The sequence below is a fragment of the Antennarius striatus genome, chromosome 22, assembly GCF_040054535.1.
Source record: "Antennarius striatus isolate MH-2024 chromosome 22, ASM4005453v1, whole genome shotgun sequence".
NCBI lineage: Eukaryota > Metazoa > Chordata > Actinopteri > Lophiiformes > Antennariidae > Antennarius > Antennarius striatus.
In genome coordinates this window covers 5,298,039-5,441,151 of record NC_090797.1, presented here as the reverse complement: position 1 = coordinate 5,441,151, position 143,113 = coordinate 5,298,039, and the positions used below count along the sequence as shown (strand labels likewise).

General features: G+C 39.3%; 5 protein-coding genes and 1 long non-coding RNA gene across 11 annotated transcripts; 3 read left to right on the top strand and 3 right to left on the bottom strand.

Annotated features, from left to right (window-relative positions):
• Positions 1 to 552: 552 nt before the first annotated feature.
• LOC137589182 (sodium- and chloride-dependent betaine transporter-like) lies at positions 553 to 16,475 on the top strand. 2 transcript variants are annotated; one of them, XM_068306752.1, is made up of 16 exons: positions 553 to 595; positions 881 to 1,086; positions 1,451 to 1,585; positions 2,989 to 3,129; positions 3,303 to 3,423; positions 5,036 to 5,089; positions 6,122 to 6,251; positions 7,248 to 7,382; positions 9,356 to 9,459; positions 9,537 to 9,661; positions 10,322 to 10,434; positions 10,521 to 10,658; positions 11,431 to 11,533; positions 13,824 to 13,924; positions 14,402 to 14,548; positions 14,662 to 16,475. In XM_068306752.1, exons 2-16 carry the CDS (start codon positions 897 to 899, stop codon positions 14,827 to 14,829), a joined length of 1,905 nt encoding a protein of 634 aa, XP_068162853.1. In that variant the 5' UTR covers positions 553 to 595; positions 881 to 896; the 3' UTR covers positions 14,830 to 16,475. The 2 variants fall into 2 exon arrangements, with proteins under 2 accessions (XP_068162853.1, XP_068162854.1); XM_068306753.1 differs by having other exon boundaries at positions 562 to 595; positions 886 to 1,086.
• A 4,602-nt stretch (positions 16,476 to 21,077) lies between these two features.
• Positions 21,078 to 31,611, top strand: slc6a1l (solute carrier family 6 member 1, like). The gene is made up of 15 exons (XM_068306754.1): positions 21,078 to 21,256; positions 23,204 to 23,589; positions 24,139 to 24,270; positions 24,424 to 24,524; positions 25,142 to 25,251; positions 25,399 to 25,531; positions 27,848 to 27,982; positions 28,056 to 28,159; positions 28,250 to 28,374; positions 29,029 to 29,141; positions 29,281 to 29,412; positions 29,681 to 29,783; positions 30,060 to 30,160; positions 30,737 to 30,904; positions 31,092 to 31,611. The coding sequence occupies exons 2-15, from the start codon at positions 23,349 to 23,351 to the stop codon at positions 31,185 to 31,187; spliced, it is 1,794 nt and encodes a 597-aa protein (XP_068162855.1). The 5' UTR covers positions 21,078 to 21,256; positions 23,204 to 23,348; the 3' UTR covers positions 31,188 to 31,611.
• Positions 31,612 to 36,990: 5,379 nt separating this feature from the next.
• Positions 36,991 to 111,472, bottom strand: iqsec3a (IQ motif and Sec7 domain ArfGEF 3a). 5 transcript variants are annotated; one of them, XM_068306747.1, is made up of 14 exons: positions 110,760 to 111,472; positions 97,498 to 97,578; positions 74,957 to 75,596; positions 66,535 to 67,811; positions 59,301 to 59,462; positions 56,512 to 56,634; positions 51,224 to 51,390; positions 48,693 to 48,832; positions 45,649 to 45,774; positions 44,293 to 44,392; positions 43,729 to 43,887; positions 42,165 to 42,257; positions 41,417 to 41,460; positions 36,991 to 37,727 (listed from the first exon to the last, which is right to left on the bottom strand). In XM_068306747.1, the coding sequence occupies exons 1-14, from the start codon at positions 111,383 to 111,385 to the stop codon at positions 37,173 to 37,175; spliced, it is 4,293 nt and encodes a 1,430-aa protein (XP_068162848.1). In that variant the 5' UTR covers positions 111,386 to 111,472; the 3' UTR covers positions 36,991 to 37,172. The 5 variants fall into 5 exon arrangements, with proteins under 5 accessions (XP_068162848.1, XP_068162850.1, XP_068162852.1 ...); XM_068306749.1 differs by having other exon boundaries at positions 37,523 to 37,710; XM_068306751.1 differs by having other exon boundaries at positions 37,684 to 37,710; positions 41,417 to 41,452.
• A 7,932-nt stretch (positions 111,473 to 119,404) lies between these two features.
• tnni1d (troponin I, skeletal, slow d) lies at positions 119,405 to 122,124 on the bottom strand. Its single transcript, XM_068306842.1, has 7 exons — positions 122,055 to 122,124; positions 121,329 to 121,369; positions 120,832 to 120,873; positions 120,470 to 120,601; positions 120,301 to 120,390; positions 119,862 to 120,044; positions 119,405 to 119,786 (listed from the first exon to the last, which is right to left on the bottom strand). The coding sequence occupies exons 2-7, from the start codon at positions 121,347 to 121,349 to the stop codon at positions 119,685 to 119,687; spliced, it is 570 nt and encodes a 189-aa protein (XP_068162943.1). The 5' UTR covers positions 121,350 to 121,369; positions 122,055 to 122,124; the 3' UTR covers positions 119,405 to 119,684.
• A 1,070-nt stretch (positions 122,125 to 123,194) lies between these two features.
• LOC137589235 (uncharacterized) lies at positions 123,195 to 133,231 on the bottom strand. The gene is made up of 3 exons (XR_011034160.1): positions 132,330 to 133,231; positions 125,543 to 125,634; positions 123,195 to 123,606 (listed from the first exon to the last, which is right to left on the bottom strand). It is a non-coding gene; the product is annotated as an uncharacterized lncRNA (long non-coding RNA).
• On the top strand, positions 126,445 to 136,907 carry st8sia1 (ST8 alpha-N-acetyl-neuraminide alpha-2,8-sialyltransferase 1). The gene is made up of 5 exons (XM_068306841.1): positions 126,445 to 127,190; positions 127,807 to 127,951; positions 131,149 to 131,258; positions 133,240 to 133,332; positions 133,721 to 136,907. The coding sequence occupies exons 1-5, from the start codon at positions 127,012 to 127,014 to the stop codon at positions 134,199 to 134,201; spliced, it is 1,008 nt and encodes a 335-aa protein (XP_068162942.1). The 5' UTR covers positions 126,445 to 127,011; the 3' UTR covers positions 134,202 to 136,907.
• The last annotated feature ends 6,206 nt before the right edge of the window (positions 136,908 to 143,113 follow it).

The following is a 143,113-nucleotide window of genomic DNA, read 5'->3' as shown; positions in this document are numbered from 1 at the left end:
TTTCCAAACAAGTGTTTGTTAGTGTTTTAATTTAAATCAATTGTGCATAAGTATACAAGTTTGTTCGCTTGAAAGGTTGAGAATAAAATAAAATAAAATAAAATAATAATGAAGTGGTGAAATGATGCGTTAACTACCTTTATCTACCTTTTAACTTTTTTATGTTTCATTCCGCTGTTTTGGAAAAGATATGCACATACCCAGTAGATCAATGCACATTTATGAACCCACCGCACACAAAAATAAACATTACAGGTAAACATGTACGTACATGCAGATTAACATAATCACTAAAATGAAAAAATAAAGGAGACCGGCTCATAACATTTAGAGAATTACTTAGTAATTTTCCGATTATGATACGCTTATAAAACATCTTTGTATATCCGATTCTAATTATGTGTGTTATGGATCGTTGAGATTATTTAACTTTTCCTTAAATGTATATATACCCACTATTCCACGTCCGTGTGGACAGCAGTGAGCGTGTGCGTGTTCTCCTTCAGGACACACCCTCTCTAGAATAAAGCTTCTTTAAAACTCTGCGAGGGAGTCAGTCAGGAAAATTTGCTGTCGGTTCCACATCAAGTCCACGGTTAGTTGCATGCATTCACACTTACTTTAAGGATATTAATACAACTTAGGCTCCATGCTTTTTTAATGGATCTTTTGTGAAATTATCTTTTTCTTGAGTTAGTTGATTATTTAGGTTAAGTCAGCAATTTGGTGTATAACTGCTTTGTCAGAGCTTGTCTCATCTTAGTTCAAACATATGAGCGTGGATTATTAAAATAAGTACAAACTGTGAATTTAATGATCTTGTTGTATATTCACTTATTTGGAGACCACTTTATAACTCATGTCTATCTTGTTTGCATAGAACAGAGTGAGAGATCATGACTGAAGAAACAGCCAGAGGGGGCCCTGTTGGAGACTCAGACCCAGATAAAAGAATTCCTGAGGAAGGGATTCAGCCAAGGGGGAAATGGGCTAACAAGATGGAGTTCATTTTCTCCATGGCTGGAGAAATCATTGGCCTTGGAAATGTTTGGCGATTCCCATATCTGTGCTTCAAGAATGGAGGAGGTGAGGGAGGAGGTTTACAGTAGCTTTAATTTATATTTGAAATGCTGCAGGGTTTGACTAAAAGCATTGCAGAAAATACTTCTATACTTCTAACATCTATGCCATCATTGTTAACTTTGTCAGAACAGATTTTTAAGATAACATCTTCTGTAGATCACTCAGAAATGAAACTTCAAAATCCTTTAATCTCAGTCTATGTTCACTTTTTACAATTATTTATTTTATCTAATTACACAATCAATTCAGTACACCTTTAATATGTCTTGGATTTGTTCTTCAGTACACGTCAGCATACACAAGCCAACATTTGTGTACATCTTGCCTCATTTTGCAGTCATTCTTCTTAATGTGTATCTATTTACAGGTGTCTTCTTCATCCCTTACTTTGTGTTCCTCTTCTTCTGTGGCATCCCTGTGTTCTTCCTGGAGACGTCACTGGGCCAGTACACCAGTGAAGGTGGCGTGACTGCCTGGAGGAAAATATGCCCTATGTTTGAAGGTACTGTAAATGCCAGACTTAAAGATGTTTTGCAGAATTATACAAGAATAAATAAGACAGATACAGGCTTGCATACATACAGATACAGGTATTTTCATTACCTTGTGTTTTTGCCAAACGTTATTTGCCACCTAAATTGTTTGAAGGACTGCACAAAACCTGCTTGACAGATTTTTGTTAAACTTGTTAGGACGTCAGTGTGATCGGGAAAAATCCATTGAATTTTGGAGTAGAAGGGTGAAGCTAAGACTCAAAGGACAGTTTTTGTCAATTACATAAAATCTGGTTGACAGATTATTATGAAACTTGGTGGACCATGTGCAATAGAGGACATTGTCACATTGTGGACTTAAATCATGGGGGACAAACTTTTGGAATGCTGTTTGTCTTGACAATAATCAAATTAATAATGACAGCAAAGGTTTCTATGGTCAGTTTGGAACATAATATAATGTTTGTGGGCTCTGGGTGCTATTTAGGTTTTAATATTACTATCTAGATCAGGGGTTTCAAACTCATTTTCACCTAGGGCCATTTCAGTATACTGTAATGGCTGTCCACAAAGGGCCAGATGTAACTTATGAATGTAACTAAATGTAATGGAAAATAAATGTAACGCCTCCTTACTGTTTAATAACTCTGAATTAAATTATTATTATTATTATTAGTTACAAACATTGCAGTTGCACAAAAAAATGTTTACTTGTTGCTCTGTTATAACATTAACTTTTTCATTTGTCAGGTTATTAAACCCACAGAAGTCCATCAATCAAGGATCAAACTACCCAAGTGAATAAAGAAAAATAACATCAAACACAAGTTAGGACATTAACTTTGTTGAAAACATTTTTGTAAATGTTAAAATGGGCTTGATTACTGTGTTGTGGAAAATGTAGTTTTGGTCAAAGCACATGTTTGACCTATTTATTTTACTTTTTATGCTCTTGCTGGCCACATAAAATGATGTGGCAGGTGACCTTTGACCCCTGGGCCTTGAGTTTGACACATGTGATCTAGATCATAGAACAAAAACATCACTTGGTGTTTTGTACAAAGTGTTCACAAATTTTATTGAAATTGAAATCACCATGTACAGTATTTACCATGTCCACAAACATTCAAAGGCTATCAACTCAACAATAGCTGCCTTGTGAATTCAATGGTTTGTTGTCCATGTTATCTTGGTTTAAATCAGAGAAAAACATTATAGCACAAGAATGGAGAATTCATTTCAATGAATGCCATATCTAATGTGATCATTTGTGATTATGTACTGTATGTATCTGTGTGTTGGAGCTGGGGACCCAAACTGGCTTTTTACGCAGCTGGAATTGTTGTATAACAAAGAAGAAAAAAGCAGCCAGGAACTTTCACTAACTGTGAAAACTCATTTTGTCCTGCAGGTTTGGGGCTCGCATCCCAAGTAATTGTGACCTACCTGAACATTTACTACATTGTGGTGTTGGCCTGGGGTATCTTCTACTTGTACAACTCATTCAAAAGCCCTCTGCCCTGGTCTTCATGTGACAACCCATGGAACACTAGTAAGACCTGCTTTGGAACAATTCTCCACTGGCTTCTTTAAACACATCTGTTTTTGATAAGTAGTGTGCTCCTTGCTTTCTTGTCGACTTCAGAGCAAACGCAATTGGAATGCGCCCCCACATTTTAATGGTTTGAACAGTGCAACATCCATTGTCTTCTCTGTTCCCTCTAGACTTGTGTCACAGCTCCATTAGCAAGTTCGCCAACCCACATCTGTTTCAACCCGACTCCAACTGGTCATTCTTAAACAACATCACCACACCCGACTACTTCACTGAAAACTACACATACATGTAAGTGTCATGTTTATTATTAAATGAACAATCACTGATGTCATACATGAAAAGATTTTTGTGGGATATGTGAGCTTTTACGGACTCTCCTGTGCATTTATGTGTTTTGAGAAGGAGGTTCTAATCGCTCTTTTATTCTAATAAAACTCCCATGCTGTCATGAGAGTTTGTTGGTTAATAAATCTCAATTCTTATCAGACTATAGTTCAACAGTCATTAAAAACCAAATTGGGTGCAAAATTGAAGAAAATTGGCATGTTAGAGTAAGAGTTTGTCCTTCTATGAAATATACTTACTGGTATCGACTTTCTTGCCAGAAGCTGCATGAGAAGTTCACTACCTCTCCCAAGGAGTAAATGCAGCCAAATGTCTGTTCACTTAGCTCAGTATAACAACTGCAATCAGGGCGATAAAGGTAGCTTGGCTTCAACAAAGACAAAATCCCTTTACCGGTGTCTTAAACCTCAGTAATTTACATATTATTTCATTAGTTAAGCAGTAAGTGAAAGGATATTTATGAAAGACTTTTGAACGGTTGATGCTGTAAAGCTATGTTGATCATTGCATCAATATTTTCTTATTGCAGGTACATCAGTGGACATGGTAGTAATTTTGTAACAGAGTATTGAGCAGTCCTAAATTTCAGATAAGGCTTTAGGTCATTTCGACGTAGTGTCACAATATCCAAGTTTTTTTTTAAATCAGACAGCACAAATAGGTTGACTTTTTACCCATAACATTAAAAACTGTAAAACCGCAAATGGATCTGTCTTTATCTCCTGTAATTTGTTCACTTGGACTATTTGTTTGTTAACAGGATTATACACAAACTACTTGACAGATTTCCACAAACCGAAATGTAAGGTGGACACATGGATCTGGAAAGATACTGGATTACAGTAGTTCCAGATGAAGGGGCTGCCATAGATTTAGGCTGTGGGACTGAAGGGGGGGCAGTATGGCGTGTGAACTGATAGCTAGGGATGTGTCAGTTCACCTCCTATTGATGTGCCCTTGAACAATGCAACATCAAAAACTGTTCCAAGGGAGCCGCCATGGTGCTGCCCCTCACTCCAGCTTTGCTACTTATACCTGTGTGTGTGTCTGTGTGTATGTGTGTGTGCGTGTGTGTGTGGACCTATATGTGCATAACAGAACTAGAAGATAAAAAAGAATTTCCCCGTTGGGGTTTAATATAGTATATTAAAATAAATATTCAATAAAAAAATAATCTCCTGATCTTATTTCAACAAAACTTTGCTTAAGAGCGTGGGATAGGCCTTCAAAGCTAGACTGATGCACTGAATTGACTTGGTTGTCCTTGGCAGAAATGTACACTCGAATGAGTTCCATTCTTGTTTTTGGTGTGTTTAATTTTTTTTAAAAATGCTATTGATGCATGCATCATTATCAGGTTTCATTTATTGATTAAAATAAGTGTGTTTCAGAAAAAAGGAGTGCAAACAGCAGTGGACACTCGTCTCTACGACTTCCTTTGACATGAACTTGACTGTTTCGGTTCAAATCTCAAACACGGATCAGTATCTTTTAGGATTATCATTTGATTTCATGTCAAGTGAAGGTAGGAAATGATTCCTTTTTATATTTGCAGGAACGAAACCGACATTTTCTCGATATCCACTTCACCAGAGGAGGAGTTCTGGATGTGAGAAACACACGCACGCACGCACGCACACACACACACACAGTTGTTCCTTGTTCTGCTTTGAGGGTCAAAGGTTGAAGATGTACTGACCAGCATGTGGTCAGTACTGACCACTAATCAATAACTGTTTGAGATAATGAATGTCAACGTCCGAATGACCATTACCCCAGTAGAATAGAAACCGATCACTAGTAAAGGTCCATTGAGAGGTGGAATCAAAAAACTTGTGAAACTATGAAACAACTATTGAACATGATGATCAAAGTGCACCAGTTGTTTGTTCGAGAAGACGCTGCCAGAATACTGAAAAGCCGTCGTGATGCTTTGGCAGACCAACAGAGTTTTCATGCCATTGTCTATTGTTTACTGCCTGATTAATTGTAAACAAGCATCCGCGTGCTTTTTCACGTCAAGCAGACAAAACCACCACTTTCTTAGTGTGGTTGGCCTGCAGCATTCTGTAGACTCAACCGGTCATGCACACGGAATGGCAATTATTTACTGAGTGAATGTGGTAGTAACGGCGAGCCAACAAAACATCCACCAATGACACCCAAACCCAGCAGGGAAAAACTTTAATTTACATTCTTCAAAATGAACAATCACGTCTCCTTATTCACCATCCACCTCTGATTGAAACTTTTCTACAATCTGTTTTTTTCACTTTCAGATATTTTGCAACCCAGCTGCTGCTTAACAGATGTTAAGAAATCCCTCAGCCACACACATTTATGCTGCTTGATAGGAACAATATGTTCTCTTTCTCCTGCAGCTTTTATTTGAACTGAAACAGCCACAAATAAAGTGAGATTTAAGTACCTGTATTGATGATGCAGATGTTTTTGCTGTTTAATTTTGTCATGGACAAACTTAAAATGAACTATGGCTTTCACTGCAGTCTTCCAGCTTACAAAGGGAAAAAGAAGTGTAACACATTTGCACATCGTTGTATTATTTGTATAGTACAATGATGTATTCTTCTGTTTGTTATTTGTAGATCTGACAGTCCTTTTTTGTTTTTCTTTCCTACAGTCATCGTGTGTTGAGGATGTCAGATGGCATGTCGATAACTAATATGCACTGGGATCTGGCTCTGTGTCTCCTGGCTGCCTGGGTTATATGTTACTTTTGTATCTTTAAAGGAATCAAGTCCACAGGAAAGGCAAGTTCTCCTTTGGTGCAACTGGACAGCTACAGTATATCCCTCATATATTAGATTTCATCTTTTTATTACAATAGTTTCCAGAGTCAAAATATCCTCTTGTGCACGGTATGAATATTTAAATCAACATGCCAAACTTTCTGCTGAAGCTTTCTATGATTTCAAACTTTGAAAAGTCATCAGCGTGTTCACTGATCAGCTGATCCCTTTTGACCAGTTGACTCAAATTTGCTGCACTGCATTTCCAGAATCTCCCTCACAAACACTATTTGGTCATAGCACATAGAAATCATCAACAAAAAATTGGGTCATGGCAAATAAAGTGTGGTAAATTCCATAATTTTCTCTAGAAAACTGAACTTTTGAAAATACTCTGAATTTCATTATCCTGTTAGCTATTGCAGTTGACATTTAAACATGAATATCTCATATTTGTCGCAACAAATGCTTGCAAAAATAACTGCAAGACATCTCTGTAATATCTACACATATAGCAAATTCTCAGTATTTGGTCTCAGAAACCCTACAGCTGTTTGAAAACTGAATTTCCACGCATCTTGTGATTCTTTACATCATAATGTCAAGCCATTAGCAATTTCTCACATGGTACGCATCTTAACACAATCACTTCTGGCCCTCAGCGTATGAGGCTCTGCGTCTGTGCTGTGGGTCATGACCTTGTGGTACCCCGCATGTTTCAGTCACCTCCCATTTCCAACTCAGAAGTCCTGCAGAGGCCACATAATAATCCCATTCATGAATAGAATGTTTTGTCTCTATGGAAACTGCCATGTGCCCTCTGACCTCTGACATGACTCTAAAATATTGATAATATTGCTCCATGTCTGCCTTATGTGTAAAATTGGTTGCGTTAAAGTGAGAATAAGTCATTGTTGGATCATCTGCTTTTATCTACATAAAATAAATAATACAAGGGCTTGTGTGGAAATGTTAAATTATAAAATTGCTGTTTGCATGTGTTTTCGTGTTTTCTAGGTGGTATATGTGACCGCTACATTGCCCTACCTTCTTCTGATCCTCATTTTCTTCCGTGGAGTAACACTTCCCGGAGCGGCAGATGGGCTGAAATATTACCTCATCCCTGATTTTGAAAGGATCGCTGATCCAAATGTAAGACCTCACTAATGAAGTAGTAGTGGTTGCTTTTGAAATGCAATATCAGAAATGCAAAACATATTACTCTAAAATACTACTGCATAAGTTAATGCAGAAAGAGTTGGAATCCATAAATAGAACTTAGAACATTGGAATTCCAATTTGCCAGAGCATCAGCCGTCTTTTTACGACTTCTCTTGTCACTAGATTCTTCTGTGTTCAGACAGGATGAATACTGTACAGTGTTCTGTTATGCTCATCCCCCCTCCCTTCTCTTTCTTTGCCTTGACATTTGTTTCCGGTCTCAAGTCAGGGGCTTCACAAGAAAAGCAAACCGAGATCCTCTCTCAGTAAGAAGTTTGTCAGAAAAGCTTTCTGCTTGAGAACACAATAACGTCATCACAGGAGTAAAAACAGTCAGGGAGGATTTTCTCACACATTCTGAGGATGTCTTCACCTTGAGCTAAAGCCAAAATCAATAATTCACCATTGCAAGTGATTTATTAAAATTTTTATTGAAAAAAAAAACAACCCCAGTGACTTTATTATCTTTTCATGACATTTCTAAGATGACTGGGACAAGAACAGTGGATGAAGGCTGGATTCTAAAATCAACTGTCGCACAAAGATAGAATCTGTTGCTGCCAAATACCCCTCATGACAAGAAAAGGAGTCTGTCTTGATCGTCCCTCCCTCTCCCACCATCCTCCCATTGCTCTTCCCTCTGACTGTCTCCCATCCCTTTGAAAGTTAATGACGATTCTCAGCTTCACGGCGATCGCTGGAGGGTTAACCGTTAGTAGATTCTTCGTGAATGGAGGGTCACTTCCTCTGAGGGCATGTTTATAACATTTTTGCAAGTGGTGATAAAAAAAAATCTGGGTTTGTCACAGTTTACATTGCGCAATGATCTGAAATTTACCCAGTAAGATTTGCTTAATGCAGTTATTGCATTCTTTGTTTGCTTGACTGAAATCCTGCACTTCAATCACATGAACAATGAAATAGATGTGTCTGATCATTTCACATTTTATTTTTATTTTTAAGTTAAATTAAAATGTACATGGTGCATAAAAACCTATAAAAAGAGAAAAAAGAAAAGAAAAGGGCGCTAGTCGAAACAGCTGTTCAAGGTTGTTGGAATGTCTCCTTGCGTTCAGAAAAGGGAACGGCGGAAAAAAACCCACAGAGCATTATGTTGAGTAATGTGAAAAACAAGTGAAACCACTCATGGGTTAGACTGTTATGTCATGTCAGATTCTCTCATGCATGTGTCTGCTTTGTTTTTAAACCACAGAAGAAGTCGTGATAGAGTTCTGTCCTGCATATGGCGTCTGTTTAATGTGACAATAAGTCTCCTTTCTTCATGTGTAACTGAAGGCAGAACAACGACAATGACTAAATCAAGGACAGTTTCCTCTTTGTCCGATGTTACATGTGAAGATCCTTTCAGACAGGGTCAGTCCTACTTGTGTGACTGGAGTGAGTCAGGCCCACCGTGGGGCTGGAGTAGGGGTCCCCTATGTTTCTTTGGAGCCTTGCCAGCTTTATCTTTTAGGAGGCGAGCCTGACAACGCTGCACTGCTGCTAATATTAACCAGATGATGTCTGAACGAGAGCCCTCAGACAGGAATTCCTTTTAAACAGACACGTTTACAGCCTTAAACCCGAATGTACCAAGATAAACACACATTTGTTGCACAATCACACACATAATTGTGAATGGTAGAGGTGGAGAAAAATGAGCACGCATTTCTGTATAAGTCTCATTGCCACACAGTCACAGAAATTATACCAGATGCAGGCATGGGAGACATCTGTTTCTCATTTTACAAGTCTGGTTAATTGTTTAAACATGACAAACTATTATTTTATTGCTTTGTGAGGAAATATGTTGATGGGAAACATATGTTCTGCGTTATTTTAACAAAATCAACTGTCAAGTTTCCTCTCAAATGTTCCAAAAGTCACTCTTCTACTCGCTGTAGGTTTGGCGTGACGCAGGGACTCAGGTGCTCTTCTCCTACGCCGTCTGTCAGGGAGTGCTGACGTCTCTGGGAAGCTACAACAAATACAACAACAACTGTTACAGGTGTGTGTGTCATTAAAAACAAACATGTCACTCCTGGTGCATCATCATTATTACATTTTGTTTTTTCTGTGTTGTAGGGATTGCTTGGGGCTTTGCCTTCTCAACAGCGCAACCAGTATCTTTGCTGGTTTTGCTGTGTTCTCAGTGTTGGGATTTATGGCTCATGAACTGGGCTTGTCCATGTATGATGTCGCTTCTTCTGGTAAGCAAGTTCCTTCCTTTTCATCCTCTGCATCATTTATTTGATTGTTTTCGGTATCTCAGAATGGTCGCTGTGAACAGCTGGGATGCAACTCACAATCTTTTTAAAAATTAATCTGTTTTACTTCCCTTTCAATCATTGTTATCATGTAGTCAAATGATTTATCTGTAGAATGATGGGAACTAATGCAAAATGTTGCTAAATTTTCTGTAGTTTGTCTTCAGATCCTGTTTTGTTTTATTCAAAAACAATGAAAAACTGAGATATATTCAGTTTAATAACAGCGTCTTTTTAAAAATTTTATTGAGCTTTTTAACGCTGTAATCAATTGATTACTAATCGTCACATTGTGACCACAACCAATAACGTCCACAAGATGGCATCTTATGTTCATTTATGGTTTAAAGCCAGAGACATTGATATGTAATGGTTAATGTTAATTTTTTTTTTTTTTTGAAGTTACCTTTGTAACTTTGTTTTCTCTTTTCTAATTTTGTTTTTGAAATAATGTCTTAGGTCTAAATTAGATAATGAAAAGGATGAAATCCAAACCACATTCTTGCCTAGGCTCTGTCTTTTGATTAGAGGTTCAGGTCATGAATGATTAAGGCTATAATATACTTTCATATGTAAATAAATGCGTTCATGTGGTTTTTGCAGGTCCTGGTCTGGCTTTTATTGCCTATCCCAAAGCTCTGTCGTTGCTGCCTGGCTCAAGCTTTTGGGCTGTGCTCTTCTTCCTCATGATCCTCTTCCTTGGCCTCGACAGTCAGGTAGACACAAAATCTAATGCATCGTTTACAGCTTCAGGACATTTTATTTTTGAACTGAGTTCATCTATTCCATTGTGTCCTCCAAGTTTGTGTGTGTGGAGAGCTTGGCTACAGCCATCACTGACATGTTCCCACGTCAGCTGAGGAGGCCATGTGCCAGAGAGCTGCTGGTCCTGGGCATAGCGGTTGTCTGTTTTCTCCTTGGGCTGCCAATGGTCACTGAGGTAATGTTTGCTGTTTGATGACAAGAAGTACATCTGCAGTACCATGAATAGTTGTAAAAAGTTGTGTTCTAAAGTTTATTTTTTAGTTAAGGTCTAATTTTACAATAGATTCCATGCTCCATGTTTGGGATTTTGTTCTGTGGCGTGACAAAAAGTTTGTTTTTGGATCCAATGGATCAGAAGTATGTCTGGAGGAGGAAGAAACAAACTGATGAGCCTGGAACACATTACCTACTGGGAAGCATGACAGTGGCTCGGTGATGCTTTACTTCCTCAGACACTAAAAATCTGCTGCGTGTAGAAGGTAAAATGGATTCCACCAAACATCAGGTAATCCTTTGGGTCAGAGTGGAATCTGAAACTTGGGCATCACCAGACGTACCTTCAGAATAATGATCCAAAACAGGCCTACAAGACCACCATGGCTTGGCTTCAGAAGAACTCCTGGATCGTTCTGTAGTGACTTGAATTCCAGAGAGAATCTCTTGTGGGATTTGAAGAATGCTGCTGCAGCACATAAACCCCAGGAATTTTATGAAAGTGAATTGTTTTGCAGATGAAGAATGAGTAAAGAATCCTCAGGAATGCTGCCAGAAGCTGGCGTCTTGTCAAATATTACACAATATTATATAACATTTATATTTTACAACCCAATGGGAAGAGTGATGTGTGAAATTGTTGGCCTTCTTTTTACATCAGTAATTAAAAGTGTTGAATTTTAACATGGATACAAGACATGTGAGAATGCTCTGCTCTTATTTCTTTCTTTTAGGGAGGGATTGTCCTTTTTACCCTGATGGACACCTATGGGGCCAGTGGAATCACTCTCCTCATCATAGCCTGTTTTGAGACGATCGTCATTGCCTGGGTGTATGGTAAGTCACACCGCTGGCTGTAATCACTGCACTACACACTTCTTTTTAATATGCAGTGCATATGACAGTCATTTACTATTCATGAAACGCATTTATTGGAAAATGATTGGAAAACTAGCTTTTAGGTATAGCAGGTTTTGGTATTAATATAATGTCAGTTTCATCAGCAGTGCACTATTTTTACACTAGTTACCAAAAGAGATCAGAATTTTTTCTTTTCGGAATACTTTATTTTCCATCCTTATTACATTCACCACAGTATGACTGCTAAAATCATGGAATTCACAGGTCTTTTTTTTTTTTAAAGTTCCTCATCCAACATTGTATTGTTATGACACAATCTAACTAAATTCTTTCTGTTTAGAGAAAATTGAAGTTGTCTTAATGAAAAAAATGCAATTGGACAGTTATAAGATATTAAATAAACAAAACACATATTATTTAATGGAACAGGAAGTGCTCCATCTACTGGACTGCATAGCAAGCAACGTGTTACACACCGAGGAGTCAAGGTTGTGGGTTTAATTACTTCCTGTGGGGAGTTCATGTGTTCTCCCCCTGTCTGCATTGGTTCCCTCAAGGTTCTCTGACTTCCTCCCACCCCCAAAAACATGCAGCTTAGGTGAATTGAGCACTACAAAATTGTGTGTGTGTGTGTGTGTGTGTGTGTGTGTGTGTGTGTGCGTGCGTGTGCGTGTGCGTGTGCGTGCGTGCGAGAATGGTTGTCTATGATGTGGTGTACCCTGCCTCTAACCCAAAGCCAGCTGGGATAGGCTCCAGCAACACCCGTGACTCACAAAGTGGATACGCTTCTCCATTGAACCCCTAAATTTGAAAATAAGTCTTCTCTGCCTCACTCAAATAAAAACATTCATGTCATTTTGCTTTTGCTTTTCTGGATGGTAATTTTAGTATGAAAATACAATTGATCTAATTTCAGTTCCATCTTCAATTTCAACACTTTTTTTTCTCACTTCCATCACCCATAATGTTACTGGTTTAATGCCAACTCTCACAAACATCATATATAAAAGGAATGAATCTGATTATTTTGGTCAGATGATTAGTAGAAATGTCTTTCTTTTTAATTAATAGCATAGTCAAGTATTTTTAAATAAAATCAATTACTAATTTATCTCTCATTCCTTTTTTTGAATTACATTCATGGAATCTGTGATGACCTATATTCAATCTAGGGATTCTAAAAATTTCTTTCCAACTCCTTAAACTAGTGGCTCTATTGAATTTGGGTCCAGCTGCACATCTGCTGCAAACTGACAGAGGGTGAAATATCAATTGGCTTCTGCTGTGGCTTCTTTCCATGGGTTTGAATTGTTTATCCACTCCTTCAGCTTCTCTGCCTCTCAGACTGGGTTACATCAAAAGAAAGGATTCCCTTATTGTTCATTTGCAAAAAGCAAATCTGTGTTGTTCCATCAGCCAGGTCATGTCCTTGACCGATCTCCTCTCAGCTCCCTCCTGTTTTTCAATGTTCGTCCTACATTCTGTTGTTCTTCTCTTCACCTCTCACCTCTAGCAGCTCACAGTGAGAAGCTTACTCATTTCCGTCTCACTCCTCCCCCACTTCCCCGAACCTCACCTCTGCTCCTCTTCTTCACTCCGTTTTTAACTGAGATTAAACTCCTATTTGATTTCCCTGGATATCTTCCTCCTCCTCCACCTCCACCCAACTAATTGTTTACTTGTATTTCACTCCATGCTTCCCATGCAAATGTTTCAATATATATTAGTCAAAAAAGTAAAAGCAAAATGATATCTAAAATATAGAGGATGGTGGAGGATTTGAATCAGAATTTACTTCTTTTTTTCTTTTTTTTTTAAACTTCTTTTTAGTATGCAGTACATAATTATGGGCAGTATGGTGGAGTTGGCATGTTCTCCCTTAGTGGATCTCATCAGGATCCTTCCTTCAACAGTCCAATACATGCAATAGAGTTGAATTAGTGACTCCATGTGTGAGCCCGTTGATGAACTGTCAACTTGCTTGAGTTGTAATACAGTAATATTGCTGGTTTTGGTATACTTTGAAGTACTTTGTATAATGTTGACAATTTGATCTAAAGTTTTAATCTGAAAAGTAACTACAGCTGTTACATAAATCTAGTCTACTGTATGGTAAGTCTACTGGAGTTGAAGCATTATACTTTATAAAATGGAAATGTTAACAGGATGTCTTCATCATCACACATAGTGTGTTTCTGAGCCTCCTTTGTAAAACCAAACCATGTTGTTCCCTTTGATTCACCAACTCCTATCTATGACTTTGCAGGTGTGGACCGTTTCCTTGACAACATAGAGGACATGATTGGGTACCGGCCATTCCCTGTGATAAAGTACTGTTGGTTGTTTGTCACACCGCTCATCTGTGGGGTGAGATACAGACACATCAGATCTGCTCATTCATCTACATGTCCTTCTTTGTATCTTAGTTAGACTTTTAGAATGTTTTTCTAAGCAAATATTTCTTTTCTCCATCACGAGTTGCATTTGCATTTGATTCTTTCCATCATCTTCGATTTGTGGTTTGCATGAGCCGTATTCTTATTTTACATCATTAAGTACGAAACCTGACCTCAGAAATACTGCCCGGTTTAATAAATTAGTACAAGATCATAACGTACTGTCTGTACTGTACATATAATTTACACAGCTGCTGATCATTTTACAGTAGTCAAAACAGCAACTGTTGTTGCATTGTCCTTAAACAGGAAGTAGAATTGTAGGATATTGTATGTAATATATTGTACTGTATATCATCACATAAACAGTTTATTTTATTCATTTGAGACAGCTCTCATTCCAGTCCAAACCATTATACTTCTAACTTGAACATTTCTTGTCCCTCAGCTCACGATGTTGTATAACCTGTCAGACACATACCCTTTCATGGTTTATGATTATATGCCTGGGAAATGGAGCAGTGTGGTGGGCAGTCTACTCATCATCACTCCACTGATCTGCATCCCAGCATTCATAGTAGTCTCACTTTGTAAGGTGAGTGAAAGTGAAGTTTCAAATTTCAAAATTTGATTTCCATCCTGTCATCTGTGATGCTGTGATGGTATATAATATATAACATATAATCAAATTTCCTTCCTCCCAATCAGAACTCCAAAAACATGACGACACCTTCTGCAGATCTGCGTCAGGCTAAGCCACACAAGCCGATTCTCACTCTGTGTAAATACGTCATCTTCAAGGCACGGCCGCAGCCAAACAGGAGGGCGGATGAAGCAAATGAGAAGATGATGATGGAGGAACCCAGCAGGGTTTGACAGGTACTGATGAAATGAAAGAGCTGCAGGACACTACGGTGTGCAGAATGGCTCAAAAAGTCAAAAAATAGTCTCTCCTTATTCTTGTCTTTAAATGTGTTTCCTTAGTATTGACCTTTGTTTTCCATCTATTATCCTGAAATGTCAACTCTGGTCTTAAACGACCATTACCGTGTTATTACTGTGTAATTTCAGGGTAATGCCAAATTATTACTTCTTATGTATCAAAGTATTAATACACCATTATCATGTGTTAGATTATTATTACAAAATGTGACCAACATTTTTTACTCATATGCAAAATTTTATAACTACCTACTCATAAAGCTATTTTTTTACATTAGTTTTTATCACTGTTGTCTTATAATGTATAAAAATGTAAGTCAGGTACAATACTTTTACAGGTACAAGTCAATCATATAGCACCAGAACAGTGACAGAAAAATATTTTATGAAAACAAGACATGAATAGAAAAAGTACACTTTTCATTTGAAACCTGATTCAGAAGTTTGAGCGAATAATCAGCACCAAAAATATTCTGCTGATAAGCTAAAACAAAGACTTTAAACATGTTTTTTTATGAGGTTGTTTTGTTTTGGATTTCTTGGATTTTACTGTACCGTAATTAAAATCCAAGCGGTTTATGGATATAGGGAAAGAGGACATGAAGGTAGTTGGTGTAAGAGAAGAGGGTGCAGAAGACGGAGTTAGATGGAGGCAACTGATTCGCTGTGGCGACTCCTGAAGGGAAAAGCCGAAAGAATAAGAAGACTGAAGTTATGAAAGGCAATCATATACAAGAAGCAATAGATAGTTAACTTAAAGTAGTCTACTCTTCTATTAACAATTAAAGCACTGTGTTGAGGCTGTTTCTCTCTACTCTTAATTTTTTTTTTTTATATAGATCTGAGCTTGATTAAAGTTTTAACTCCATTTGTGCTGGACTGGCAGATATCTGCTTGAAAATGCTGTAATTCTAGAGAGAAAAACATTTTCCAATTCAAAATAATGTATAATATGTCTGAAAGTTTGCCTAGTATTGTGATTATGATTAATATCTGACTTTGTTTTGGTTTATAAAAATCACAATATCTTAAAACCCTTGTTTATGTTTGTGCCTACAAATCAGGTGTTAGCACGACAGCCAGCTGATGCAGAGATGGCTAACTCAATACTGTCTAACTCCCCACTCAGTAAAATTTGTATTGCTTACAAAATCACACTTTGGCCAACTGATGATGACTCGAGTTTTATTACAAAAGCTATGATTTACACAACTTTTTGTTTCACTTGAAATAGCACATCCAAAGACTTGCAGACAGAGTAGTGATGTTGAAAATGAACATTTTATTCACATATTGTTCACGTATAATATATACAGTATAAAGCTGATTACACCCTACTATGCTGATTTTAAACCACTGAAATATTTGTTGTTTCAGTTTGTGGTTTGACTGGGACGGTGCTATCAAGGACATTAAATGCATATATGTTATTGATGGTTAGTAATTATATATATCTGCAATTTACTTAAACCAAACAGGATTTTTTTCATTTGGATGCAATATATTTGTTCCAATAAAATTGTGATATCCTTTGTAAGTGTCAATAAAACGACCAGTATGCAAATTATCTGGGAGCACAGTATCTCTTCTGTTTATTGATTTCTGACCAGATTGTACAAACATTCAATATGTGGTCAGAATGATCAGTTTGACATATCTATATACATTACAGAGATCAATGTGCCCTCTGCCTCCTCACAAATGTTAATAGACTGTTGTGTATGTCTGATGTTACCGGATATGTGTGACTGTCGGACATGAGCATGCTCCATCATAATGCCAAGTTCAGTCATCTGTGTAATCCAAACCGGCATTCAATTAACGGGCTATTCCGCCCAGTTGCCTTCCACCTCTCCTGACTGCTTCCGTTCCATCCCCAATGACACAAAAATGACCCACAGTCCTGAAAGATATTGCCTTGAAGGCCCATAAAGTTTGCCATTAGGTCATGTGGATCTTAAAATAAACGCTGATAAAAGCTAAACATCTTGAAGCTATCAGAGGTCAATTTGACAGTTCAATGTTCCTGAAGCGATAGAAAACAGCAGCAGGCATATGTAAGCCATTCCTTGACTTCCTACATTGATTGATTTCTAGTTGATCTGGGTGCTACAGACAGCCAGAGGGCAGGTAGAGGTTAAAGCTACATGTGACACATGTGGTGTTCTACTTCCACTATTCTAATTAAAGAAGCGACCCATCAGTGTTTACATAACTGGTCATTTACTGTAATGGAAAACCCCAGCCAATGGCATCAACATATGAAAATAGGCACATGTACACAATGCTGATTACAACATCCTACATTATATAATGAGGTGAATAAAAATAAGGCCAGTGGGACACTTTCAGATGAAAGTAACTTTGTTGATGAATAATTAAATATTAGGGAATTTAGCGATAGTGTTATATAATCTTCCACTGTGAACACAATTAGAGGGTAGTACAAAGGAAGGGGGTTTCCCCATTATTATTATATACTGTATATATATTATATATTCCCTCAAGTGGGCTGAAATGGAGCCCCTGTTTGCTAATGAAAAGTGATTTATAATTACAGTTCAATCACCTGACCTTCCTCCCCTGTATTCTCCATGATTGATTTTCTATGGGCAGTGCGATATTATCATTAGATCAATACTAGCAAGGAGCTGAATGGTAACTGTCTTCACAGCTAATTATTGATATCTTAACCAGACTATTTATCTGTTTGGCAGCCTGATTAATGGAGATTAAATGTTGGACACATCAGATGAAAAAGAGTCGTGTACAGGAATTTAGTAAAACCGCATTAGTCAGATATTACTATAAAGACAGTGACTTGTAAAAAAAAAGGATGAGTGAAGTCAACACCAGTGCTGTCTTAATTTGGCTTATTTGAAAACTGTATTCAGTACATTTAAATATCTTCACATGTTTCCGTCTTCAAATTAAACATACATTTCAGGACTTTTTCCAGGATACCTGCAGAAGAAAATACCATATAAAGCACATTTTTATAAATCAAAGCAATTTTTTCTGTGATCTGTAACAACTTCCTCCTGGGGGACAAGAGGTGAGAAAAGGAAACCGATGTCTGACCTTCTCTTTCAAACAAGTGATGAAAGAAAGATGAACACAAAGCTGAATGCATCTAGCAGCATCTAGCAGGTTGTTTATCTCCTTGATTGCTCATTTAGGGCTTTTATGATGACAGTGTCTTTTTGTATTTTGTCATGGGCCATATGAAAGACAATGACTGTGCGTATGAGAAGGTCACGAGGGTTTGAGACGGTTGCAATCATAAGACATGACTCAGTGGTAATGGATGGACGGCAGAAAGTAATGGAGCATGAGGTGTTTGATAGCTCTCTGAGGACAAATCACACCCTATGCAGAGATGTTAATGAAACTCTACTGGATTTATGTGTGAGAGGAATGGAAGACATTCCAGTGCCCTTAGCCTCTGCTTTTTCTCTTTTTTCTCTTTCAGTGTTTCTTTTCTATCTAGAGAGTGACGGGAAGAGTGTTCTCTGTGTCCAGCAGCCTTTATATATCTTTTGATCTCATTTCTCTTATCCGTGGCTGCAACACTAACTTTTGTCATTGTTATCATGATATCTTTTTACTCCGCCTTCCGACTCGTTTCTAAACCTTTTTTTGCTCGTCTTTGTCACTGATTCCTCCATCTCTGTGCCCCTCATTATCTTGTGTTTCTTCACATTTTCCTCATCGTTAACACAGTTGTTCTTTTTTCTGATGTGTGTCTTGGCCCGCGTTGGTCCCTAACCTGTGGAAATTTATGCGGCATGCATCATCCTACTGCAGTACTGGATGATAATGTTAGTAATAATGTCCTCCTATATGCATTCCAATGGCCTGTGGGTGTTCCTAGCTGTATGGTAGCACCCGCATTGATTCACAGACTGCGACATGCGCTGAAAAGTAAAGGCAGCTCATAATAAAAGCAGCATTTTTTGAAGCAGTGTTCAGTTTTTGCTTTTTGAAAAATGCAATTTTATCACTTTTATGATATTGTTGGTCAAAATTATGGCTGTGTTGGTTAAACTAATACTTTCATGAAAGATTTTTACTCTAAAGGCAATAGTCCTTTAAGGGTTTGACCCTTTTTACCATGAAAACCTGCCTCTAGGGTCTGGAATCACATTGGTATCATAGATATTCATTGTTTCACTAATGGTATTTTCTTCAAGGTTTAACATGGTATTTTGACTATACATTTAAATTTGACCCCGAACTGAATAAGCACAGTTTCAGCTATAATTTGATTTTAGTTGCAAGCCTTTTTTTAGCCAGTATTACTTGTTATCTAGCGGTAGCAAATTTGCATACATTTTTAAAATCTGCAGACATTATTTATTTTGAAAATGCAATGTTAGCCATGACCCAGCTTTTTGAAAAAGTTTGGATGTTGCTACTGGCCTTCATTACTGGGTGACAAGAGCAGAGCTCATGCATACAAATGACTGTGCTGCTCATATTTATCTCTGGGTGTGCAGACTCAGCCATTCTCAGATGTATCTATGCCAATTTATGCTGATGTAAAACAAAAAAAGACAATGGATTAAATGTCTAAAGACAGCACAACACACTTTACAAAATGAGCAGGAAAGGGTTACAAACCCTTTCTGTGGAAATTATTTTTCCACTCTTTTTTTGTTAGTCATTACACACTACAGATACCCAGCCCTGTGGATAAACTGATCCAACAGATTAAATCAATAAAGGATTCTCATTCTGATTCTGATTAACAAATATCTTATAAAGTAATTATAAAGTAGTCTTAAAATGGTTTTACATGATGAAAGGGAGAAAACATTGAGTCAGGAGACATAGGGGTGTTTCACTGATTTATAGTTTTTATTCAACAATGGCAAAAGAGGACTTTTATGCTCCCGCAGTATGTATGGGTTCTCTCTGTGGCAGCACCTTGGTGAGAATGGTAGGGAGTGAGAATTAACAAGACTCATAGACAGAAAATGACCAGAACCTAATTGTTTGTGGACACTCACTGATGGCGGCAGCAGATTTAAGCGAGCCAGGTTCTCATTTTGGTCGATATAAAACCACAGAGATTACATTGAATCTGTTATTAGTGAGAGAGACTTGCCAGGGGGGTAATTAAGCTTCTAATATCCTGTCTTTTAGCCTTCGTCCCCAACTACTAGCACACCAACAAAGGGCTCATTGCCACCAGTGTCATTGTAGGAACGTTCATTAGATTTTCTAATTGTCTGGTGATAAAATATCTGGAACAGATTTTAATGTTAGGAGGTTATCAGCCAGGAGAAACATAGGGAGTTCACGCCTTATAGCAAAATCAATTAATATTAATGAAGACATTATTTATTTGTAACCAGAGAGATAAAATGGCTATACATACATCAATGTACTCATCATAATTTTAAATCTATCTGGCCAATAGTTGTGGCTAGTTGTGTTTTCAAATTTTTTGTTGGTCAGTCTGCCTGATTGTTAACACATTTAGGAATACCAGGATATATGGATAAACTGAGGACTAAATGACATGTTCAAATGTCTTTGGTGCAAAAGATATGCTATTAGATATTAAATATAAGATATTCAAATATTCAGAAGATAAATTTATACACCAATGGGCAACTTCTACTGTTATTAAAGGAAACTTAAAAGATGAATCCAGACGCTATATGCATGATTATTAAGGCCATAATGTAGCTTTGGTATAAATTAAAAATATCACTTATACATAAAGGCATGAAAATATACATTACATTTAAAATTTGAATGAAAATATTTTTTTCTCCATTTTCTACAATTCATTTGAAAGAGTAGGCTGATTGCTGCATCTGATACTGGTGCTTATATTTTTCCTGAAATTTTGCCATGAATGTTTTTTTGGGAAATACCATGCTAACACTTTTCACAGTTGGGAAACACCATGGTAACTGTACTGGCAAGAGTTCATGCCAACAAACACATAAGCAAAAAGGACACACATTTCTGCTTCCACTACAGTCCCCCACCAAAGTTGGGCAATTGACATATCCCCCATGGCCTCCAGCCTTCACTAATCAGAGCTGAGCAACAATCAAAGCAGACACACAGGTCGAACTTTATTATCAGCCACTCGATATCAGCTGCAGGACTGGCCACAGGTCCTCTGAAATACAGTACAGGCAAGACCTGCAAAATGAGAAACACTTTTTCAGTGAGCAGATATATTGTCGCTCCCCTTGGGCCTGGAGTGCTGGCTTGAAGCTTTTCACAGTTGGCTCAAAGATGATAATTTCTCCTTTGGACTTTAAGTTTATGCTTCAGGACTCAAGTCCTGTTGGTGTTGAGGATTGAAGCTGATGACCTGACAAAGGAAATCTCTCAGGTAAGATTTACCTCAATGCACTCTCCTCCTTTCTCCTCTAAAACTGATTCATTTTTAAGATACTGTTTAAATGGCACCAAACTGTCCACAGCAAAGATGGTTCAGTGACCATTTTAAAAATAAATATATCAATCCAATTTAATGATTTTATGTTGATATTTTTATTCTTTAAACTGTAATTGTTGAGAGACAAAACTTTTCCTTCTACCTGAATATAAAAGCATAAACAGAAATATAAAAATCTGGAACAGGATGATGTACTTTGAACCCAAATGGACGACATCCTCAAAGGGAATCTCTGATTCGTTCCCATTTTATTGGTATGCTTTTGAAGCAGAAACCCACACTCACCTGGACAACAATCTGAAAATATACTTTTGATCATTTCACAGAGAGACACTCTTTTGAAGTTGATTGCTTTTTTACACTTTGTGGAACAGAAATATCAGGAGAGAATAATTTGATATGAATTATTGTAAACATCAGTCAGTCTTTATTTCTGACTTGTTCTAATACGTTCCACATTTTTTTTATGGATCACGTATGTTCAATGACCAAATGTAATTTTGCTAAATTATTTTTCCATCAACATCATCAAACAATATGAGGCATAAATTATGCAAACATGAAATCATGGAAAGTTATTTCATCATGAGAACTGCTTTTGAACATAGATATACATTTAAAAACTGACATGAGTACAACGGTTACAGTCCAGGCTTATAGTAATCAGGAGAATCAGACAATCAAAAAGTTCAATACATGAAAAAAGAGAATTTTTTTATTAAAGAAAACAGGAAATTGTTTTCCTCCTCCACAAGGATTTTGGACAGTTTGTGGGTCAATCAATATTTACTGATCATGAGCCACTTCCTGACCATGTGATGTAAGTCACAAATGAAACGAGGGGTTTTTCCTCGACCAGGGAATGGCTTAACATTAAATTATGAAAAAAAAAATCATTACTTGACTGAGCATTTAAATTAGCATCATATCTAAAGCAGAAGTACGTGAATTTGCTCATATTATAATGCTCAAAACTACAATTAGTACAAGCATATTTCAAATCTTGAGATTTTTTTCTTGTCTTTTCCCACTTTTTGGCATTGCATTGATTCACCAAGAACTTGACTGTGTTGGACTGTAAAGAAAGATGAGGTAGGGAGTGTGTCAGTAGTGATCAAGTTGCTCAGTGCAATGCTCTCAAGGATGATGAGTCCTACTTGCACAAACCAGACCAGTGATGCTTATTCAGTATTCTGGTTTTTAATTCTTGAGTTAGCATTAGACACTTATTACACCTTTAATCAGATGATATTCTTTATTGTCTGAAATTTTTATGTTTTGTATCTAAATGAGCTACAACATTTAAAATATCCATCATCAGTCAACATGTTTTATTGATCAATACAAAGGATTTGTATAGTGTTAGGATAGTGTTAATTGAATATTTTATACTGGGTGGATGAATAAAACAAAAGTATGTCGTACCATAGTACTGTATAGTTTTAGCATGCTAACTAGCAAGATAGAGCAGTACTGAAGCCCAGGTGCTGTACGATGTAAGGCATTCACTGAATCATAGTTTTTAGGTTCAAGTTAATGACCCTCCTGTTATTGTGTGACCACCTTTGGAGTACGAAATGTGTCCTATCCTCACATATCACTCTACTCTGTTCTAAATTCATATTTACCTTTGAAGGACATCTAATTGTACATGTATTCACTGATTTATATAGGTGTTAGATTTTAATTGGAAGTTATGCAGTTGTCCAAGTTAATAAAAGAGCAGTAAAAGAACCCATAAAATTGCATCAATATCATTAAATTGTAATATGAGTTGTGTTCCTCTCCAATGCAAGATAAATAAAAAGGCTTTTAGTATTGCCCTCAAGATATCTGCTGAGAGACTTTCTCAAAACCTGTTGTATTTTCCTCTGTCTTAAGGGTTTCCGTACGTCATCCTGAATCTGTTGAGCCGGGAACCAAACCCTGTGTGACCACTTCTTCCAGAGAGGAAACGAGAATTCATTTTTACAGGTTGTGAGGACCAAGAGACTTCCCAACCTCACTCCTCTGTAGTGGTCCCACCATGGGGAAGACTGGACAGAGTACATTGGACTTGAACTCCCCAACAGAGGTGAAACAAGCTGTTCCTTTTGAGGAGCTGCATCCTGCAGCACCTTCTGCCGATGAAAACGATAAGAAAGAAGAGCTACCTGATAGGGGAAGTTGGAAGGGAAAGTTTGATTTCTTGCTGTCATGTGTGGGATACGCCATCGGCCTAGGAAATGTCTGGAGGTTCCCGTATCTGTGTGGCAAGAACGGTGGAGGTAAGCATCATTCTGACCCTAACCCTATCGAGTGGATATTTGAATGATGTCCCTCCTTGAACTTACAACCTTCTTCTTTAGGCTTCTGCTTCTTAGCAGTCTTTCTCACTGTGGATAATCTTACTAAGAGACCACAAATTTTGTTGAAGAAATTCAAACATTTTTTGATTTACCTTTAAATTACACAGAAAAAACCCACAATATTTTTATGTTTGAACAGTACAGTTTCCCTTCATAACCCCCCTGCTGAGACTCAGTGATTTTTTACTCTACTTCTAGACTCTAAAATGTCACCTCTAGTCAACCTCAACCTCAATCCATTGGGTCTGCTGCCCCAATGATGGTGTATCTTTCAAGAAAAGCTCTAGCTCTATTGTAGTCCTTCTAGACTGCTTGTGCTAGGAAGATGTGCACTGTCTGTATCTACTAATAGTAAAATACTAATAATAAAATGTATCTTCAGACAGAAGTCAGGCTTAACAAACTGGATAGATAATTTTTTTACCACATTATATTTGTATTTATTATACTTTTTCAAAATCTATTTAGGTGCCTTTTTGATCCCCTACTTCTTGACACTGGTGTTTGCTGGGATACCACTTTTCTTCCTGGAGACATCTCTAGGACAGTTCACCTCAGTTGGAGGGTTAGGTGTCTGGAAGCTCATCCCGATGATGAAAGGTAAGATCTGTCAACTCATACTTTACACCAAGGTCAGATAAACAACAGTACAACAATATCTATGATGACAATGATGAAGATTATGATGTGATGATGTGCATGTTAGCTAGAAGTGTTGCCCTATTAAGTGATGAATGCTTCTTTCTCCTCCAGGTGTTGGTTTAGCGTCCGTGGTCCTTTCCTTTTGGCTCAACATCTATTATATTATCATCATAGCCTGGGCTCTCTACTACTTATTTAACTGCTTCCGTGCGGTAGGTCAGATGATCATTCAGGAGCAGAACTAGAATGTGTGCATAGGCAGAATTGTTTGGTCATTCATTCGTTCATTCATTCATTGTTTTCATGCAGTTATTGTTTAGTCTTTTAACAGGAAATTAATTGGCAATGATTCAGATAAATAAAATGTAGACAACAGGTTCAAATAAAAAATTTTAAAGATTAGCTGTTTTGTGTTATATCCGGTTTATATTTTCAAACAAATTTTGGACGAATAATCTAAATCTCTTCCTGTGCTAATAGTTAAAAGAAAAGACAATGTTTTAAAAAACTCTTTTAACATTTGATCGACAAAAAAAATCCATTAAAATCCATTAATTGACAAAGTATTCTACAGTCAACATGTTGTTGCACTGACAAATTTTATGTTGTGTGTGTTGGTTTACCAGTTTGGCTGTTAAACACAGTAATAAGTGGATAGTGAAGGATCGATGTGATAGACTGCTAAAGACATTCTTTGAATAAACTCGATCATATTAATTCCATAACACTGTTTTGTGCCAAATTGTAAATGGGAACACTGAGAAATTGTTTGTCACATTTTTTGTGCTGCTGGAGGCATATGTCATTTATGCATATGTTTTGAATGCAGGAGCTTCCTTGGCAAAGCTGTGATAACCCATGGAACACAGACAAATGTTTTTCCAACTACAGTCTGACAGACACCACCAACCTGACCAGCACTGTCACAGAGTTCTGGGAGTAAGTCAGCGAGATAAGTTCCTGCCAAGCAGAGCATGACTGTGTTTACAAGATGCTCTGTGCAGCAATGTGTATATGTGAGTGTTGAAGCTATCCCTAGAAGCAATTTATATTTATCTCTGTCTGAATGCATGTGTCTTCCTGCAGGCGTAACATGCACCAGCTGTCTAGTGGTCTGGAGGAGCCAGGAGAGATTCGTTGGCCGTTAGTGGGCACTCTGGCACTGGCCTGGGTCCTCGTTTATTTCTCGATCTGGAAAGGAGTGGAGTGGACAGGGAAGGTCAGACTTCACTTTTCTCAATATACCTCCAAATACATAATAAAGATGAACTTATTGTACAGTATTCTAAAAAAAAAAAAGAAAAAAAAGGAGGATTTGTTTGCTGTCATTTGTGAATTCTGGGCACCAACTTTTGCAATGTTCAGAGAGATCTGCCATTGAAAAATTTCTTCTTATGGGAAAACATATTTATGAGTACTTTATAAGATTTAAAATGGAAAAAAAGTTCTCATTGAGTATAAAAGAACATTGATAGATAATGGTGAGAAGACAGGCTACTGTTGGACATTTGTGATTGACTCAATTGTCTTCATATTAAAACCATATGGACCAATTCTGTCAAGATGAGGCTACGAATTGATAGTTGTTTCTCTTCCTTATTAAAAGTCAATCTAAACCAGTCAGTAATTGGTCTTTATTATAATTAATCAAATAAAATAGCCTTTCCTTCAAAAGAATCAAAAGGATGTATCTGGTTTTAATCATGCAAACTTGACAAAATATAGAGCTACCCAGTAAAACAGAACTCATAATGTGGAGCCCACTATTGATCGATGGAGCAGATTTATATTGATTAAAAAAAAGCACACCAGGAATATTTCAATTGCTTTGGCAGATATCCATGATGTCTAGAGGATGAACTTTAATGTGATCCCCCTGACCTTTTGTCCAGCAACATCAGCATTCTTAGAAAATTTATTAACACCCACCTTAGAAGGCATTAAAATATTTCCATTGCATCTGGAATTGTACTGTCACTTCTAAATGTAAATGTGTTAAATTATTTGACTTATCACCAAATTCATCACCAAATTCATCAAAATACAAACTGTATATTCAGTGGCTTAATCGTACGTTATGTTGTGTTATATTTGACAAATGTTAGAATCCTCACTAACTAAACTAAGATGGCTAACATGGGAAATACTTGCTAAACGTTAATATACTCTAATTGCTACCATTAGCTGTCATGTAGCATAGATGAGGTGTTTATTCATCAGTCCTCTGGACCATTAATCCACCGTACCCTCCTGAAAATGGACACAAGAATCGAGTTTCTGTAATTGTTTTGTTTTAGGGCTCTCCTTGTGCCAGGAAAAGCAATCTCGGGCTGGAGGATACGTTCGATTGGTTGTTTGATTGAGCCCCTTCTCCGTAATTTGTCTATGCGTTTATTAATCAAAGAAACTTCACTGAAATGAGTCATGGCTCATATTTCACCTCTCAGTTGGATATCACTACTCGGGCTATCGATCTGTCCAAGATATAGCAAAAAGAAGATTTCATACATTGATTTCCAAAATGCGTAAGACATAAATTAAATTGAATTCAATGCTGGGATTACTGCAGGTTGATTCTTATAAATTAAGAAATGTGATTGTGTGAATATGAATGTTGAAGATTTGGTCTGGTCGATGTTTTTTCTTTCTTCATTGGAGCCAGTGATGTACAATGTCCAGGTCTCCTATTTCTTGGTTAAACTCACTCCCATCCATTGTTTGCTTCTATTTACCTGCAAATCACATTGAAATAACTGCTAAACTCTGTCCCTGATCTATTGTTTCACTTTAATCAAACTGTTTTCCTGGTTAACAGATTTTTATCATTACACTGTAATTCCAATTCCAATTTTTATTTGGCGGCAATATTAACATTTACTTAATAATCACTTGACTCTTTTTTCAGCCGTCCTTCTGGTTTCTAAATCCCATATATTTTTCTTAACCTTTCTCACAGGTGGAGAGTCAGAAATGGTTTCAGATTCATTAATCCAAAATAGATTTGGTTGATAAAAAAAAAGAGAAAGTTAGAGAAGAAATGAAAAACCAGAATAAAAACACTGTTCTTACTTACTGCCTTGGGTTTTTAAATTACAGCCAACTGAGATGCATATGAGCAGAAACACATTTACAAATTCTCTGCTGGGGGATAATTAGATTTTAATGTGCGTGAGAAAAATGAATTCCCTCAAGGCTCTGGCCTTGATGGACATTAGCAATTAAGCATGATCATTATGCTGGAGTACTGCCGGCCAGATCCTCCGCTAAAGATCTTCTGGTGAATGTAATAATTCTTGCAGCTGTGAAATTTTTCACTCTATGTAGTGCAGCAAGAGGATCCATGCATCTCTTTTTGACATGACTATTCATCTCGGGGAAATGGCTTTGAGTTGGTGGCGGCTGTGATTAACATAACAAATTCCATCTCTGTCTTTACAGATTTTCCCACCAATATTTAATTCTCTGTAATTCAAATATGTTTGACTAACTTAAATGCTTGAAAGAAGCTGCTCTCTCTCTCTTGCTTTTCTTTTAGGTGGTGTATTTTTCAGCCACCTATCCCTACTTCATGCTGTTCATCCTGTTTTTCCGTGGGGTCACTCTGCCTGGAGCCATAGACGGGATCCTCTTCTATATTACTCCAGACTTCAATAAACTCATCCGCTCTGAGGTAGGCAGACATCATACATCCCATCACACATACACACAAAAAGCATGAATTTGAGCGTGTGCACTTCTGTTAGGTGTGGCTGGATGCAGCAACCCAAATCTTCTTTTCCTACGGACTCGGACTGGGCTCGCTTATCGCGCTGGGAAGCTACAACACTTACAACAATGATGTATACAAGTAGGATTATACTGATACAACCTGTGTACATCCTGATAGGTGAGGTTTTTCTCTTATCTAATACCAGCTGTTTATTCCATTCTTTTTCAGGGACGCCATCATTGTGTGTTGCATCAACTCCTGCACCAGCATGTTTGCTGGCTTTGTCATCTTCTCCATTGTAGGCTTCATGTCCTACATCACAAAGAAACCTGTCCAGGAATTAGCAGCATCAGGTACGCTACTCTATTTACTTTGGCAATGCAAAACAAGGTAAGACTGAAGTTCACTCAAGGGATTAAATATGCACCTCCCCGCTGTTTATTTGCATATTTGCTATGGGAAGTTTGCATTTCAATTTTGTCCCTTGTGAACTTTAAATCATTATGTTAATTTAATCAGCAACAAAAGCAGACACGTAACAAAAACATCACCAAAAATGCAATCAGCATAAATCAGATAATGTAACTGGAGTATACAGAGTATTTAACCATCAGGAATTACTGTGTCTAAAATCAACATTGATAATAGAATAAATCCTCCTCCTAATGGACTTCACCAACCTGTCATGGCCCAATCTTCAGGCATTCAAGCATCTGACTTTGTTTACCTCTTGAAATTGGGCGCAGCAACACTGTAAGGTTGTCAAACAGGCCTAAGATGTTTTTTTTAAATGTCATGTAGAAGGTTTTTATGGAGACTGGTAGTATTAATTGTTGTAGCATTGGTGTTTGGAACAGGTTTCTAAAGCGTGGCAGGTTTACTGTCTGTCTTTATTCTTATGGTTCCTCATAACGCTGAAGTGAAGTTTTAAAAAAAAAAAGTAACTGGATAATGCAATGTCTGACATGTTAAATTTATACTCCGAGTCTCTTCCATGTGACATTCAGGTCCAGGTCTGGCATTTTTAGCTTATCCTCAGGCTGTCACCCAGCTGCCCATGTCCTCTCTGTGGGCCATCCTCTTCTTCTCCATGCTCATGATGCTGGGTCTGGACAGTCAGGTACCATCAAATCACACTTCATGGGCTGATTTACATAAGTTTTTGTACAATCTATTAACATTTATTGTGAGTCTGACAGTGTTATGTGAGTGTAATGCCACATCAGTGGAGGATCCATGTCTCTACTGCCATGTCCTAGTTCTGCACAGTGGAAGGCTTCATCACGGCTCTGATGGATGAATACCCCCTCCTGCTGAGAAAGAGGAAGAAGGTCTTCATCCTTATTGTCTGCTTAATCTCCTTCATCATTGGCTTTTCCAACGTCACACAGGTATAGAACCCATGTCCTCTAACTTCAAAATAAAAGAAACATTGCTGTTATCTTGCAGGATCTTTACATATAGCTTATTATCTCGATAATTTATAACATAAACATGACATGAGGCGTCCACATTGGAAGACACCCACTTCTGCATTAAACATATTGACAAAGTGATCTCGACAGCAACCTATAGTTCATATTTGAAATGCATATTTTGTTCAATAACAGGGATACCAAAGCAGGTATGTGTGTCTGTGTGTGTACTGATATCCCCCAGGGTGGTCTGTATGTGTTCAAGCTCTTTGATTACTACTCCGCCAGCGGGATGAGCCTCCTCTTCCTCGTCTTCTTCGAAACTGTTTCTATATCCTGGTTTTATGGTAGGAATTAATTTTTTTAACAACTGTGTTCCAACAAAAATGCATTCAGTAGAATTAACTAACAACATCTGAATAGAAGAGACTATTTAATGTCAAATCACCCATGTAGATTTCCTTTACACACTGTAGCTATCCAACAGGAAATTACATTTATCTGCTCCCCTCCTCTGTGATAAGACTGTCCAATCAGCTTCCCCTCTCTTTCTCTCAATGATGATTTGTTATCTTCATAATACCATGTGCACACTTCTTCTTTGTCCTCTCATATTGTCGCAGGAGCTGAAAGGTTTTATAAGAACATTGAGGACATGATTGGCTACAGGCCTTGTGGCTGGTGGATGCTCTGTTGGAAGTTCTTCACCCCACTGATCTGCCTGGTAGGCAGGGAATAATTATTGACTTACCCCTATAAGTCTCTAACTCACTGAGCTCTCTGAACCCATCATGGTACAACAAACACCAATGGGAAGAGAACTGATGACGTTGCTGAATCGTTTTCCATTTTGGTGATTTGCACTTGTGGCCCTGTGGGAAATCATCTCTTTATCTTTACCGCTCTAGTGATAAAGGACGCTATGTGAGTGTAAAGTTAAGGGAACCCTGCTACTTGCTATGAGTAAGCAATGATTTGCTTACTCGTAGGTGAAAATGTTTTTATACAGAGAAATCAAAACTTTTATATGGAGAAATTAAAATTTTGATAAAAGTGAATATTCCTGGTAAAGCTGTTACAGTCGGTTACCAAATGTCATCAGTGCATGCTTGCATGCTGAGCTAAGATAGAATACATGGGAAGTAGTGTATTCACTAAGCACCATCGTGTTTCTGCTATTGTGAGCATTCTATCATGCATTTAGCCCAACATTTGTTTGGCTAAATGAGCATTGAGTACGATGTGATATTGGCTGTTTTAAGCACAAGTAGGGGCTAAATGGCATCATTTTGCTTCGCAGGGCGTGTTTACCTTCAGTGCCATTGAGATGACCCCGCTGAGTTTAGGGAAATATGTCTACCCATTGTGGGGCCAGGTAATTGGTTGGTTTATGGCAATGTCTTCAATGCTGCTGGTCCCAGGCTATGTCATCTACAAGTTCTGCATCACCAAGGGCAGCATCAAACAGGTACAAACCTCTTCCATAAGTCACTGTTTTCCATGATACTGATATTTAGAAGTGTTGCAATAACACTAAAACTTGAGGAGTATTACAAATTAGGTGCAGGGAGTTATTTCCACATTTGGATTCACCTTTAAGAGCATCCGTTATGCATTTAACGCCAAGGCTGATGCAATTCTCTTAACCTGACTAGCGCTGGCGGAGGATGACAACCGCCCTGGAGGATGAAAAGTCATCAGGGCATGAAGAATTCACTCACACAGGGAGCGTGGGCGAAGCTCCTGTCTAAGCGGACTGCTCAGGTTGAAATCTGGCTTCCACTTCACCCTGTCTGCCATGATGTTCTGTAGCTGAAGTGAATTTGATGTTTTGCTCCAAAACAAGGAAACAAAAGATAAGGGTGAACTTTTAATACATTTAGGGTAGAAAATGTCCATTTGTTTTAAAAAGAATGACCTCTGACAGCAAATTGAATGCTACTGTACAGACTGATACTGAATTTGTGTCCATGTATGACATAAATGTTTTAATGTCACTACTCAGCATCTTTGCTTAAAATGCCATAAATGTACAGATAGCTGATAATATGTGTAAACGTAAAACTATGCATGCATTAAAAGTTATACCTTAGAAAATGTGTCAGTTAACAAACTTTAATTGAGGATGTAATATTGTGTAAGAGTATGAATGTAAAAGTGTAAATAATGTGTCTCTGTATTAAATTTTTTTCATGACTTGTGTCATAATTTGGATGATTGGACTATGATAATATTTCTTTGTGTGTGTGTTACATGAGATATATGAAGGATTCCGATTGAATTTATTCTTTCTTATGTTAGCAAGAACAAAATAAAATATACCCAATGACCATCTCTACCATCAGTGTTTTGTAGGTCATGTAAATTTTAATAATGTATATCCCCACTGCTTTTAATTGATAAATACTAAATACATTAATATACCGTCTTTTGTAATCACATGATAATATACAGGAGTAGAGGTCAAGTTAGGCAAAATATTGTTATATCAAGTCACTGATGGAAAGTAGCTGTGAACATAAATAAGGTATTATTTTTGTCCATAGCCATATATTTCACCAAGATAGAGATGCATTAGATTCATGTTCGGATAATGATTGGATAAATGGAACACAATGTTCGCCTAGCCCTGAACTCTCTGTCAGTTTCAGAGAGAAATAACTGCCTTTTCAACTACTTTTTCCTCAAAATCTCCAGCTAATCACTACTTTTGCTCATTTTAGTTTTGGAGCATTTTTTGCCAAAGACAGCAGCCAAAACAACAACAACAAAAAGATTCCCCAAAGCCTTAAAACTATGAGCAGAAAGACATGACTAATTTGGAGATAATTATCTCCCCCAAGGAGGTTATGCTTTCACTGATATTTGTTTGACTGGGATATTCAATGGACTTGGTGATATAGTTGAAACTGCAAATCTTGGAGCTCATACAGATAAAAGGACATTGTTCCCACAGTTTTTATAACTTTTATTTTTACATTTCCATCTGTTATTCTCAAACTGGGTGGGACAGTGGTGTAATGGGTCGTGCTGTTGCTTCACAGCAAGGAGATTCTGTTTTCAATTCCTTTCTGTGGAGAGTTTGTATGTTCTCCACGTGTCTGCGTGGGCTTTCTCAATTCTGAGGCTGGTCTGTAAATATTCATTCATACACTTAAAAATATTCATGTTTATAAAAAACTTGTTCTGTAAATAGTTCTCTTACTTTTGTGATCAATAACATTGATTTGAATCTATATTTTGAGGCTGTCCTGTAAATAGTTTTAAAATGAACAATAAATATAGCAACAGCTGTTTCGTCAGCTGATACGCGTGTGCGTAACCATGGCGGTGTCGCAGCGCGCACGATCAACCAAACCTTAGCTGTAAATACTGTATTTTCATTATAGTGTACCCGGCAGAGCACGTCTGCACCCGTGTTCACTTAGGTAGTCCCGGATAAAGTTGGTGTGTAATTCGGGAGAGTTCGGCCATTCATTCTGCACATTTAAAGTAGTTTACGTGTAGGTGTGTATGATTGCAGCGATGAGCGCTCCCGGCTCATCAGCTGGGGTGAGAGCGTGTGGATTGCTCACCTGTTAAGTTAAATCAAGCAGAGAGAAGAGGCGCCACTGCGGAGCAGAAAAGTTAAGTTTCCCCACAGAGCCCGAAAAACGTCCTAACAAAGAGCTGAACGCACCGCCGGTAAGAATACTTCAGTTTTTATGTGTGGATGCGAGGTATCTGAAGTGTGGGTGAACTTATTTGTAGCGCCCGTTGCTGTGTGTAAATGTTGACTGCTGGTGAGGGCATGGGATAAACGGGTCATATATTTTCTCTATATGCAGACGGCGTGTTTAAGGCTGCTATAAATGTGACTTACTGAAAAAAAATAGTAATTTTATAGTGGATATGGGATTTAAAAGTGTCTAAACCTGGTGGGAAATTGTGTGTTGATTAGTTATTAATTTATATGTTGGTTTAGTAAAATGCTTAATTCATTGGTTTCATGGGTTAAAAGAAAAACACAACAAAAATGTAAATTCATCAAAATAGATAAAATACATTGAAATTACTTACATCTGTTTTAACTTAAAGGGAAAAAATTAAATCTATTTTCATGCACTTGGTTAATGGTTAATGTGAAAGGGTTTGATAATTGATCAATATTTGTGTTTATTATAATTATTGATTATGGGTCTGATAATTTTTTGATTTATTAGAACCTGTTTGTCATAATGATAATCATGTGATGTTTAAGGTTTTTCACCTACTACTACTTTGAAGACTATTGGAGAAAAAAGTTGTAAAGAAAAGAAAAAGAAGCAACGACCTGGTCAATTACAGACTTAAAATAATGTACCGATTTAAGCCTCACCCATTTCCGGTCAAACCACACACACTTCCAGTTTAAGTTTTCCCCCCTTTCCGAGAACAGATACAGATACAGATAATTTAGATGGTTGAACAGATACCAAATCAGATACAGATAGTAGCTTAAACCATCCAATAAAATTAGATAAAACTCAGTAAATGTGTCGGCCATGTAGGAAAGAAGGTTTCATTACTTTTTGAAGTACATCTGAACAAAGGGCCAGAATTTGAAGCTATTTTCTCGGTTTTTCTTTTAACATCGCAAGATGTGGCATCTGCCAAGGAAGGGACCATTAAATCTTCAGTAGATCTGAATAAACTGGTGGCCCCAGGATTTTTTTGGTGATGCACAACATGTTGGAATGGTAAATTGGTAAAATGCTGTGCAACATGACTTTCCAAATTGAACAGTAGTTACACAGCAACTTCAGACATCTGGTACTTTTAAGTCATTAAATCCAAGAAGAAAAGCAAACCATTAAAAGGAATAGACTTAAATAATTCTTTTAATAGCATGTTGATATACTGCAGACAGGTAGCGAGGAGATTCAAAGTCAACTGAGGAAGATGATGGTTCACATCGGTTACACCCGTCTTAAAATATCCACTTTCTGCAAAATTTATAGCTAGTTTGAGCAAACACAGTGTTAAGGAGCCAGACAAAAAAATCCACACACTATTCATGAAGCAGTGCATTGGTATGGCAGAGCCCTTTTTTATTTTTTTAAGAAAGCCACTACTGCGCTCTCAAATCGTAAGCTGCACTCTCAAAAATGCTACATTTGTTATCTTTCAAGCTCATGATATTGATCTCATACTCATGTTTATTGCACACACAGAGTTGCTTTAACAAATCATCAAGCAGAAAAAACGATGCAATCATAAACAAAGAGGAAAAAAAACAGGTAAGCAAAAAGAGGGCTCAAATTCATCCATTTCTTGTTTGTGTGTGTGTGGGGGGGATCACAATTATTTTTATTAGTCTTTTTTTATTTCCAGACAGGTCTTATCTTCATAAAACTGTCTTAATCTGCTGCAGGTGCTCACAGTAAATTTAGTCATGCACAATAATTTCAAAACTATTAGTGTCCTACAGAGGCAAAGTACAGTATGTGAAACTTTTGCATAATTCAAATTGTCTCTATCAAATCTCCTTAATTTGTTGGACTGTCATTGATCTGATCCTGCAATTGAAAAATATATTTTTTTCCTGTTTAACTGGTGAAAGACAAACACAAGTAGTTTATCTCATTTTAATGGTTGCAGATACTTTGCTATTATGGGAGAACATTAATGCATGACAGATGAATCACCTCGGGTCTTGAGTATCAGACAACGACGTAAAGATCACATTTTTTGATATTTGCTAAAATGTGTAACCTTGAAAAAGGTCATGGTATGGAAAAAAGAAAAAAGAGGATTGATTGGAGAGAAAATGCCATTTTGAGCGAGTTACACACACACACACACACACACACACACACTCATAAAAACAGTCATCATCTTCGCCAGAACAACAGACTGTTTTTTTCTCTCAGCTCTGCCTTTCCTCTGGATGGAATTTGAAGTGGAAAAGGACAGAAAGATGAGATAGAGACCTCCCTATGGTGGCTCTGTGATTATAAATCAACAAATCACACAGACAGGGGTCAGATGGGAGCAGAGTTAACCCAACATCCATTCCACAGTACCTGTTGGGGCTTATGTTTAAAAGATGGATGCATTCAGGCTGAGGTGAATGCTGACCTATTTCAGAGAGAAGGACGTGTGACACGGCGATAGCATTTTGAAGGGGGCTAAAGGTAGCTCGCTCGTCCTTTACGGCATTGCTTTGAGCGTGGTATTTACAATCTAGGCTGGGGTGAAAGAGATCAGAACATGAATTCTTTTTGTCCCGTTCTTATTTAAAAGCAAGCCAGCCAGCAGCGCAAACAATACCATTAATGCCAGCATTTGAAATACAAGCTGTGTGCGATTCTCTGTAGTTTTGTCTTTTTTGAAAATGGCTCAAAGGTTACGAGGGAGGAAAAAGCAGCCACAGGGAGCTGAAACCAAACCTTGGAGCCGCACCTACCTACCTACAGAGATGGTGACTCCTGCCTTTGATAGAAAACACACACACAGACGTGGAACATTTCACTCAAATTAAAATAAACACTGGTTTCGATTTGTAACGGTTGTCACAAAAACATCCTCGTGGAAATCCACAGTGATTTCCTGAAAAAGCGAAGAAACATTTCAACAACGAATGATGATGATGATGAATATGTGTTGCATATATATATATATATATATATATATAACACGTGAATTCTGAATAGTTGGTGTTTTAGAAAAGTCCAACAGCGTTTTCAGCAGCTCTAATGATTTTCAAAATATTAAAAATTTCCCCCTCCATCGTTGGGTGCATGTGGCAAAGTTTCCTTTACTGAATATGAAGACAAGCAAATGATCAGCAGGACCGTCCTGGGTTGGATTTTTGGTTTAGGAGCAATCCGCGCGACTGTCACCCTTTTCTCAGGTGGAACAACGTATGGAGAGTGACAGCTTAGTGAGAGTGTTTTCTGATGATGATGGTGTAACCACAACACAACAGAGGAGCAGATGCTAAACGGCTTATCGGAGAACGTCAGGATGTTCCATCCAGGGGAACAGAGAAGAAGAGAGAAAGCTCTCATCGCATTAATAAATCAGCAACAGCGCAAAATAGGAAATAAGTGCTGCTAAAATATCAGTTTTGCTTTTTTGGGGGGAGAGGAATGGGTTCCTTGAGGGGGAGAAGCGTGAGAGGACTATATTCTCAGAGCAAATGAGTTTTGTTTTTCGTTTCTTCTAGCCCTAGTGTTTAGTCAAGTGCAAAGAAGTCAGTTGAAGCGGATGTAGCGTATGCCACGCTTTTTCTGTTAAGTGATAACTGTGCACGTACAGCACAGCAGGCGTGAGGTACGGGATGATAAGAGCAATCTGAAGCAGCAGGTCCTCGGGGTGTATCCGTTCATCACGGTCCAAAAAGGTTTGAAGACGGTGAACACAGGAACTGTGAGTGGATTCATCCAGAAACTAAATATCATTGTTGTCTCTATCAAGAGTTAAAACTGACAAAAAGTTATAGAAATCTGTTAAAACTACATAATATTTCAAAATACATGTGGAATCAAGTAAAACTTTATATATATTTATATATATGCACTTCATCTCTCCACTCATTTTTTAAAACCTTGACTTTTCTTTATTTTTTTCCTTAAATATATGCATATAAGTGAGATTTCATTTTTCATTATAGCTCTTTTATGTATATACTGTATGTATATTATGTACTTTTAAATAGCTAGAGGAAGGGTGAGTGTGTGCGCGTGTCGGAGAAAGAATGCGAATTAAATTATTTACACCATGCTCCGAGAGCCGCTTGGGGTCCGGTGTAGACTGAGGCGGGGGTCCGGGGGTATATACTGGTGTGGGTGGTTGTAAGGCGGAGGTGGAGGAGGCAGCGGGGGCTGGTGGGTATCATTGCCGTGGCATCCATCGGGCGAGCGCACCGGGGTGGACATTGCCGACTGACTGAGCTGGTGGTGGCTATGGTGGTGATGCTGGTAGTGATGGTGGGTGGGGGTTTGGCTGAGGAAGGCCTCCACGCGACCTTGGCCGCTGTTGTCGAGCATGATGACCTTAACGATCTGTTGACACTGGATGAGAGTTTCGGGTCGCAGGTCGGCCACGCTGACGGCGGGCTGGGGGTGCTGCTGCTGGAGGTGGAGGTGGTGGGCGGGGGTGCTTGCTGCTGACTGCAACTGCAGATGCTGAGGTGGAGGCTCTGGCCCCTGGGTCAACGCCTGCCGGAAAAACGGCTCTCCCTGGTGGTTAGGAAGGGCCACGTTCTCGGGACTCCGAGCCGTGCTGCTGCTGACCTGGTACGTCTGAAGCCTGTTGTGAATTGACACCTAGTTTAGAAAACAGCCAAGAGAACAGCATCAAATGTTATAAAACTGGTTCCTCCTCTACAATCCATCAAGCCCTCTTTTTTAAATTTCTTTTTGTGTTTTTTTTTTGTATTTTGGGGTGGGTGGTGGTGGTGGTGGTGAAGGCACATCACACACACACACACACAGAGGGCATGCGTGGGGGCCTAGGTGTTGGGAGCCAGTGGAGGTGTAAAAATCATTGTGACTAGTGCACACTCCCCTCCTTCCACCCCTACAGGTTCTGGGAACAGCGTGGATGCTGGGAACACCACTGTGTGACTGGGGTCAGGAGGAGGACAGCAGAGGGGGGAAATGGGACTAAGAAATTTGGTGTGACGCTAACAGAAGGGGCCTTGGTGGTTCCAAAGGGGACACTGAGGTGTCCTTGTGTCTCCTTTCCAAACCACAGTGTGGCTTTATGGGAACAAGTGGACACGAGGGGATTTTGACCAAAACAGAGACGTAGATCATACGTGGAAGAGGGAGAGGTGGAAGAAGAGGAGGAGAGGAGGTGACTGGCAACCACAGACGACCACAGGCAACACTCATCAAAATGCAAACTTCCATATGTCACAGTTATCTTAGCTGAACTCATCTCATCTTACATTATCTTAGCTTGGCTTAAATTAGCTTATTTTATTCTTACAGAATGCCTAATTTGAACAAAAATATATCAAATCCATATAATAAGGCCAATCTGAAGTGCAAATTATGTGTCGTGACTAGATATTATAAGCACTAAGCAATCATACAACCACAGCACTGCTATTTTAACATTTGTCTGAGGCAAACGACTATGAGTAACGTGATGTTAGTCACCTCAAACGATGCTGGTGGTGAATATAACAATCCATTCATCAATCCATTCATCAATCTATACATTTTGTAAAACTATTTGTGCTTTGTAAAGCGTATCCTAGCTGTCATCGGAGGGAGAACCTTACATCCAGAATGAAATCTTTCTATTTGGGGTTGCTGAAGTATCTTCTACTCAAAAGAATTTAGATTAAATTTAATTGTAAACTTTATTGTAAATGTGTCAATCAGGATAAAGTTTTGTGCTAAAACCCCTCAAAATGACGTTTGTGTGAATGAGGTCAACAGTAATTCACCTGAAATATAATAGACCTCTAATGTGAAGTATTTGAGGTGAGAGAGGGCTTACAGCAGTGTTTTGCAATTCTCTTAGGGGAGCTGATGTAACTCTTGTGTGAAAGAAGTCCATTAACATTTGCTCCCATTCAGTCTGCCAACCACTATTTCTCTTTGACGACTTTAGTACATGCTATACTTAGAGTACTGTATCAATGCGCTCTGAAGGACCTAGAATAAAGAATGGAGGATTTCTCTGACTTTGAGGTGCCTTTTAAAAGTTTGATTTCTGAGTAGACAGGAGTTTGATGCAAAGATAACCAAAAGGATTTTGTTGCTGGGTTAGGGAAGTCATTCCAAACATTGGCTGTTACATTATGCTCTTTCATACTGAAAGTGAATAATTACTGGTCTCATAATGGCTGTCAACAGATGCGTATAATATGAAATTTTAGTAGAAGCTTTGTGAAAGTCGGACTTTTATAACACCGATGGCTGTGAATAATCAAATACTGAAATATATATGAATACGAAAAATAGCATAGGATGCAAGTGCATCAAAGCACTTTTACGCAGTGAATTAATTATCTGACCTGGTATAGTGTTTTTGTTGATATTTTTTATTAGGCAATAGATAAAGTTAGTGATTCTAAGGCTTTATCAGCCACCAAAATGTTATGGATCAAAAGTTTAAGGTAGTAGTATACTCAAAATAAATTAGAATTAAATTAGAATTACTCAAGTTGAGCAAAAAAACAGTGTTCAAAAATTGAAAGCAATTCTTTTATTTTTACAAAAGTCAGTCTTCCTGTTGATCAATAAGCTGTGAATGGCGTGAGCGGATTACTCACAAAATTTTGTGCACATGAACAAGAGGTGATGGGTTTTAGGCCCTGTTACCATGACAACAGCTTTGGTGAAATGAAGGTTTTGCCTTTGTTTTTAAAAAGGATCCATATTCATTTATCAGTGTTGCATCCTGATGCACACAGATCTGCAAATGTAATTTGAAAATGCCGTAGTATTACCAGGCCAGTAATTGGCAGGGTCACTTTTTTATGGGAAACACTACATAATAGCACCCTTAATAAAGGTCTAGGCACTCTTTATGAGTTTGGTCCACTATGCCTTCTGTTCTCAAGGGTATACTTACAGAAACAGGACTTTGAGACGTGATGGAAACATGCATATTACACCCTTGACTATCTTTAGCCTGGAAACTTCAACTCAGACTAGCACATTGTTACTGGTCTAAATAAGGCTATAAAACCTCAACCGTTATCAGGTGCTGATAAAACGCTTAGTGCTGGATTCCGCCATCCCTATATCCGTGCCTCTCGTATGAGCAACATTCTCAGTTTGGCCCCTTCAGGTTTCCAAGATAAAAATGTGTATCGACAGCTAACAGCTCCTCATAAGCCACTGACATTTACTAGAGGATGCATGGTGAAGAGGAAGACGTCTGGTACAGGTAGCTCAGGCAACCATAAACACTGACCTGATGGTAGCTCTCTATTATCTGAACCAAAAAGTCTATTAAGTGAGAAAGAGATAGCTTTTGTGCAGAAAATAAGCACATATTCTATCGCGATGGAAAAGAATAAGCGATTTTATGTCTTTCAGAGTCTCTTGTGAAGCAATGAATGCACAGTTGTTCTGCAGTAATTGTCATTCTACAAGCATTTACAGCTCTGAAAATGAAATGGCTCTGAAGCCTTTCAGTGCAGGTTTAATTACGGCAGCTCCAACTGGCACCTGATTTGAGATTTATAGCCTAACAAGGTGTACCAGCGAGCAGAGAGGAATTTAAACAGCCACTGAATGTCAAATCCACCTTGTGTATTTGGCTTTTCACTTGAGCCCTCGACTCCACTGCGACAGCAAACACTGGGAAAGGTCATCTGATGTCTCCACAATGGTAATTGCAAAGCCTCATGGGTACTGTAGTTCAGCTTGCTCTCTTCCTTGCCTGAAATGTTCACACGACAAGTTTCCCCCTGGAGGTCTCTAAAGGGTTGAGGAGGTGGCGACTGCGGGTCAAATGAGTGTTAAATTTATCCGCCTGGACGTTACTGTGTTAATTAAGGTCTCGGCACTGAATGTAGTCACGCAGACACACAAGAACGTAATTTATGCATTCCCTACACATCCTCAGCAACTGTTATCGGGAGGAGGAATATATTTCTGTTTGAGCTTGCAAAACTAATTAACAACAATAATTTTTTTAGGCTTACAGATGATGATGATGATGATGATGATTTGTAAACCTGAGTTTGATGGACTTTCTGTGGATGGAAGCTGCTCTGAGACCTGTGATTTTTATGAATTCCCCCAAAACACCATCTTTGCACAATAAGAGAATCCGTTTTATCTAATATTTAGGTTGATCGGTCAGACGCCTGCAGCGACGCTTCATCCTGCAACACTCAATCTCTCACTCACTCACTCACTTCTGCTCGATATCTCTAGCCCTAAAGATATGACTGGTCCTAGCATTTCATCCTAACCTACCCTGCATGACATACTGCACTGACTTACCTATTGATTGGCACATGGCTCTGTCGCTACGTACTTACCTCTACTGCGTTGTGTCCTTTTCTGTCATCTATCTCCTGATTCCCTGCAGAGAAGAAAACATGGAGGGAAAGAGACAAAAGTGACAGCAAAATAACAGAAATATCTTCTTTATGTTTGCAGGAGCAAAAAAATATTACTTTGTTTCAGGATAAACACAAGACATTTGACATTTGTGAATGAATATTAATATACCTCGTAAAGTGGCAATTTGGTTTGAAGTATCTATTTGCATTCTTTCCTGCTAGCTATTTTTTTTATTAACTGGACTTTCCAAGATAATGAAGTGATTAAATTGATGTATTTTGGGAGCACTGTTAAAATTATAATACTGTTATTAAAAAATTATTAGAATCAAGTTTCTGAGAAATCTTCGGCTAAGTCTAGTGATTGTACTCTTCTTTGTACTTGAGAATCCCAATTATAATCTTCTCTGAAATGTTTCCTACTTTATAAAACGGGAGGATTAAAACCAACAAAAAATGTGTTCCTTCATGTTGCTTTTCTATGAGTACCACCTACTGATGAGGATGCTGACATTTTCTTAGCATGGTTTGATGATTAAGCGCAACAATTTACAATTATAGCACAAATCTCAACTAATCAAATATCCATGTTTGAAGTATAATATGTGCATTCCAACTGATTGGTTGATAAAAACAATAATCTGTCAACAGCAGGTAAATTGACACTATTGAGAGTGAGGGCTCTGTGGTGGGTTTTAGAATTAAAAAGCAGTCGATCACACACCTGATGGGGAGCCTTGTTTGCCACGCAGCTCTAGCTGTGTGCCGTTGTTCTTGACTGAGTGAGTCTTGGCCCCCTGCTGCTTTTCCAGCTCCCCTGCCAAGAGCAAAAAGACGATCATCATAATCACCACAGCGGATCAAAATAGAGACACGGTTAGTCGGTATTCCTTGTTGATTTATGAAATCTAAAATAAAATGTTTATAATATTCTGGATTTTGTGTAATATATCAGACATGCATCCTCTCTGAGTTCAAAAGCTCAACTCTCCATCTTTGTAATTAAAAATCACACTTCAAGGTAATTGCATGTCATATCCAATCATGATGACTAAATATTGTTTCAACAGCACACTGCATTCTGATGCTGATGCCGAGCCTCAAAGCTGCAGATAATTTTTCTGTTTGAATAAATACAGATAGTTATGTGCTGGTTTATTCCCAGCTGAGAGTGAGTGTTGGGCTGAATTAAAATAAAATCTTGATCATATTAAACATTTGGACACTAGCTCATCCAGATAAAAACAAATTTTTGGGAAAACCCAAACATGAGTGAGCCAGCCTCAGGCATGTTTACTAATGTGCCAGCAAAATTAAGACATGGGGTTTGTGGAAGTGCAAGTAATCAATCTCACCCTAAAATTTGTTCTGATATCATCTGGGGGCTGTTTTTGTGTTTTGCACTTCATGGACTTGTATTCTATGGTTTGGTGCACAGACGCGGTCTCCAGCTCTGTTTTATAAAGGGAAGCAACTTCCTTCTGACAACATGTGACTGTCTGCACACTGAGGGCTGCTGGCCCTTCCACTCTGTGATGGGTGATGCAGTTGTGTCAAATCCCAGCAGGGAGACTCTCTTTGATGCCCACTGGCAGCAGCCAAACTCTGGATACTACCATATGTGTCTAAGTACGTGCGTGTGTTATTGTCTGGAGAATTTCGTATGCACAAGGGCCAACTCAGATGCCTGGCTGCATTTGGATACACTGGCCTCTTTTCACCTCCGGTTTGTTGCCGTCCTGCAGCCTGTTTGAGCTGCAGTGCACAAAAAGGAAACTAAATGGAAAAGTCATTCTGCACCTCTGCAAATAGAAACAGGATGCTATCTATGAGTTGACAAATAATACAAAACAAAGGAAGGCTTTTGACTAATGTTTCTGACACAACTGTAGTCACCAACTTCCCATGAGATGATTAAGTCTTTCCAAAAAATACTCTTTTTTTTGCAATGTTCATTATCATAGGAGGAATGGACCAAAGCCTGATGGACACAAGTCAAACATTAAAGCATGTAGCCACAAGACTTGCAAACTACAGCATTTGCAATTTCTTTAATATTCTTTACCAAACATATTCTTATGATTTTCCTCCAGTCATTTTGTTTCATTGTGCTATAAAAACTCCTGCTTTATCAGAGATAACGGGGTATGGAAGGTCCCAGAAGGCACGGACAATCGTGAAAGCAAAAATGTGCGATATGGGCTTAAGCATTTATGTGAACATTCCTTTATAGTGTTATCACAGGGGGAAAAACACACACACAAACACACACATAAACACACACTCACACTCGATGCGTATCTGTTCCATCTCTGACACCTCTGCGATGGATTCTTTGAGGTCTTCTAGAAACTTGAGCAGCTCCTCGGCACTTTGGGCACAGAAGTTAAGTACCTGCTTCTTGTCTGAACCAAATGGTGAGAGGATGGTAATGCCATGAGGATAGTCTGAGAAACATAACATAAAAAGAGAGACATTGTAGGAACGGTTTGCAAGGTATTTCTCAGGGTAGGGTGTGAAAATGACTTGAATTGGGAATCAGTTCTCTTGACTTGTTTTTCTTTTGCAGATATTTTTTAGAAAACTACCTAGTTAATTAGTTCAAAAATTCTTGAATTTTTCTCAGCAGGCTTAAATAAATAATGAATAAATTTCAAAAATGCGCAATTAATGTGTGTAAAGTATGCAGAGTGGCAAAGGTAACAGCGAAGAAAAAGATTTCAAATACGTTTCAGATTTTTTCTTTATCACATCTTTGGCGTAAATTTCTATTTTTTTCTTCCATTTCAAAGCATTGTTTGTTATATGTGTTTCATTATTTTCATGCCTGCGGTGAAGGCACCGTGACCTACATTCATTTTCAAACAGATGAAACTGCATGCCAAGTAGGCCCATTGCTTTGCAGAAAGTGTACGCTGCAGAACTCTTCTTCTTTGGACAAAGCTTCAAGATCTGTAGATCAGGAGGACACAGTGAGAAACGAGGATTATAGTTGCAATTTTGAACAACAGGGAAGCTCATTAAATACTTCAGTTTGGTGCTCGGAGTGCTTGAAATGTGTTTGATTGTTGCTTTGATTTTAAGTATCCTATCTGTGATGTGGAAAGAAGAAAGAACAAACTATTTGATAATCTGAAAAATATTAAAAGGGCAGATGGAGTCGATATTCAATGTAGACAACATTCTTCAAAGTGTTTCCGACTGCACCGGAGCTTTAATTTGTCTGAAAAACACGCTTTTATTAGGATGTATTAGAGACGGTATTCTTTTACTAAATGACCTTCAATGGAGAATGATGAAGTAAATGTGTTTTGGTATCGTTACTGTGGGCCATAATTTAGCAGGTGAGCCGTATTAAACCAATACATCACATTGGCACTTCAACCACTCCTAGGCGTGTTCAAGCTTTTAGAACAGAGGCTAAATTCAAAGTGATGTCCCCATCACTTTAATTTCGCACTAAAATCTTTCACAGACTATTTCAAACCTGTCAAGAGAAATTATCTCACTGGAGTATATCACACTGCTAACTTTTTAGTACCAAATGAGCAGAATTTCAGCGCGATGTAGGAGGGTAACTTCTTGCGTGTCTTTCTTGAAAATCCACCTTTTAACCTCCCTTTCCTGCAGCTACAAATGACTTTTTTAGTGTTAACAGAAAAATAGTAAGAGCAGGGGGAATGGCCATGCTGCTGTTTTTTTATTTTTTTATTTTTGTAAGAATGAGAATATTTGACATCAAGTGGTTAAACATTCTGGATATGTGGCTCCTGTGTGACTCCTACTGTGCACATTAATTATGCTCAACAATAAACCTTTGATAGTTCTCCTCTCTGCATGACTTTGGACCAAATGAACGACTTATCTGTGCAGTGGGACCTGTGAAACCCATCTTTATTAACTGGTCCTTAAAACTGCTCTGCAGGGGAAAGATCTTTGCTTGTTCAGTGCAACACTGTGTTTGCTGCACTCTGTTATTAAAAGAAATGGGTTATGAAATGACATAAAAGGAAGAGAGGGAGCTCACAGTGGTGAAGTAGGTGATGGTGCATTGCAGCTGTCACAACAAAATAAGCAGCTTTAGAGATTGGGCCGTGTGCTGAAGAACCTGCTATTAAAAGGGTCATGACGAAGAACTAGTACACATGTAAACAACGTACGACGAATCTGAACCATCGCACTGACGCTCCCTTTTTCTGTATTCTCACCACAATGAGATCGTTGAAGAGGAAGACTTCTCTCTGGTGCGCCGCCTGTTTTTGGGCCTTATTGACATCTGTCACCTCAAAAAGTCGACTACAGCACACCAGTCTCCTGTGAGGGACGGAAAGAACCTGCAGAGAAACAAGGCATTTGGTCATAAAAGGAGAGCTTCAAACAAAGATGAAGTGACTGGGAGGCATCAGTAAGACTTAAAAGACCAAATGAAGTGAGGAAGAGAAAGTGGGAGCAGCTTAATATATTGGCTGGGGTTAAAAGGTGAGATGAAAGTATTAGAAAGGAAAGCCCATTACCCACAGAATGCTGAAGCAAATTAATGACAGTAAAAAGGCCCTGAGAGTGTTTTAACAGATAAGATTCAGTGTTATTTCAAGGTTATCCAAATATTAATTCTCACCTTACATGAAATGTGGAAATAAACTGAGGTTTACAGTAAAAAGTCTTAGTTATGCTAAGATGTCATTTCTGAAGTGAAAAATTTCCCATATGACTTTTTCTTTTGATATCTTACCTATGATGATGCACACTAACATTTTGCCAGAAGCATGATCGTTTTGTTTACTTATAGAGGGAAGATGGGTAGATATAAATACTCATCCATGTTTCCAGGTATCTACTTTACAATTTTCTATGTAATATTAAAATGAACTTATCAATAGATACTCAACTGTACAGCTCTTTAATTTTCCAGCTTATCTCCCTTGAAAGCTTCCAGCTGTGGTCAAAAACAACACTTATACTGTTATCTTTGACATAAGATGAAATTGAATTAGCAAAGGTGACGATAACGCCTCATTGCAAAGTATTTCTTCTTTTTCAACATGCTACAGCTGTCTCCCCCGGGGAACCTCTCCTCTTGGACTTAAGTTCTTCTCAGTATTTGAGAAGATTAAAAGAAAAGGGCTTGTGCCTTTGGAGACCGATCTAATCGTGTTCTCCTTTCTCTCTGACATGTCTTGTCCAGCAATACGTTGTACCGATATCCAAACAGTAGCAGGAACAAACGTCAGTCGATGCACAGTCGATCCCCTCTTCATGATAAAGAACAAAGATTCACAGCTTCTCCTTTTCTTCTCACTATGCAATCCAATTTCCATTTCCTGCATTGTTTCTTGCAATGTAGTGATAACACACAGAGCTTCTGCTTCTTGCTCCCTCATCACTGCAGGGTACACAGACTTGCGTCCAGCTGGCCACAGCCAGTCTGCTTTCTTATTACACTGTCAGAAACATGTAAAGACATCATTAGCTTGAAAATGCCTCTTGCTTATTCCAGAAAATTACAATCCATTCCTTGGCAGTGTTGCTAAGAAGCAGCGTGACAGGCAAGTGTTTAGTCATCTGTGAACAAATTAACTCTGTGTCTGAAGAAAATGGATTGCGCAAATGTTATCCATAGCAAATATTTATGTGAAAAGAGTTATATTCCTTTCATCAAATAATTTACACCCAGTAAACTGTTATTATGGAGATATATTCAATGGATTCTCAATTGGGATATTACCTCATTATTATAAAATACTGGGACTGGGACTCCGATAGATAAATGAAGGAAACTTGAAATCTGTTTGGGGCTGACAGCACCCATGGGACAGAAATAGACACTTTCTGTCACAGTAATCGATCATTGTTTTGGAGATGACAACGCTGCTTCTGTCATCCTGTGGCCACTCATCCATCACTGACACACTTAAAAGGCAAAAGCCATTAAAAAAAAAAAAGGCAGCAATCCTTTCAATGTCAGAACTCTAATGACACTCTGAACCTTAACTGGACGCAATGGAGATTAAACTTTAAAGCTAATTAAATGTGAATAAAATGGAAAATGTTTTCAAAACTCGGTTCCTTTAGTCGATGGGCGAGGGGCAGTGTGCGACCAGGTGATCTACAAGATTCTACAGTATCGTGAATGCTCAAAGGTATAGCTCATCAAATGTTTACAGTGTGTTAATTCAGCATGCTGGTAGCATTAGCAAATGTTAATTTGCACAAAGTACTGGCATACCACCATCCAAGTTACCTATTAAAAATATCTTTGTAAACTTGACATTGTAGCTAGAATTAAAAACGTAATAACTGAACTGAACTGAAAAAATATATATAACTGTAGTGGAGACAAAATATTTTCCATTTTTGAATTTCAATATCTATATGGAAGGAAAAAAACTCAACTTTGAACTATGTCATTATTAAGTCCTGGGTGCACTCATGCAATTCAAACTGATCTAAATGGACTATTGAAGCATTTTAAAACACCTTTCAGTAAAGAGTGAGCACAGTCAGCACCTTCCACAAGAATGGCTGTAATCAGTTTAGTTTAAAAGCTGCTTACAGCTACCGTAATAATCACAAGTTGGTGTTTTACGGTTTTCATCTCTGAAGTTGACTCTCAACCAAATCATTTTCGGTGTCAGGTTTGATTTGACCACTGTGCTTGTTCATTTGCACTGATCAAGCCATAACCTCAAACAGTTAAAAAGACTTGGATGATAGAGTTGGTTAATGACGTGTCTAGCTGGAGTAATGTCCTGAAGTAATGATCGGGCTACCGATGAGACATTTAATAGCTAATAAATGTGCTCTGTTAACGCTACTAAGGTGAGGTGATAGTGATAAGAGCATGAATAATGAGTGAATGACTTGGCATTGAGTTGGCAGAGAGTTCCAAAAATCATTCATGACTTTGTGTGACTAATCCTCCTCCTCCAAATTCCTAGAAAGACAAGTATAGTCAGCGCAAAAACCACAGTATGGATACACACATTGTGGAATGGGGATAATTCCTACAGTTGATGGAATATCATTGGCATGAGGTTTGGGAGCCCTCCACACAACGGATGAAATTAAACACCAAGATATTACCGTAATGGTAAATTATTGATGCATTATATGTCCCACGTCTCTTATTTGTGGATCCCATTTTAAAACTCACACTGGGTTTGCACAGCACCAATATTGCACACTGTATACAGTAAGGAACTCATATTTATTGTGGTTGAAGTTGCTGTTGATGGCATCTTTCTCCTCTTACCGTTTTCATGCCTACGATGGACTGCTCAACCTTGGACACGTAGGTGACGTGGTCTTCGTTGGAGCGCAGCTCCCTCAGTTGTATTCTTTCATAGATTCCGACCACCATGTCTCTGGGGATGTCCGCTCCATCATCCACGCCTATAAATGAAAGAAATAAGCCAATTACACTTGAGTAATTATAAATCATCTGGTTTATCTTCTCCGGCTTAAAAACTTGTAGAAATACAACACACATATACATATTGTGCCAAAATAGAAAGGCTGGGAAGAGGGAGGGGAATCAATATTCAGAGCAAAGAGTTATTTCACTGTTTACTCGTCTGTCCTTCTTTGACTTTCTGTCGTTCACAATCTCCATTAACTGATGATGATGACAGAAGACAGTGTGAGAGGAGGTTAATTGGCAAGTGAAAGGGTAACAGCCTGCTTCACTCTTAGAAGACTTTCTGTGCAATTCAATGCAGTAGCATTTTGGTGCAGGTAAAGCAGCCTGTCATTAGGCTGAAAGGATGCCCTCAACGCTCTCCGTTATGTCTACACAGCTGTATCGCACTGCGTGGTACGCTGAGTTCTCAATGGAGCAAGATGTGTTTGGGGAAAATGAAGCCGTCACCAGTGATTGCATTGACAGCGCGGCACCCTGGGACACTGCTGAGACATCACATTATGGAGTCACTGTCACATTAATAAGTTACATCTTTTTACTGAGGGTTTTTATTTATTTTTTTTGCAGCCTGTTCTCCCACTTTCATTGCACTCATCACGACTTCACTGCTTTTATTGTAGGCACGCACTGTGTTTCTGGCTGGAATGAAATCTCTTGACATTTAATGCAGACATTCACATCCCTGAAATGATTCGTCCTGATGATTTTATTGATATATAAATCAGTCAAAGGTTTTACTTAACCTGGGATTCATCCCATTTAGCAGATGGATTGTATTTCTTTTGAAGACATCCTTGGTCCCCATATACAGGAATAAATACTCCAAAGAACAACTTCCTGTCGTTCCAACATGATGTGTATACTTGTGTTTTAAGTGAAATGTCCCAATCCATGTATAATAACTTCAGGGATTCTTAACATTTGATGCAGCTCCATCATCTAGTGAGTTTTAGTGATATATGATTATGTCAGCACAAAACTGACCTGTCCACCAGCATCAGCTTTGCGTCTATATCTATTTGTTAAAAACTAAAATAAGATGGCATATCCAAAAAGTTTTTTTAAAAAAAGAAAGAAAAGAAAAAGAAATTTAAAAAAGCAATAATAGACTTTTTAAAACATGTTACTAATCACATGACATATTTGACTAATAGTGGAAGCTGGTTAATATTTTGTTTAATAGCTTTAACACTGACAGTCTGTTTTAATTGAGATGATGAATGTCCTATGTTCTGGATTAATATTGCTTGCTTGTGACTAATTGCATTTTACTTGTTTGAGTGAGCTATTCTGTCGGGGAGATGCAACCACAGAGAAAAGAGTAGGGAGAAACCAACAGAATATAAACAAGGAAAGACAGACGAATAAACAGACAAAATTATACTCTGAAACGAAACAGGAGAATGCATAGGGAAGACAGATAGAGGCATACAGTGAGTGGCATATTTTAATTAGCATAAGATGCAGAAATTGATTTTCCAACTTAATGTAATTGTAGGAGCAGTCTTCAGTCTGGATAAATCTATTAAAGTTGTTCTGCATCGACCTCAGCATTGTTTGATTGATTATGGAGGGGGGGCATATCTTTGATACCTCTGTCTCTCCCACAACACTCGGCGAATGAGCATCTGTTTGCATGTGGGAGACAAAAATCACAGATGCTCTCTCGCAGCGTGTATTATGGACCCACAATGCACAGCAGATTCCTCTAATTTCTCTCTACACCCAGTCATTTATATTTTAATTAGGCATGGTGGGAACTTTTTTCCATGTTGTGTAAGAGAGTAAAGAAAAACTAAAATCCACACGCTGTTCAATAATTATGGGATATTATGGGACCTTTCAGGGGTCTGACATGTTTCACATTTCTCAATAATTTTCTTTTTCTTTTTCATGGTCAAAACTGCAGAACAAAACATTCCCATCAGCTTCAGATGTAGTTTATATTTAATGCTAATAAGTCATTTCAGTAAACTATACAGTACCAAGATGCACTGAAATGGAAAAATCCATCCATCCATGCATCCATCCATCCATCCATCCATCCATGCACCCATCCATCCATCCATCCATTTTCTTGAAGATGAGACAACTGTAATCGTCTCGTCTTTAGTCGCTCTTCAGCCTTGCGGGCCATATGTGATGATGGAGCGTATCCCAGGGGTCTATGGGTGTTAGAAAGGGTACACCCTGGACGCGTCGCCAGCACATCGTGGGGCCATTTCAGCATGCATTATCTCCTAACCAGCTTTGAGTTACACTCTCCAAAACATCTCAGGTGACATAAGCATACATTTTCCCTTAATGACTGACCAACATTGTGCCAGTACCTTTAGAAGCAGCCTCAAAAAAGTGTCACTTACCTCTTAGATTGCGTATAAAGTCCTCCAGCATCATCTTGCGGTCAGGCTTGATGTTGGGGCTGTACATGTCTGTGTTGAGTAAGATGATGGCAAAGGCCAGGATAAAGATGGTGTCTGGGTTATGAAACTGCTGCACCACATCAGGGTTGCACATGCAGTACCGCTGACTGTGTGGAAAAAAAAAAAAGAGTAAACAACAATGGGGTCAAGTCCCACAAAAAAAAAGGTTTTGTGAAAGAGAAACAGGAAACAAATACTTATAACACAGGACAAACCAAAAAGCTGGAGGGTAGAAAAGATGGGAAAGAGAGGGATGAGCGTTAAACACTAAGAAAATGTCCTCTAAAGTGACAGAAAATGCAAGATGATAATCCTTTAGGGTGGAGAAAATACTGTAAAGGGATCTCTAGGGTGTATTTTCAGTGGAGAACAAAAAGTGATGACCCAGAAGCCTTTCAAAGGTAGAAAAACGGGGAAAGTCATCTTTAGCATTAGCCGCTTCAAAATCCCGCACAATATGGAACCATGAGGATAAACACGAGGAGAGAGATGAGTGAGAAACACGTAATGGACAGGTGTGAGGATTAACGGTGAGAACAGACACAGATAAAACATTGTCATTTGACACTAAAGGCCTCCTTTAGCAGAACATGCTTGTAAATTCCCCCACACAAGCCAAGCACGAGAGTGCCACACCAAAATAAGAGTTATGGCTTTAATTTAGCTTCATCTGAAGCTGCTTGCTGCTCCTCGGCAACACTGAACTTCAGTGCTAGTACTCTGCTGAAAAGGTGTCTGAGTATAAACACACTTTTGCTGGTTTGGATGATGATATGGATTACGCAGAATGGTGTGCAGATGCATGTGTTTGTGTTTTATCTTAGGTGAGTCCACGGATCTCTTAGAAACATTTAAACATTCTGAAACATTTATGGGCCCGGTTACTGGATTTATGCAGGTTGTTATCCTGCCAGGAAGAAGACATACGGAGCTTGAAATGAATGAAATCCTCTACTTCTGCACTTTTCTGCAAAAGAACATGATGGAGCCAAAGCTCATTTTGATATAGTTCCCCGGAAACTTGTCTGAATATATGAGATGGAGAATAGAAATGTCTCTGAATCATGTGCTTATGAAAACCAAAAGATTTGTAGACAGTTACTTTTGGATGTTCTGGTGTGCTTAAGAAAGAAGTGCCCAGAGGAGAGAGATAAATTGTTTGTCTGTGGTACATAGATCCTTCCTGCTTGTGGAATGAATAATACAAGAGCGCAACATCAGCAGTGAATGAGTGGAGACAAGCAACACAGAGAAAGTGGACAGCGAGAATGTTTGAATGTGTTCAGAATCTAAAGCAGATTTGAATTTTGTCACAGACTTCACCGTTTTAATGGCCGCCTTAAAGAGGCCACAATAGGAGAGGCTCAGACGAGATGTGTTCAGTGGTTGGTAATTTGCAGCCACATTGCTAGATGCCTAGAAGCTACATTCTGGACTTTTAAAACCTCCCATGACAACCAAAAGGGCAAACAAAAGCTTTAGAAGAAGTAAAATATGATGCTGGGGTTTCTTTCTGCTTTGGACTTTGCTGCTCAATGTAGAAATTGCCTTTCTTGCAGCTAACATCTGGATGATGAAAGTCTCTCGATTGTTATATATTTTGGTTTAAAAAGTATGTAAAGTAATATCACATTGTTATAATTTTTTTTTTTTAATTGCCAAAAAAACCCACTCAATCCGCAGAAAAAGAAAACATTCTTAGAAAAATTATATTTCTTCTATTAATAGCTTTGAACATGATCAGCTGTCAAATAAATTAGATTATTGGGGTAGTGGAATTTGATGAAGCAAATTACATTATGAGGTTTCTTTTTAAATGCCAAGATCTTGAAAAGCATAATAGTACATTTAATTTGCTACATTAATTTAGATATGAAAAAAGTGTTTACATATAATAATGTGAGCAATAGTGAGAAGAAGGAAAGGATTACCCAAATGTTTAGTACTGATAAGTTTTAGTTGATGCCCATGGGTTTAATGGAGAAAAAGAGAACCTCAAAGCTGAAGAAGTTAACCCAAAAGACACAAACAATCAGCAATCTGATTGAAATGTGGGAAAACGTAACGACAGCAGGAAGTGCAAAATATGTCCAATCAACTTTCAAAATAACACAAGAAATAACAAACTAAACCCAGAACCACGGCCCCTCTGACTCCCTGGTGTTCTCCTCATTCAAGCTACAGCCTATTTGTGTTTATGCACATTTGTAATAGTGTGAAAAATCACTGGACTGCACGTAAATGCTCATTCAAATGACAGCATCAGAAAACTGTGGTTAAGCAACAACCAATTACGCCATTGTCAGTTCTATAAATCCCATTATAGAGCAAAAATACAAAGCAGAGAAAAAAAATCTGTTTTCCCTGCTTTGTATTTTGCTCTTGCTTCGCATTTTCTGTGCAAAGTAATGTTAAAATGAAAGGCTAAAATGACACATTGTGCTGCTCCCCACTGAAACGGATTTGAATTTGACATTTTCTGCTGTTTTACACAACCAGCATCGCTTTTGATAAAAAATTTCTCAACATGGTGTGATCCCAAAGTCATTACGCACCACGTGGGTGGATTATGGTGCAGGATTACACATGTTGCATGATTTTCATATTAATCAATATGGGTGTCTCGATGCTACACTGTAATGTAGTCATGAAAATACAAATCTGCAGCATTGAGAGCTGGCTTATGTTTGCCCATTCATTAGCACACTGACGCAGCAGATACTGAGGCTGCTGGCTGCTTTTCACTTTTCCCTTTTTCGTCTACTGCTGCTTCAGAGAGAGAGAGAGAGAGAGGGAGAGGAGAGAGAGTTGAAGGCATATCAAACCCAGGAGCAGGGGAGGCAAGCACAGAGAGGCAATGGCAGTTATGCAACGCTGGTTATTTATAAATCTTCTTCCCTCTCTCCTTTTCCTCCCTTCCTCCCTTTTCCCACTCCGTGTCTTTTCACCCCTCTTGTCCTCCCCCTCACTCTTGTTCCTGATAATGCACAGAGCCAGCCTGATGGCCAAACAAACCCAGTTTCAGCCCACAGCCCACTCACTATGACAATGACGCCAATTTGCTCCTCATTGGGCAACTCGACAACTGTGACAGGTGGTTGTTACCCCGGAATGGTTATGGTAAACAATTAGGATTAACACACAGCGCAACATCTGCACTGAAATTGTCTATCTGTCCTAAATTATGTCCATAAATGGCATGGTGCCTACCTAATAAGACAGGGCTGCACTGTCAATATTTTGTGTGTGTGCCAGTGTCAAGATTATTTCATTATGTGAGTAATTAAATATTTATCAGTGGGAATAATTTGTCTGGTTTAGCGAGTTGGTCATTTGCAAACACTTGGCTACTAACTTTGCTAGATAGCAATGTAAGAAGAAGAAGGACAAAAATAAAGTGTGCAAAACAAATTTCAGCATTGGTAAAATATCTTCCAGGCAATGAAATCAAAAGTACATTTTTGGGGGATTAAACTACAGCGTAACTGCAGATTAAGGTACGCAGCTAAAAATATATATTTTGGCCAATCCAGAAGGGATCAAAGAGCAATTTGGGTACCTCAAGCCTGAGTATGTTACACCTCCTAATGTGAATTAATGCGCTGTAACACTGTTAGGAGATGAAGGAGCTTAAAGTGAAGCCAGCCAAGACAGACAAACAGGCTCTGATCGCCAACTACAAGACACGACTCATGGATAAAGTTTAATCACAACTACCTGTTAATTCCTGTTAGAAATAAACCACGTAATTATTTTTTGTTAGTCTAAACTGACATCTATGGTGTTTGTGTTCACATTAATTTACAGTTTCGTGATTTCCCCAATAAGAAATGTTAACAAATGGTTGAAGTGTGTGTCTCCTTCGTGCATGGTTGTCAATTTTACCTGATTAATTTCAATCCTATCAGATTGTCTTAACAAGTTTTTCCCATTATACTGCTCCAGCACAAAAAAAAATAGAAGCTTGAGCTGACATCTCACAAACGCAATCACAATTTCACATTTGTATGCCCTGAAAACTCATTATATGCATATTTCATGATCAAGAAAAAAAAAAAATGTGGCTTGGATCATAAAACACTCAAAGCTGAGTTTGGCCCAGAGCTTAATTCTTGAGCGACAGTACTTCATTTACATTTTTTAAACTTAAAAAGCAACATGTCAAAAGTTACTTTGCAATACAAAATAAATCACATCAGACAAACTTGGGATACTTTTCATAACCTACAACTACATGAATATTCATGTCCCTCACAGCAGCTGTTTCTGTCAAGCTTTATGTTCTCACACAGTTCGCAAACAGTTTGTGTTGAGGCAAACAACAAATTTGACACTCAAAATTCTTGGGAACATCAAGGCAGTGAATCCTTGATTGAGAACATATTGGTAGTGTGTATGTTTACTGTTTATAGTTTATGTTTATTAATTTTTTTTTCCAAAATGCCAAAGAAGATAGTCAATATCTAATCAAGCTGTTGCAAACTGCAGAATGAGAGGAATTATTAATCTTACCTTACACAACGATATATTACTAACATGTAAAGCTAGATTTTTAAAACATTTCCAAATACAAAATAATAAATTAAGACGTATATTCTCATCCATGGCAGTGACAGCAGATGCTAATCAACAGAGCTACTGTGTGGTGAGCAGCTCTGGTTGTTTCTCTTTGTTTTAAATTTCTATGGTGAATATACCATCCTCCTTTTGGCTTTTACAGTCTGGCTGGCAACTGCTGTCTATGGGATTACACACACCCTGGAGCAGTACTTCACTCTGCTCTGGACTAGATGGGCTGGGTGTCTACAGAGCCAAGACATTTAAAGTTGTGCCAACTCCTTCTCCAGCTCAGTGTGTTTGGAAGGTGAGTTTGTGCCCTACAGGCAGCAGACCTCACCATAGTGCAACAAAGCAAATACATACCAGTAGCTGCATGGAGGTATATATGAAGAAACAACAGGTCACCATCCACTGCACCAGCAACACTGCTAACCATTGCAAGAATAACACAAAAACGCAACCAGAGAAAACAGCCTTTGTGCTCAAAACTGTAAGCTCATAGTTAAGATTTCCCAATCAAAAGCTAACCCTGACCTGATCCCTGAGTCCCGAGCGTAAGGAAATAATAGGCAACCCAAATATTTGGAAATGGCAGCAAATGTGCTCAAGTGATAAAACCAGCAGTAATCTCACAAGATAAACCACAAGCAGCCACCGCATTTAATTACCTGAAGGCCTCGATAAGACGTTCCACCTTCTGGGCTTCTCCCTGGACACGAATGTGGGCCTGAAATTTCCTCAGTGCCTCGTCCAGCTCCATACCTGAGAAGTCCATCTCGTCCACCACACAGCTGTTAAAGGCGGAAGACCAGGGAAAGAGATATAGAAAGGGCAGCGGAAAGACAAAGATAAAATATATTTAAATGTCTGGCAAGTTTTGAGAATTATATCCTGATAGAAAGACTTCCTGGTCATGGCAGCACTCAGCCGATTCTGGGTATTAGCCATGTGCAGAGTCCAGGAACTAGCCCTGACCCTGCCACAACTGCTGTGAAGCACACATAGACACACTGACAATCCCTCTGAGCTGGAAATCCTCCTGTTACGTGACAACCGCAGCCTTGTGACTTTATTTAAAAGAGGGAAACATCTTTTCCAGCGAGTTCAGAAAGGAGCGGGACAGTAGAACTGATTCAGCGGTGAAACTAAGCAAACAGTTTGGACGTAAGTTTTAAAAGTTCTCCTCTCTTTGATCTGAGATGTCCAGTGGAGGTGGGGTTTGCTTCAAACCCATCCACAGCAGTTCGAAATGAAGTTGCCCTTTGATGGCCTGTTGACGGTTATGGTTGACACGATCAGACAGAATTACGCCGCTGATCTCTAAATTCTCATTTTACACTTCGTAACGTTGTCAAGACATTGACGTCGGCTTCAGATCTTTTCTTTTTGCTGTGCTGTAAGAAACACTCGGGTGCATGCGCTCAAGCACACGCGCGCACACACACACACACACACACACACACACAGACTACATGAAGATGGATTGCTGTGAACAAAGCAAGTTAATGAGGGGAGCATTTGACTGTGACACGTGCTGCTCCTGCAGAAAAGAGTCAGACTCTACATTGCCACCTGACACGGCATACAAGTACATAAGTGCAGTGAGTACAATGAACTATACAGTAGTACTACATCGCCACCATGAAGTTTTCACCTGCATAACTACTACTATTCTCCCCATGCTGTATATTTTCAAATATTTCTACCATCACTATCTGAACTACTACTAAATTCCTACTGTTAGTTTTATAACTACAACAAATACTACTTCAGCTGTTACAGTACTATCACTACTTTTATTGGACTCCCTGTTTTGAGCAATATTTAACCCTCCATGTAAAACTCCATTTAATCCATTTATTAATTTATTTTGGTGCAGGTTGTGGAGTGCCTTTCTGTAACTGTTTTGGGATCAGTGATAAGGACATTGAGGTCATTTTCTCTAAAAAAAAAATATTGTGAGAACACACACAAAATCAATATAAATGTCCAAAAACTTGTCCCAAAACTAACCAAAGCAGTTCGTAGTCATAAAACTGGTACTAATTGCATTGATATTAATAGTTAGAAGTTTGGTTGGGCATTATTATAATTTCATCAGTGATGCAACTTCAAAACTATTTTCAGCACAAGCCTGTCTTATCACCCGCCTCATGACTCAGGTTCTCCCCCCCGTCACCCATCTCTCTCTTCCTCCATGGCTGTCACTCCTTGTTTATGTAACGTCTGACAAGATGGTCTGTAGCCCAAGTAAATCAGCGTCCCCCTCCCCCTCCCATCTTTTCCTCATACTCATCCAAACACGAGAAAACACAAGTGCAGTGAACACACGTGTACGCTTTATTGATCTGTGTGCAGCATCTAGCAGGGAAATGGGCCTGCTTTCTGGATAAGAATTCCATTGTATATTTATATACACACACACACACACACACACGATGCAAATAAAACAGCTGGCTGGATGACACCACATTTTGAGCAGCCAATGAGTAGATGACAAGCTTAAAACAGATGTAATTTTTCCTGCGTAATGAGTGCACTACATTATCAGTAAATGAGTCCCCGGTGTGCCACTTTTCTTGGAACCCAAATCTATAACAACAACTTGGCTTAATTGACTTGAAACATTTTAACTAGTGTTGTTTATGCTCGAGGAAATGTGAGGAGAATAAAGAGAATTAGCTTTTTAAGTAGGATGTAGCTTGGGGAGTGCAGGACACGACACAAACGAAACACAAATATTGACCTGCATGCACTCATACCCTTTGTAAATATTCAGCACATTAAATCCCCACGAGTGAGATTCACATCAGACCGCAATCCATCTCCCACTTTCCTGTGACTGCATTTTAACAAAAGTGCTCTCACACACACACTTTGCACATCCTGTCATGTTCTTTTTTCAATATCACTTCCACAGAGTGCATCTGTGTGTCTGCTCTGTAGGGGGGGGGGGGGGGGGACCCCATCTTTATAGCCTTATGTCACTTCATCTGAGCATATACGTGCCCTATGTTGGAGGTTGAAGCCTGAAAAGAGTAATTTTGTCATTATGATATATTGGGAATGCATGTTATCAGCACTTTGTGATGTATTGTTGACCTTGCACAATGAAGGTATATTTTCATGCTGATAAATCTGAACAAAAGGAGGATAAAAACAAGATATTCAGCACCTACTCTGATAAAAGTTAAAGGTAAATGGTGAATAAGAGAAGTTAATAGAAAGAAAAACACAAGGAAAATATTAAACTGTGGAGAAAACTGCCATGTGTGCACATGTAAAAGGTTTGGATGCTGAAGTTACAGTTGAGGTTTCACATTTAAAAATCGTCAAACATGTTCACAATCTTGTAAAATACATTTCAGTTGCTAAAGTTAAGGGAATGTGTGAATTTCCTCACCTCACAATTAACCTGTAATAAATGTTAATAAGATAAATAGTTTACACCACTCACTCCAGGACATCTCTATTGAAGGGCTTCTTGCTGTTGCCGAGGAACTCTCCTATCATCTGCCTGCTCAAGCCTTTCCTCTGCAGCAGGAAGTGGGCAACACCAATGGGCGTGTCCGGGATGAAACCTCTAGAGATCAGGAACTGAAGGCCCTTGTCGGGATTTCTGAAAAAAAAAATCAAAGAAAGGTGGAACTAAGTTTGTGAAAGAAAGTGATGATAGTGTTTTAAATCTGCTGAGATAGTTTACTGCCAGTGGTGGTGTCATGGTGACAGATGATTTGCATTTACTTGGGTCTTCTTAACCATGTTAAGCGGCACTAATAAGTCCATTTGTTCTAGTTAGCAGTATCTACATGCACACAGTGTGGCACACATGTGAACCATACTGACTCAAAGTAGACTTTTAAAATGTATCATTTGATGGAAAGATTAAGAGGAGACCTTTAAGGTTTTCGTCAATTATGTATCAAGGTTTCCGCGATACGCTGGCAAAGTGGCTGGGGTGTCTCCCACCCTCATGCCTGTAAGTTTGCTGGGATCGGCTGCAGAAACTGCTGTAACTCGCGAATCCTGACGAAGCAGTATGGAAAATGAATGAATGAATGTATGAAGGTCGGGGGCTTCCTGTACACTGGACTAAAGATGAGTGGAAACTAATCTGCATTCATCCCCCACTTTCAAATACCTGTACATTCACAGAAGATACAAATCAAATAACCAGTCTTATGTCTGCTCACTTACAAAAACAAGGTGACATCCTCATCTAAACTTCACATTAGTTTGTATTTTTCATTGATTCTCTGACAATTATTTAAATGTGGCAACTACCCTGATAGTTTTTGGAATTTTCAAAAGTTTTCCAGAGTAAATACATGAAAATGTCAGTCTAAAAGATTTTGTATATAACAACACAGAAAAGTGTACTTCAGCTACGTTTTACTCTGGTAGGACCCGAAGCATCTGCAGGAGGTTTATGCTTTTAATAATCAATCTCTCTGGCCCGGCACCAAACATACCCTATCCATGATGTGATGCTGAGGGCACAAAAACTCTAGAGGAAAGCATATTTTTCTAAAAATGTGCCTTTGCAGTAGTGGGCTTTTGTTTTGTTTTTTGAACAGCCTCTGGGACAAATGGCCTTTCATACCAATGAGACATTTTTCGACCACTGGGTTTTCACAATAATGGCCCAGCCACTCATTATATCTGGTGGCTGTCTGAGGCTAATGGCCTCCTAATACACTGTTCTAAATAACTGATAATTACTCTTTGGCCAACTTAATTGTTATCTAATTGTAACATTTGTTTCCGCCGCCAAGGAGGGTTTGTTTGCTTTGCTATTGGCCCTGTTTGTTAGTCAATGAGTTGATTTCAACAGATCAGTTAAATTTATTAGAGATGTCCCTGGGATGTTGGAGAGGGGAGATGCTGGATCTGGATAATGGTTTGTTGGTTGGTTGGTTGGTTGGTTGTTTGGCTGGTTGTTTGGCTGGTTGGTTGGTTGGGCTATTAGACCTTGGATGGTGGGACACGGGTCAGGAAAAAACTGGACTGGATTTTGATGTGGACCTGGACAGCGGTGCTGCAGCTCTCCCTCCCTGGTCTACATATAGTGTTTAAACCACAGCCTTTACATAACAGAGCAGTGCTTGTGTGTAGCACAGCTAATGGGTTTAGTAAGGCAAGGGTGGGACAGACGGAGGATAAAGGGCAGGATAAAGGGAGGCGGTTGGAAGTAAACCAGACACAGCAGATGTGCAGAAATGGGAATGTGAGGATAGAGAGGGAGGACGATGAGTGCTGGCTGGACCGCCTGAAAGCATCTGCTGCGACAGCCTCAACACACTCTCAGCTTCCAGCTCACCCTCTCAGCTGAGGGTGACGTCTCGCCAAACGAAATTGGCAGTGAACACTCATTTGAAGTCTGTCCGACAACAGATGGATCACACATGATTATTGGGTGATTATTATTTGGAGTCACAAAACGGATGGTGGGATGAAGGGAAGAAGGGAGAGATACATGAGTGATGCAATAGATGCAGTATGGATGCTGATGAGATGCTGATGAGAATTAGACCATACTTTACAAACATGGATGGGGCTCAAGCTGAAGTCAATCCTGTTTACATGTAACATGAGGCGGATAGACATTGGGATAGAGATTATTAGTCATCATCAGGACCACTAACTGATATCTGTAATCAACTTTTGGCTCAAACTGTACATTCACAGGAAAAGTACAGAGAGAATAATTAAGCACAAACTATCAGGCCAAAAAGATTCAGTTGGATTGGTCTGGTTCTTGTAGACAGCCAAATCTCAATAAATGTTAACACACTGCAAATTTAGGAGACTGTGGGTCACATCCCACAATTTTCCCTGAGTGTTAAATACTGTAGTTGCAATGAGCAACAAGCAGATAAAAATGTGATACATGAAGATTCATGCTCAGAATTAACATTATGCAAAAGGCATACTGTGCAATAATTATTAGAGTCAAGGTTGCTGGCAGTTGATTTGAAACCATTTGCAATTACTGGTAATCTAAACCGCACTGACTTTGATGATGGCACTTCAGAAAAGACTCTAAATGCTCTTATGAAGGTCTTTTAAAAATTTGGATGACATGGACAAGATCTCATTTGCCGATGGAACAGGTGATTTGCAGATGAACCTATAGAAGTGGCTGAAGTATGAGAAGAGAGAAGTACAACACAAATACACACACATACATGCTATAGACATATACAGATGGAGAGGGAAAACAAGAGACGGTGCCAGACAGGACCCAGATGTCATGCTGGAATGACAACATGCCCTGACATCTGTGTCCTTCACATGTTTTTTCTTAGGCCGTACTTCCACACATACTTTTTTTGCACATAGGCAATTTTCCATCTTGGACTCACGTCCTTTCACCACCTTTTTTATGTACTTTTATTGGCCTTCTCTTCCACATGTTTTTCTCATGTACATGGCAGCGGCGGGGATGTTTTATGGCCTTTACAGGTGTTTGAGTGTCAACACAGCACGACGCCTGTTCCTCCTGATGCACACATTTCTGTTTCAGCGCTAATGAGAGTTAGATTGATGGCCGGTTATCGGCCCTGTGCAATTTGCTGAGTGTGTAATACAAGTCTGTAAACGCTTCAAAGCCCCAAATCATTACACCGACGTGAACTCGGTGCTGTCGCTCCTGTCCATCAAGTATCCATTTCCTGAAAGGCAAGAAAATAATGCCATGGCAGCCGTTGTCTTGCTTATGTTAGCGATATTGTGGTCTGCCACCTTTTTTTAAAATCAGATTTATACCCAGAGCACTGTCATGTGAATACCTCCCTCAATATATCCCAAATTTATTTTTGTATTAATTGTGCTTCACCACAATCTCTCTACATGTATATATATAACAAAATACTACCTCTGTTGGCCATCTGGAATTCAGAGTTTGTAATTATGTGCTGCATTATTTCGAAGCAAGGATGGAATTTTAATACAGAAAAGTTTGTGTGCGCTCAAACAAGCGGTAGACATTCAGATCTATGCCTCTTCAACTTTATCTTCACAATTAAGATATCACATTGTGCACCGCTCTTTAATATAATTCATACAGATCTAATGGTGCTACATTTTAATGAAGGCTGGGGAATCACTGAGGTTTTGCTCTTCTACATTGTTTGAAAGAAAATGAGACAGATATGTCTAACCTGATACTATAAAATAAAAAAGTCACACATAAAAAATTGAAATCAAGCCAGAAATCTATCATTAATGTCACAGCTGCTCACATCCTCGCCTCGCTTTCCCTGTTCCTCCTGCTGGATGTTTAGCAGCAGCTCCAATTTGCAATGGCAGTGTCCTTGACACACTCTCCCTCCCCGTATTAGAGTCATTGTCATTCCATCCACAGTCAAGGTGGAAACTTTATCAAGAGGGTTCTCTTTCAACCCCTTCATGTTTTCGTGCCTCTTTCAGTTCCTTTCTCATGCTGTTGCTTTTTGACTCATCTCTCTTTTGTTTTTTATACTTGCACAGGAAGATGCACTCACACTCACACACACACACACACACACACACACACACACACAAAACTTCAATTGACTTCCCCCTTTGTTTGTGCCACTCCTTCATGCTACAGCGGTACATGGACTGAATGCCTCAAGACATTCGCTCATAAACACTCGCACATCACATTATCCAAGTGTGGGCATATGTGAGAGCTTTTTTTTTTGTCAACATGATGAAGCAATATCCAAGTTTTAGCCCAAAGCTAAACAGCTCTATTTAAGATGCAAAGCATACAACTGCACAGGTATTACAGGGAGGATATGAACTGGTGGAACTAATAAGCCTCTATCTCGACTGGCCTCTCTCTCTTTTTTCCTCTTCCCTTCTCATTCTGTCTCCCTCTTTCCTTGTCATCAATTTATTAAAAGTCAGCTTATCTTTCAAGGTGTTTGATCAGGGGAATGAGAAGAGGTGTTCGCAAGTAGACCGAAAAGACTGTGAGACCTGTCATTTTATGACAATATCTCTCAAGATTCACAAAAACCTGTGATCAAACTTGAAACTTTGATTGAACACTCATCACTAATGAGGACAGTCTGACTTCCCCTCATAATATATGTACACAAAAGGCTGCTGAGTGTTTCAAAAGCAATCCGAACAAGCAGATAAATGTCACAACCGATCTTTCTCCGCCACTCTAGATGCCATTTAGAGTGACACTATTAAATTGGCTATGTTTAAGAAGCTAATGGTACAGATGATATGTAAATGGTTTAAGTATTTTTTTTAATTTCATCAAAGAGATATTCATTGTACATATATATAGTTTTAAAAAAAAAGGTAGAAATGGACCAATGCTAGCATTTCAGCAATGTTTCATCTAATAATAATTTTAAACATATAAATGTTCAAATGTTCAAACTAATACTATTTTCCCTCCAGTCCTCCATATTCTGGGTTCACTCCCACTCAATCCATTCATTCCGGTCACCTGTGTCTCTACAGTCACCTGCTTTCCATTCCCTAATCAGGCTCCACCTACTTAAACTTGGCTCACACCTCAGTTCATTGCCAGATTGTCACCAACCTTTTACTCTTCAGGTTCCTTTAACTTTTTGAGATTTTGTTAGATAAAAGTTCTGTAAAGAACATTATTTTCTACGCAGTTTGTATCAGCAGATTCGGACTACTTGAGTGACTTGAATACAAAATGTCTTTTTACACACATATTTTCAAGTGATACCACGCATTCAAAAGAATATATTTTTATTCACACTAAAAAGTCAAAAAAGAACTATTTCACACTGTCACGCAGTGATATGTTCAGATGCCGTAACATAATAATTTTGTTTTTTGGGGGTTTTTTTTTTAACAGAGTTGGTGTTGAAAATAAAATTCTACTTTTCTTTCAGCTACTTCATAATTCAGTTCCCTTCATTCCCTTGAAAATGGAAAAAAAAATCTATGAGAATATTTTTTTTAGTTTCTTATTGTGCTCAGTGGTGATTACCTCTAATGTACCTCATCATCCAGTAATGACAACTCTTACTTTCAGTGTCGCACTCCATGAATGAATCAAAGCTAGTCAGCTTTATTTTGTGCTTTTATTACATGATGATAATGTGTTTTGTGACATTTTTTTAAAATTGAGGCAATATCTTTAAAAAAAAAAAAGTCGTGTCATGGTTTGGCACCCAGATACATTTTGTGTCACTGCAAAATATTTCGAAAAGCTTGGACAGCTTTTAGAGAGATGGTTGATGGTTATAGGGACAAAAAAAAATATTTGACTTATATTTCATTTCATTTCCCAAGATGTCAGTTCACATGGTGCTGGAAGAGCTTTTAATCACATTCAAGACTCGCAGCAGAATGACTAATGAGTATTTCAGTCTTTGTGGATCATTGCCATTATATGAAATCACCCCTCATATATTCCAATTACTTGTGATGAGCTACTCCATCGTCGGTTAAGCCCAACTTGCAATACTGTATATATATATATACGTATATGTTTGCATGTGCCCGTTGTTTAGGTCCCCCAGGGTCTGCTTTGGGCGGAAAGCTAATGGAGCATATGGAAAATCCCTCTATGTAATTAAAGATTTCTTCAAAGGGGGTTGTTGGCTGCTGAGTGCACTCTCAGGTGTCATGTGGGTGGAAACATTTCTAAAATGAGTGTTTTGAGGAGTAAACAACTTAAATTCACCTCTTTTGATAGATTTTACTTTGCATTTATAGCTTTAAAAAATGTCATCATCATGCATCATAAGGTTGATTGACAAGTGGTGATTAACAGAGTCAATTTTAGAAGCAGTCAAGTCACACGTCCACTAACGTCCCAGCAGTCCTAGAGCTTATGGGTCCTTATTTTGCAGAAGTTCATCTTGGCAGTCCCTGGAGCAATAGCATCAGTGAAAATGGAAAAGAAAATGAAATTTCTTCCTGTCTCTCAATGCCATGTAGCCATGCTGCACCTGTCTGCAGCACGTCTTATCTGGTTTTGACTTTGCCATTCTTCACTAGGCAGCAGGAGGTGAACTGAATGCACAATGACTGAGATGCAGCCAACAGCAAACACAAGCAAGCTTTCAAAAACACATATTTTTTGTGGTGACAATCTGTGAAACCTTGAAGGAAATTTGATGGGGCTTTGATGACTTTAGTGGTTCCCTCTTTTAGCTGTGAAACCAGGGTTATTGGCATGAAAAACACACTTAAAGAGTGTCATGTCACATCTGACATGTCCGATATCTTGTGTCATCAAGGTCTTCTTAGGAAAGAGATTTAACATAATACACGGGGGACGCCTCCAACACTTTTGGCTGTGCTAAAATCATACACTAAGCAAAAACAGTCCAATGTAAACTGAGCGATCATAACAGTGTCACTGTAACATTTGAAATTTTGAGCGGTGTGCTTTGAGTTTTATAAAGAGCAATACTTGCCATTTTCAGGGTTTGGATGAGAGGTAGTTTTTCTTTTTTTCATTTCAAAGTGCAATTTCCTATTGTAACGTAACTGTAATCGTAAATTGTGACTATGGTAGTCTCAGGGCTCCATTCGTAGATTAGTGCTAGTTTCCTGCTCAATCAAGCTCTCTGTGTTGAAGTAAGTCACCTGGACGTTTAAGAAAGTCTTGAAGACGCTTCACCTCTCATCCAAGCGGCTTCTTAAAACAGAAGAATGAATGAAAACAGGAGAATGAAAATGTTGTGGCTACTCACACATTGAAGAGGTTGAGACCAATGCGGTAGAGGCGTTTTCGCATGACATCAGTGGACAGCGTGGGTGATTTACAGCTAGCAGGGTTCTCACAGTGGTAGCGCGGCAGGCTGAGGATCATGGCCTGTAATGCTTCCTTAGACGAGGCTTCAGACGTGGACCGCGCCTCCGTCGATGTGCTGCTGCTGCTCATCTGCTCTGAGCTGTTGTCTGCTGTCTCTGAGCCGCATCTATTGACCTCCAGTGGTTCTACCACGGGGGAGCTCCCCGGCAGTACAGCCTCCTGTGGTGGAGGGATATAAAGAGGATCTTTGGGAGGCGGTGCTGCCACCACAACTTCTTCTTGGCTTTGAGGGGCAGCCATCCTATTCAGAGGGGTTTGGGGAGATTGTTCCTCCTCCAACAGATCTTCTTCGCTTGGAGGAGGAGCAGGGAATTCAATATCCTGGTCATCTTCTATATTTGATATTGGGGGTGGTAGAGGTTCTTGCGGTGGTGGCGGGGGATCTATGTGATCAGCTGGGAACTCGGCGGGAGGAGGAGGAGGAGGGGGTTCTTGTGTGGGAAGAGAATGAATAGAAGCTGTAGAAGAGTTTGTTGTAGAAGTAGTTGGGATGGACGTGTAGGCTCCTTGTTGCTGGACACAACTACCAAGGGTAACAGAAGTTGAGGACTCCATGACTGAGGATGAAACACGGAAGTTCTGGCTGTCGATCTGTACCGTCACATCCCGGAACGCCATCATTAGCTTACTTGCACTTTTCGACAGGTCACTCGGGTCCACTGGGGCTTGAGGAATCGTTGCCTCACCCACACGACCTCCTTCTCCTCCAGCTGTCACTCCTGGAGCTGTTGCACTAAAGGAGTCAGCACTGAACTGATAGGTGCCCCCTTCTTGCAGGGAACACATCGTCTTCAGACTCCAGTTGCTCAGTGCATCATCGATGGACTTGGCCAGCGACTGCACCTGTTCGGTGAAAGAGTCTTCTAGGTCAGTCAGGGTGCCACCCACCGTGGCTGGCAGAGATGGTGAGCGCACTAATGGGATGCCTGCCAAGTTGCAGCCTTCTGCCAGGGCCCGTTCAGCCGAGAAACCTTCTGTGTTTTGCACACGGACCTTGCGCAAGGAAATGCGTCGAGGAAGACGACTCTCGAGCAACGAATTGCGGATCTTCTCAAAGTTCTTGCTGAGCTGGTACTGGCGGAAGGCAGTTTGGATCTTGCAGGCAGCGCGGCGGGAGATGAGGTGTCCGCCGTATTTGAGCTCTAACATTTCGATCTACAAAACAGACGACAGAAAGAGAGAGGGAAAAAATTAATTGCTGCAATTCCTATTATATTTCAGAATTCATGAGAAAGAGACAGCCTATCAGGAAAATCTGCTATTTGTAGTAAAAAGATAGTAAAAACTGTCAGGACTCAAAAGTATTTGACAGCTGTTGCTGCATACTGATTAGATTTTGAATTGTTAAACTGGAGATAGAGAAACAGACAGGCAAGAAACACTGCTGATGGCAAACTCCCATAATTGTCTGCATTATGGATCCTTGTATTTGCATAAATGGAACATACTATGTCATGGTCTGTTTTCCTGTATCTTAAACTTGTGGAGCAGCAGAATGAGAAGTCAAATGAAATGAGGGTGAAATAACAGAGATGGATGACGATGAATGGGAAAAACCAAATGATAACAAAATCCGAGTGGATGAAAAGCAGATGTCAATTCAAATGAAAGGCAAAGATTACTCAGTAGCTCTGTTTAGCAGGCTGACTTTGTAACACGACTAATGCACAGTTTGGACAACGGCAGTGTTTGAAAGCAAAAACATAGGTTAGGCTGACTCATGACATTTGTTCTACCGCCTCATTTTCTCAGCAAATGCAACAGAGAGGTCCTCCATACAATTGAAACGTCTGACACCGAACAAGCCATTAATCTTGCCTGTGAAAAATTGCTCAAATGCTGTGGGAAATGGATGGATATGTAATATAGCTATCCTCATCTGGCAGCAGTTCAAACACTTGATGAAACCTCTTTGAGTTTCCCAGAACAATCAGGGTGCGGGTATCTGTGGAAGTGCCAAGAAGGAGCTCTTATCATCCAGAGTCGCTCTACAATCCTTTTTATTCAGGCTAAATCGACAAATATAATTCTGTGTCTGTTCTAACTTTATCAAGGGCATGAGCGTGTAGGAGGATACAGCTTTGAAAGAACAACGGTGTGATTTTACAAATAAATGAACACGTTCCAAATAAACTGCATATAAAATGCATTTCAAAAATAGCATTGCATTCAATTCCCTGAAATTAAAATCTTTGTTGTTCCCTGGCTCAGTCTTAGCTTTAGGAGCTTCAATCTAGCAGTAGGGTACTGTGCTCATGTGGATTAACTTGGTGCAATATTGCTCATGCATGCCCAGATGCAAATGGAAAAATGGCAACGGTGCATGGCCAAGGATCAACTTTGACTTTGAGCTGCTGATATTTTTTTCCTCCTTAGTCCTAGACAAAATGACCAAACTGCCATCTCCTGATATTCTATAATGTCTCCAGGGTTTGCAATTTGCGATAAGTGGTTAGTTCAACAAGATGCAGCCTCTGCCGTTGTCACTGGTGAAATGGAATCACATACAAAGCTCTTTAGAAAAGTGGAATGACACTGAAAATCCATCTTATCTAGTCCATTTACATTTTACTGCAGAGTCTCTGCAAGTAAAGTGAGACGTAGTGAGAATACTAAGGTAGTGCTGAATAGGAGGCCGGTTCAGAGCCCTACTGTATCTGCTAATGGTAACCTTTCAGCCTCTGTCTGCTCTTTCAGACAGGTCGAACTCTACCTGAATATTCAGCACTTTTTATCCTGGATTGTTCTGCGACTGCGATGTACGCACTTATAGAATGATGAGCCCTATCAACATGGCTGTGCTCCAAAAGCAAATAGAATCGGTGTAGGTCTTTTGTAATCGGTTGCAGATTTAATATGAATGACCTCATTACTCATAAAAGTGTCCCTCATCAAACTAAATCCTACACAAAGTTCCACTGGAGGAGAGGTGCCCTTGAGTGTGAGAAAGGACCATCAGCATGGCTGCATTTGATTAAATGTGGCAGTCGAGCTTGTTTGCTTTTCCTTGCGCATAAGCGATGATGGGATGATGAATAAACCATTTGGGTCACGTTGTTTTCTCAATCGGGGTGCGTATTTGATACAGCTTGCCATTTGGCCACCAGGACATGCAGGGACAGGATGATGGAGGTGGGACAAAGTCTAGCGAAGATCGTGTTGGAACTCCAGATGTGCCAATAAACTGATTTTACAACATAGGCCTACTGTGGTTAAAGTCTTGATGGTAACAATACAATGATAATCTAACACTGCTGCCAGTATTATTATCAATGTTTTAGCTTCAGCTGCTCTGGTCGTGACATGATAGCTTGATAGAGCTATTGAAGCGAAATGCCTTCGTGTGTTTGCGTTATCATGTTCTACGTTTTTAAAAGCTATGAACCACTTTAAGTCCATCTGGAGAAGGCCAATATTTGCTCTCTTTTTGGTCCATACCAACCCAGGAGACAAATATCACTTAAACTAAACATTCCGCTGCGTTTTCCATGTAGTGGCTAACTGCACACTTCTACACAGCAGGAGCCATTTTACTGAAAGCAGTTACTTGGTCTGGCCAGAAATGAAAAAGAATGAAACAAATCAGCAGAGTTTCAAGCTGAACAGCCAAACAAAGGGTAGAGCAATGTCCAGGTGAGAAGATGACAGGAACACTAGCAGCAAACAGCGGGTGTAGACGTAATCATCGACATGATTAATATGGTGTACTAACAATGTTTTACAGTTACAGGAATACATATGAGTGTAGAAGCAGACTCAGGTTAAAGGCTGGAATTCATTTTAGCAAAAATGATAATCATTTTTATTATCCAAGTTTTCGAATATCTGTCCAGGAAAGTTTGATACAGACTCATATTAAGGTTGGAAAACAGAAAATAAAGTGTGGAAAGGAGAGGTAAACTATAAAAAAAAATATGACCACATCAGCAGTGGTACCGTTGAATTTCCTCCATTAGACAACTATCTGGTCACTCTGATCACTTCACTAAGTGCTGATAGCCAGAGATTATTCAGAGACACGGTCGTTTAACAGAATGACGATGGCGCTGCTCTTCTCCACTCAGGTCTTTAAATCAATTTTGATGGGTAGATCAGCACCATTCTGACCTCATGCTTCTGTCTGAATGAGGGGAAAAACAAACCAGTGTGAAGTGGAAAATCACTGCAGTGTGGCTCTACATTCAGGTAGAACAGGAATAAATGACTGACAGGACACACTGGATCATAAATTTTTCATAAAAGAAAATAAATGGGACATTAATAATTAACATCAAATATAATAAAGAAGTATAGATCAAATGTTTGTGCATCAAATGGAAATGTTTGTCTGAGCTTAAGTTCAACCTAATGAACACTATAATGCATGTTTCATTCCATTTCTGTGGGATTTTGAAAGCATTAATTCAAATGTCCTTCCGCTTCTTTTGGAGCATTATAAGAAAACCCTAAGATTACCTGGCATTACATGACTGCTTACTGCTTTGTGATGTTAATGCTGCGTAAAAGACACAACTTACTTCTGACATTTGCTTTTTTAACTCTACCCATTACATTCAACTAAATATAGTTTTAGTATCACTATTTTAATAAGTTAGCTGCAGTAACAGTCAGCTTTGAAGAAAAAACTTTTCCTTCAGTGAGGAAACTGCTTTGTTATTTAAGACTCAGTAAAAATAAAGGGTTAGATGAGACAATTTTTATTTGCTCTTTGTGAGCTTTTTTTTTCAAAATCTTTACCTCCAGAGTTAGGATTTACATAATTTTAGTTGCTGTCAGCTTTTTTAAGTACATTAGTTTGCTCATAATAATATAACTTTTTTTTAAAAGTGTTTTGGTTTTCTGTGATTAGCCAAAGCGAAATTAAACATCCGGTTGCGGCTTGGTATTTCGGGGTATTAAGGGTATTAACCTTTTCATGTTTCTCACAAAAAGCAAGTTAAATGCCACAGGAACATGAACCCACAATGGCGAGTACAGATGATATAGAGTAGTTTCAATATTGGACAAATTAGTGTTTTAGATTGTGGTATGACTGTGTCTTTCTCTTAACACAGTAAAAGACTGGAATGCGTCAGGAAAACTGCAGCTCTGGATCCCACATGCTGCAGAAGTGAGGGGCAAAATGCAAAACTGTGATTATTAGCTTTCATACTCATGCACACTGTCTTACAGCACGGATACATCTGCATGATTAATGGGATGATTATATAACGGCAAAACTGGGACACAACTAATGCTGACTGTATTACAAAACGAGGATGACAATGAACAACTTGATGTCGTCAGAAGACGGTTATCCGTTAAGCTGATTCATCCTTGACCAAAGTCACTCTGGCATAGAGAAAAACTAGATTATATTAAGCGTAGAGTCTCATTAGAGTGACTACAATGATGAAGATATATTTTCACTCTTCCCATCAGTGACCTATTGAACCAATTCCTTCTTACGTTTTTCCTTTTTTTTTTTTTTTTTTGCTTAAGGCAACAAAACATATTGAATTCAGGCAACTATAAATGAATGTATATGTAACTGAACTGAAGATTTGATTTTTTTTAGGATATTATATTCAGGTAGATAAATTGCATTTTATTGTTATCATTTGAATATATTAGAAAAAGATATTTGCAAACCTGAATTATTATTTTTTTTTAATCTTTAAAGCTATTTAAACCATAAGAACTGTGAGAAGAGGTATGTAATCTATGACGCAACTGTAATTTATATTAATCTGCAATTCTATATTCACTTTTGTAAAAAGAATTATTATGAGATTATAAAAATATTTACATTTGATATTACTTCACTGCATTAGGTTAAACTCCCTACAGTTTGGTGAGTTTAGTTAGATGCTGGTGCTCCTAATATGTTAACTAGTGAAAATGAATAAATTTCATATTTAAGATAATAAAATGACAGAACAATATAAGAAGTGTATTAGATATTTTTTAGAAATGCAAAAATAACAGCAGTCATAGTATTTTTTTTTACCTCCATGTTGCGCTTGGTCTGACTCCAGGGATATCATTGTTTCTATAACATTGTACAATATAGCATCTGATATTGATAAACAGTAACTTGTCATCTTGTATAATTATCCATCCATCCATTTTCTTGTAGATATTTATCTGAAAACAGCTGATTTTTAATGAGTTTATGTTCAGCCAAATTGATGGGTGAATGCAAAAGATACCAAACATTTTAATTATCAAAATTACTGTATGTTTCTAAATTACGTATAAAGGCAAATTCAAACTCACAAAAAAAAGTACCAATTTGTGATTCACAGAATTGCCAGTGGCACAATATTGTCTTGTCTTAAGCTGCTATCTGCTATAATGCATATTTTTAAATATAAAATTTCAAGATGGCATTTTAAATTTGGACCAAAGTGAAAGATTACAGAAAAAAAAATGACGTGAAGTGAGTCAAAGCTCCAATACTTCATAATAAGCTTCTTCCCTATCAATCGAGGGATCGCCCAGCAGATCCAATTACCCTGACATTGATCTGTAGATGCGTCAACCCCCTGCACCCCAACTGTACAGACAGAAGATCAATCCAGCTGATCTCACATCTCCGGCAATGTTGACAGCGAGATAGTGGAACGGGAGGGGACTTTCAGATGCAGGATTAAAGAAGTGAAAATGGAGGTGAAAATGACACAGGCTGAGGTTTAAAGAACCTTTAATCTTGAATTGGGAAGTTAATTCAAAAAAGACTGAAAACTGAGGTGACAAAGTGATTTAAAGCAACCGTCTAATGCAAAGACATTAGTTTCAGCGGCCAATAGCTTCGAGGATTGATTTTAATAGACAGCCACAGTAATGCTTTGGGAGCTAATCTTGTAGTTGTATTTTCTCTCCTCCTTCAATGCATTTAAACAAATACTGACAGAGGAATGACTCTGACAGTCACCTCTGAATATAATTATATTTTGGGATGGTGTCATGGCAAACACAATGTCAAAATGACTGTGTTAACAAATTTTTATGAACTGTGTTCCAATATACCACACAGAACTTAAAAAAAGATTTGAAGTTAAAGGAAAAGTGTTTGATACAACTAGAGCTGCAGCTAGAAACATTGCAATCATCTGTAAAACAGATTCCCAGCTTTCAGATTGAAATGTTTTGTTTTATCCAACCAACAAATAGTAATACAAAGAAAACATAAAATTACAAGTATATTCAGAAGTCAAAATTTTCAACTGCATGATGCTTCCGTAGCTGAGGGACTCACAAGAGAGAGACTGACAATTGACTACTTGGTCAAAATCCAAAATCTCACATATCCCATAATGCATTATGCAATTAATGCAATGCAATTAAATTATCTCTGTTTTTCAATCTATGCTAGCCAAAAAACCTTATAACGTACAACCCTTAAGATGAGTAAACTGAGCTTCCATGTAGGATAGTGCCTTTTACACTAGAGCTTTGTTAAATCTGGACCCAAAGCGTGCTGCCTTACCTGCTCGAAGATCCATGGACTGAAGAATGTTGGGAAGATGGATGATAATGAAAATGGATGACAAATGTCTGATGGGTCTCGAAATGGAGATGATTATGTAATGACATCCCACTCCCTGATGAACAGCGTGATAAGAACACACACACACACACACAAGAACATGAGAAATGCATGTTTCAATACAATCATAGTTCAGAACATATCAGTTGAGCAAAATTCACTTAATTAACTGTGTTAAGATGATGAGAACAGATAACAGTCACACACTTTCACCATGGAAACGGGATTTTCCATTATCCAGAGTATCGCTTAAAGAAAAGAAAAATTGAAAAGCTTTTCATTCATGTAGATACAACTTGTTTCCACGTTTTCTTTATTTTACCCCAATGGGTGCATCACTGTCAAAATAATACAGTATATTAAAGACCTATAAATAAAAATTAATATACATAAATCACTCTGTTAAGAAATTTTCAACACAACTATGGAATACATGGAAATAAATGATAGAACGCTCCCAGCAAACAAACAAAGACAAAATGTATGTCAATGAAATGTTGCCATGGCGATGACAATGATGGCTTGTGGTCGTGAAGAAAAGGAAGCTAGTCATCAGTTGATCAAGAATGATCAATGCCACAACCAACCAGGAATGAGAATCGGCTTCTTTTATTCCTTCTCCTCAGCAGAAAACTAAACGTCACAAACATGTCAGACCACAAGACGTACAATACACACAGGCCTGCTGCCCTCTCCCAGACAACACAACAACCCTCACACCCTCCTGGCACCCACACCCCCCCACACACCCCCCCCAACACAACCCTACCTGCTTATTTTTGAGGTCAAGTGAGAGCTCATAGTCGGAGGTGGCAGAGTGCGAGCCGGCCCCGTTGCGATGTACCCTCAAGGGAGAGGCCGTGTGGTGCAGGCTGGCTCTCCTTCCAGCCCCACCTCCTTTTGCTCCTCCCCCTTCCTCCTCCTCTTCCTCCTGTGCCATCTCCACCTCACGCCGCTCGGCCTGCGCCTCCTCTGCCTCTCGCTTTCTGTTCGCCTCCGTAACTTCTTCAGACTTTGCCTTCTCTTGCTCCCATCCTCTCTGCTCCTCTCTGCTCGGTGAGGGGAGTTTAGGGGCCTCTGCTGCTGATTCCTCACTCGGACCCTCGACTTTGGGCTCAGGCTCAGGTTCGGGCTCAGGCTCGGGCTCGGGCTCAGACTCGGTCTTGGGCTGAGGCTGAAGCTGAGGCTCCGGTGCTGGCTGAGGTTTTGGTTCTGGCTCCGGTTGAGGTTTGCTTTCAGGAGCCTGTGGTTGGGGCTCCGACTGGGGCTGCAGCTGAGGGGGCTGAGTCTGTGGTTGAGTCTCTTGCTGCTGTTTCTGGGGCTGTGGATGTGATTCGACCTCACTCTGCTGCTTCCCCTCTCCTCCCTTCCCTTCCTCCCCCAAAGATGAGTCCGGAGAAAGGTCATCGCTGCAGAAAGGAGGAGAAAACGCAGAGTGAGGTTGCTGCTGCATCCGTGGTGAGCTCTGACCTCTTCTCCAGGCTGTCTGGGTCAGTGGTAAGAAGAAGTTGACCCCTTTTTTTTTTTTTTTTTTTGCATGATGTCAATCGGCTAAGGAGCAGTTCATCTGGCTACCTTTTTCTGTTCTGTCTGCATCTCTTGTCTGTCTAGACACTGACAGACACGGAAACCAGTGAGTCTTTCAAAACATACAGAAATGAACAGCTGACAAAACCACAGTGAAGAAGATCAAAAAAGATCATTTATTTCACAAACTGTCTGAAGAGGAAATGTGGAAAAAACAAGAACGCTGACAGCCAGAAGTGACAAACACACATAAACGCACACACACAAATACAAATGTCTGTATTGCTTTTAGGCTATACGTGTGAGTGTTAGTGTGGGAGGATGCTTAAATGGTGCAATAATAATACGGGGTGTAACATGAGCCACCGAGGGAAGGTGGGAATCTGTGTTTGGTTTGATCTGTTTCCAAAAACTAACTAGACCCTTTCTCATATTTTCATTTCCGAATGTGAGAAAATGTGTCCGTTTCTTTTCTAGTCCCTTTCTTTATCACACCCTTGTGCTTCATTGCCCTTGCTCCTTTCATAATGTGAGGGCCTTAACCACTCCTAGTGGTCTCTGACTACCAATAACGTTGCCTCTAAGTGGATGAAGTCATACGTGCAGCGGTTATTAAAGCACTTGCTGCAGTGTGGTCTGGTGTGGTTTCAATAAGGCAAGCCTTTGGTAAAGTCAAAGGTCACACTGTATTCCCAAATCAGGAGAATGCTTTATGTGTGTTAGCATAATAGCACATGACGATAAGGAACAGTTAACACAAAGTGTAGCTAAGGCCGATGGGAATTTCTAAGAAAAATTAATTGATCACCATCATCAGTGACATCTGATTTTGACAGTGGTGAGTCAGATGGACACAAAATCTGGGGACTGTGGGCATGTAAATAATGAGTTAATAAGTAAAAGTTCAGATATCTCAAAGGTTATTTTGGCCTTTGAGATGGTTTTAATGCTGTATAGAATATCAAGATCACCACATTGATTACAATTCATAGGAGATTTAATGTAATCTAGATGCTTTATGTGGTACAGGAACCAGAGGAAACCCAAAAAGTGTACGGGAAAAGCATGAAAACCCCAAAGGTCTTCCCTCAGCTACAAGTCAAACCTAGTATCTTTTTGCAGTGAGGCTATAGTGCTAACCACTAATCCACCCACTGGAGTCGATCTCTGTGCACCATGAATGTAAAAATTAAAAAAAATAAAATATTTATGGTAGGTGCTAGTTTGTCACAAGCAAAATAAACATTTAACTAATGTAGTCACACAAAATATTTAATGCCAAGCCCTACCTATAGATCTCCTTTTTCAAAATTATGTTTTTGAAAAAGCATGCATTTTTTAGATATCAGTAGATGTTCATGAATTCATTTTTAATTCAAACCAGGTTCTCAGCAGGCTGGGGTTGTAATTACAAGCCAATATGTTACTACAGAGATTATGACAAGGTTTTTTTCCATTTGGAGGGTTGTGAGCTGAGACTGGATTTGGTATATAATCAGGATATTTGGGATGCAAAATGCAGCGTACTGCAAAAAAAAAAGAAAAAAGTCAGCATTCATTCCATAGGGGGAGAGGCTTCAGAGAGATGACAGAATTTAGATATAAAACTTGAAAATTTGTGTTTTTTGAAGAAATAAGCGGTAAATGCAAAGGTGAGCATCAATACATGCACCTGCTTAGTTTGTTTGTAGACTCCAGTGTGTTGTGTGTGAGCGCAGCATTAGGAAAAAAAAGATTAAAACAGATATGTGCACAGCAAAAATCCTGACTGTGTCTTTCAGGGGGCTAAGTTATCATTTTCATCACATGCGGTAGCACGTAAGCCTGAGTAGCGAGTATCTTTAGCGTTGATATAGCTGGGTCTGCAGCTTCTAAAATAGACCTTGTAAAGGTAATGAATAATGAATAGAGGAATAAAGTCTCCTGCTTTGACGCTCAGCTGCAGGTGAGCTTATTGTGCAAAAAATAGACCCGCCTGGAAAAACAGAATTGTGTTGAGAGAGCGCAGCCTACCGCTTCGACTCACAGTCATTCCACTCATTGTTCTGACTATAAATGTGGTTTTTTGCTATTAGCATTTTTCAGGAGCGCTTGTTCTGCTGAGAGATAATCTGACGAGCAATAGGCTGTGTGTGGATTTAAGTCTAAACTCCTCTAAGGGTACGAGGAAAAAGTTACACTGCGGATGAAGTGTTCAAAAGGGATTATATGTGAGGGGACACATTAAATACATCACCATATGAGGGAATGTGTTTCTGATAACATAATTATGTATGTGTGTATATTTATGTAAAGCGTTAGAGCCACTGTAAACAACTTAAACACTTCCAACCTCCGAGTCTGTCACTCACACTCCCTCTCTTCATGTCACGCTCATTTCTTTCATTCATTCCTGTCATATTCTCTGTCCAAAGTTACTTCCTGCCACTCTGCCCTCCACCAGGTAAGGAGATTGAGCGGTTCCAGGTGTCAACTAGACTGACAGGGCAGAGAAAAGCCCTGGATTCCACCTGTCTCAACTTCTTATCTTCACATGTCTCACTATTGAGAGGATAGTCTCGTTTAAATACAGTCTGGTAGCTTAGACCAACCAGCCTCTGAACAGCTATTATTATAACAGCAGCTATTTCTAATCCAAATATGTAATGTCTTAATTTAATTTTGTCTTTGTTAAAAACGATTGATAGATACCTCTGTTCAGATATCAACAACATTTTCCCACCGCCGTCCATCCATAAACACAAAAACAGTTTGATGCTATAAAAATGTTTGTTTTTAAATAGATAATTTGGCAAAAATTTCAGTAAATGCTACCATGGTTACAAAATTCTCAACACTATACCTAAACATGCTTTTAAGTGATTAAAAAAACAACAACTTTGACATTGTGTCTTCTTTGAAGAGCCTTATAATTGCAGCTAAAGCCTCAACAAAAGGGCATCAAGGAGAGGCTGCATTCTCATCCCTCTTAGGAGAATAACGTGATCCATGTGAGAAGATGCAACCATACCCAGCTGGCACAAACACAGGCCTCTAGTAATTGCACTCAACAACAGCTCTTACACACTGGTGGATGTAAGAGCCAGTTCTCAAGAGGATGAAATGCAGCTTATCAGTGTTTCCATGCTCACCGTAATGAACAAACATGGCATCTGTGAAAGATGTGTGCTGCTGCAGCCACTTCACAGACGGAAGAGAAGAAATGTAAAAAAGAGAAATGATGATGAATATTCATATGTTGAACAATCTGGAGTAGGACACGTTCAGATTTAGCATGTTAAACTGGTCAACCACAGTTACTTAAGACAAAAGGAAGAATTACTTTTCTCATGTTCTTTATTCTGTAGGACATACAGTGTGGTGACGGTGGCTAACTACACGTACAAGCCATGTGCTACGTAGTACATTTGTACTGAAACTTTGCTTTCTCTAAGGTGAAAGCCTGAGATAAAAATGTGTGTGTGTTTTATTTAACAAAGAGGTTGCATGTTCAGTGATGAGCTTTAGGGATGCTGATAGGTTTATTGTGTTACCTACATACAGGGTGGGGCTTCTTTGCCTTGGTCCTCAGTAAATAATTTCTGTTATACCTTACAGCACATATGTACTGTACATCAGTTGCTGCTACCATGCCAACTCTTAAGCAGACTTAACACGCCTAAGTCTCAATTACAAAATGTCTAACTTGTTGAAATAGGGACTCAATTTCCTTGCTCATCAAAATATATCCAACAGCCGGGCCAAGATTGATCCATACTGATAAAACTGAGTGACTGCTGAGTGACGACCTATGAACAAGAAGACCACCGTCTAATGCAGGAGGTCCACTTGTCGTGTTTTAGCGTGAACCCTTCGACGCTGTTTGCTGCTTTGACTCTCATTAACCTTCATCGGATACCTTTTTGCTGCATCATCACTATGGAGGTATACGGCAGCAGAGATGAGATATCGGCCTTTGAGACTCACAGGGGTTCAAAGGGTCTATCCTCTGATGGACTCCAGCCAAAGAGTTGCTGAAAAGGACGTTATATGAAGACCACATAGCAGAAGGTATAGCAAATGAGATCGCAGAAGGGACTGTCTGCTAATATTTCATGCTCAAGAAAGTAGTTTTTTCACATAGATTTTTTGTTTCCTTGTATTCTTGCATTTTTCATGTTGTCTCTACCACTAAAAATCCAAACTAAGTAGGAATCAGTTGCTTTGTCTCCTCAGTAAAAGCGCCTTCCAATACTGCATCCACTATCTGTTTGGCATGAGGCTGATAGAGAATTCATCAGTTCATCAGGCAGAACACAATAGCAAACTGGAGCGCACAGGATCCTGCATAAATAACCATATTTCTTTCTTGCAGTGGATGCAAAGGGTAATTGTATGGGATATATTTGATGAATACATCACCCAGGTGGATTTAAAATTCATTAAAGTCTATGCCTGAAGAATAAAAACATGACTTACTGCCACGTGCATGACAAAGAATTCAGACTTTCATCACGTTCATTATGTTACAATGCTGCAATATTTCTCAAGGATCAAATCTCATGAAAGCAAAAGGAAAAAAAGTCTGTTTTTCAGCTTATTTTCTTCAATATCCCACTGAATTTACAAAATGGACAAAAAAAACAGATGTAAGAAAAATCGACCGCCATTATAATGGCACAAGTTAAGTGGCGCACCGTTTCTTTGTAGACTGCATTTTCATTTCAGCATATTTTAGATAGCCTCACCACTGATAAGAAAACACAAGCTATTAAAATGCACAATGACAGTTTCAAATTAGCATAAAAACCTCCAATCTCTCTAATCACAAGGTCATATTGAGTTGTTTTCCTATGCTGCCCGCGATCAGAAAGAGTGTGTAACATAATTTCCCTCTCTTCATTACTTGTTGACCTCGCCCCTTGTTAACCGCCCAGTAAATATGCATTTACAGTGATATGTGAAAGATCCATAATGCTAAGGGCAAATGAAAGGAGAGGCAAGAGGGACATAAAAAGAAAATAGTGTAGTGCAACTCGCATATGTCAGAGGATTATCAATGCAGTGATTATATTCTGGGCACCATGAATTTCTTTCCAATATTTTCCAGCAATCCAACCAAAAGTTGTTACAAGGCCAACATCTGAAACAAAATAGTAGAGATTTTCCCTGAAGAATCAAATACATAAATCTGTCTTCATCTTCAGATGAATAGTCATAGGCAGTATCTTCAAGGCTGTTTTCCACAATCACACCTGAAGTATCCTTGCACTAGTAAGTGGCACCTTCTTCAAGAGCAGACAACTAAGCCCACAAAAGGATTGAGAAACCATTTCATGTCTTTCTGCATACTTTGTAATCTCAGAAGAGCTAGCTGTAGTCTCTGAACATTAGTGTATAATGGTTAACAGATATAGCTGTGGCATGTATAAATTACAACATAGGCTGTAGATGACTCACAATGCACCTTTTATTTTTCTCAAGGACAAAAATTCCTTTGTGATCGTGACTCAGATCCACTGCATGCAGGAAGAATTAAAAAGTTTTATTTTAATGGTAAAATATGAAATATACTTTGTGTACTTGTTGCCATGGCAAACAGTGCTTATTCCAACCTAAGACATTCACCTTGAGTAGACATGCAGTGATGCATGGTAGGTACTGTCCTCTCTGTGCTTTCTGTGCACCTCAGTGATCAATCCTGAAGTGATGGATTGCTTACGGAGATGCAAATCAATATTGTGCTCACATTGGTGGGACCGCATAGCTGGTAAATGCCACTATTTAGTAAGAAGGAAGCACAGAAAAGAATAGAGAAACTGGACATCACAGACAAGCATTTTTAATTCTCTATTTTTATATGCAGTCCATATAATCTAAGCACTGGGAGTTGCTGAGGAGGATGGCAATCAATGTCAACCGGTTTATGTCAGTAAATAGACCATCAGTCTTTGGTTCTCAATAAAATCCCACGCAGACAGTTGTTTTATGGATGGCCAGTGATTGGTATCATAGGGTGAATAGTTTGAGGTGAAGCTACAAAACTAGACAAAGCAGTCTCAATATTATGGAGCGAACAAACATGACATGTTTTACAACGCACTAAAACTCTATGACAAATATGGTGTGCTTTGCAAATTCAAAACTCCATTGAGAAATATAATCATCGTTTCCAAACACAAACAGCGTGTCTATCAAAAAAGACAGTGTTCCTGTTAAACCTGAAAGTAAATCCAGAATACTTTCAAGACTTTCTCATTCCTATCCCAAGAAGTACAACCTCCACAGCAGCAGGGGGCGCTATGCTTCAATGCTGCCAGTTTTATATATCTCATTGTAAAGTGAAATGATCTGTTAAATTTTAGGAAACACAGTTTCTTACTACATTAGCTTCTAAACCATGATGCATTTCATGTTGTTTGTCTGACAGGGATGTTTTTGTGCTATGAAACTGCTGTAGATTGCTTACAGGTATTTGTATGTTTACGTGTATTTGTATGAGCAAAGCAAACCATGTTTGATTATTGTAGTGTACTTGTCAGATCTGTCTTGATCCTAATTTAAGATCTACCAAAACATCAGCTCCAAAAGTCCAGCTTTTTTATATATATCTTGTTGAATTTTAAGCGAACAAGGATATCTATCCTGAAGGATTTGAAAACAAACTGCTTGAGTTCAAGTATATAGACACACTACTATAACCACAGGCAAACATCTACACAACACATCTCAGAGTATAAATACAGGTTGGGCTGGTAAAATATGCATGACAAGTTTTCACATTGGATCTCTTCAAAAGCTGATGCCCCGGGATGTGAGTTAAGTGGAGGGAGAGACAGTGGAGGATATAAAGAGAAGGAGAAGCATGGGAAATAACATAATGGATTTATGGATGACATCCCAGAAAATATCTAATGATATATACACAGTCTCTTTCTCACGGATTGGCCATGGGAGGGAAAAATGTCATTCGATGTGACAGAATGTCTCAATAAAACTGGTTATTTCTTTAAAAAATTTTAAATTATGCTACTTTTTGAAGAAATAATTGCCTGATAATCATTTTAATCACCTTTTCCATTTATGAATATATTGTTTTTCAGGCCCCAAGCTTGAGTTATGAAATGAAATGTCCATTCCATGTGATTTTGCACAAATTTTAAAACCATATGAAACCCGTAAGATAAAAAGAACACTGTTAGCAGTAGTATTAGCATTAGTATTGCATACATTTTTACTTTCTCATTTCGCTTTCTAAGTTTGGAACCATTTTGTAACTTTAAACATGCATTAACAAGTGTCTGCAATCACATAAGCTTGCCCCGTGACGCTTTACAGACTTGTGATAGATTTATACTTTATTTGTTGCTGGAAACATTTGAATGAATTTTCCCAAACTGTTTTTGTAAGTAGATTTACATTTTTTGGATAACAAATATAAAAAAGAAAAGAAAAAGTGACAAATACTGTATATGTTTATGATTTTTACAGTTTCTATGATGGTGGGTTTGGAATCTACCCATGAAACAAGGGTTTATTCCTGTGTTTATAATTGTAATACTTTTTTTTTTTAAATATTGTAGTCTTTTAGTCTATTTTGTCTGTGTAAAATAGAAGTCATTTAAGACACATAAATAAATGAGGTTACAGATATTGTGATAGTTCTCTGCAGCAATAGGAAATCTAGAAAACGAAATTCATTACTTGTTGTCTGAAAGGCATTGTTGCCTTTCAGACAACTGGAACATGTGCAGTGCATTCCAGTAGGTATGTAAAGCCTGCTTTAGATTGCTTTTGTCGTCTCTGATGCTTACTATCCTGCTTCTTATTCACAGCTTGTTACACATAAGTATACAAATAATCACATTGCTATATTTATACCCGGTGGCAAAAGCAGCTTTTTATGGGCTCCCGACACAGAGACAGAAAGAACAGGGTGCGTTCGAGAACTGTAATGCCTGGAGAAAGCAACGAGCTGCCGCCTCGTCTCGCTGTGATTGGAACAAACTATCGAGCCAGCCCACCCCCCACCCCCCTACAGCCCATATGATTTCACAAGGTAATTGCCTATAATATAGTTCATCAGGAGGGAGTTTTCCCTTTTCTGGCTCACTTCCTTTCTCACAATTTTGAAAATATCTTCAGGAAGCTTCCTAATAGTCTGTTGTTTGATTTAGATGCTTGTACTTGAATACTTCAAATGTTTGCATGACCAACACTCTGCAGTATGACGCCTAATTATAAGAGCTTGGGAAATGTCTGGAAGAAACATTTGAACAAGACTGAATCTTTTACTGCTCAAGCACTTGACAACAAAACTACCCTTCATTGTCTTGGGAGCACTTAACGTCATGCAGGCAAGCAGGCAAAGATCCTCAATTTCCCTTGGCGTCAGCAGGTTTATTCTATCGGGATGTTTTTGTAGGCTGTGGCTTTTGGGCATGAGCAATTAATGGATCCACTTAAAATCTGTCATTTATGTACAACAACTTCTGATAAAAATATTTTAATGCTTTTTATTCATAGCCTGTAACTCTGGCTAGACATCATCCGCCAACGTTATAATGGGAGAGTGTGCATGCTTTCGTTTAGTAGCTAGTCCAAGCTAAGTATTTAAATGTTAAATCCCTGTTCAGGACTAGATCCACATAATGGAAGCTGAGATGCCACTACATTGGAACACCAAGTAGTAATAAAGCATGAATTATCGTTTATTAATTAATTTCATTTAATTTCTTATTGCTTTCATGTTCATATTTAAGACTTCTTTCTGTGATATTCAAACACACATGAGGTCAAAACCATTAAAAAGTGAACTTATGCAGTCATATATTAGAGGTGTAAAAGACTGCCAGATGATAAGTGAATAAGGAGGTAGAAAAGCCCAGCTGCTCATCATGAAAAGGGTGGGGGGAGAAATGAAAGACAGGAAAAAGATGAATTGCTCTAATCACACGGCATGGTTGACCTAAAAGAAATGCCTATGGAACCAATGGCCAAGGGAGTTGTCAGAGGCATCTCTTTGGAGATAAATTTGGATGTTCCTTACATCCAAGATGGGGAGAGGGAACAAGCTGTCAAATTTATGTTGGGAGTTGGAAGTTGCTTAAGAATATCCAACACTCCATTCCTCAGAATGGGACAGCAAGAGGATGAAGTCTTGTCCGAAGCAGAAAAGACAGATCCTCAAATGTGTTCTCAGCTGTGTCTTGGAAAATGAAAATGAAACAGTTCGGTGTGGCGGTGGCTACAGCTGAAATATTAACATCGAACACAATGCTGCGTGTGAGAAATCTCCCTTGTGTCGGGGAATGACTTTGCTGTTTGAGGGATAAAAGGATGCGTTCTCAGAGGATTATCAATAGTGTACTGAAACTGGTTGCCTCAGAGATCATGAGAAAAACAAACAGAACATAGACAAGAGAAGAAAATGGAAATGGAAAAGGACTGTTGAATAAAACAAAGACAAAAATTACCAGTATACTAACGGTCAGATTGTTAACTGAATTAATGGACTGACTGTGTTTCCAACTACATCACAAACATCACTGTTGATTTTCCTCTTAGCTCTGCTTTGGTTTCCACCGAAACCTGATCAAAATAATTGTTTTTTAAGCTGTGAAATACACCACTGTGTTTGCAAAATATTTGCTCACTATGATTGACTGCTATTTGTTGCTGAGCAGCATCCAGTACAGTGGGTAAAGAAATGTGAAATGAAAATGAGAACAACAATGAAATTGGATTAAAATCCTGAAAGTGTGAGCTATAAAAGCTAAAACCATGAGGTTAAAGTTCCTGAAACCTTCACAGCTGAGAGCATCGGTAGAATCCTTTGTTAAATTACCATTGTCTGTCTCTCAGATGATTTAAGATGGTAGTAGCTGCAGGCGATAAGTTAAATATGTTTGCTTTCCTCCTTTTATGATGGATATTGAAGATATAAATAAGTGTCTGTTTGTGAACCAAAATGAATTACAATCCACCATGAAACAAATGATAAATATAGTAAAATCTAATACATTTCCAGGCATTTATTCTGCACTCTGCTGTGATACAATGTGATTTAAAATAGTGCCAATGCACCCAAAGTGAAAAACATCAATCTATTTCCTTCATTCGCATCAGCAGCTTTTCGAAATCCTGCTGATGATCGCTTACACACTCCTTTCTGTAAGTAAAGAAGGTTTCCATAATATTGTCAAACTGCATAGCGATGCAACATCTTGTTGTGGTCTCCAACTTTAGTTGATTTATGCTATATATGTTTTCTGCCCTGGGCGGGGTAGTGGTGCAGTGGGGAGCGCTGTCGCCGCACAGCGAGGCAGTTCCGGGTTTCAGTCCCGCTCTGTGCGGAGTTTGCACGTTCTCCCCTGTGTCTGCATGGGTTCTCTCCGGGTTCTCCGGCTTCCTCCCACCTCCAAAAACATGAGCTTCAGGTTGATTGGCTGGTCTCAAATTGCCCGTAGGTGTGAGCGTATGCATGCGTGTTTGTCTGTGTCTCTGTGTGGCTTCACAGTGCGCTGGTGTCGCGCCCGGAGTGTGCCCTTAGTCAGCTGGGATAGGATCCAGCTCTCTAACCACTTCATCCAGCAAGCGGTTGACGTGGTTAGAGAAAATGAATGAATGTTCTCTGCCTCCCCATCGTCATCCAGTCTTCACCAACTTCATCATGTCATCAGCTTCATCAGTCTAAGCAGAGTCATCAGCCACCACCACCAACATACAGTCTGGAGTCCAGCTACTACTTTACTTAAATTATTTGCTAATCCTTCTCTCTAGTGACAAAATAAAAATGATCATGATTTTCCACACTGCTAGCTCCGTAAGCATGACATTTTTCTGTGTTATCATTCGAACGTCACCGTCACACTTTACTTCTGGCAAATGTCACCAAACTGTTTGAAGAGACATGCTGTCACTTTTTTGGAGAAGACAGTCTCACAATTACGCGTCTCACAGACTTACAGTCTGCAGTTATTTATTCCCTTTCCTACATGCTATATTTGTCAGTGGCAGTTGGCACAAAAAAAAAAAAGAAATGGAGGGAGGGAGGAGGTGTTTATTGTAACAACAGAGCCAAAGCAGAAGAGACATGGTCTGGCATCAGGCATCACAATTCGCTCTTTGGCTCATTCTCTATTATCTGTCATTGTTTCCAGAGACACACACACATAGACAGACACACACGAGCACACACACACTCAGGCACACAATGTAGTACACTCCTATATACTCCAAATCACACTCCCCTCATCGGTGAAATTACTTTCAAGGGAAGGGTTGAAAAAAAAAAGTATGACTCTGCTCATTCTACGGCAAAAATAAAGTTAGACCAGGAGGCAGCCAGGGTTGTGCTTCCATCGACTTTCCACAGGAAAGTAGAGCGATGCTATCCCGTCACGCGAGCCGATAAGAGTGGAAGAAAATTCAATTACATCTCAGTGAAATGTGAAAGTTTTTCTTCCACAGACAGAACTCATCCTGGCCTGTTTCTTCACGTTTAATCTTTCCTCTCACACTGGTCATCATCAGAGATGATGTCAGTCATTAAGGAGCGACCAGACTTGTTGGCAAAGTCAAAGCAGGTCAATCTAATAAAGCGGCTTCCTGTAGGAGTGGACTAATGATGCATTTTACGGTTATCAAATGGGGTGAGGGATCAAATGATGGCCAGATAGAGCACACATGGTAGCAAAATAACAAGTCACTGATAATGTCTTATACTGTACAAGGTGGAGACAAGTTCTCATTGGAGATGCCTCATTAACACTGAATGAGTCACTGACACTCCTCTAAACTTTGTTTCTTTCTTTATGTCCAAGGTTCCTTAAAACCACCGGCATCAAGAAAATTTCTTTGTACTCGACACTAAAGAGGAATAAGCTTTTTTGGATGACACTACTTGGTTATTTTGGGGTTGTTGTTTTTTTACCACACCTCCTCAAAATAAAGTTTGCACTGACAGGCAATGGTTAAAGTTAATGCACGATGCAAAGATAGCTCAACACACACACACAAAAAGAAATAACATTGCTGAAATTGCGGTCACGACTGTACAGTGTGTGCCAAACAGTAAAACAAGAACTCCGTCATCTGATGTTGGACCAATCTTTTTAATGTAATAAGAAAATACAAAAAAGATTTAGTAGCGTCCTCCATATATAAGTGCTATTATAAATATATCCTTGTCATTTCTGATACCAACCACATATTGCAAAGAGGACAGTTTCCTCTCACCAGATGGAGACTTTCAATAAATCGCTTTTTCTTCCGCCATTCTCCTATTTAAACTTCAAGTATTCTCCTTTATTTCTTCCTCCTCGTCCTCCCCATCTCTCATTACAGCGAGCGAGGCGACAGCAGACGAAGGTCGCCCTGTCAGCATTTTTTCGCGTCTACCTCCACCTCCTCCCCGCCACTCATTTCCTTGTTGATCTAAAGTCGTGAGGCTGTCAGAGAGCTGTCAGGACAAGGACTCTACCCAGTGATGTACGCCAAACCTGACAGTGTTACCCACGCCTGGGAAGCCTGATGTCCCATCATACAGAGACGCAGGGAAGAGCTTGTACCTGTTAGACGGCTACCAGGTTCAGAATGTTCTTCACTCTGAGATACAGAGGGTGTGAAATATAAATGCAAGATAGGCTCCACTTTTAGTCTGTCAATACTTTTGATTTTTAACTGGTTAAGTTATTAATAAAAACATTACATCATAATGCAAGCAATTGAAACCTGTTCTGAAAGACAAATCAGATTTTGGGATGGGGTGACAACTGTTCACTTGCTGACACTTTAATTCTCATCGATGTGCATTTCAATGTAATAAAAACTTGTAGTTAAGACATCATCTATAACCTCAGATGATGTCTTAAATGGCTCTTGAGACTTTACAGGAAGCAAAAAGTGGACTTCTTTGTTTAAAATGTTCAAAATAACAGACCTAAATTGTACATTTGTTATCAGTTGTTAGCCTCTTATCAATTCATTGCTTGGTCTTTGCTTCATTAAAATGGACAGGGAATTAAAGCTTACAAGCTGACCTCTTTACTGGCTTTGGGGCTGATTGGTAGGACAGCTGAGAGGACCAGATGCCTGCTTTCAGGGTGTTTGGCTCAAGTTTTATTCTATAATGAGGTGTGGTGTTACACACTGGCACCGGCTTTCATGGTATGAACTAGTGAATGAAAAGGAGGGTGACTGGGATCAAATTTAAATATGTAGTCATTGACTTCTTTATGGTTTAATTGGTGGAGGGACAGAGGATGAAAAATTTGGGCCAGTGGCCAAAAACAGAAAGGTCAGTACAAAATGTGCAGCCAGCATGTGGACAGACAGAAGTCTTTGACTGCCAGTTTCACCCCCTGCAGTTCAGAAGAGACTTATTTCATCCTAGCTGGAGAAAACAGGAACAGAAATAGACTTTCCTCCCTGTATATTTTGCTAGTCTATCTAGGGTCTTTGACTTTCCCATACATAAACACTTACCTTCACACAGGGAACAGAGTAGTGCAGCACACTCAGAAGAGAACTATGGCTACTCTCTGATCCTAGAGATGATAGGGACTGGTAAAATCACAAACCATTAAAAAAAATGAACCAAAAGAGTGGAAAGGGAAGACATTAATAAATCTTGGCACATTTATGAATAGATGCTTGTAGATGATTGTGTGGTAATAGCTTAGAATGATGCTTAAGGTCAATATGTCTATACAGTATATCTATTTTTAGAAAGCGTAAAGGTTAAAAACAGAGAAGGCCATAATCACAATAGGACTTCCTCTCATTATATTTGCTGCAGTTTTCTCTAAAAATGCAAAACACTACAGAATTTTTTTTTCTTTCAGTGATTATGCTGGTGCAGATGGTTACTTATTGCATAATAAGCATTCCTGCAGCATACTCTTATAATGGTAGCTCTGCCCCCCCCCCCCGGGACAAGTGAGTCAGTCCCTGGAAATTACTGAACACGGTGCAGTAGACGACAAAAATGATCATAGCTCCCAGATCGAGCTGTAAAAAGTACATGCATTTTGACATTCGTCTATTTTGTCATTGATTCTAGATGATCAAATGATTGTACTGCATTCATGATTTTCCTCATTACTTCTTGCTGCATATTTCAGCCGATATTATGGCAGGAGTTGTCCCTCCAGGAACAGACAAGTCAGTAAAATGACCAAAAAACTTTGTTTAAATATGGTGCGAAGTTGAATATAAATTATATGACATTCCAATGATAGAAAAACGGCCTGATTGAGACATTTATTAAATTGATTTAGACTGCCATTGTGCCACCTTGCTAGTTTTTAATATTAGAGCAATATAAAATATTAATCGGCACTTCAACAACTTGGTATAGCACTTCCATAAATGCTTAAAAGAGACCTTTTTCTGCAGAGGAAACAGAGGCTAAGATATTAGTCTCTGATGTAGTTTACAAGAACTTTAAATACTATAGTTCCCATGATGCACTTGTTAGGACTCATTTTCATTCACTTGTTCATCCTCTTGAGTCATGGGATAGAATGGAGCCTATTCAAACTCACATCAGGCGGGAGGTGGGGTACACCCTGAACAAGTCGCCATTTCAATGCAGGGCCTCAATTGAGCTGATTACTTTATTGTTTGACTTTACCTGGATACAAACCAAAATTCCCCCACATTTTGCAACACAAACTCCTCTCGAGCTGCAGAAGACACTGAGTGACACTCCTTGTAAAGACCGTGACGTGCAAAATCGATGAAGAGCTTTCACTCTGCCTTTAGAGGCAGTTTGTCTGTGTCAAGTAAGATCTGAGCGCCTGTCCGTTGCATGTACACAGAGGCTGAAAACTTAAAAGGATGCTAATACTGAGGCTCAAACACACAAACTAAAAGTGCAGACACAAGAGACTGCAGCAAACTCATCAAAAGTTGTGCTCTTAATAAACCTCCCCTGTCAAAAAAAACCCCACTGAACTTTCTTCACAATGCTGAGATAAACTGCAGAATAGAGAGATATGAGGACACAGTAATTTGAAAATAGCAGCTGTACATTGGACACATTACTATGAAAGTGAAGAAAGGAGTCGACAAAACCTCTGAAATGATTCTGATGTAACAGCATGGGCAGATTTGATTTCACTGTTGTGTGGAAAGCATCTTGCATAAAGTAGGCCTAAAGGTGGAAATATATTAGTTGTAGCCTCGCTTAATTGGAAATTACTCCAAGCAATCACACTAGACGAAATTCCTTTCATTCTATCGGGATGTTGCTGAGAGTAGAATTCAATTTTGTGAGAATTGAAGTTACTCAAATCCCAGAGGATGTGTTTAAAGAGGAATAAACTGGGTAAAAAAACACATTGGATGAATCACTGGATTCCTGAGGGAAATGACAGCCAGTTGGAAGATGGCAACAGAAATATAGGTAACAAAAGATGATGATTGTTCCATAAATATCACAAAAACTGAGGAAAAAAAGATAAATTCACACATGCTCACGTCAGCTTGGACGTGACAAACTACTCGCAAAGAGTGTCTGGATGTTCTACCATCGCTTCCAGATGTTCCCATGAGAACAAATCTGCAAGCTGACAAGGTCAGCTTCTCCAGCTGAGGCAACATTGCACAACTGCAGCACGCAAGAGAGAGAGAGAGCAAGAGAGGCTGAGGTAGATGAAGATTAAATCATGGGGTGGAGGGGGTGAAAGAAATTTGGCAAACTGTAATTGAAAATGTACCACATGTGAGAAATGTAATTTGCAAATGCACCAGTTAGACTGACGCCAAGCATCTGCCGGTGTGAGGACAAAAACCACATGATTTTGTACTTAAACAAGTCCGGCTTTGTCACCATCCTGAATAACGAGAAAAAAAAAGAAAGGCTTCTATCTCAACATGCCCTTGAAAATCCTCCAACAGACCAAATCAATCATCCTATGACTTCCTCTGTCTGTTCCGATGCATCATTGTTCTTGTAGTCCAGCCCGGCAGCCAGAACCTTTATCTGTCACAGTTGCTACCCAACGTGACAAAGCATCTCCAGCTGCGTCCTTATTCATCCTGCTTCACCTTCGCATTGGCAGGCAGCTTGACTCCTCTAATTAGCAGAGTTTATTATTATTTTCAATGATTAATTAGAGGAAAATGTGTCTTGGTGAGACGACACAGCTGTCTTCTCGTGTCACCACTAGTAGAGAACTAATTTCTTGGAGAAGCACCCCCCCCCCCCCCTTTACCTCGATTTTGTAGCGGCAGCGGCTTCATCCCAACCACTTGTGGAATTTATCAATATTTAATCCAAAGTTACCACAAAAAACATTTTCGAGAAGATAAAACCTTTTAAATCTATTCTGGCTGTGGCCCACATGTGTTCTCCAACAAATCCTTCTTCCTTGCTCACTGCCCTGCAACAAACCAACACCCCCGAAATCATGTGTTCATTAAGATGGATTTCATTCTCTGACAACCCCTAACTTCCTCTCTGACAAGGTAAATCAGTATGGCAGATTGTGTGGGCTAATTAGCATAGCATATCTAATTAAGGTGTGGGGCGTTGTGTACATTTGTGTGCATGTGAGTCATTCATCAAGAGAACAGCAGGAAGACTAATTTAAATGTGTGTGGTTTTTTTTCTTTTTTACTTGGATGATGATGATGATGATGAACAGTATGTTCACGGCAGCTGAATCACCGTCAGGCTTGTGCGTCGTGCCAAAAATATGTACTGTCACCTGCCAAAGGCTGACTGGTCATTCTATTTTTAACTCCAAACCAAACGAGTGAGCGTTCACTACAATATCTGTGAATCATCGTTACTAATCCTCAAAGGGGATTTTTTTTTTTTTGTCTTCACATTCTGCAAGAAGAAGTGAGCAGAAGCAAATTTAAGAAGTAGACAAAGTAAGAAGACTAAGCACACGTATGCAATGCAAATTATGCAAATGCATAGTCATATCATTACTTTGCAAGACATTCTGCACATAAGGGATGTTTTTCCCTCAACTGTTGATGAGGCAGCCGCTGTTGTTATTCATAATTTTTAAGATATTAGTTTCTATATGTGAAGCAGCTCAGGGAACTAGTTTATGCCTCACTCACAAACTCATACATATATTAATTTGAATTTAGATGGGTGCAGAGCTGTTCGATTTTCATCATACAAGTCAATTTATACCCCAGACACCACAGGAAATTAGCTTATAAACAACAGTTTAGATCCGTAGACGTCACAATTTACCTCCTACCCAAGTTGATCCCTTCGCCTCATGTGAACGGCTCCTGAATCTCTTCACAAATAAACCTGTCTTGGCTTTCCAACAGACGGTGGAAGACAGGATTTAATGTAGCTTTAGCACTCATTAGCAGCAGGTGGCACAAAAGGCACAAGTGATGAAGATATTCTTGGCAGATTCAACCTCTTGCTGCAACCTTTCTCTCATGAAGGAATGAAAGGGATTGAGCAGAAATAATTTACACATTTTTATGTAAAATCCTGGTTCTGTGTTTCATTGTAGGGTTAATCAACTTGCATGGCTACTTGGTGATCATTAAGGGAGAAAAAAATCGAAGAGAGAAAATAGTTACCCAGACTAACAAGCTTATTATCCAGCTAATGAGCTAAAATGAACTCTCTTGGTTTTGGTTTGCATGAGCTACTCTTTATCTGTGCTGCATCTTCAGATACAATAAACTGTGGAAAGAATAAGTCATCATGATGGAATCCGGCTATTCTGATTACATAGGAATACAAATCACTCTTCTGAGCACGGCAGGCGGAGGAGCCGCCCACCCGGCAGACACCCGACCAGCCTGCTCCACCTAGATCAGAAACACACACAGCTGGGAAAGGAAGTCGTTTGGCAAGGAAAAACCTCAGCACACAATTCACTGCATCAGCAGCGCTGCCGGCTATTTGTTTTACAAACCAACTGCAAGAAAAACAAAGATGCAACCGGGGAATACAGATGCAATACTTGACTCAAACTACAAATTCGTAGTCCTTCCGAATGCATTTTTTCAATTACTAAACAGTCTGACAAAGGGTCTTCATGGGATCATCGGTACAGCCTGGATTAAAAATATCAGGGGGAGCCTTTTAGAGGCGCAATATGACAAATCTTTTTTTAAGGAAGCAGTGGGATCCATTCTAGTAAGGTCCGTCTACCAAGCATTTCCCAGTGTAATTATTCATACTTTTGCAGCGTAATTCTCAATACTAAAATATTCTAAAATTGCTGTCCTTCTAGTTATTAGGTTTCTGCGGCCCCGTGCATTGAACGTAGCATTTCTCACTTTTGCTGAAACCAAAAAAAGTTCCCTTATGGAACTGTTAAAAAAACCAACAACAAACAATAGTAAAACCCCTGGGTGCAATTTTAGCATACAACAGCAGAGGAAGGCTTCTGCTGCTAATTGAAAAGTTTGTGGCTATCCCACACAATCAGCTCCTTCCACTAGTGATTAGAGATCTTACTTGGTGACCCCGGAACACAAATCCCCTCTAGTCTTTAAAGACTTTGGTGCCTCTTTAAAGCCTAGCATGAGCAACCAGACTGTCAGGGTGAGTTTCCAGCCTCCGCAGGGCTCTCATTACGTGTGACAGTGAAATCTTCACAACTTCTACTTCTTTTTTTTAAATGATCCCACACACAACCCGCTTCCTAACTGCTCAAATAAAGCAGACAGGTACAAACTAAGAGCAAATATGGCTTCAAATTAGTACAGTGAGTTCTTGCAGAAGTTCACGCCAGGGCCCTTTTCTGGGCTGATAGCATCGACACATAGAGGATTGAATTACTCTACGGCTGCAGAGGGAGCAATGATTCTACTTTGTCAGGTTAAGTGTGTGAAATAAGACTTTCCTGACCCACGTCTCACCCCTCTGCAAAGTTTCGCATAAATCAGTTCGGTCGTTTTTCTCGCTGAATCCACCGCATCATCCTGCTTCCTGTTTTTACCTGAGGGATTATGGGAACCATTTTAACAAGTTAAAGGAAATTTGAGCGTGATTATCCATCAAGGGACATAAGAATTTTAATAAACAGCAACGAAATCCTTTAAGTGTTCTGTCACATAATTGAAATATATTATTTACATTAGGAGACAAATATCTACCCCACAGAAACAGTATATGCACTTTTAAAATGAAAAATGTAATTAAAAATTACAATAGATGGCATGCCCGTAAATAAAAGTAAAAAATATAATTCAATATCTTTGGGCCTGAATAAAATAATAGATTTCCCTTATGACCTTGCAGTGTGCACAGGATTATGTGTTATTCGGGAGTATGTAAATTACTCTCTTATGTTGTGTGTACTTTAGTGGCACACTGGCACACGTGTACACACACACACACACACACACACACACACACACACACACACACACATACACACACACATACACAGACAGGGAGCTACAGTGTGTTCTGATTACTGCCAAGCCAAAGCATGCAACATAACAACTGTGCTTTTTTTTTTTTTTTTTCCACATGAACACAGATGCATTACATGTGTCGACAAGAACGCTCACCAGTTTCCATAATGGGAAAGACCCTACAGCACACACACATCGATGCATAATGATACTTTAACATTGCATAAATTACACTTTTAGAACATGATAATATTCAAACATGACTTTGTCAAACTTAACGTGACCACAGTGGAGAGACAAGCCCGCATGGAGTGAACATGAGTGAGAATGGATGCAATGAGGTGTGGGTGCCGTGTGGATTCATGTCGCTGCCGTGTGATGTGGTGAATGCCACGTGAGTAAATGATCAACAAATCACTGACAACGATGTGGAAATACAGAAATCAACAACAACATAATACACCTTCTAAAAAGCGATAAGACACAACAAAATCAAAAGACAAAACCACAAGCTGCTTTCTGTGTCGGCCCCAGAGAGTCCTCTTTTGAAGTGGTTTGCTTCAGAGAGTGGTGGGGGAGGTGTGGGGGTCAGAAAAGACTGTCTGTTGTGCACTTTGCACCGTTGGCTGACAGTCTCGAAGAACGGAGCAATCACAACACACAAACAGCTTCTATCAGGCTATCAGCGATCGATCGATTCTTGTCTTTTCTTTGGTCTTTCCTTCTAGTTTCCCCCTCCAGCGTTGATTTGATGCGAGTCACTCCGTTTCAAATTTAACAACTGCCTCCGGAATTTCAATTCGTGTTTAATAGAGGTATGAAAGCGTGGGTTATGAGTCAATCCTCGTGATAATTGTTCAAAAAATTAACTATCCTTTTAAAGCAAATTGAATATTACTAAACTTTCACTGATTAATCTTATTTATAATTCTCTGCCCTTTATTATATAAATATGTCTTAATACAGAATAGACCTTTGAGATGTACAAGGGCCAGTGTCCACACAGCATTTGTTTTCTGCTTTGTTCGACCTCTGTGATGATGCAGATTGAGTAGTAATAGAACAAATTCACTCTTCTGTGTGAACGCGAGTTGGTGAGACCATGTCTTCAAATTGTAAGAGATAGCAGAACGTTTGGCAATCTCTTTGCCCTATGATTAGAGGATCAAATCAAAGCTATGTAACGAGGAAGGTAAGGTAACATATTTTTGTGCTATTTTAATCCATTCCTCACAATGGAAGTCACACTAGATGCTGATGATGCTGTGTTATACTTTCCTTTGGAAACACTGCATTTCTGTATCAATGCCAACAGAAATGTAACATATCCTAACTGCAAAAGCACTAAATTGCATCACTTCTCTGCCTCTTCCTTTACTTTCCTGACAAAGCAAGTTCTCTGTGGACAAAGGGCCTAACGTGTTGTTTGCTGGTCCTCAGTTTTCTGCCACTTTTAACGTATGGTATGGTGGGGGCTATGGTTTTTCAGGGCATGTTTTTCAGGCCAATGCTGCCAAATAATCCTGCAAAACATGCAGCCAACAACAAACAAAGCATTTTGAGGTGGGCGGCTCAATCATGACCACATGATTTTCAGCAAAACTGTGATAGAGGAGTTGACAAAACATAAAACATTTTGCCTGTCAATTCTACATAAAAGGGCAGAGATTAAAATTGTCAAAGGTCTTTATTTTATTTTTTTTTCTGTTCTTCTTTATCTAAGTTTGTTGCCTGTCTATTCAAAACCAAATACCAATAATTATAGTCCCTCAAAGACAGTGATTGCAAAGTAACAAATGAAACTGGCTTTGGAGGTTGTAAATTGACTGATTTGAAAAGCTTTTACTTGACTTAAGAGTTGGAATTTACATAAAATGTTTGTGCACCATTGGACTTCCAACTGGCAGCATCAACTATGTGTCTGGCATGTGCCAATCTGACAATAAAAGATAAGCATTATCATCCTACTTCTCTTGCATGCACACTTTTTTTCCCCCAATTAATTAAAGCTCCACCAAGGGCTCAACCATCGTCTATGAAATGGGATCTTGAGGCAAATTATTGGCATATAATAATTTTGTTTCAGTAAATCGATCTTGATGGTCTGATAAACACGGCACTAATATGGAAACAACAAATCATATCTTAGATTCATTCAGGGAACAATCTCCAATTTAAAAAGACCCAAAACCCAAGCTGATACATCAGAGAGGGGTCTCGATCTTATTGGCTCTTTTCCCCTGGAAGCATTTACAACCACTTCAATTTGGGTAACGCTGCTGGGGTAGTTGTGTTGCCTAAAGTAGCTGCTGCAGCACCGCTATTAACTGGATGCATGGTAAGTGGCTGCAATTTAAATTTACAGGAAATAAAAAGTGTTCAAAGTGAGTAAGTGCCAAAAGGTTTTGTGCAGAAGGTGCTAGGATGCAGTGGTCTTACCTTGGGACACAGGCGGTCGAGGTCTCCCCCTCGGGGGCCTCTGGAGCGGGGCAGCAAAACTGGTGAAGCACAGTTTGGTTGCTGTGTTGAGAAGAGAAGGCATAGAATTACTTTTTGTTTTGTTTTTTACTCATTTGAATTTTATTTAAAACTGCTTGAAATTTGTTACTAACTCAACCCCTTCCCTGAATAGTGAATGACCAAACATAGGTTAGCATAGCAACCAAATTCTCAGTTTGTCTTACTCTCTAACTAAACGTATAAATGATATAAAAGATTTAAAAATCAAAAAGAAGACACTGATCAAGCCATGTTTGTCAAGGTAAAGGAGTTTAAGTATATTAACATAAAGAAGCTTGCATCAGTGTCTCATATTCTGAGTTTTTGGATATGAGAGGCCATATTTAATGCACTTCACCTTTGATGCATGTTTCTGTGAAAATTATATAAAGAGAACTGATGCAGAACTGTGGAGACTTTGAGTGTTTGATCACCAAAGAGATACAGTAGATGGGGAGAGACTGGAGCGTTCTTTGTTTCAGAGGATGCATCAGCACCACGGACAGAGGAAGAGGAAATGGATGGTTGAGGTTCTATTCATAAGAAAATGTTAAAAGGATGGCTGCCAAGCAGAGTAAATTATTCGATTATGAAATTATTATTTCCTATATCGATTAATATGTCCATTGTTTCATGGCTTAACTGTCCAACCATTTTACTTATAAATTTTTAAAAAAGAGAAAATTGCCTTGTTTTATGTTGTTGTCAGAGACAATCAGAAAACTGAAGAAAAAAAAATACTTTTGCTTTCTTAATGTTAATTATAAAAATACAAGACCATTAATTTTCTGACTAATTGACTAAGTTAATTTCTGACTGAGTGTATCATGTCTAAAGCAATTGCAGTAACATCTTCATCAGTACTTTATTTTTCCTACTTTCCAGCCAAGCTATGGAATGCTATTTTTGTTTTATAATTAACACTGAGGTTGAATTCAATAAAAGTATTTCTAACTTGGCAATTGCATCAACTAATTATTGAATAAAGGTTTTTCTATAGATTTGATAGAAAATTTAGCTCAAATAATGGCAGGGTTTTCAAGACACATGGCTGCACTTTAGCAGAAGAAAAATGCTGGCAGTGAAAGCATCGAGTCGACCGATAATGCATAAAAGTATTTCAAGACATTGCAGAAAATATTTTCAATATTCAGTCCCATGTGAAGGCTGATACTGAAATAGAGCAGGGAAAGAGCAGTGATGTGAAATTTTAATGTCCATCAGAAAGAGCCATGAGTCCATTTGCTTTCTTCCTTCCATCAATGTGCCCTCTCCTTCAACCTGGACGCTCACATACTTCACATTCTTGACATCCAGGCTTTAGCCATCATATTCTGCTGCACCCCCCCCCCCATAGCCTCTCTCTCAGTCCCTTTTACACTGATTCGCCATTGTGTCGGTGCGAGTCCCATCCCCCTATTTGGAGACATGAGGTTACGCAAGAGAGGACTTTGCTCAATAATTCTTTGCTGTCAAAAGATGCACCAAGTGAAGAGCTTTCCATATGCATTGCCCTATCCTTGAAAACCAGACAGATAGGTTAGAAGAACCAAGGCTAATATTCCCAGTAGCGGCCACCCGTCCTTCCTGTAACAACCCAGCGTTTGGCTGTTTATCTCCTGCCCCGTCGTCAATCTGCTCTTATGTCTGTCTGTTCTCCATCCTGTCTGTCCACTAACAGAGAACAGAGAAAACAAGGAGACCTGCACATCCTCTTCTACACTTTGTTCAAGAACTTGAGCGTATCCTGACCCCCAAGAGCACCCCACTCTGTTTGGTCGAACCATCCTTGTTCTCCGTGTCGTAATGGTTCATCACAAGACGCTCAAGGTCTTTTTGAAAAGCCAAAGTTAGAGACAGAAGACAAGGCAAGAGAGGTTGGGGGTATTTGGCAGAAACAATAGCAGACACTACAGGGAGGGTATGACAGCAAATTAATTCCTATTGTTAATGCCTCCTCTAATTGTATTCGCTTTAATGACCATGACACCACTGTGGACGTTTGTAATAGGTCGAGAACACAAGCGGTCTCCAAGGGTAAAACGATTACTGTGAGCATTGGAAGAGGCAGAGCTGCTTGCTCATGCAGATAAAGGGTGTGTATTCTGCAGGACAAGGTAGGCAAGTATCCAGGGTAATAAAATCAGTTGTGTTGAATTAATACTGCTGTGATTTTATTTACAACAAAACACAGACAAACACAAACCTAATACAATATGTGAATCACATTCGCGTTGTTGCCACCCCGGCAAAATTTATTCTTCCAGATAGGAGAGACCCTTCCCTTGGTATAAACATACAATCTCTATAACGCAGTCTATTTTTTTTTTTTTCAATTCAACGGGTTTCAATTAAACGGATCCACAAAGTCATTGTTGCACCTCAGTGCAGTAGGGGAACTCACAAGAATTCTGCCGAAGGATCCTGACTTCTTGGAACCTTATTGGTGGCGTATTGAAAAGGTTACATCTAAGGACCCTAGGGAAGTAGCAGATGCTCATATCCAGCCAGACTGTGTCATAGAAAAGTGTAGTTATACCTTAATTATTGATTTCACCTTATTTGTGAGAATCAAAGTATTGGAGAAAATGAACTCCTATCTTTCAGAGCGTGTTCCTTCACAATCATCCTAACCATCTGCTTTTTTTCCCCTGCTTTGATCTCCAGCTTCTCACAATTTTCTCTCCATCTCATCATCCCTCTCTTCAGTTTTACTATCACCTCCATCTTTCCGCTCTGAAGCAGCTTGCAAGCATTTCATAAGAATTTTTGGGTCGGTTTCCTGGCGCTGCTATGTTGGAGAGATAGCACATTCCTCGCTGAAACGGCATAAAAGTAAACTCTCATGAATCTTGTCATGCTAGAAACAAATTGCACTGATATGAGAAGACTAATTTCTAATTAATCTCTGGATTTCTTTCCTCACACACACACACACACACACACAAACTCATTGTGACAGCAACACATCCTTTCCCATGTTTGGGATTATTCACACATTTCTACTATATCATCGAGTTCTTTTGCTCTGGAAAATTTGCAAGTCTCTAAAACCTTTCCTCTAGTTTCTCAAATATCTCTGTCAGACAGTGCGTGCTGTTTGATCAACGTGTGCACCGTAGATTAAACTGAACTCGCATGACCTGCTTTCTGATCTTCCACACCACTGACTCAGTTCCCCTCATGGTCTAAACTTGCTAATACTACCTTCAGAAAATCTATAAGCTTTTATAAGCTCTTCCACACACTGGGTCTGTTTGAGGAAGAGTGTAATCTGCGCACCAGGATTTCATTGTATTTTGTTTTAACTCGTGTCTAATGTGTTTGTCGATGTGCTCCTCCTTGTGTTGAATTCAGCTTTGCTGTGTCAATATCTCTCCGGATGATTCAACTTGGCTGAAGGCAGAAAAAAAAAGGTCTTTGCATCACTGTAGTGAAGAATGTGAAGCTCGTGATGGAGAGGGAGCTATCGGAGCCTGCAATAACGGACGGATTCGTTTTCACAGACCATCTCCTTGTCGGTGACATAAAAACGTAGCTGTAAACATGGTCGCTCATGGAAATAACTTATTCAAGCGATATTAGAAGCTGCCCTGGAAGGCAAAACATAGTAAACACAAATAAAGTTGACCTTGGAGGAAACTAACATCCAATCAGTGGTGGAAAAGTGCCTTTATAGAGGTCTGCCGCCATTATTTAATTTCCAAAGTTTGCTTGTTGTCAATTCCTGGGTATATTTGATTGTTTCTCTTTTCAATAGGCTGAACCTCAAAATGTGAAAGTATTTCCAAATGTAGGCCCATACCCTATCGGCCTCAAAACCAAAATCTGACCGCAATCAGATTTTTTTTTTTTTTAACTGGAGAAGAAAATACTGCATTTCCACAAATTGTGGCCAAAATCTTTATTTTCCTTGAACTGCATCAGGTCTTTATTGAAAATATGCTTGTATTGGACACAAGCTGGCTGCACATATTGTCCTGGTCTTGCTGCAGAGCAAAAAATAAGTAAACCAGAACAACAAATTTTTGAAAATAGCACGTTTGAAGCTGTTTACTTTATTCTACTAAAGAAATTGTAATTTGTTTGTTCCGAACAAATTATTGTTTGGAACAAACAATAATTTGCTTTTATTTTGGCCACTGGAATATTTGAGAAGATATCTTGTGTTACCCTTAAAGCAGGCATTATGACAAACGTTTGTGTTCGAAGGTTTAAAATACAGACATCTGCCACCGGTTTACTCAGATGCCACGTCTTCATATTTTTACAATTTTTTTGTCATCCTTCATGATGGAAAACATGAAAACAAAAACTTTTTGCAGAGGTTTTGCAGTTGCTCATTTCCCAATGACAGAAGTCATCATTAGTGTTTATTAAATTTCCTTTTTATCGGCAAAAACAGACAATAACCATTTATCATGACGGATGTGATAATAAACCCGAAAATGAAGACTAGCTTTCATTAAATAGGCCTTATGTTCATAACGTGTGTGTGTGTGTGTGTGTGTGTGTGTGTGTGTGTGTGTGTGTGTGTGTGTGTGTGTGTGTGTGTGTGTGTGTGTGTGTGTGTGTGTGTGTGTGTGTGTGTGTGTGTGTGTGTGTGTGTGGTTTGAGTGTGATATGTATGACAGAAAGAGAGGAAGAGAAATCTTTAATCTCGATGTTCAGCTGCTGTAATAATATGAGCACTGATTATGTAATACTATAATAATAACATCTTAATACCATAACATTGTTGACATCAACATTATATGCAGTAGTCCTACAATTTGGATGACAAGTGGGAGGGTTCGCCGACCCAGCTGCCTAAGCCCATTTGAGATAAGCAGGATAGGCCGACTATTGGACGACCCCACACAAGATATTTTCCTCTGATCAGCAGCTGGTGTCTACACTATTGAGCAGCTTTATCAGCTCATATTGAGCATTACTCTACACACTATATTGCTGCAGGGCCATCTGCTGCAGACTCGGCAGTGGGTCAAATTTCATAGATATTTTTCATGCTTCGCGCTGAGGCTTGACAGCTACCAAACTGACGTGGATATCATATATGAGCCAGGGCCTGAGCTGATGAGGAAAATCCCATCAACCGGCTGAGCATCGGCATCCATTCAGGCGATCCGTCACTTAATCCCATTGAAGGATTGCTGCAGGACCTTAACAATTATTACCAAAAATAATTTAATATGGAAGATCTAATATTAAACAAGAGAAACTGAAGGAAAGTAAACATTCGTTGGCTTTAGAGGTAGAATTCCTATTCAATATTGTAAATAATTAATCTGGTGAATCTACATTAAAATGTTATCAGTGTATAATAATATCAAAGCATTATTGTATTTCTGTTATCTAAGTATTTTGTCCTGCTTTAACAATATACCTGGACTAGTTTTCTCATTTTTAGCAGCTACCATAGTTGATGGTTAGACAAATAAATCCTACAAAATTGGACCTGTTAAAGAGACATACCACATATATATGAACAAGAGTAATCAGATCTAAGAATGTAGGTTCACAAAAAAAAAAAGGTACCCAATAAAAAATAAGTACCCAACTGGATTTATGTCTTGTTTTTTCTCCTGCACTGTACAATTAATCAGGGTTGAGCTTTAGCTGAGGCTTTGTGTAACATGTTGGCAAGACCATGAAAGTCAATTGGACATGCCGTGCCAGCTCTGATCAGCCCCTGAATGCGTCACAGCCTCAGGTGAGTGGCTTTGAACATTACTCTGGGTTGTAAAGATAACCATACCTGACATTTCCTGAGGCAAGTATGTGCCATTCCATGGGTGTGTTTGAGTGTAGAGTACAATGCAACAGCAGACATGGATATTAGGTCGGGCAGAGAGCAATGGAAAAAAGGAAGCTCAGTGATATTCAGAAAGAAATTATACATATCAAACCCCAAAGCATTACATAAAATGTGAAATGCAAATAAATTAAAATCTGGACTGAATGAAACCTTGCGATTCAATCGCTGAAGCTGCGCAAACAGAAAATGTGTGGGTTTGATTAAAAATAAATATGTGGCATCCAAATAAAACACATCAGCTAAGATATCTTTCCCTGTTCTTTCGGGATTGACTTTCTCCTTTGGATACTTCTAGTTTGTTTTTAACAGAATTATCAAGAGGGATCCTCTCTTCCATTAATTTTTTTTTTTTACTTCATTTACTTAGCGCACAGTATTACTGTTTGTGGGTGTACTGCAGCTACTTGCTAACCACCAAGCTCCTCCTGAGAGTCATATTTTCCATCTCCTCCATCCACCCCCTCGACATTTTGTTGACAATATTGTTCCATAAATTCAATAGAATTCAGGAAGTCAGTCTGTGAGAGTTTGGGTGGGTGACACATAGTTGTGAGTCATCATTATGATGGTGAAATTGGCAGATATGATTCTTATTAATAGGGTAGTTTCAAGATAAGTATACAGTACATACTAACAAATTACGTTGCATTCACCAAACCACTTGGCAATATATGTCATGTCATAGAAATACATTCCAATATTAATGGTTAATATCAGGTGTGTCTCCATTATTAGTCATTTCTTAATAGACATCTGTTAAAATAAATCTTTATTCATAGGCGTACTTTGCACGATTTGTTAAAGCAGACATTTTTCTTAATGTCAATATTTTGTCTTGTTCTGGAAACAAACCATCTGGTCTGTAATTTTGATTGAACGAAACTTTAATTACTTAAAATTACTAAATCAGGAAATATAGATATGTTCCTCAGAATGTTCACAAAATGTAATTTCACTAATCGTTCCATCCACAACGGAGATGCATTCAGAAGCACACAGAATGCATCCTGCAAAAACTTTTTTTTTTTTTTGATTGTCTGTTGACGGATTTTCTATGTTAAACTCTGAGGAGGTTAAATCTCTACGACAGATGGATAAACATTTTCCATAAATGCACATTATTCCTTCTTTCAAAGATCCCTTTTCCCAGTGCTAAACGTGTCATTAGCTCACCAGCCAATAAGAATTTAGAGAATTATTTCACCTTGACATCTCTGACTGTTTTAGTACAAACACTGGGGTAGCGCAATTTTGAATTAAGCATCATTCTGTATATCTGTGCAAGTGTTAGCCTGTGATTAACACCACATATATTAGCAGCTGCTAAATACCATTAAAGGAGTGTGATTGCAAAGGTGTATTATCAAGTGTCGCACATCTTTATACGTCTATTTTTTTTCCCACAATTAAAATCTGTGCTACACTTTTCTTTTTGCTCTCCCCTTTTTTAAGGTTTAGAAAGACAAAAGATTTAAAGCAATTGCTACTGGCTAGAGATAATTCACAAAATTAGGAAGTAGGCTCGAGAAAAATCACAAAAGAGACATAAAAAATTATGTTTGCAGAGATCAAAATAAGGTTTCATGAGGCCTCGAATCAAAAGGAAAAGATTTGACTTTTATTTGGAGGTTGAAATCAATTTTGTTTGCAAAGTCCTGAATGGTTTTCCTGCGGGTCCAGTCACATCTCACAGAAGACATATTCAGGCTGTTCCGATTCTGCATGATTACAAAGATAATGAGTAGAGCAAATGTATTTATTCAATGTGTACTCAATAATCTCAGATCAATGTGATATTTCCAGGAACAAACAGAAGTGCCTAGCACCCACAGCCTAAGCAGGCTACATTTACACCACAGAAATGAAAAGCTAAAACGATCCAATATTACAGAATCTGTTCTCTTCTCCTTCACACACCCAGACACAACCTTTAACACACACACAGGAACACACACGGCTGGGTTACAACAACTGGGACTGTCTTTGAACAACGTGTGCATGAAGACAGCTAATATTCTACCAAGGAGTCAGGAATCACCCGGCAGCTACGTCCTCTGAGAAATGAAGCAATTTAAAAGCACTACACACCAAATGTGATATTCATGATTTGGATTCCAGCAGTAGCCGAGGCAAGCAACCCTGTCATAACCGAGCAGACGTGATACCCATTCAGACTGAGGGGAGGGTAAGTGAAGTAAAGAGCAGAGAGGATATTCCAACTCTCAAGTAATAGCGATAGAAAGGGAAAAGCTGAAAAGAGGATGAAGAGAAAGAGCAAAGGAGGTGTGGTGTGGACTAATATTTCCATTTGAACATCATATACAAATCTACTTTACCTTAATCCCTGCCGCGCTTGTAACTGACGGACAAACATGCAGGGAACCAATCGTTCTACTTTTCTTTTAGCCTGCAGACACAGGAAATTTTTTCATTAAAGGGTAAATTCCCTCAAATAAAAGTATTTCCATTAACCACTAGAGTACTGAGCTCTGCAGGTAATTTTGCAAACATTATGTGTTCTGAAAAGTGCAGCCTCAGTGATATAAACTAATTTGCTTCACTTAAATAAAAAAAGAAAGAAATCTTGTGCCTTTTATTGTCTGTCAGTTTATTTTCAGTGATTTGGTTCAGCTTTTTGCTGAAATAATCCTAATTTTTAGCGTGTGTGAAAATTATGTAGCATCAGCAGCTAAAGAGCCAATGATTTAGATATAGTATTGAAAGAGATGAAAAAAAATATAGTGTTGCATTGAACACTTATCTGATTTACACAATAAATGTGCAGTAACATCGCTTTAGAGGAGCGTTGCTCCCACCAAGAAAAAATTTTATCATTTAAGAAAATGCCGTCATACACTGAGATTAACTTTAAAATAAGGATATCATACCTGCAGATCAAGAAGGGGTTAGCATAGCTGGTGGAGCTCGTGCAGGCGATGCTCCAGCTTCATTGATCTTAGAGCATCAGAACAAGGAGAGGCTGCAGCATCCAGCCGGCACTCCGCAGGAATATTCTGTAATTTATGTAGGCTCTGTGTGTGAGCATGTGTGTGTGCATGTGTGTCAGCATGTGCTGTATTCCCAATCTCTATGTTATATCTATAAACCAATTTATTTCTGTAAGAGAAGGACACGGGCAGGAGATAGTGTATGAGATGGCACACGTTCTGTGCTACAAGGCTGGGAGGAGGAAAATGAGGGCATGGTGGGGCCAGAGGACCATCGCAGCCAATGCGGAAAACACTGCTGCCATGTGGCATGTAAGAGTGTGTGTGTGTGCATTTGTGAGTGTTTTGTGTGATAGACCAGCACAGAAACACCAGGAGATATATAAGAAACCTGGGACTTCCTCCTCAGGTAGCAAGTTCAATGCTATCAGAAATGCATGCCTCTTTATGCATGCGATCACCTTTCTTACCTTTATACACCATCCACCCTTTGCACACACTCTCTTTTCAACACACACACTTGGCAGCCCCCAAGCACACACACACACACACACACACACAAAGAGCCAAAGGACACAGTGGGCTGAATGCCTCCAGCCCAGCCAGGAAATGGAGATGGGTTAAGTGGTGGAGAGCCTGGTGGTAAGAGGATGGGAGTGAATACCGAATCCAGGCTGCGGAAACCATTGTTGCACAAGCTGATGATTACAAGAAAGGAGGGCAATGCAATGTGAGCAGCAAGGGAAATGGATAAAGGACGGGATGGTGGAGAGGAATAAATGTAAAAATTCACGTTGGGTCTGGTGGAAACAGAGAAGAAGCAAGGACAATGAAGGGGAGAGAAGGAATAATGAGATGGGGTGGACAAAGGTATCGTTTGCATGCAGGGAATGAGGAGTTGAAGAGCAGGGAACAAATAAGAATATGAATAACGGAAGGTGAGAGTGGGCGGTGTAGTTTACAGAGAAACGAAAAGGAGTTGAAAGGATCGCAGAAGTCTTCACATCACACCGACCTCTTACGAATCCTCCTCAGTAGCGCAATGGCAGCAGATATAAAAAGTCTGAGCTCATACCAGAGCCAAACAGAAGGATGGAAACAACTTTAGAAAACGCTTGCCTTCTTGAAATTCTGCCACCGGAGGAGACAAGGAATGTTGATGTGATTTAGAGTTTTACAAATTGATTTTCTGGCTCATTTCAATCAGCAGAAAACACAGATGAGCTCAAGAAATGTAGTGGTAAAGTTGGATAACCAGTGCATACCGACCTTGTAGAGTTTAACTGGGTGCTTCTTCAGATATTAACACCAGTAGCATGTCCATTATTATGTCCAGTCTTATGACACCTTGCAAAAGAAACTGACTCTATAAATTTCCTTTCTCTGAACCAGCTTCTGCAAGAGTTAACAGCATGCTTTACCTGGACGGGGAACGCAACTGCCTTTCACTACGGATGGGTGCAAGACTTTAAGAGTTAGCCCCAGAAAGAAAGCAGCAGCAAATTTAGCTACAGTGTGATTAAATCTACTACCATATGTGAAATTATGTCCAATCTAAAAATCTCTACTGGTACTGTCCACAAGTTTCACATAAGATGGAAAAATAGCTAGCCTTGATCTGTCTACAGGTAAAAAAAAAATCCACCTCGTCACCTTTAAATCACACATTTTCAACCCATTATAAATTGTGTAACTGTTTACCTGTAAATAAGTAACTGCTATGACTACTAAATATGCATGTAGAGCTAGCTATGAGGTTAGCCTATCTTTATCTTTAAGAATGGGAACAGCTAGCCTTAATCTGTGCACAGTTAACAAAATCCCCTCCACCACCTCTAAAGCAGAAGTTATACCTGAACGTGTCACTGCATCCTTTAGAGAGTAGCAGGACACGGTTTGAGGAACAGGAGCAGCCAGTGTGTTGTCATGACTGCCTTGAAGTAACATGGATAAATACACAGATATAAACACACAATTCCATATTAGTCAGTTTGTGACATGTTCCTGTCATCCACCCATTAATAAAAATGCACCAGTTCCCCTGAGGAACTGACAGCACAAGGATGCACGGCCATGTCTGACGAGAATCAATGTCACCAGTGGAGACGATGCTCCTTTGCGTCTCCTTTTTTTCTGAAGCAGAGCTTTGACATTAAGAAGAAGCATAGTAGGGTTGTTTTTTTTATCTCAACGAAAAGACAAAAGAATATAAATGACTGAATCAGCCCAACAATTATTTTGACTCTTTTGTTTATGTGTTTGTGTGTTGGTCTATGTCAAGGTTTTTGGGTTGTTGGTTTTTTTTTTGAGTATTCATGCTAATGTGCTCCATTCCTGACATGCACTTTTTAGGAATTATATCTTAATGGCATGATAACTAAATCTGGATTTACAGAAACAATGCAAAATCAGCCGAGTGGAACAGATGGGGTCGTTGCGGCACATTGTGTGTTTGCGTAACTGCATGCATGCGTGTGCAGCTCTGGCCAAGGCTTTTCATGTGACCTTGATAGTGGCGAGCAAATAACAGCAAATTGGGCCAGTGCTGGAGCATGTAGGACACATGGTGAGTAAAATGTAGTTTTTATTGTTTCATAACACGAAGTCAAAAGTGATTTAATTTGGGGTTGTCACAGATCAAAACCGCTGAGTGGATGCTTCTCTGCAGCCGCTCCTGGAGGCTTGTCAGCAAAGACAAATGCAGCAAAACGCAAGAATAACCCAGAGAAAGGCTCAGTGTTTCCTGCAAGACTGCTGCAGTATTTTAGAAAGATTTGTTTTCCAGCAAGACGGTGACACAGGATGCACTGTGCAAAAAAGAAAAGGTGGAATTGAAAGATCTGACTTTACTTTGACATTGAAGGGTCTCTGTCTGTTGATCATTTTCAACAAAATCTTTTAAATCTAATTTAATTCAGCACTGTGAGGAATACTTGTTGCACGCTTGTAAACATGCATACAGACTCCCATTAGAGATGTAGGAAAAGTTGCGGGTAACTGAGACCCTCACAAACCCTATCAAACGTTTCCAGTATCTATTATTAGTGTACCAATTCCATTTTAAATAATGATGACGAAAGGTGTGACAAACGTCTGTACAGTCTGAGCTCATGACTTTCAATAGTTTGTTGTGAGGAAAAGAAACAATCAAAAATGAGATTGAGCAGGTAAAAATGACCTTTTTTTCCCTTCTGAATATGACATAAATTGTAGATAAATACTCAACTTATCATTTCTCCTCTAAATTCCTTTTTAGGGACGGCACATTGAAACAAAAAATAATTTCATCTTCAAGGAAGTAGATCCAAAAATAATTCATTTTAATCACCTAAAGTCAATCCTGTCATTTTTTCCCCCTGCAGAGGTTTGCTCACGGTAAATTTTCAGAGTGTGTCTTCATGCACAACTGAATCTCGCTGGTAGGTGTTAATTATTTGCATTAATGTTCAAGTGCTGTCATTTGTTTCAAAGCCAGTGATGTGCCTTTGGGAGTTTGGTGCGTTGCCTGTTTAAAAATGAATGCTTAGAATGTCACGACACTCTGCAAAAGTGAAATCGCTCCCTCAGCCGAGTACATAAGGGACATAAAGCTCAGTGTGGCGACGCAAAGGGCACAAAACGGCTGCAGCCTCACCGGAAAGGGTAAGACCAACATTTTGAGGGTACCATTTAACTTCTGCCTCTATGAGTAGTGACAATCTGGCTCGGTGTGGGATCAAGGCACCAACCACAATTAAAATGCGAGCCTGGGTCTCTGAAATCAATAACCATTAAGCGTGTGATTGATTAAACAGGGCAACAACCAAGTGAATCATGCAGAAATACAGGAGGAGCTTGAATTGCCTGTCAGAAGATTAAGCCTCAGTTTGTCAGAGGGGATGTGAACTTAATCAAAGGCAAGTCGTGTACAATAATGCGCACGGCTTGTACAGTGTATGTAATATGAATGTACAACATTTTTCTTAAAACTTACCTTATTTATTACATTTTTTATTACATTGTGTATTTGTGAGTTTCTTCAATAGATTCCCTTTAGGAAATGTTTCAGAATAAAAGCTGAAAGTCAGCCGCTGCTATGTCATCACATCTGATGGTCACGTTCTTTTCTTGGCTGAACACATTTACTATATTTAGCCAGGGATTTTTATTTTTTTTTGCCATAGCTCAATGTGAAAACATCCATCTTATCGGGGTCACTCTTAGTGTTTTATGTGCATTTTATGACATGTGAGATGAGGCCAGTGACAGCTCTCTGATTAATATTACTTATTGGTGACACTGTGCAGTTTTCACCAAATGAACGCACCTTTATGTAGATGATACCATTAATATTAATAAAAAATAATCCCGTTTTATCAGGTAAATCTCATTTGAAGAGTTCTTATTATATCCTGCAAATCTCACCATCATTATTGAGACTGTTTTGTGTTACTTACTCCGCTTTTCTGGCCAATCCGACCGAGCGGCAGAGCGCGGTGGGAGTCTGCGGAACCAGGGACTTGCAGCAGGCGCTCCTCTTGCTCTCCTCGGCGGAGTCGGGGCTGGCTTGGCTCCCTTTGGGCGACTGCGGCGAGGTGGGGACCAACTGCAGCTGTTGCGGGTGGTGGGAGGACGGTGCTGTCGGGGTCTGGTGTTGCTGAGGCTGGGCCGATAGACACGGAACCTGGTGGTGGTGCTGCTCCTGCAGCGGCGGTGGTGGATGCTGCTGCTGCTGCTGCTGATGCTGATGCTGCGGCTTCGCCTGCTGGCCGAGGTGCGCCGCGGCTTTGTTGCTCGCCGGGTGCTGATGGAGGTGTGCAGGCGCCTGGGGACTGGCGCTGCGGTGTGTCGGGTGGTGGTGGTGGTGGTGGTGATGCTGCTGCTGCTGCTGAGGAGGCTGATGGACGTACTGATGAGGATCCCGCAACTGTCGGTTCTCTCCGATCAGGTCCTCCACCTTTCGCTCGAGTTCGTCGATGCGTTGGCGCTGCGTCTGGATCAGACTTTGTTGGTTCTGGACGATCGTGGTGAGCTCCTTCAAGTAAAGAACGGCTTTCATTGGATTATCCAGCAGGCTCTCCATTACTGAACGTAGCTGTGGCTGTGCTGCCTTCCTCTGCTGCTGCTTCTAGCGCTGCCCACCGCTGATGAGGCCTCGGAACTGTGCGTAACCGGGATGCTCGACCGGGCGTCTGCCGCCTATAGGCTCATCGTTTGGGGTTGGGTCTCTCTCTCTCTCTCTCTCTCAGTCCCTCTCTCTCTCTCTCCCTCTGTCCTTCTCTCTCCTCCTCTCTCCCTCCCTCTTCCTCTCTCTCTCTCTCCCTCTCTCTCGATTGTTCTTGAGGATCCCAGGAATGGTGCTGATGCAAGCGGGGATCAGCATCAGCAGAGTGCGGGGGCGGAGCTGCTGTGATCCTGTGATGTCAACACGCACTGTTACAGACTGAAACTAGTTTGTGCGTCTCACATTTCAAACCACGAGTTCTGGATGTCATAACGCAACGTTTGTCACTTCCTCTGTAAATTATGTTTAGCTTTTCGTGTTTTCTGGTGTGTGTGTGTGTTTTGTTTTTGTTTTGATTGTTTTCTTATGACATCTCACATGAATTTCAAGGGCCTATGAAAAGCGAGAAGTTTTTCATCAAATAGATGGAATAGAAAATCAGATCCTAAATGGTTGATGCATGATTCCAAGGAATGTGTTTATCACTTCAGTGCAACAACGACTGATAATGTTGTCAGGGTGACGCAAAGTCTGGATGTGTTTTTGTAGCATCCGTTTCATAATTCTGCACATGTTGTCAAATTGATTTAGATATTTTTATTTTCTGCTAGTGTTTTGTCTGTTTGGAAGTGTTTTCTTAAGTTGCAGTATTTTTTGAGGTCCCACGGCAACAACAACAACACAATAACTGCATTTCTTTTCTTTTCTTTTTTTATGCCTCTACAATTTGCACCCACTTCAAAGATTTTATCACGATGAGATCAAGGCAATTTATTATTTTCTAAAATATAATGAAAATTGCCTTGGGTCTTGTAAATGTGACTTCAATACTTGAATTTAATTAATTAATTAATTAGAACTGCTTGTGGGACTTTCTTTTTTAATCATACAACAGTCTTTGTTGAATGGTAACTTTTTTATTTATGTAGCCCTACAGGGTTGGGAAAGAATGCAGTTCCTCAGTCAAGACAACATCTTAAAAGTATTTGATTTTTAACAAAGTAGTTTCATAGTTTCTTTCTTTATGAGTATGGAGAAAAAATAGACTTTGTTTTTTTTTTTCTGTAGAGAGATAGAAGAAAATTGGATCAAGCAAAGGAGGCAACTTTTCAATGTGAGCTTAGATAGCTCCGATTTTTGCTAAGAAGGTTAAAAAAAAAAAAAAGAATGAAGTCAGTGGGACAGATAGTATGCAAGCAGAGCGAGGAAAGGAAATGGGTTTTGGGTTTGCAGAGAGGAGATGATCCCTCCTAATACAAAGTGAAGTGACTTCTCGCTGAGAGAATGCTCAGCCTTTCTGGTTGCTGTAATGTGATGCTTTTTCAGATTGTATTAGTTAGTGCATTGCAAATGGTGCAGGATTTTGCACTCCTCATTAGTCTCCTGAAAAAGTGGATTTTGTTTTCATGTTTTACAAGCCTTTGTGTTTGTGCTTGATAGACTGATGTATTCTGACAAGATGATCCAAGTCGTATATTTATGATCTGGGTTTATGAAGTCTGCCTGTCTGTATGCTGCTTTAATAGCTGCATGAAGTTTTTTGTTTTTTTTAAAAAGGCTTTCCCAACGACCGTCAACATGTGGCTGGATGGATACATAAATGAGAATTGCAATGTAGTTGTAAAAATGGAAACGGTTCCGGCAGTGACTTTGGTTCAGCCATGGTTATTATGAACTCTCCTGGTCAAGTTTTAACGCACCTTCAGCATAAGTTACTTTACAGGGGACTCCAAGGCCTGACAGGGTTCAGACAGTCCATGCATTTTATTTACTAGATCTAATAGACCGAATTGACCATACTCAAGGATCACACTCAAAACTTTAGAATTTCATCACATTTCAACACCATACAGCTTTAGAGATGATATGTAAATTGCCATTTCAAATGCCTTTTCAGAATTTGACAGTTCACTTGCAGGGTTTAAACTCCATCCTCTCTCCAGATCTTCCTCCAGAACTTTAAATTTTAAAACTGTGTACTATCAGTATAGGCTTACTCCCCCGAGTACAGATGCATCTCCAGTTTATTGCTTTACTGGAAGTAGACCAGCTCTATTATCTCTCATTATTTATGGGCATTTGAAGTTCAGTCTGACACACAGAGACTGACTATCTTGTTGTGAACACCCCCCAAAAAAAATAGTTGCCTTAAAGAAATAAGGTTCTCTGACAGCAGCAAAGTCTCCTGTTTTGTTTCCAATGGCCTTGGTATGGCAGCTACATACAGTACAGCTGAAAAGTTTTTTTATATGAACTGATAGCTTCCTCATTCAGTCAGAGTCATTCAAGTCCCTGATCATCAAACTAAGCTATAAAGAACGCTGCTCCATTTCTTACTGCTTCTCATTATTATTGACTCAGAGATTTTATGCCCCAAAATGACTACTTGCTTAAGGATGTTTTATGTCTTCACTGTTCCTCCGGCACAAAAAAGTTTTAGCTGGAAAAACAAAAAACAAAAAACAGAATGAAAAGGAAAGATTTATCAAAATGAAGCTGTCAGTGTCGTCTCTTGCCTCTGAATGATGCCTCAGGAGTCGAGCAAGTTCATGGTAAAAAAAAAAACTATTGAGGGGGTGAACGTTAAAACCTCGTGTAAATGAGACAGAAATTGAATCTAATTCCAAGGACTGTGGAGCGTAAATGACATTAAGAGATGCGATAAGAGGCAACACAATATGGCAATTAATGTCAGGCGGAGATTAATTACTTTGCAATGCTACACTTTACTGCTGACATTTTGCTACCGTGCCAACAGACACTTTCATGCAAGTTAGTCATTCACACAATGAGCATAAACTTATGGGGGTTCGTTTTTAATTCAATATCAGTCAAGAAATACTTTGGCTCATCTTTTAACATGAGCAAGGCTAAGAAGCTAATGTCTCTGTGAAACTATAAACCTGCTATTTTTTGTATCCATTTATCTAAGTGCTCAACTAACTGTTAAAGATTTTATTTTTTTTATTTCATGAGTTTATTTTTTATTTCCAGACATGTTCTTACAACAGACTTCACCTTCATCACATTTGCAATATCAACAGCATCATAAAAACTAAAAAAAAAAAAAAGGGATGACGGGTGGACGCCATTTGGCTTGTAAGATTCCCGTCCCCAGAATCAACAACATCTCTCTCATTACAATACGTTATCAACCAAATTCATACATTAAATTTCACATTTGGATTATTTTGGTACATTGTTGTTTTGAACCGTCCATTCAGTCCCAATAGTCCTGTGTGTGTACACCTCTAACAAAACCAAAAGTCACTCCAAGAACTGAGAATAACCTTTAATAGTCCATTCCATGTGATGTTTCTAGACAAATTTATGGTCTTGATGCTAATTGAATTTCTTGCATTGTGTGGCTGAGATTCAGTCAGGTATAACTGTACCAAAGAAATCATTTAGTGGATGTACCTAAACTCCACGGTGGTAAAGATTGAAAATCACAGTAGATTCCTTGTAGCCTAGTTATGGACCTAAAAAGGTGATCACTAAATCAGCCCATAAGCACCTTGAAACTGTGGCAGAATAAAATGATTTCTGTCTCCATGAGATACAGAAAATCCTGCTTGTTCGTATGTTTTAAGCAAACTAACTTACTTGAATGGTGAGTGTGCATCAAATTACTAAACCAGAACAAAAACTGGTTACAAACTCCAAAAAAGTATGGAGTATGTAAAGCACATTTTCAGACCTGTGGATGAAAAGGATTGATTTTATAACTGCCATCTGGTCTATAAATGGTTTTTGGATCAAAATGAATATCTGATTTACCTTACGTATTGTACCAAGGAGGCATTCAGACCCCTCAGGTCCACTGGGACAGCTTTAGAACTGAAAGCGTTTAGTTTCTTCTCCTCAGCAGTGGAGAAATGAATTCTGAGGTTGGTGCGAACTACAAGCTCATTTAAACCCAACAACATTGTTTACCCAAGCTTCCTTATCTACTTTGATTTATCACCTTTCATTTAATCTCTACTTATTTACTCATGTTTGCAATTGATTTTATTGTCTTTCATTTGTGGTTTTACTGTATTCAAATGTCTTGTTTTTAACAATCTCTCATGCTCTTAATGGCTGTTTTTATGTGCTTAATGCCTTATTTTTTAATTCAATCTGTGCTCCTTTAATTGCCTTGTGTCCGAATGGTGCCACATAAAAAGTAAATTGTTTCGCTTCCCTGAGCATATCGGACTTTAATACTTGGGCAGTAAATGCAAATTTCAGCATCTCATAATGGTTACATTTGACAAAACATGCGTGCTATTTATTAAACTGATCATCAACCATTTAAATATATTAGCAGGCCAACATTTGTAGCTGAGCTCTACACACAGTTGCAAGACGGATCATGATCTTGTTGCAGTCTGAACCCATGTTATGAACAGTAGCATCGACGTTGCTTTACCTATAAGTAGCTAAAAATTCAGGTCAGTCCAAAGGGGCTTTGAGACCACTTATTAATTTAATCCAATAATGGTAAGAGAGCCCAAGACTGAGGCAAGAAAATAGTTTCATGAAGTACACTGCTGAGGTGAGGGTAGGTAAAACTCATTATTCTTCATCGATTTTCTGGAGTATATCTACACGAAAGGAAAGGGGAAAAACAGTAGATAAGCAGGAGTGTTAAGCTGTGACACAAGAGAGATATGGGTGAGACAAAAGCAGCTGCAACCACAGATGTCACTAATATTCACGGGTTGTTTATTGATTATTTTCTAATAAAGCAGTTATTTCACTGTCAGAGGTTTCTGAAACAAGAGAGAAACCCATTTTAAAACAGCTCCCCTAGTGTTTGGTGCAGTTTGTTGAAGCCTTTACTAACATGGTCATTATTGTCAACATTGTCCATGGTGGCAAAATCCCAATATCACTATAAATAATGAACTAAGGTAGGCTGTTCTCTCAGGAACAGAAATAAAAAGAAGACATTAAATGTACATTAAAATCAATGAATAAAATCAAACTTTTGTTAAATTAAAATTAAGATTTAATGCCTGTGACATATTTATTGCAGCTATTTTGCTGCCTTCAACCCAATTAAAACAGCAGCTATCTTCTACGACAGCTTCATGTTGACCCCTGACCAGCTTGTGAGGGTCTATAACCAATACCAATCAGCCTCGCTATGTCTCCCTATTGGCTCAGAGGAAATCAATGATGAGAAAAGAGCGAAGCCACCGGCACTTGTGTGTCCTCTTTAGCAATTGGAGGTAATGGGTGTGAAAACGTGGATGCTGCAAAGCTGGGATTAGGATGCATATTCGCAGCAGCTCATGTTTATTGACTCACCTTCTTCCTGTGTCTTTGTAGATTCCCTCTAGCATTGCTCTGCAGCCTGCGAGGAAAACAAAGGCAGACCAAAGCCCATCACAGGTTGGGTGGGATGAGGATTGACATGAACCACCACGACTGAAGCTGATGAAACAGTCATGAAACTGCTTTTGTGTGTGGGAAACTAACAGCAAATACTCAAGAGCCTCTTACTTTTGGTGCATTTAATGTGCCACCTCTTATAAGATACGACATGTTTGACCTCAGGCAAGTTTAGAAGAAATTGGGGGTTAATTTAAAGTGGTATTAATCAATATTTTCATTTTTACAATGGACCAAACAGGAAAAGAAGATATTAAATTGAGGTTAACACAACTGAGTCAAATTTAACCTTCCATTTTTCAGTTGGGTCAACTAATGTGCATTCAGCATGTGTGTTTCTTTTTGTTTAAAAAGCCTGAGATCCACTAGTCAAATTATTTTAAAAAGCTCCTTTTCTGTGTCATTACCTGCAAAAATACTTTTTGTTCCTTTTTTTCACTTTCTCCCGAAACTACAAAAAAATGAAAAAGTCTGAATTATTCAGTCCTCAATCGTGAAGTTGATTATCAAAATGACAAAACAGCTCTATCAGGTTCGAGAGTATAGAAAAAATGTTACGAGTTACAAATTCTGGGGAACCACTTTCAATTTAATTGGCTGAATGCTCGGAGTTGGAGGATGCTGATGATGCCATTATGCAAATCCTATGCAGTGCCTTCACCTTTGGTTCCAGTCATTCTTACTGGAACCAAAGGTGTAAAAAAACTGCCCATCTGACAAGCAGACGACAACTCTCCCTCTGAGCCACAGCCGCCCATGAAGCACTCAGACTCAGTAGCTAAGAGCAGCAGAATGTTCTAGTGCGGTCCCAGTGCAGAGACACGAGGCAGAGATGATCAAGGTACAGCAGAGGAGTTCGGACTGGAATGCTATGTGTCTCTGATGATCCCTCTTAAGGTGTGTATCATCGAGACACAGAGGAAGGACTGTACCAACCGGATGACCCCAAGGAAGCAATTTTCCTTCAAAACAACAAAAAGCATAAAAGACTATCAGTCTGGTCAGCGTCAGTCTACAGACTACTTCTGGCACAACCTACACTTGGCTATCTGACTGAAGGACATTACGACACAGCATGTGATTGAGTGATTACACAAAATTACATACTACAAATGCTGAACCTGTGCCTTCCAGCCTGTCTAATCACCAGGATGGTCTGTGTTATGTCAGATATGTTCCATTATTGTCAACCACACGGTCCCCGTGGCAATTAATTCATTGTTTACACCGCATGTAGAAAATTAATGACATCAATCACACTTCCTCATCGGGCCACACACATGCACTCTCCTCAAAAGTAATCTACTTTGGTGTCTTGTTTCCAGAGTTGCGCTCATTTTTCTTTTTCTTTTGGGTTATTCCATGAGTGAAATGAACTGGTGCCATAATTATTTATTGTCAGGCTCCAGTTCTTCCATCTCGCAACTTGTGGAAACGTGATTCTTTTTAGACACAGAAAAGACAAGTCAGAGGAGTTGGTTTTTGTTTAGTTTTTATTAAAAGACCTTAGTCATTTTTGCTTGAATTACAAATCATTCATTTTTAGGAGGAGATGCATTGACTGCTCTGACTCTTGGCTCCCACCTAGTGGTGCTGACTGGGAAACACACCGTTGCGACGTTTTGTCGCGTCAACAAGTTCCACAGAAGACCTCACAATCGTGACCTTTTTTTTTTTAACTTCCAACATTTACCATGGTGTGTTGACACAAAAGAACTCTGGATAACACATCTGGAATATTTGATCTACGTGAAAGCTGTCCTCAGAAGGGCCCTAAATATGGACACGGAGTGTGCGTGATCCCGGGTTGTGTTTCACTGTCGTCCTGCTAAGCCTGTGCGCAATGCCAGACAAAGACGCACAGGGGATGCCGTTTGCGCGCATCCGCGCGTCGGCGTTTTCTCCATCCGCATTTCTCACAATCACTATGTGTGCACAACAAAAGCCACGTATGAGATGAAATGTATCAGCTGTTTAAGGAAAGCATCCCACGACACACCAGCTGATGTGCGTCTAAGCATCTTGGAGCTATTGTTGGTGTTATTGTCATGTTTGAAATAACAGCGTCGAGGCTACAGCTGTCAGTCAAGACAGTGACACACAAAAGGAAGCATCCGCAGACACACAACACAATGAACAGGGGTAGAACATCCCCACAAGATGCTCCAGAGTTTCCCTGCGGATGTTTCTGCTATCAAACTCTGAAAAGAACTTCTCAAGAATTAGCTTTTCCAAACTAAAATAACTTCTCCCTTTTATTTTGTTATTTTTTTTAAAATTATTCCCAGCAGAAAAATTAGTCAACACAAAGTTAAGATCAAATTGCATCCCAGTTGTCTTTTTTTTCTTCAATCCGAATTAGATTTAGTCTTCTTTGTGTGTCTAAAAGAGCATATCACCTTTTCTTCATTCTACTTTTACCTATCAGGATTGAAAATGCTCTTGTACATTCATGTGTGCGACACAAATTATGACAGTAAAATTAAACACGACAAATTTTCTGCTTATTCAAATTCGCTTTAATTTTCAAATGACAACATTTATCAGGTACTAAGAATCAACAGCGATTCTCCAGTCATTCCTACACTTTGTCTTTAAGTGCTTTGAGTCATTGCACAGAAACTGTCACTCAAGTAACTGGATGGATCTACTGGGGTTAAACATTTTTACAATCTTGTGTTTTATGTGTGCAGTTTTCAAGTCATTCGGCCTTCAAATAGGTGTTCCAAATTTATATCTAGAGAAATTCCTCTTTCCTGCTTATTTTTCAGACTCCTCACTGGGCTCCGCCGCCTGTGTCGAACATCTTCTTGCGGCCTTCCATGCCTGACATGGCCTCCACGTTCTTACGCCAGTCTCCCACTTCACTGGTGAGCACCTGGGATTGAAAAGTTGGGTTAATAACGATAAGTGAACCACACAGACTTAAGTTTGATGTGATGAATTGCCATACCTTGTCCTGTTTGACATCCTCTTTCTTCACAGACTTGAGATTGGCCCTGAGGTCCATTGAGCCTTTGTGTTTGGAGCCGAGGAGCGCTCTCATCATCTCGTCTGCTGACACCCTCACCTTCCTCAGGGCGGGCTTTTTGAACTTACCTCCAAGGTCTTGTATCTTCAGCTTCAACTCGTGGATCTAATAAGTAGGGCAAAATATAGACAAAATTAAAAAAATTCTTCTGGGAAGTTCTGATATTTACTTGCCAAGCCAATAAAGCAGAGAAGAATATGAAAGGAGTTTTTACAAGGATATGGACAGCGGGTCATGTCGGTTGAAAAGTCAAGCAAACTTTGAAGGATTTAATAAAAGTTGTTTTCATTTTAAAATATTGACTGAGTAGGATAATAAGAAAACTGTCTGAAAAGTGCTGGAGGAGTTTACGGAGACTCACATCTTTGTTGTGTTTGTTCACTTTGGATTCACAATCATATCGTTCCTCATCCACAAGGTCAATTTTTGAATGAAGCTCTTTGCACAGATTCTGAGAGGAGAGGAGGTTTTAAAACAACGACTTCTACCAAAGAAAGAAAAAAGACTCTTCTGTGACATCTGCTCCTTACTTGGAGCTCATCAAGCGATAATCCAGACATTTGCAAAGGAGGCAGCTTCTCGCCTAGATAGCGAGTTTTCTCTTGCTGCCTCTCCTGAGTCTCCCTCTCCAAATCCTCACAGGCTCTGGTGAGGAGCAGCATCTGATTGGACGAAACAGACACCAATCAATACTATCTATCTATCTATCTATCTATCTATCTATCTATCTATCTATCTATCTATCTATCTATCTATCTATCTATCTATCTATCTATCTATCTATCTATCAAAGTAAATAGATAGGTAAATCTTTCTATAATAGTGTTATATAATAAATAAAAATTTATTTAAATGTATTCAAACAAGAAATAAAAACATAACAGCAACTCACTTTTAGGGAGAGCTTACGAGAGGCCGAAATCTTCGACTTGGGCTGTAGAAAAGAGTAATTGTCAATAATCCACAATACCATCGATTATTTCAGACAGAATTTCAATCATTTTTAACAGCAAAGTTGTTAAGGAGGCTCTTTTTTAAAAAAGAGATCATGTATAGCAAGGAAGGACAAAACTCAAGGTACAGAAAGCTCCAACATCAACATCTCTCAACTCAAATTTAACTTGAGAGATTTAAGGATGTTTTAATTGGTCTTATTTAGGTAATGACCACCATATACAATTGTAGTATATAAGAAAGGACATGTCACTTCAAGTGTAAAAAGATAAAGCTTTATTATTAGGATGGAGTCAAGGGGAAAAGCTCTCAGGGATGCTGATAAGAACTCTGTCAGATAACCACTGCCAGATTTTTGACATATGCATAAGGACAACTTGTCCCCTCTCCATACATGGAGGATTAACACACTGGAATAAAATCTAGCTGGCTCACCTTTTCCCCTTTGGGATTCATGGCTTGGATCTGGTGGACTCCTGAAATTCAAAGCAGGGACAAAAGAGGGCAATGATGCAATAAGCAATTGTAATAAAATGATCAATATAACAGTATTAAAATTCATGCATCGCATCTGTTTCATATTTATATACAGCCTTTCTGTCAATATCTGAGCTACTCGAACGTAAAGAGTGACTCCAGCTTTCTGCTAGGATTAACATTAATTTTCTTACCTCACTTCAACTAAAATCCCAAAAACAAACGCAGGAGGGAAATAGAGGTGTGTATTAGTAATAAAATAGTAACATATGTCATGTGACCACACATTAAAGTGTTCTCAACATCCTGAGATGAGATTAAGCAAGACAATTCACTTCAGCTCAGTCATATTATATTAGATTTGCTGAATCATGACAGCCGCAGGACAGAAGTAGAAAATTTGGCAAAAGTAAATCTGCATGTGCTGAACAATTGTTCTATTGTCTATTAAAAAAATGAAACTGCTTTTTTTTCTGACAGCCCAAGCATAAATAATAAATTAAAATGGAATTTTTAAAAAATGTTTTCAAGTAAAGCAAAACAAATCTTACAGGAAATTATATGAAGATTATAATTAAATACTTGATAAAATGTTGAATTTGACTGAAATCTTTAAATAATAACACACACATAAATCACTAACTAAACAAAAAAATTAAAATATAATAAACAAGTAGTTTTTACCTATGAATGAATGCCTGTAGGGTCAAACAGCGGCTGTTGTAGACAATTGCCAGCTTTTTATGACAGCAGGGTGGAGCATGGGCAGCAGATATAACGTCTGGTCCCAAGAATGTGCTGGCATGGGACCGAGTATTATATACGACCTCCCCTGATGGTCCAACAAAGCCATGAGGATGTATTAATAAATCATGAGCCTTACCTTAACTGTATTATCCTAATGTTTCTTTAGATTTATTAATTAAGCTTTAGAGCAGTTGGAAGGTGTATTTTTACTTCTGGACAGAGCAAATTGTTTCTGCCTTTCCCCTAGTCAGTATTGTCAGTGTGGGGGTCGGTGTGTTCGCTAACACTTGGTAAGAAAGTGAATAAACTGTAGGTACATAGTGCCATCAGCTAAATATAGTTGAGTCCCTTTATGAGCTCCTTTCAACTGTGGTGGCGTGATTTCAGCATCAACACAGATCAGGTTTAAGGAACACATTTACTCAGATGAAATGTCATTTGTTTTCTTTTTCTTTCAAGATATTAGTCCAATTTGTTTTTGTCCACGCTGCTTTCAAGACAGGAATGAAGTCAGAATTTCAAGTTCTTATGGCCTTTTAAATACGAGCATTCGGGAGATGAACCATGTGTGATTGGCAAAATCATAATCATGTTCCTACCAACAAATCTTGAGTGGACTTGCATGGTAATAGATATGAATTCGAATAATGTTGATTATATAGGAGGGGGATTTTCCTATTTTCCGGTCATGAAGGCATCACAAGCACAGATCTATTGAGTCACTTTGGTTGGTCTGAGGTGAAGTTGTTGGGATTAAGTGGTGTCCGAAAATAACAAGATGTTGTTCCACTTCTGCAGCATCGAATATGAGTCCATTAGAAGAGAGGTGAATGAAATAAAAGTTTAAAGAGGAACTACATCAAAGATGAAAAATGTGTTATTTCCATGTAAAATTACATAAAATAAAACAGTTTCAAGCTAGGGTTAATTCAGCTTCACCTTACGTGTAGAGTGTGTTGGTATATATTAGGTTGCTATCATGGTAAATTAAGATGGTGATTATCACAAACACTCTACCTGGGAAACATTAGCGTTGTCATTCTGAGCCTGTTGGCTCACAGCAGTGCTGCAGACGCTCCAGCATGTGTGTTATATTCATTCATCTGTCCATCCAAACAGGCCTGTGTTCTCTTATGACCTCCTCACTTCACCTTGTCCAGTTAGATGTGTGTGTTTTTATTTACTTTTGCTGTCAACAGTTTTGTTTGACCTGACTTTATCTAGATGTACGGCTCTCTCGGAGATCCAGGCCTGAGCTCTTACATTGTTTGCAAATCACTTAAGCTGTGAGCGTCGGGTTTCTCTTCATCCTACTGGAGTAAAGCCAATGGAAGAAGTGAGATGCTTTCAGTAAACTGAGCAGTAGCCGCCGGGACACCTTTGGAAGAGTCTGGTGAAAGGGGGTCCGCTTTGAACTCCTGATTTCGGAGGCCGGTGAGGGGCTTCGGCGTCATTAGAAACCAAGGTGAGAATGAATGGGAAGATTTATCTGCAACAGGAATAGAATGTTAAATCTCAGTTAAGTGATTTCTTGGCTGTCTGTCTAAAAGTGATGGACAAAATGTGCATATCTGTAAAGCAGACAGTATATAAGATCAAATCTTTACAAAATCTCTGAATATTTCTGATTTAAAAGTATTTTTTTAAAGAAAAACCCTAACCCTAACTGTAACCTTAACCTTTTATTCAAAGAAGTCTTGCACTTGTCATCAAGGTTCCTGCTATATTAGCGCTGCACCCTCCTGTGTTTGTTCTTAACACAGCGGTGGGGGGAACAGAAGCTGAAGACATGACACATCGCTGAGCAATGAAAGGCCATAAAGCGAGGAAGATGAGGGACACAACAAATGTTCTGTCATCATTTTTTTTTGTAATGATCCTCAGCAGGTGGGAGAGCTATTTCTGATGAAACCCAACTCCCTCCTGTCTCCACACAGACACATACAAACAGTGAAATAGGCAGGCCTTGGTATGGGGAAAGTGCTTGTAATGCTCTGGATGTTGTCACCGCTTACATAAATAGGAAGGTGACAGCTCAATGTGTCGCCCCATAGCCCCCCAGTATGGGCCTGTAAATCTGACCAATTAATGCATGTTCAACCTCTTTGGTGCAGAACGACATAAAAAGAGATCACAGCCTCCAAATTCTCTAAAACTATCTATATATAATCTATCTATCTATCTATCTATCTATCTATCTATCTATCTATCTATCTATCTATCTATCTGTCGGTTTACTCAAGCACACACCCATGTGCAATTTTACATCACAGTCCTTTATCACAAGATTATAATTAGAATTAATCTCAATCAGACAATCAAAAGGACAGGAGTTGGACCTTTTTCTGCAGCATATTTATTTGAATGGAAAACCTGCCAGTTATTTTACACATCTTACACACAAACCTATGATTGGTTAATAAAATATTTGAAAAGATCAGCAAAAAAAAATAACAGGACCATTTGATGATTTTCTTTTTAAATTTACAGGAGACAAACTGGGATACAGGGTTTTTATTGACTTTATGTCTGTATCACATGAGTGCTCTTTTTACCAGTGGCGGAAAGTACAGCCATTAAAGCACAATCACATGTACTGTATGTGAACTGGGGACTGTAAATTGCCCAGAGGTGTAAATGTGAGTCTGAATGGATGTTTGTCTCTCCATGTCGACCCATAAACTGGTGACTTGCCCGTGGGTGTACCCTGCCCCCCACTCACCCAGTGGCAAGGACAGTCTCCAGCCCAGACTTGTCACACAGACACACTCAAAGATAAAGCAGAGCTAACAGTGAAATTCAATGCTGCTACCTGTCATAAAAAAAAATCAAGGTGCTAAAAATGTTCTGTGTGCACCTCCACCCACGTGTTTTTTTTTTCTTTTCTGGGAAAAGGAACAAAAAGATCTAGTATTGTAAACCTCTGTGGAGGTGAAGAAATCCTACACATTAAGTCTAGGAAAGACAAAAAAAAATGTCATGATCTGAATGTGACTTCTTCCCACCGTCCAATGACAGCAATGTTCTATGGATGAATAGGTGGCTCCACATTGATCCTATGACTTCCCAGGGTGTGTCCCAATGTCCTCCATCCCCTGGAAAGCCTCCAAAAGAGTAATTTTTTTAAAAATGGGTGAATGAAGAATGTATGGCAATGACAAAGAAAAACCTGGAAATTACAGTTCAAGAATTTACATATATTCACATGAATTTTATGGTGTGAAACATTCATTGTCATTCTTTTATCATGTAGGAGCTGCTATGCCGAAAAATAGTGCAGAAGGTGAGGTTTGATGTTTGTGTCAATTGTTTAAATAATAAAACATATACTGGATTACACTGCAGGGAGTTTTAGTCTGGTGTAAAGGTGGTATCACCGGTCAGTTGGTGCAGGCTATTTCCAGCAGGGGGCGACATTATCTCACTTCATAAATCGGTAGGACCCCTCTGTGAGGTGTTTTCATGCTGCGGCAGCTCGTCAGGGCAGCGGGATGACAAACGGGACCGTGACGGAGACCTGTTAAAATAAAACACATGAAAACAAATTGGTTTATTTCAGCCAAGGGAAGTGGATTCCTAAGTTATCATGCTGGTATACAAAATAATAAATAATTCGTATATTTCAGAGTAAAAGAGATGGAAATAAAGAAAGATGAACGGCGGAAATAATCATTTACTAATCAGAATGTGAATGAAGTATTTTTGAACGTGTATAGTTTTGAATTTCACCTCAAAAAAGCTTTGAGTTGAAACAATTTTTTTTAAAAAAACATTGGATTCCTGGTCCAAATAGTTAAAACACATAAACAAGCAGTCTTTACATTGTTGTGTCCTCTACTTCTTTCTGAAACTCATTTAAAACAATTTTCATTGAACGGGGATTTTTTTTTTAAAAGATAATTTTATTAAAGCATTTATTATTCTCACACAACATAAAATTTCAAGCAAAATTAAATTGCGTACATGAGAATGTAATATTAAAACAAAACATAACAAAATCAGTAACACCCCCCCCCCACACACACACACACACACACACACACACATTGAAAATAAATCAATATTGAATGGGTTTTTAAGATGTTAGGGAAACTGACTCTTTGGTCTGTTTTTAAATAGTAAATTGTTTTCATTGTCATTATAAATCGTGATGTCTTTTTGTACTTTGGCCTGACACGCCGGGGGGGGGGGGGCAGGGCATGGGCACAGTTCCTGCTTTTATTTTGAAACCTAACTTCCGGTACGATCCACACTCGTTTCCGCGGGCTTGACGCGCTCCTCGCCGCACAAGAAGCACTTTGTCTCAGAGAAACGGGGTGTTGACAGGAGAAAGTGGGGGAGGTGGAGGGACAGTGAATCTTTTGGAACCTGTCACACCGCAGACCCGCAGCGGGCTGAGGACAGCCGGGGAGGGAAGACGGAGGACCCGCCGGTCCGCGGAGGGGCGGAGAGAAGAAGGAACGTCAAGGTGTATCGCATAGGTGACACAAGGGGACCCCTTTTGTATCGGGCGCACAGCGGGACACCAAACGGGGAGGGGCCCCGCATATTCCTCACAATCCGTCAGCTATAAATGATGGTGGTGACGCGCCGGCGGCGGAGCCCGACACACTGCACCACGACCCCGCAATCACGCGTGAGCCGCCGCCGCCGCCGCAGGGAGACCCGCTCGTCTCCATCAGAGCCTCGCCAGCACAAACTCGGATTCCCAGCCCTCTGCCTGAGCCGAACGTCACGGTCACGGTAACGGACTCTACCTTGAGTACCCTCACCCTCCATCACCGACACCCCCGGCGTGCGTAAACGAGACGATGAGCCGAGCTTGCGTTTTTGCTGCGCCGGGTTTTGATGTGAACGCGCTTGGATCGGTTTGAGCAGTTCGAGAGGAGGAAAGATGTCGGTGCGATGCTGCCGGGGAAAGCTGTCTGTGTGGGCCGCCCTGTGCGTCCTGGTGCTCTGCTGGTTTTATATTTACCCCGGCTACAGACTCCCCCGAGATAAAGACATTGTGGAGGAGGTGCTGAGGCAGGGAGACGTATGGCACAGGAACCAGACCGGGATCGATCTGTACAGGTTCGTCTGGGGGCTCGGATGAAACTGATTTATTCATTTTTTAAAATTATTTTACTTTGAGAAATGATGCTCCATCTGTTTTTTAGTTTCCACTTTCATTGCATGAACTTATTATCATTATAAATAAATGTTTACTAAACCACAAGCATCGCGTTAGTTTAGTGTCTCCATGGAACTAATTGAATTTAAGTTCCTTAAATATGTCTGTCATCTAACTAGACCCAGTGGAAAATAGATATCCATCACTGACACTCCATGATATTTCATATTCCATGATACCTGACAACTCAATTTGATTGTAGTGTAGTGTTGGATTGGATCTTAAGCAGTTCATAAGATTCAGTACATAATATGTAAAGGCAAAGAAAGAAATTCCAATATTATTAAAAAAAAATAGGACTGTCAAATAAAGCGAATAAATGCTTAGAATAAAAGTTTGACCAGTTGTTTTGTCTCATCAATTTGATGCCCATTTCAACCTGGCTGTCTTTTCCTTACCAAATATTATTGTAGCCCATCTCCAGCCAGAATCTCAGCTGTCCTTTCCAATTTATTTCTAACTGTCCAGACATCTCCAGGAACCAATCTCATTATTTCCTCCATCCTCCCTGCACAGGAAGTTGCTGACAGAATGCTGCGATCCGAAAAAGATGTTTGCAGTGACCAAGGAAAACTCACCAATGGGGAAGGTCCTGTGGTACGATGGCGAGTTTTACCACTCGCACACCGTCAACAATGACACTTATCCGCTCTTTGTACAGGTATGGAGAAAGTTAAAAGGAAAGAGATTGTTATCTTGAAATTCATAAGGTAGCACGGTCTGTGGCGGCATTGGTATGTAAGAGGGAATGAATCTTTTGTTCTCTTGCTCTGTGGAAGAGTTTGGTTTCTCCCAGAGAACTGCAAGACTTCTCCTCCACTCTGCCCCCATTTATTTTTTTATTTTTTTTGAAAAGTAAAACCAGAATATGGGAACAGATTCCTTCTCCCACTCAGCGCAATCTGACACTGTGGCTGTGTGTGTGTGTGTGCTTTAACATAGATCCTTCCTGAACATCAGAGATGAATAAATTTGAAGCATTTGCATCTTGTTTGTGGGGTCTTGTTTTTGGTTTGGGGATTTTTTTTATTTTTTTTTACATCAAATCATGCCCCTGCTCCGAGTTAATCACTCATGAGGTTGTGTTTTTTTCCCCCTACTTGGATCTAATCTGAGATAGGATGTTTAAAGTGCAGATAGAAAACTGAGGAGGATGTGCTTCAAGTTCCACTTTCCAAAGTTGTTTCCCCCTTTCCTTTTCTCATTGTATACACATGTAAATGCAGATAAGGCCTGATGGGCTATTTTTACATGCTTCCAGGCCTGTGTGTGGGTGTGTGTCTGCATGTGTATGAGGATGTTTTCGCCTAGTAACAAGACAAAATGGGAAATTCTGGTTTCCGTGGTCAATCTCCAGGTGACCGATCTCTGCAGTAATCATGATTGAAATCACTGTTACCGTAGCGGCAGACCTGCAGTGTTATATCCCGGTTGGTAAATGCGATGAATGCCTGACCCTAATTTGCAGCCGTGCGCAGGGCATGTTCATTCATGAGAGATGGGGGAGGTGTTGGAGAATAAAGAAATAAAAATGTGAAGAGCGGCCGAGCTGAACCAAAGCGTGGGTGTATGAAAGACGACATTGATCAGGACGGAATTATTCTTTTTAACTATTTCCATCAATCAGGGTGCCAAAAAAAACAAGTATATATGACATCTACAGTTATTCCTTTTTATGAGACGCATAATGTGAAGTTAAACCTTATCACACATAATACATCAAACTCAACAGTAGTGTGTCTTCCTGTTAAAACCTTCCCAGTTTCTCCGTTGACACAATTTGGGTGATGGTTGTCGTCGGACATGAATGAATCAATTCAAACTTTTTGTTATTAAAAGAGAATCCTAAAAACGTAATCTGATGCCAATTACCAGTTCTTCATCATTACACCACAGTCTTGTCCTTGTATATGCATTAGTGATTGTATGTGCGTGTGTGATGTTAACCGATCATTAGACAGTATTAGACATATTTATACTACTCCATTAGTGGAATGTAGTTTTCTTTTGGGTTTTTTTGGGGGTTTTTTTTGTTTTTTTTAGTCCATTCAGTCCCAATGTTTAGATATTGCCCCCTACATTGTGTAACTCATTAACCCTAACATGAACTGTATTTGTGTGAAGCTCCATCTAACTTGCATGGCCTATTTCCAGATGCACGCTTGCACTTCCTCCGCGAGCCTGTACCGAGGACAGTAATGTGTTTGCCAGGAGGGAGGTAACTATTAGTTAGGCGGGTTGGATGAAGCACAAGCTCTCCTCACAAAGTGTGTTTTCCGTGATTGCAGGTCTGCACACAGACAACCGGCCTCACAACAGCAAGCAAACAGTTACCGTGTCTGAGCATCTGCAAGCAAAGAGCCAATTAAAGCTTCTGCTGCTGAGATTATCCTTTTATGAATTATATATGATTTCTTTTATGATGCTCACATCCTGTAGATCCCCTTTCTCTATTCCTTTTCTTTAATACTGGAATTATAAACAATTTCAACATTAAAAAAAAAGTTATAATTCCCTGAAATGAATGAAGTTTCTTTTCCCGAAACTTCATCACAACACTTTTCCTTACACACTGAACGATTTGCATTTCTAGGAGTATTGAAGAAGAAAAAAATTCTCCACTTTTATCTGTTTCACATCTTGGATGAGTATCTTTTGGTTGTTGGTCATTACAATCAAATACAGTATTGTGATTGTCTGCACAATTAATCCAAATTGAAAATGAGGATTAATTGGAGGCCTGAGCAGCCAAAGCCAAAACTGTGACATGATTTTAAACATCTGGACCCAGTGCTGCTGTAAAGCGTCCACCTACTAACTTTCAGCGACTGTAGCTGGTTCCCCTTCCTCGCTAGATTGCTGTTAGATATTATCCTCAAACTAAACCACCTATCACTGTCTCAAAGACAGCACAGAGGCAATGAGTGTTTTTGAGTGTCTCCACTCCAAGAATAATGAACTCCATTGTTTTTGCCATCTCACTTATCCACGCTTTCCACTTTCATTGTAGCTGAGGCAAAGAGGACATTGTTGGTGCTTGCTTTTTTTTAAAAAGTGCTATATTCGATGTGCTCAGTAACATCCTTTATACTCTCCCACTTAAACAAAGCATTTTCTGAGAAAATGATAGGGCATTTATTTTGTAGCAGGGCTACTTAAACCACAGGGGGTTCTTCAGTAGTTGCCAGGTTCCACATGGAAAAGCTGCAGGGAGGTACAGCTAATGGGCAAGAGCGAAACAATGAAGCGAATGCACAGATTGTAATTGCTTGCCTTTCAAATGCTTTTCTGCAATGACAGAAATGTTTTTTTAAATTATGTTAACATTAATACAAATATTTGAATAACACTGACTCTGAAAATATGCCAAAAGCAACAAATAAATGATTGAAATACTGACTGTAGTTGGTGTAAAATGTGTTAGATTGCCAGTTGAAGTAACAAGAATGAATAAGTAGATGACTGTTATAGTTTACCTTCGCTAAAAGGCATAAACTGACAAAATATTGCACTAACATGCCAATACAGGGCTGTTGTTGTGCCAGAATAGCTTTAGCCAATCAAAAAATGTCTTTGGAACACAACTCTAATGTTTTTTTAGATGTGGTAAATCCAGGTCAGCCGTCTGCAGACATTTACAGCTGAGCCTCGTGCCCACTGGTGGTCCTTCAGTCGAGCAGATAGGGGAGGTCAGGCCAACACATTCGGTGCTCTTATTCAGTACCCAGACCACAATCGGTATCAGAAAAGGACATTTTTTTGTTTTTATGTTTCCCGCTGATGTTATTTTGCCCTGATGTGACCGCGTCTACCTCACTGTGTTGATGTGCGCACTAACAGCTGCCCCCTCTTTCCCAGGACAACCCTTTACATCTGCCCCTGAAGAAGTGTGCGGTGGTCGGTAACGGTGGCATTCTCAGGCACAGCAAATGTGGAAGGGACATCGACCGGGCTGACTTCATCATGCGGTGAGCAACAAGGGATTCCGCTGGGGGCAGGAGGTGCCAATTCGTGCATTTATTTCACTTGTTCACTGCTTCCTAACCCGGGTGGGATTGGGCCGTGCTTTAAGAGAGCAGCCGACCACCAGCAGCCATCAGCGATGATGAAAGTCGACTGGAGCCAAGAGGGAAGGACGAAGACTGAAAAATGGGCCGTGGGGAGGGCAAGGGAGAGAAGAGGTTAGGCATGAGTAAGTGAAATTGGAAAACACTGAGAGGAAGGAGGAAGAGTAAATGAACTCTGCTGGTGCAAAAGGAAAGCAGAGCATTAAAGGATTTTTGCTTCAGTCATTGAACCACATTAGGTGTCAGATTTAAACAACTGTGATGTGACAGAGGAAGAATCATTTACGTAATTTAAGGGGGGGTTTTTTTCTGTTTGAAATAGAAAAAAAAAAAGCCTTTATGGATGCTGGAATCCTCCTTGAGAACACGTAAAACTATTCCAGAGGGTTGAAACACGACGACGGTGCAATAAGTGGTGCTTACGAGATTTACTTTGCATAATCAGCAGCAGTTAGTTGTGCTCTTAACCCGGACAGTTATGTTCTGACTGATCAACTCAGCTGTTTCATTTTACTTGTGGTGCTATTCAAAATAGGTCAAGGCTGCTCGTGCATCCTAATAAGTTCCATTAGAGGAACTGTCGATTTATATTATTTGAAATTAGAAACCAGAGAAACATGAGACACGTCCAGAGAAACTGCTGATCCAAGCCTGTCCTGTGTTCTTTATTTCGTTGACTGCTTTTGTATGCAGACATATTAAGTGCACTGAGCATCTTTAGGGAACTCTTGTCTTCACTGGTTCATATTTATGACATTTTATGGCCTGATTTAAAAAAAGTCCTTCCCATTGTTACAAAATACTACTAAAGAGGAGTACAGGAGGTGATCTGATTTATCCAGCTCTCAATAAATCAAATGATAATGTCTGAACCTTTCCAAACCTCTTTTGTATAAAGCATGCACTCAGATACATTTCTTTTTAAAACATGGTTTAGGAATTGAACCGGAATCTATTTGTAGATCTGCTTACGTTTTGTGTGGGTTACTGGGTCCAACCCACAGTTCAGTGTCTAAGTAGTCACATTTGCAGGGTATAATTTTCACCTCACCCAATGCCTTCTGCCTCCAGCTCCTGCAATAAGATAACAGACAACAAGATTTATTTGATTTTCCATTGGACGTGCAAGTCCAGTCCGTCTTTTAACGAAAGACGGGTAGCAGCTCTTGGGGAAAGGGTAGTCCGGAAAGGAATGTTTAAATACGATACCCCCCAGTCCCCGGTTTTTAGCATGTTTTGCACAGTAGATCAAGTAATATCCTATTGTTTTAGCAAACAGCATCCTGGGACAGTTCCTGGGCTTGCCAAAGAGAAGCAGAAGCACTCGCTTATCTAATAGTTGGAAACCAGCCAGTGCAGATGTACCCTGAGGAAGGAAACAGCACAGCAAAAACACATTATAGAAAGTCAATCAAGAGTACTCAACAGATCCACACCAAGATTTTTTAAAATTAAATTTGAAGAAAAAAAAATGCTTCGAAACACTTTCAAGATATCTTGAAACAAAAAAAAAAAAACAAAAAAAAAGCTAGGATGATCACATAAACATAATGATTTACGACTATTGGTCCAGCTTTGAGGAACCAAAAGTTGATGCAACCGCCTCTCCTCTGCTGTCGCTGCCCGTTGTATGATCATTACTCACAGATGATTAAAAATCTTTGAGGAGCAATTTCCTCCACCGCAAAACCACATCGCCTGTAAAAATCAAATCTAATCAAGAGTTGAACATCAATAATGATTTCATTAATTTGTCATTTGTTTTTATTGCGAGGGCTTCCCACACTAATATACAACACATTGTGAACTGTTTATACCACACCTTGTATAATGTGAGCATGTGGAACATTTTAACAATGCTAAAATTGTGTCACTCCTTCAGGTGTAACCTTCCCCCGCTTTCAAAGGAGTACGTTGAGGATGTGGGAACCAGAACCCATCTGGTCACCGCCAACCCCAGCATCATAGAGAAACGGTGAGCAGCAAGTTTTACAGAACGTAAAAAGACATTCAGATAAATTACAGTACTTTCTGCACTATAAGGCACACTGTAGGTTTTTGATAAGATTAAAGGCTTTTAAGTGCTCCTTATAGTGTGAAAAATACCGTAAGAAAGCTGCACAAATATGAAAATGCACTCATAAATAGGATATTTAAAAAAAACCAGTTTCCTCTGTGCCTGAATTTGTCTATATAGCAGAGAACCGTTGTATTCATTCTCATGTGACAATGCAGGAAAGTCGTTTCCTTATGAGAGCTGTAGAAAAGGAGCTGACTGCTCTGCATTTCGATCTGCCGTCAGTGTTTGACTGACAAACGAGTCGCCGGCATTTAGACTGAATTTTTCTATTCATCACTCTCAGGTTTCAGAACCTTCTGTGGTCGAGAAAAAAATTTGTGGACAGCATGAAGGTCTACGGCTCCAGCTACATCTACATGCCAGCGTTCTCCATGAAGCCGGGCACCGACCCGTCCCTGCGGGCGTATTACGCCCTGGCCGACACATCTTCTGACCTCACCATGCTCTTTGCCAACCCAGAGTTCCTTCGCACAGTTGGAAAATTCTGGAAAGCTCGCAACGTGCATGCCAAACGCCTCTCCACGGGGCTCTTCCTGGTCAGCCTGGCCTTGGGGCTATGCGAGGAAGTGACAGCGTACGGCTTCTGGCCGTTTTCTGTCGGCCTGGATGAGCAGCCGGTCAGTCACCATTACTATGACAACATCCTGCCCTATAAATGGTTCCACGCCATGCCAGAGGAGTTCGTCCAACTCTGGCATTTGCATAAAAGCGGCACGCTGCGGATGCGAGTGGGGCGTTGCCCCCCGCAGGAAGGAGGGAGTTAAAGCCGATGCGGCGGTACGGTCAGGAGGAATTCAATTGGGCTGCAGGAAACGAAGGAAGAAGTTTGGATTGTGTAGCAACGCAAAGTTGTGGTTTCGTCTGAGGAACCTCGACACTGATGCTAATGCCAGCTAATCCCCAATTATCATGAGAATGTCCTCCACCCTGAGCAGCAGCAGGGACAGAAGACTCGCTCACATTGCAGCCATGCACACACACGATGTAAAAAATACGCAAAAACTTACCAATTCTCCTCCCCTTCTTTCTGGAACCTGTGTGTGCATGGATGTTTCTACCGATCCTCAATGGAGACTGATGGAATTGAAATTGTGTGGGGCTGGATGGGTGGGAGATGTGTGTGTGTGTGTGGGGGGGGGGGGTTGTTTTGTATCTTAGTGACATATGGGGCAGCTTGACCAAACCCCCCTCTGGGCCTTTGTGAGACTGAAACAGAAGCAGCAGAAGAACCAGGGGGGGATAATAAAATGCACTGAAAGACTGCTGAAGCGAGAGGGGCGAGGGAGAGATAGTGGTGAGGCTTGACTAGGACTGAAATTTAATGGAAGAAAATTTTTAAAAAAGACTGGCAGGGGGGGGGACAAAGTGTGAAAGCTGGCTGGTGAACATATGAAAGGATTTTGTTTCTGTGCTTTTCTTCAACCGAGCGCTTGATTGGCATTCTCCAGTGCCAAATAAAGCTTTAGTTCAAAGCAGGAGTTATTGGAAATGAAGTCTTAAGTAAATATCCTAGAATATTTAGCTGAGTTCACTGAAAAGGGAAAATAAGTACACCCTGGTCTCAACATATTAAATTTGTTTGCCAAATGTGATTTTCAGGATTATTTTTTAATTGTTTTTGAGTTTCTTCGATGGCTTTGAAAAGGAGCGCTGTAGATGTATTTAATGAGAAATTAGAGTTTGCTTCAAGGACGTCACACACAAGTCCTTCCGGTCAAAGCTGACTGATTTTTATTTTTGGCATGATTCTCTTTAGGGTTAAGTTGTTTCTTAGTAATCATACTCTACTAGCCAAGTGCCAAGCCAAGGGAACAGTCACGTTGACACACACTCTTTATGTTCTCAAATGTAAAGAAACTGATTGAAGATGTGTTGTGACAGTAAATCAAAAAGTGGCTTTTTAATGTGTGACTTCTTTTTGCTTTGCTGTAGGACTCCTCATAGGTTTAATTGTGACGTATTCATTCAACTGCTGTTGTTACTGTTTCTATTTGCGCGCAGGAGTCGAGTCGAATTTGTAATTGTGAAGGTTTTGGTTTGTTTATTTGTTTGTTTTGCAATTTTCCATGCACATGGGGGGGGGGGGGCATTTCTACTAAAGTTTGGGAGCGTTATTTCTGTTGTAACATTTTTCAAAATGTAGAAAATCAAATGACCAAAAATAATCACACTACAGGAACAAAAAATTTGACGAGCTGTGGGGAGGGATGAATCCTCAGACAGGTGGTCCACAACGTGAGGACAGGTTGATGCCTCGTGCTATTATCCACTTCCTTTTCTCTTGAACTTAATGAGGTCCAGTGCCTTTGAGATGAATCAAACCTGCAGTTGAGGTACTTTTGCTTTTAATTGGAGCTCCATTACATTTAAGCCCTTGCCAAAAGGAGTTGGCAAATGCTGAAGCCTATCATTGTCGGATAAATCTCTCTATATTTAACTCTACATGGTATAGTGCACCGTTAGCAATGTCTGCCAGAGCTGGAGGTGGGCAGCAGAAGAGGCCACAGCAAATAGAGCTATGGCAGAGCATCTGCCGTCCTTAGCATGGTGACAGCGTTTGTGTGCTGTCTCCAGACTGTAGGTTTAAGGAAGGAACATTCAAATGAGGGATTTCCAATGCTGATTTTGCTCTTGAGCGTGTTTTTTTTTTTTACATGCTTGGCCCTGTGTTGAACAATATGTGATCGTGATGCCTGACTTTTTTAACTTAAAAAGATCTACATGTTAGAGGAAGTTTCCTGCTCAAATGCACATGTGACACATCCCTAAAGCTTGAGGGCAGAACTTGGTGACCAATTTGTTTTTTATCACGTTTATTATTTGCACTTCTTCTTTGTATTTCCTTCCCAGAATTGTGAATGAATGAAATGTGACATTGTGTGAATTTTAAGCAAGCATGATGGGTTTTTTAATATGTATGCATTGTTTTTTTTGGTACACAAATTTGTATCTCTTTCCATTATGCTCTGATTCATGCATCGTGGAAAAATTTTTCTTGCTCACACACATGTGCTCATTCCATCCTGTGGGACTAGAGAACCGTCACAGAGCCAAGATTTCTCACTAGAAGGAAGATGAGTGTTGTGTAAATATGGGATATTGGTCTGTCAGCGTTATGAGAGTTTGGTTCTAGATCTCCAATCCCTCTTTATAGATATACTTTGTAAAAGCAACATGTGACTTTACTGAGCCCAACAAATCCAAATAAACTGCAGTTGTAACTGACAGAAACATCAGATTCTCTGGCACTCTCTTCCTTCCCTCCGTCCTTCCTTCCTTCCTTTCCTCCCTCCCTCCCTCCTCAACCTGCACCACTTACATTCATTTTTCATTTTCAACAACACAGTTTATTTTATTCATATAGCATGGAAAACAGCTCAAGAACATTTTCATAACCATGTGTGAGGATAGCATTTATCAATGATTTTTCTTTTACCTTCCAATCACAATCTTCCATGCAAAGAAGTCAACCCCCCCCACCCACCCTGATATCTTACACCATTTAGTCATCACTCGTGTTTTCTGCTTAATCACATGCCAAAGGGTAGTTCTGGCTTTGGGCTTTATTTTAATTAGCATAACTGTGAATCCGAATAACTAATGGTTAGAAAGAAGTGAATCATGCTGCAAATCAGCATTATAATGCTTTTTTGCTCAGGACTAAAGTCCTTTTTATTAATATAATTTACACCATTTGAAAATAGGTCAGTCTGTACTTTCTTTTTTAACACACGTTTATCCAACCAACAATCCGCCTTCCTTCACACAGCATAAAATAACAGGAGAAAGCCCTAAATGTGAGCATTAAATGAGAAACCATGTTTTATAATAACATAAAACTAATACATCGTTGTGATATTCAGACACCATTTGGCAATTGTGCATGTTTTTGACAGATGCCGTGTCCCCAACAATAAGCTAGAATCTACTTGTATCCCCTGTAAATAAAGATGTCCTAAATATTTTCTTTAAATTAAAAAAAAAAAAGTACCCAATATTTTAAAATGTATAATGTTGGAGTTCATATATAAATTACTCTTCGCTTTTGTGCTGAGAAACATGATTGTTCGCCAGCATCAAGTTAGCATAGCTGAACAGAGAGACTAGCACAAGGGAAGAGCTGGACAAACCGCTCAAATTCTTCTTTCCTCAAAAAGAAAGCACTTTTTCTAATATCAACTTTAACATGTCTGCCTTAATATGTCAAAAATGGAGATATTGCAAATACGACTCAACAAATAACTGCATTTTCACATATTTTGCTTTGATTTTATTTGTGGTGATGATATAAAGTAGGTCAAAAACAAATACAACCAGAACAGTTTAAATTTAAACACATTTTTTCAACGCCAGCCGTGATGGCGCATCATTCCCTATCCAAATATCTGATATCATGTCAAAAAAAATTTTTATTTATAATGTTTTCAAAAAGGCTTTTCATAGCCTTTGGTGTTTTAATTGTCTCGACTGAAACAATATTGGAGGCAATACCGATGATGCCAACCTTACTGTCACCACCTATCATTCAAGCCGTTCCTGCCTGAGCATGTTTAAAATGAAACAGAAATGCAGTTTGAAATGTACTAAACCAATTGTATGTGCCAGCTAGATTAATAAATGATTAATTAATAAATAAGTAATTATGGATGAATATAAAGAAGCATATCCACATTCAACACAAACAGTGATATCCAATAAAAAGATGGAAAATGGTGTCAGTTGTGTGGTTTCCTTTCACATGACTTAAAAAAAAAATCTTACATTTGAAGTTCTCCTCAATATGGTCAGAACAAATAATTTATTCCAAACTTTGAGTTTTCACTTTTGTGTGGTTGCACAGGAATGAAGTGTGTTTGTTTGCGCACATATTGTTTGCTTGGTGATTGAGAAGATTTCTGAGTCAGAGAATCCTTCTGTTTGCCACAGTCGTGTCTGCATGGCCTGTTTTCCGGGCCATAAATTTTTAAAAACACGCCGGGCCCAGGCCCCCCCTGCTCCCAGCTGGAGCATTCTGCCTCACATATTTATGATCAAGGCCTTAATGTGTCTATCTGGTATGCAGTGATAGCTCACATTATGGAGCACATTAAGGAAGATAGAAATTTTATTATGGAGGTGTGGAGGAAATGGATGAATATGTTTGTTTGCAGGATGCTGCAGTCCTGCATTGCATGGAAAATTAAAGCAAACTACTTTTTTGATTTGATAAAAATAAAATTACATTCAGTTACAGACTGAAATATGTCAGGAAATACTGGACTGATTTAATTTTGTCAAACCACTAACGCTCCCCTGGGATATCTTGTCATACCTTTAGTGTTCCACAAATGTTCCTTTATTGATCCAATAGTCCTGCAAGACTGATTTTATCATCTGCCTCTGATGCAGTTAGATTGTAACTTACCAAATCTTATCATCCTCATGCACTAAACAATGATGATTAGCATGACAACCTCTGGTCATTTTCCATGTCAGCATGAGAGCATATCACATTAGCATTTGATGCCAAACAACACCGTGAGTGGTTCCTTTCTGATGTTAGTGCTTTTAAACAGCCTGCTCAAGATCAGCAATGCAATGTGACGCCATGGGGGGGGGGGGGGGGGTGACAGTGTGATAGGTGAATTGCTGAATTAGCAACCGACTTCAGACTGTCTCATTGTCCTTTTTAACCACCATTTTCTGACATTATTTTACATTAGACACAGTATTTAGAGGCCTTTCCTCATATATTCTATCTCTTTCTTGACCCTGAATTACATAAACGCACAGCTTTGCATTTACCTGTTTTCTCTTAGTCTAATAAAACTCTAAAACAATTTGTTGAAATTTGCTTCTTTCTAACAATTGCAGCTTTTTGTTATCTTCTGGGAAGTTAATACTCACATTTGTGTAAGCGCAGCTGTCAGAGAGCTGACATTTTTCTCCAGTTGCTGAGTCTATGTCTTATTTCTATTCCTGGTGCTTAAGCAGCATGTCCAAAAAAGAAGCAAATGTTAATACTTGAGTGGGACTAAGGAACTCTGTCTCCCTGGCATCCACGTGGCCCCTGTGCTATTAAAGCGGAAAATAGCAACTCTGGGCATGGATGACTGTTTCTGATTTTGCACGGCAAAACTTTTGGACAGTCACCTCTTACATAAACCTGACTATGAAGTTCCGGTGCTGACATTTAATAACCCAGAAAGACAGCAGCTATTTTCTTCACAAAATCCAATTCCTTATGTTTCATTTTCTTAAATCTCAGTGTAGAGGAGACTCCTGCTCTGTTACAAGTGTTGAATGTGCAGTGAACCAGCTGTAAACACTATTTTAGATGTTCAGATAACCTCCCTTAAGGCCGTAATGAAAGGGATGCTAATGCTGTCTGCTGACATCTTGAGTTTGATTCTACAGCGTAGGATCACTGACGTTCCATTTTGCACATGCATTTAATATAAATTCAGGGTGACTCTTAACCCTTTCAAATATTTAGTCTTGCCACAGAGTCTGTCTCCTGGAAATTACATATCTACGTACTGTATATTCATTTATTATCTGTCTGGATTTCCTTAGGAACAAAGTCTATTTGACTAACTCCAGTTGAAGCGCTGGAGTCGTTTGAAGGTGGTCATTTTCAGAGTCCGTCAAACTATCTACCTTGTTTCCTTGTATAACTCCTATTGTTTGCTTTCTTCTTATTGTTTCTGACTTCCGCTTTCCACCTTGGGAGTTTTACATTCCATTTGATTATCTGCCCCGCCCTGTCCAGTAGCGCCACAAGAAGGACGCTTCCCTAAAACTTCCTTTCAGTTTGTCTCGTTCGGGGTCGCCACAGCGTGTTATCCTTTTTCCATTTTAGATGAACACTCATATTTGTTTGGCAAAGTTTTTTATGACGTATGTCCTTCCTGTTGCAAGTACTGCAGATGCCCCAAGGATTTAACCTGGGGCAGTATACATGCAAAGCATGCGCTCTACCACTGAGCAACATGCAAGGATGCTTCTTTACAATGCATTTGTTTGTTGGAACTTAAAAAAAAAGCAACAATTTGTGTATTTAAATACACAAACCAACATTGCGCTCGCAAGCAGCGTAAGAATCAAGCAGCGCTTTGTCGTCAAAAAAGTTTTAGAAATACGGACTTCACACTGCATATTTGTAATTATATTCATTTGATTTTCTTCTCGAGTTAGTGGATAACTGTTACTAGCTGCTTTTTAAATTGTCTTCTTGTGGCTGCAGATATAATACACGGTCCAAATGTCACACCCCATCTTCTAGCTATTACTACCTTCACTAGAAACATGGGTGAAATTTATTGGTGCCCAATAAAATCCTTGCAGTTTATCATGAAGGGTGAGGCACAAGAAAAATAGTGTGAACAGGCTGTGGGTAAGAAGTTGTAGTGAATTCTCCCTAGGTTTTGTTACATGTTACATAGCATACCTCTAACTGGAGTAAAGATAATTGAAGTGTACATAAAAGTATGTCATAAATGCTATTTGATTCTTGATATGACCACCGAATCAATAAATTTCATTTCCTAAGCAGGAAGGACTTTTAATGCCCAAGTCAGATGTATTGAGATGTGATTAGGTATCAGCAGCTCAGCATAGACTGAGCCAGTCTGAAGGAATTGATCAATAGTGTAATGCCCCTTCATAGTGGCTGCTAAGCTAACATCAGCCTATAGATGCACATTAGTCAATATCTGCATCAAATCTGAAATAATGTTTAAAAGAAGATACAGACAAAGAGCAGTCGTATGTCACTCTATCAAATAGCTCTTTCTCTGGTGGAATGCCAGATTCCCCTCCATCCAATCCACTCCACAATCCATCACTCATCCCACAGGGGGAAAGCAGGAAGTCTATGGGATGTCTTTCAAAGAATGAAGGTTAATTTGCAGATGGCTCATGTGGTCCATTGGAAGTGACTGTAAGGAGATGAGATTCAGGGGCTGCAGCTTAATTCTGGGCCAGATTACTAAGGAGACGATTTTGCACAAGTTGATTTGGGTAATGGTTTAAGCATTTAGAGGTCATAAAAGGGAACCTGGGCACAAGCACACACATAGATAAGCTTTAATTATTATTTTCATAATAAAAAATGCTCCAATCTTTCTACTTTAGACTGGTCCTGATCAGAGATCAAAATAGTTACTCTTTTCCATCCCCATTGTTTTTCTGGCACATTTTTTTGAACAGGAAATGTATCCTGACGCCATCCTCCCTGAGAATTTCACGGGCCAGATGTTTTCCCCAGGAGTTAGTGAAGACCTTATCACAGCACAACTTAAAGTAAATTGTAATGTTGCTCCTTCTATGCTGAACGCGTTAAGGAACAATTGTTCTCGAATTGACCGAATCTTGTTAGCATCATATTCACATCTTATTTAGCTTCCATTAAGTAACTCAAATTTGAGGATCCCTGATTTCATACATATTGCCTACTCAACTTAAGCAAACTTATCCACAAATGCAAACAAGTTTCACCCATTATTGTAAGCCCTCCCCTTGGTTTGTCAGTAATTACAGCTGTTTTATCAGAACATGCCATTCATAATAATTCTGAAATTGAGGTGTGAGTATCTGGGTAAGGCGTCTAGCTTGTTGTCAGGCTTAAGAAGACATTAGCCTCGGAATGCAAATTTCTAATTAAATTGAGATGCAGTTGGAACTTCCTTGGGGCTAACAAAAAATCAATGTGGTTAAGAGTATAGGTAATTGAAAGGAAAAGCCATCAGTTTGAGGTCTTTACTGTCAAATCAATATGCAGCACTCTGAGAGATAGGAGGAATGAGTACTGCCTGCAGGTTATCTTTTGTCAGTTCAAGTAATCTTTCATCCAATCTTAAAAGCAAAACTTCTCCAATTGTGTTTGGTAAACTTCCAGCAATTGATGTCATATAACTGTGCTAGAGGCTCTTTCCAGTAATGAGTTTTCAACTGATATTAGCTAAGCTTCTTCCCACATGTATTAAAGTTAAATATCCTTGGAAATAAAGTTCAACATCCACACAAAGTCATTGTTCTCATACTAGTTAGGGATGTTTGTTTCATGTTTGAGCTGAAGAGAAGAAATGTATGCAAGTGAAGACATCACATTAAGATGGTATGCTGTTTAGTCTTAACTGGGTTGCTAATGTATTCTGAAAATTTGCATTAATTTCCTGAGTTTGTTTGATCCATCAGCCACGTTGGCCACGTGCAGACTTCTTTTTTTTCATCTTTTCTTTCTTGTCACCTCACATTTTGTGTCGATGATGATCTCATATAAAATTAAAAGAGAAACGTCACCATGGATGTCATTAAGCAACTCCTGAGTAGCAAAAGATGCATTGCGATACAAGTGTTAACCAGGTTTCCATTAACTGTTCGCCATTATCAATTTTTCCCTTCCTTTTAATGGAGCCTTCTTCCACTCTGTTTTTAAATAATGGTTGAGGTCATCACAGGCATCAATGGGGAAGTTATGATTCCTATTCAAGAAGTCATGACTCTTAATGTCAGAGCTGAAAAGCTTACAAGCAGGCTCTGGAGAATAATGGCAAGTGGCTGAAAGGACGTGTAGGTGGGAGAGCTGGCAGGGAGTCCGCATCTAACTGTGCTGAAGAGCTTTGTTCATAATTAATTAGATTTCTCTCTCCCCTCTCCCCTTCTTTTTGTTATAATCTTCTGTGGAGGAATGATG

Excerpts from the sequence above, each read along its gene's own strand:
- LOC137589182 (XM_068306752.1), top strand. The coding sequence starts at position 897 with ATGACTGAAGAAACAGCCAGAGGGGGCCCTGTTGGAGACTCAGACCCA. Across the intron at positions 1,586-2,988 it reads AATATGCCCTATGTTTGAAG|GTTTGGGGCTCGCATCCCAA; the intron begins GTACTGTAAATG and ends TTTGTCCTGCAG. Across the intron at positions 3,130-3,302 it reads TGACAACCCATGGAACACTA|ACTTGTGTCACAGCTCCATT; the intron begins GTAAGACCTGCT and ends TGTTCCCTCTAG.
- slc6a1l (XM_068306754.1), top strand. The coding sequence starts at position 23,349 with ATGGGGAAGACTGGACAGAGTACATTGGACTTGAACTCCCCAACAGAG. Across the intron at positions 25,252-25,398 it reads ACTGTCACAGAGTTCTGGGA|GCGTAACATGCACCAGCTGT; the intron begins GTAAGTCAGCGA and ends GTCTTCCTGCAG. Across the intron at positions 29,784-30,059 it reads TTCTATATCCTGGTTTTATG|GAGCTGAAAGGTTTTATAAG; the intron begins GTAGGAATTAAT and ends ATATTGTCGCAG.
- iqsec3a (XM_068306747.1), bottom strand. The coding sequence starts at position 111,385 with ATGGAGAGCCTGCTGGATAATCCAATGAAAGCCGTTCTTTACTTGAAG. Across the intron at positions 56,635-59,300 it reads TTCAATAGAGATGTCCTGGA|CTGTGTGGTGGACGAGATGG; the intron begins GTGAGTGGTGTA and ends CGCCTTTAACAG. Across the intron at positions 51,391-56,511 it reads CGTCTTATCGAGGCCTTCAG|TCAGCGGTACTGCATGTGCA; the intron begins GTAATTAAATGC and ends TTTTCCACACAG.
- tnni1d (XM_068306842.1), bottom strand. The coding sequence starts at position 121,349 with ATGAATCCCAAAGGGGAAAAG. Across the intron at positions 120,391-120,469 it reads TATCGCTTGATGAGCTCCAA|AATCTGTGCAAAGAGCTTCA; the intron begins GTAAGGAGCAGA and ends CTCTCCTCTCAG. Across the intron at positions 120,045-120,300 it reads TGAACAAACACAACAAAGAT|ATCCACGAGTTGAAGCTGAA; the intron begins GTGAGTCTCCGT and ends CCTACTTATTAG.
- st8sia1 (XM_068306841.1), top strand. The coding sequence starts at position 127,012 with ATGTCGGTGCGATGCTGCCGGGGAAAGCTGTCTGTGTGGGCCGCCCTG. Across the intron at positions 127,952-131,148 it reads CTTATCCGCTCTTTGTACAG|GACAACCCTTTACATCTGCC; the intron begins GTATGGAGAAAG and ends CCTCTTTCCCAG. Across the intron at positions 131,259-133,239 it reads CGGGCTGACTTCATCATGCG|GTGTAACCTTCCCCCGCTTT; the intron begins GTGAGCAACAAG and ends TCACTCCTTCAG.